The sequence below is a fragment of the Diceros bicornis genome, chromosome 12 (genome assembly GCF_020826845.1).
Source record: "Diceros bicornis minor isolate mBicDic1 chromosome 12, mDicBic1.mat.cur, whole genome shotgun sequence".
Lineage (NCBI taxonomy): Eukaryota > Metazoa > Chordata > Mammalia > Perissodactyla > Rhinocerotidae > Diceros > Diceros bicornis.
Window position 1 is genome coordinate 61,065,956 of NC_080751.1, and position 121,625 is coordinate 61,187,580.

General features: G+C 37.9%; 1 protein-coding gene and 1 pseudogene across 6 annotated transcripts; both read left to right on the top strand.

Moving 5' to 3' along the window:
• Positions 1 to 16,435: 16,435 nt before the first annotated feature.
• Positions 16,436 to 118,579, top strand: LDAH (lipid droplet associated hydrolase). 6 transcript variants are annotated; one of them, XM_058551728.1, is made up of 8 exons: positions 16,436 to 16,512; positions 33,171 to 33,326; positions 41,271 to 41,414; positions 52,378 to 52,547; positions 86,127 to 86,361; positions 103,607 to 103,689; positions 111,993 to 112,075; positions 118,359 to 118,421. In XM_058551728.1, the coding sequence occupies exons 1-7, from the start codon at positions 16,482 to 16,484 to the stop codon at positions 112,017 to 112,019; spliced, it is 846 nt and encodes a 281-aa protein (XP_058407711.1). In that variant the 5' UTR covers positions 16,436 to 16,481; the 3' UTR covers positions 112,020 to 112,075; positions 118,359 to 118,421. The 6 variants fall into 6 exon arrangements, with proteins under 6 accessions (XP_058407711.1, XP_058407709.1, XP_058407715.1 ...); XM_058551727.1 differs by lacking the exon at positions 111,993 to 112,075 and adding an exon at positions 25,824 to 25,980 and having other exon boundaries at positions 16,496 to 16,512; positions 118,359 to 118,579; XM_058551726.1 differs by lacking the exon at positions 111,993 to 112,075 and having other exon boundaries at positions 118,359 to 118,579.
• On the top strand, positions 82,512 to 85,304 carry LOC131412174 (nuclear pore complex protein Nup88-like; annotated as a pseudogene).
• Positions 118,580 to 121,625: the final 3,046 nt, after the last annotated feature.

Consider the following 121,625-nt stretch of genomic DNA (forward strand, 5'->3'; position numbering starts at 1 on the left):
AATAGGAGGGGACTTTAACACTCCACTTACACCAATGGATAGATCATCCAAACAGAAGCTCAATAAGGAAACATTGGCCTTAAATGACACACTAGAACAGATGGACCTAGTAGATATATACAGAGCATTCCATCCAAAAACCGAAGAATACACGTTCTTTTCAAATGCACATGGAACATTCTCCAGGATTGATCACATATTAGGCCACAAAACAAAAATAAATCCATAAATTTAAGAAGATTGAAATAATACCAAGCATCTTTTCTGACCACAATAGTATGAATCTAGAAATCAACTATAGGAAGAAAATCAGAAAAGCCACAAATACGTGGAGATTAAACAAAATGCTACTGAACAATGACTGGGTCAACGATGAAATCAAAGAAGAAATCAAAAAATACCTGGAGACAAATGAAAATGAAAATACAACATGCCAGAGTTTATGGGATACAGCAAAAGCAGTTCTAAGAGGGAAGTTTATAGCGATACAGGCCTATCTCCACAAACAAGAAAAATCTCAAATAAACAATCTAATAATGCACCTAAAGGAACTGGAAAAAGAAGAACAAACAAAGCCCCAAATCAGTAGAAGAAGGGAAATAATAAAAATCAGAGCAGAAATAAATGAAATAGAGACCGAAAAAACAATAGAAAAAATTAATAAAACCAAGAGCTGGTTCTTTGAAAAGATCAACAAAATTGACAAACCTTTAGCTAGACTCACCAAGAAAAAAAAAGAGAAGGCACAAATAAGTAAAATCAGAAATGAAAGAGGAGAAATTACAACAGACACCTCAGAAATACAAAAGATTATAAGAGAATACTCTGAAAAGCTATATGCCAACCAATTCGACAATCTGGAAGAAATGGATAAATTCTTAGAATCATACAACCTTCCAAAACTGGATCAAGAAGAAGTAGAGAATTTGAATAGACCAATCACCAGTAAGGAGATCGAAACGGTAATCACAAACCTCCCCAAAAATAAAAGTCCAGGACCAGACGGCTTTCCTGGTGAATTCTACCAAACATTCAAAGAAGACTTAATACCTATCCTTCTCAAACTCTTCCAAAAAATTGAGGAGGGGGGGAAGCTCCCTAACTCATTCTACGAAGCTGACATTACCCTGATACCAAAACCAGACAAGGACAACACAAAAAAAAAGAAAATTACAGGCCAACATCACTGATGAACATCGATGCAAAAATCCTCAACAAAATACTAGCAAATCACATACAACAATACGTTAAAAAGATTATACACCATGATCAAGTGGGATTTATTCCAGGGATGCAGGGATGGTTTAACATTCGCAAATCAATCAACATGATACACCACATTAATAAAATGAAGAATAAAAATCACATGATCATCTCAATAGATGCAGAGAAAGCATTTGACAAGATACAGCATCCATTTATGATAAAAACTCTGAATAAAATGGGTATAGAAGGAAAGTACCTCAACATAATAAAGGCCATATATGACAAACCCACAGCTAATATCATCCTCAATGGTGAAAAACTGAAAGCTATCCCTCTAAGAACAGGAACCAGACAAGGATGCCCACTGTCACCACTCCTATTTAACATAGTACTGGAAGTCCTAGCCAGAGCAATCAGGCAAGAGAAAGAAATAAAAGGGATCCAAATTGGAAAGGAAGAAGTGAAACTGTCACTATTTGCAGATGACATGATCTTATATGTAGAAAACCCTAAAGAATCCACCGGAAAACTTTTAGAAGTAATAAACGAATATGGTAAAGTCGCAGGATACAAAATCAACATACAAAAATCAGTTGCATTTCTGTACACTAACAACGAAGTAGCAGAAAGAGAAATTAAGAATACCATCCCATTTACAATTGCAACAAAAAAAATAAAATACCTAGGAATAAACTTAACCAAAGAGGTGAAAGATCTGTACACCGAAAACTATAAAACATTGCTGAAAGAAATTGAAGAAGACACAAAGAAATGGAAAGATATTCCGTGCTCTTGGATTGGAAGAATTAACATAGTTAAGATGTCCATACTTCCTAAAGCAATCTATAGATTCAATGCAATCCCTATCAAAGTTGCAACAACATTTTTCACAGAAATAGAGCAAAGAATCCTAAAATTTATATGGAACAACAAAAGACCCCGAATAGCTAAAGGAATCCTGAGAAAAAAGAACAAAGCTGGAGGTATCACACTCCCTGATTTCAAAATATACTACAAAGCTATAGTAACCAAAACAGCATGGCACTGGCACAAAAACAGACACACAGATCAATGGAATAGAATTGAAAGCCCAGAAATAAACCCACACATCTATGGACAGCTAATCTTTGACAAAGGAGCCAAGAACATACAATGCAGAAAAGAAAGTCTCTTCAACAAATGGTGTTGGGAAAACTGGATAGCCACATGCAAAAAAATGAAAGTAGACCCTTGCCTTACACCATACACAAAAATTAACTCCAAATGGATTAAAGACTTGAATATAAGACCTGAAACTATGAAACTTCTAGAAGAAAACATAGGCAGTATGCTCTTCGACATTGGTCTTAGCAACATCTTTTCAAGCACCATGTCTGACTGGACAAGAGAAACAACAGAAAAAATAAACAAATGGGACTACATCAAACTAAAAAGCTTCTTCACAGCAAAGGAAACCATCAACAAATCGAAAAGACAACCTAACTATTGGGAGAAGATATTTGCAAACCATACATCTGATAAGGGCTTAATCTCCAAAATATATAAAGAACACATGCATCTCAACAACAAAAAAACTACCAACCCAATTAAAAAGTGGGCAAAAGACCTGAACAGACATTTCTCCAAAGAAGATATACAGATGGCCAGCAGACACATGAAAAGATGTTCAAAATCATTAACTATCAGGGAAATGCAAATCAAAACTACAATGAGATATCACCTCACACCCGTCAGAATGGCTATAATTAACAAGACAGGAAACAGCATGTGTTGGAGAGGATGTGGAGAGAAGGGAACTCTCATACACTGCTGGTGGGAGTGCAAACTGGTGCAGCCACTATGGAAAACAGTATGGAGATTCCTCAAAAAATCAAGGATAGAACTACCATATGATCCAGCTATTCCACTGCTGGGTATTTATCCAAAGAACTTGAAAACACCAATGCGTAAAGATACATGCACCCCTGTGTTCATTGCTGCGTTATTCACAATAGCCAAGACTTGGAAGCAACCTAAGTGCCCATCAAGGGACGAATGGATAAAGAAGATGTGGTATATATACACAATGGAATACTACTCAGCCATAAGAAACGATGAAATCCAGCCATTTGTGACAAAATGGATGGACATTGAGGGTATTATGCAAAGTGAAATAAGTCAGAGGGAGAAGGTCAAATACCATATGATTTCCTTCATTAAGTAGTAGATAATAACAACAATAAACAAACACATAGGGACAGAGATTGGATTGGTGGTTACCAGAGGGGAAGGGGGTAGGGAGGAGGGCGAAAGGGATAATTCAGCACATGTGTGCGCTGATGGGTTGTAATTAGCATTTGTGTGGTGAACATGATGTAATCTATGCAGAAATAGAAGTATAATGATGTACACCTGAAATTTGTACAATGTTATAAACCAATGTTACTGCAATAAACACAAAATTTAAAAATTAAAAAATAAAATAAATTGTTCCAAAGCATAGAAAATAAAAAGAAGGAAAACTTCTAAATTATTTTTATGAGGCTAGTGTAATATTGGTAACAAAAATCCTAAAAGAAAGCCACAAACTAACCCCGCTTATGAATATCAATACAGAACCCTACGTAAAATATTAGCCAAAAGAATATAGCAGCATATTAACATAATATTTTATGATCATTTATATCTTTGAGGAGACCCCCAAAATAGTATCATTCTTCTCCATTTGGGTTCTGAAAAAACTGAGAAATAAGACCAGGAATAGAGTGTAAGGAGACCAAAACATCATCTTGATTTCTGATAAAGGCTCTATAAGGGTCCCTAGCTGGCATGCAGGTCAAAAGGCCTGCAAAGTGAACGGCAGAATGAGACACACTTTCCCACCCAGTCAGAAGCAATGTTCTACACGGGTGGAGACTTGACCAGGTTATATCACGGAGGAGCCAAGACCTCCTACTCTCTGTGGAAAGCTAGCTCCAAGAAGAAGAAAACAGAGATGAGTTAAGCACGCATAGTTAATTCTTCCAAAATTTATCAGATAAGTCCCTCCGCTCTCCTTGGGTAGAGTGAGCAAGGGATTGAGAGAGGCCAGGAATGTTGAACTAATTGAGCCCTTCACCATGGAAAGAAACATTGGGAGTGAAAAATGTATTCCAGCTTGCTGTTGTTTTTTTTTTTAATTCATTTGGTTTGACCATTAGGCTACGGTCTACATCCCTCAAGAGATGTAGGAGAGTCTTGCTCCTACTCTCAGGAGGCTATTCCGCCAATAACTGCTCTTTGGGTGTCTTTCTGGGACCACAAATGGACAAGATGGATTTTGCCCCCAGACAGCTATGAACTGGCTCAAAAGAATACATTATTTACTAAATCCAAGGCCATGCTGTGAATCATGCTCAAAGCTGAAATTTTATTTTATCTACATTTTATTTTCCATTTTAAATTTTGTCCTTGCTGTGCTATTTAAAACAGACCATCAGAAGTTTGCGATGAGATTAAATGACAACATTAAGGTACTCCAATGGTAAAATGCAAACACTTGTTGTTGGCCTAGAAGCTCCAGACTGAAACCATGAGGATGCAGTCAGCTAAATCCATTTTAGAGAAATTGAAGAAATTGAATATGGACTGGATATTAAAAGATATTAAAGAGTTATTGTTAATTTTGTGAGGTGTGATAATGGTATTGTTGTGCTTTTTTAAAAAGTCCTTGTCTGTTCGAGATTCATACTGAAGTATTTAAGGTTAAAATAATATGATGTCTGGAATTTGCTTCTAAATGTGCCAGCAAAACAAACGAACAAGAACAGTCATATGAACATACTGTAGGTATAATAAGTGTCTGACTACAGATGTGTTCAAGGTATCTTGAAAGCCCAGGAGCCTAATTCTGCCTAGGAAAGATAGGAGAGTGATATATGAGTGATAAAAGGTGTGTAGCAATTTTCTGGGCTGACAGGGTAGAGTTACCAGGGGAGAGAATAGCATTCTAGGCATAGGGTGTGGGATATGTAAGGACACAGAGGTTTGGAAAAGGATGTTGAAATAGACATGAGGGAGCTCAGGGCAATTCTTCAGTAGAAACTGCACAACCCTAGTGAAAACATTTGAAATAAAAGCGTTATTAGTCTTGATTGTGCAGAATTGAAACTAGAGTCAACTTTTCTCCCCTGGATCGTGCCATTTCAGACCATCTTATATACTTTGTTAAATTAATCTCCTCATCTAGAATGCCGTTTTATTTTTCTTTTATGCAAATACTAGCTATCTTGCAAGGTAGGACTCCAGAACTCTCTTCAGTCAATAGCTCTCCTTACCCAATTTATAATTCATTGAACTCCTCCTCTTCTGACTCTTAAGAGCGTGTTATTCAGTAGGGCACTTGAGGATGAGTATTAGTATCAGGACAGTTTTATGCGGGATAATCTCATCTCCTTGGCTAGAAGGAGTTATCTCAAACCAAGCCTAGGACAATGCTTAGGAGGTTATAGGGCTCATCTGCAGGACATTTCCCCAAATATAAGGAGAGGGGCAGATGTGGGCAGCCAAAAGTTTACACATCCACGCAATCCCCACACATGCTCTTTGGGGGTGATATCTCAGTTTTACCATCTGGGGGAAAAAAATCCAAAAAAAAAAAAGGAAAATAAATGTGGTTCCTTGACCTCTCTGATTTGTTATAAAAATGGATGATGCCAGAACTAGAAGTTGAGATGCTTTAATAACATTGGAAATTCAACATTTCTTTTAAATTTTTGTTTAACTCTGTTGATTTCAATAACGAAATCTAAAGAAAACCGTAAATGAAAACAAACTTTATGCTGACAATGTGACTACATTTTGTTTTTTAGGAACTAGACTGTGAAAAGACAAGCAAACATGAGACTCTTTTAAAGGTAGCTAAATTCAAGAAAGCAAAAGTGTAACAGAGAAACCATGACAACAGAGCAAGAGAATAGCAGACATTTTAGTTCCTCTGTTGAGCGGTACCCAGCATCATGGAGAGCAACATCTCTATTGGATAATTTAGAGAGAGCTAAATCATAGGCCTGGGCCTCATTAAGGCTGCTAATGAGAGTACAAAACAAAGATGTTAGTCTGGTTGGTTTGGGCTCAGAATAGGATGCCTTTGCAATTTTTAAGGTCACAGCACAATGCACTTTTAAAACTATAAACTTTAAAAAACTAACACACATGGTTAAGCCCAAAGAAAGCCAAACATTAGAGAAAAACAAATGAGTTGAGTGAATTAGCTTCTCTCTGTCAAGACTAAATACTTGCCAAAAGTAACATCAAACAAGAATATTCAGCAAACAGAAGAACAGAGCCGCAATGAAGGGAAAATGGGCTTCTGCCATGTTTAGTGGAAGTAAAAGAAGTCATGGTATTTTGGCAATAACTAGTACATACTCCGAAGCTTGAAATATAGCTAGCTAATATTATCACTTGTTTACAAAACAGAAATGGTCTAAGCCTTTATTTTGTTGGTATATTAGTTTCCTATGGCTGCTGCAATAGATTTCCACAAACTTAACAGCTTAAAACAGCACAAATTTATTATCTTACAATTCCAGATGTCAGAAGTTCTAAATCAGCTCCACTGGGCTAAAATCAAGGTGATGACAGGCTTGCGTTACTTCTGGAAGGTCTAGAGGAGAATCCCTTTCAGTGCTTTTTTCAGCAATTCGCTGCCTGCATTTGTTTGTTTGTGGCCCCTTCTCCTTCTTCAAGCTGGAAGTATAGCATCTTCCAATCTCTCTCTCTGACTATGACTGTTGCTTCCACCCTCACATTTTCTTCTCTCTCTCTGCTTTGATCATCACATTGTCTTCTCTGACTCTGACCCTGTTTCTTCTCTCTTATATGGACCCTTGTGATTACATTGGACCCTGCTGGATAATCCAGAATACTCTCCCCAGTCCAAGATCCTTAACACATCTTAATCACAACTGCGAAGTCCTTTTTGTAGAGTAACGTAGCATATTCACAGGTTCCAGGGATTAGTATGTGGACATCTTTGGAGGGCCATTATCAAGTCTCCGACAGTGGGATAGATGCATGATATGGAAAAACATTTTTATTTATGAAAAATTCCATTCTTATTTTACTGGGGAATATAAAGTCTCCATTAAAAAATAAGAAGGAATGATTTGTAAATGTCCTGTAGCAGTATAATTAGCCCACCAAACGTTGTTGAACAGAGCAGTGAGTTTCCGAGAAATCCAATAAAATAGGAACATACTGTACTCTAAAGGGATATTTATCTGTAGCTAGTCCCAATCTCTACTTTGTTTCAATTTAAAGAGATAGTTGAACCAGAGCTCCCCAATTTTTCTTATCCTCGTGTACCCTGCCCTGACACTAAAAGCTTCTTTTTACTAGTGGTTTCACTGAGAGGGACTAAGGATCATATCGATGGGCTAAAACAAAACTTTTGGAGTTGCAGTTACATTATATATGGTGAATGATCTTGAAAGTCTTAAAATAAAAATATTATTTTAGTCTCTCTCTCATATATACATATATACATATATGTGTATATTATATATATGTCTGTATATATATATATATTATATGTGTATATGTGTATATATTTGTTGTATTATTGATGGCCTGCACATCTACGTGTTGATGTTTGCCAGATTTTTTTTTCATTCATTCTTTTTATAAGCCAAGTGCCTCTATGAAGGCTGTGCCATCAGTGAACTGTCTTTTAGCAAGAATCTCCAAGTCTCACAGCTCAACTATGCTGGCTTTTAGGACCATCTATCTCTTTGGGTCTCTGCATAATTAAACTCCAAGAGGAACAGTATAGCTGTAGTATGGGAGTTAAATATGGCTTTGTCAATATTTACCTATTGATTTTTAATTTATGCTTAAGATGAATCATTACGTGGATCTTTTTTCTTGACCTAAAGTGTTTGAATAAAGATATTAATGTGGATCTCAGAGTGTACCAGAGCCATCTTATGGAGACTGCATTAAGCAATGGTATGTGTACAAGCATTTAGAATAATCTATACTTAAAAATTTACAAATGAAAAAATTCACTACTAAAGCCAGTGGAAAACCACAATTCAAAATTCACTGATATTTATGACTAGTGGTTCCATCTCTAGAATATATATTGAAGATAAATCTTAGTTGTCTTCTACATTTTTAAAAAAATCTTTATTTTCTTTAAAAATCTTTAAATCTTACTTCTGTTTTCTTTTTTTTGTTTTTCTTTCTCCTGTTCCTTTTTACATAATCTTTGATCTACACGCCCTAGTTCAGAGGGTATCTAAACCAAGAGTTTCAACTTTCTGTGTGATGGAACAATCAGGAAGAGGGGAACATATCTTATTAATAAGCACAGGTCCTTCTAACATTCTCACAACATCCACCAGAAATATTTTCTCTTATCATAAAGATCCAAGCATTGCCCTTTTCTCTGTCTCACTCATGACTATTGTGGTCCCTCCATCCCTTCTGCAAAGTGTCCCCAACTACTCTCTCACCTCCATGAAAGGGTCCCCAACAACCATGACAGTTCCTAGGCGTTGTCTTCAAGTCTCCGCATAGTTGATCTGGGCCATATCAGAAACGCCACCTTTTCTCTCCTCTTCCTCCTCAATGACGTTGCCTAAGAAATCCTAGGAGGCCCTGTCCCACCTCCATGCAACTTCCTCCCTGTAAGAGCTGCATGTGGTTGACAGTCCCCTGAAGTCATTTCATGCCTATGGCACACTGCACCAAGGCTTCTCTGATCAAGAGGCAAATTTTCTCTTCTCCTGTTATATTCCTTAGTACTACACTCTGTCACAGGGGTTCCTGAGAAGTACTGCCTTGGGATCCCAAAATCTCTCATAAATTTTGTGGGAAAATTACTTTCTTCTGTTTCCTGCTATAGTCCTTCTTTCCCTAGGACTCAGACAAGAGTCCAAATGGATTGGGCAAAGAGGGGACCATTTCTCTGACACTGTCATCCTGAACTCCTTCCTCAAGCTTCTCTTCCCCTTCTAGACCAATGTAATGCATTTAGCACAAAAGTTGGCAGATAGGAAATGTTCAATAAATATTAGCCATTACTATTATTTGACAAAAGTCTCTCTCTCCTTCTGGTCATTTACATTCCTTAGAGTTCCATAATTAGCCTATTTTCCATAAGTCTCAATTTACATTTTGAAGCTTTCTTTCCATAAATTATTCCTTGCCATTCAGTCAGGAAGTTAAATAATCAGAAGACACTGCATTGCATCTTTTTGTGGCCAGCGCTAGAGCAATGAAATAGGTAGTCAGCCCCTGAAGGCTTTTATAATGAGTCCCCAGATGCCCCTGGAGTAGGTCAGGATCTATCAGTTAGGATGGTCTCTGCTGGAAATAACAAAACACATCTGAAACTGATCTAAACAATAACAGAGCTTTCTTGGCTCATACAACTGGAAAGTCCAGAGATTGGCAGGCTTCACGCATGATGGATCAGGACTCGGCCTCCATTTCTTCATGATTCTCTCAATGCCATACTTCTCCTTTACTTTCGTCATGGAGGCAAAATATCTTCAGTATTTCCAGGCATCATATTCACACATTGTCTATGAGACCAAAAAGCACAAGTCCCCAGCATTCCATGGCCTTGACAGAGCTGGCTTAGGTCACAGATCCAGACTGGAATCAGTGACTGAGGCCAGGGAAAGGCAATGTAATGGGATGATTGATTAAGCTAATCGGGACCATCCAGGAGACTATTTATTTATTTATTTATTTATTTATGTGAGGAAGATCAGCCCTGAGCTAACATCCATGCCAATCCTCGTTTTTTTGCTGAGGAAGACTGGCCCTGAGCTAACATCCGTGCCCATCTTCCTCTACTTGATGTGGGACGCCGCCACAGCGTGGCCTGACAAGCAGTGCCTGGGTGCGCGCCTGGGGTTCCGAACCCGGGCCGCCAGCAGAGGAGCGCGCGCCCTTAACCGCTATGCCCCGGGGCCGGCCCCCAGGAGACTCCCTTTAAACACAAGAGCTTCTTGGGGAAAGGGTGAATACTATTTGAAAGGGAGGAGGGGAGATAGATGCTAACTAGACAACAGAAAATACGCCCTCCATGCCACACATTGCTCCAGTTTCATTTATGCAAAGGTCATATTATCCCCCAAAATGCCACTTTCTATTCCATTTCTTGGATGGAACTATGCTCAGCTTTGTTATCCAACCAAATAGACCACACAGGATTACACATCCCTCTATGTGCCTTCCACTAATATCTATATCAGGTTTCAATAAGTAGAGCTATTTAATATTAGGGAAAAAAAATAAACTAATATTTTAACTTGAATACAAATCAGTAATTAATTAGAGCAACTAACCAAACTGCATGCTTTACCTCTAAAATTGGTAGTATTTCCCAAAATTTACAGTTTTAGAGAAAATTTTAAGTTGTTTAAAAAATTCCACGTAAGAGTTAAATATTAGTTCAAAATAATACTACAGAAAGAGTGTCAAGGGAGTATACGATTATCTTATGACTATTCAGAAAATATGAGCCATGAATTCAGAAAGAAAGCGAGAGAGATGTTGGATGGAGTCTTCCAGTCTTCTCCCCAACACGTTATCCTACATTTCTTTCCTCTCTTCATGTAGATCTCAAATTAGCCTCCTAAGAGATGATTTTTCTTGCTTTCATGATACAAAACAGTGCACCACTGTGGTAGCCATTCTCCAAGATGGTCCCAAATGACCCCTGCCTTTGAGTTTTCCAGCCTTGTGTAATCCTAGTGATATTAAACAGCATACAGAAGGGATGGTTTGTCAGTTCTGAGATTTGGTTGTAAAACACTGTTTTTACAGTGAAACACTGGCTTCCATCTTGGATGCTCTCTTATTCTCTCTCTCTTTCAAATCTCTTCCTCTGGGAAAAGCAAGTAGCACTGCGGAGAGGGCCACATGGTGAGGAAATGAAGTCTCTGACCAACAGCTGGGAGGAAAAGTGGCAAGCCAACAATCACGTGATGGAGCTCAGCAGTGGATTCTCCAGCCTCAGTGGAGCTTTGAGATGTCTGCAACCCTGACCAACCAGCTGGACTGCAACTCAGGAAAGACTGAGCTAGATCCTCCTGGCTAGGCTGCTCCTGGATTCCTGACCCTCAGAAATTGTGTAAGATAATACTTCTGCTGTTTTAGTAGTCTGTGTTTTGGGGTAATTTGTTAAACAACAATAGGTAACTAATGCATTCCTCACTCTACCTCTCACCCTGCCTATTAGTTCCCCTTCCATTGTCATTATATGTTAATTTAATTTGTTTATTGTGTTTCTGTGAAAGCAAGGATCTTTCTCTTTGGGTTGCCTTTGTGTCCTCTGTGCCTGGAGGAGTCAATAAACATTGAATGAGTAATGAGAGTCTAAAATTTTTATGTAAAAGGCAAAAGGGTTTCATTTGCATTTACTGTTTTTAAATTGGTGTACAATAGTCTAATTTTATAGCCATGTGTGCTTATAGTAGATGCCTTAGTAGAATGTTTGCCCACCCACTATGATCCCCTTACCTGTAGCAGACGGCCCCTCTGTACAAGGTACCATATGATCCCTAGTGCTTGTCATTGATTGGACAATTGCAGGACACCAGACCCAAGCTGAGCCAATCAGAAATTCTTCCTGGATATTTGGAATTAAAATCAAGAAAGTGAGGAAAAAAGCCTCTCTATGTGGCTGTCCCTGGTATCAATCTGGACAGGTTACGTAGTACTGCGGAAACAACACCAAAAATAACAACAGAAGTTTAGTTCTTTCTCACCTGTGTTCATCACAGGTTGGTTGGTAGGCTTTATGCAGCAGTAGCTACTCAAGGACACAGGCTGTTGGGACAGACACCGTCTCAAACGCTGCCATCACCTTGCCAAAGGAAAAAGTAAAGCTTTGGAGAATCTAACACAAGAAAACAACTGCTCAGCCTGGAAGTAACACATTTCTCCTCACAACTCATTGGTCAGAACTGCTCACATGCCCTTGGCACCCCCGGGCCCTCAACCCCTGCCTAGCTATAAGGGAACTGCAATCTTACCAAGTGCCTCGAAGGTAGAAAGTAGAAACTGTTTGAACAGCACTAACGACTCCTCAGTCTACAATATAAGTTGCATGAGCCATAAACGGCCATATTCTGTCATGTAGCCTAGGGATCAAAGAATGATGAAACAGATGCCCAGTGAGACGTGAGTCAAGAGATGGAGAGAGAATTTGCCTGGGTTCCCAACTGTTCTTCAGGTCCTATTTCCACTTCCACTCAGATCTGGAGGCATTCCGGAAATCAACACTTCTGTGTGGGCTATGGTAATGTGGGAGATCAAGATTTGGCCACCCTGAAATCTATCTCTTTACCTTGGTTGTTTTCTCTGAGGACATTTGACCTCCCCCACTAACTGCCTAAAGAATTTGACATGGTGGCTCCTTCCTGGAACAGATCTATCATGATGGCTGTAAAGATAACGTAGGGTAAATGTTACAATAGGAAAGGCACCAACAAGCCCCTCTTATCAGAAGTTCTATCTCTCTGGCCACATTCTCTGGATGACCCTGCGAAGAGTTGTCAGACAATCATTTACATTTATAAGGGAAATCTCCATTTGTAAAGGTATCTCCCTCTCTGTTTGGAGAAGAGAGGGGCATGAGCTCATCTCTAGTGACTTATCAATGTGGAAGGTGAGGCCTTGAGCTACATAATAAACCTTACTCTTGTTTACTGTGCTTTAGTGGTAATCTCCTGTAACTGACTCCCCCCACCGCCAAAATCCTCCTTTGTCATTGGCTGAAAAAGACATTTAAGACGAGAATTTCTGCTATAGTGTTGAGAAACGCAGTGTCCCTGCTTTCTCCCATGTATACATGTTATTAAACTTGCTATTATTTTCTCCTGCTAACCTGTCTTGTTGATTATTTGGCCAGCCAGAAGAACCTTAAGGGAAAGGGCAGAGGGAGATTTTCCCTCTTCCCCCGACAGTAACTTTGAGATGCCTATTTGGCTTTCAAGTGAAGATGTTAGGCTGTTTGTTGTATAAGCCTGGAACCCATGGGAGTGGTTTAGGCTGGAGAACCGAATTTCAGAGTTCTCTATGAATGGTATGTAAAGCCATGGCACTGGATGCAATCACTCACGGAGAGAATTTAGATAGAGCAGCGAGTCAAGGACAGCGCTCTAGGATGCTGGACAGCTAGTATTAAAGGGGACAGGGAGTGAGAAACAATGCTAGAATCTCTTCCACTAAATCTCCTGGTTGATTCCTTACCATTTCGGACTCAGTTCAAATGCTTCCCTGACCACCTAACCTAATTTAGCCACTCTTTCACATTGACATTTAATTTTCTTTTATTGCTTTATTTCATACTTACTTTCTTATTTGTTTGTTTATTATCTACCTTCAAGAAAGCAAAGATCTTTCTGTCTTGTTCCTAGCATATAGTAGGCACTCAATATATACTTATTTTGAAAGAATGAATAAATGAATGAATTTGCTGTGGCGCAAATCCACTTCCCAAGAAATATTTTTGTACAACATACATTGTAAATGCTGGAAGTGATGACAATTATACATCTTCTTAGGTACAAATTACTACAAATCAAGACTATCACCCTCCCACCAAGCATGTTCTCTATGACTATCATATAGGGCAGAGCTACTAAAAGTGTGACGTAAGGAGCAGCAGGAGCAGCAGCAGCAGCAGCATCTCTGAGTTTGTTTGAAATGCAAATTCTAGGCCCCACTCAAGACCTACTAAATCAGAATCTCTGTTTTAACAGAGGTGAATCCTATGCACACTAAAATTTGAGAAGCACTGATAGAGGATAATACTAGAAAAGATGATTTGATTTCAAAAGACCCCAGACCTTCAAATAAACAAATAACACGCACAAGAATTTTAACACAGTCTTTATTTAAGGATTGTACAGAGCACAATTTGCAGGGCAGTCCTTGTCTTAATTGGACCTGGAAACTAGTGTGGAAAAGAAGATGTACACATAAAAGCTCCACAATAGAAGTTTACCTGCGACACGTGCCAAATGGATTCCACAGGCCTCACTACTTGAGTGGAGTCATTTCAACATAGATTTATGGAATGCTTACCATGTATCCAGACCCTATTTTAGACTTAGGGAATACAAAAATGAAAGAAGGAAGAGGTCCTCTAGGCTCTCACAGTGGATGCTAGTGCTGTAGACAAATAAGCACCCAAACAGAAGGATGTAAATGCTGATACAGGAGTATAAAGGAGGGACCTCACCTTAACTGGGGGCATCAGGGAAAGCCATTGAAAAGTGAATTGCATCATGTGTTGGAGGTAGTCAGGGGAGAGTAGAGGGAATGGGGAGGGGAGGGAAAAGAGCATCCTGGCAGAGAGAACAGTGTGTGGGAAAGTATGAATGTTTCACCCAAGGGAGCATGGCTTTCCCGACACGGCAAGGAAAGAGAAGACATGGAAACAATGCGGAGGCTGCTGCAAGTAGTCCAGATGTGGAAGAATAAGTGCTTCATCCATGACAGAGGTAGTGGGAACTCATCTAAGCATAACAGTGTACAATCATGTACCGCACAGCAATGTTTCAGTCAACGACAGACCACATATACGACGGTGTGGTCCCATAAGATTAGTACAGTATAGGGGCCAGCCCAGTGGCACAGTGGTTAAGTCCTCATGCTCTGCTTCAGTGGCCTGGGGTTGGTGAGTTCGGATCCAGGGCATGGACCTATTACCGCTCAACAAGCCATGCTGTGGTAGTGTCCCATATGCAAAAGAGAGGAAGATTGGCACAGGTGTTAGCTCAATGACAATCTTCCTCAAGCAAAAAGAGGAAGACTGGCAACAGATGTTAGCTCTGGGCCCATCTTCCTCACCCCGCCAAAAAAGAAAAAAAAGATTAGTACCATATAGCTTAGGTGTGTAGTAGTCTATACCATGTAGGTTCGTGTATGTACAATTTATGACGTTCACACAATGACGAAACTGCCTAACGATGCATTTCTCGGAGCATATCCCCTTATTAAGCAATGCCTGACTGTACATAGGGTAGTAGACTCTTGGGCAAGTTAATCTCTCTGTGTTGCATTTTACCTATAGGTAAAATGGGGATAATAATATAGAGTGGCCAAAGGTCTGGAAAGACAGATTTGTTTTTAAATATTGAACCCCCTTGCTTAATTTTTCTGGCACATGTTTATTCAATGAAATCAGAGACATAAATCACTTGAGCAATGCACCACAAATGCATATGCAAGGATTGAAAGAAATGCTGCATTAGTGAACCATGCTCATTGGAATTTTGCACACATTGAGAGCTGTGCATTAGTAATGAGGGACAACACCTTGAACATATCATGTAATGTCATCATAATGTAATCACTCATTTATTTTGTGTATTTGTGTTTTCAGATTATGGTCACATGTTAAAACTGACTTCATTGGGTTGCTGTGAGGATTAAAAATTAGTTAATTCATGAAAAGCTCAGCACAGTGAGTGGCTTTTTCTAAACTCCTTGTGTTACCTACTATATTTAGGGAGTAAAACTGAAAAGCGGAGAGGTAAGGAAGAAGACGTACCAGTTTACTGCCAACAACTGGTTGGATGTGGTACGTATCACTGAGACGTTGAATACAAAAGGATCAAGGGTTCTTTTCTACGTGTTGGGTGAGATTCCTGATTCACCGGTCTACTTGTCTGCTTCTGCCCCTGGCTACAAAATCATGTCATATTCACTACTGCATTTCTGGACAGATATATACTGATCACCTACTATGTGCCAGGTGCCCAGGATGCAGCGGTTCACAAGATGAATACGACCTTTGTCTTCACGGAGTTGGGGTGTGGTAAGTTCGAAATACCTCTGGAATAGACATTTTCAGCATTTTGCTCAAGTGCAGAGTAGCAGAGGCTGGCCATATTAACGCTAATAAACAAGGTCAACTGAGACTCAACTTTCCTGTGTTTGTGGAGAACGGAAGGGAAGGGATGCAACCAGTAAGGGAGGAAGGGGAAAATGGGCAGAGGAAAAGAAAGGGGGAGAAAAGGAGAAGGGGGAAGGGAAGCCGGAAGTATATCAAGGATGACTGAAATAAGAAGCGGATGAAATTCAAATAAAAGGGAAAAAGAAGTTCCAGCACAGCTACACCCTCCCAACGATCTCCCTGGATCCGGACCACAGGCCCCAAACCAGGGTCAAGAATCTTCCAATCCCCGGGACGCCGTGCGGCCCAAAGGCGCGGTCACGCGGCGCGGCGCTCTGACGTCAGAGGGGTGGGACTTCCGGACCCGGTGACACCTCCCGGGACCGTGATGGTAGAGCCGCTTCCTTCTAGGCGGGCAGGTGAGATAACTGTCCGCCGCCCTCGGGGTAGGGCTATGGGAGCCGGAGCCCTTCTTCTCCCTGGCTGCTCGCAAAGCCCGTGATGCCTCTGGCCAGACAGCCCGCAGGGGCGTAGACAACAGTGCTGCGACCGCGCGGTGGTTCGGAGCCACTGTGGCGGGGGGTTGGCGGGGGTGGCCTTGGGCTGCTGGCCCAGCGATCGCTCCTCTGGGGGCGGGAACGTACCGTTGGTACTGCTACGTGCAGCGCGCCTGAGGGGGGGTTCTTATAGCGGCCCCCTTAAGGAACAGGGACCAGGACGTTGGGCATCTGGCCGGGAAGAAGTGACTAGGAGGGGCCCAAGTCTGGACCGGGGACTCCAGAGATCCGAGTTTTTGTACTGAGCTTCTAGCTCTGGGCAAGTCACTGTCTTCCGTCAGTGCGTCTGTTTTCCTACTTGTCCATCAGCAGGGTCATTAAGGGCTTTTTTTTGGTTTGGACTCAGCTTTCTCAGCAGGATCAGTCTCGCTCCCCCTGCCTCTCCCTCCCCATGCCTCTCCCAGTTTGTTACAGCCAGGTACCCTTGAGAATTGACTCTTGGGCCGGTCTCTGAACTTGAAACTCCTCTAACCACACGTTTGAGGTTCAGCAGTAGTTGCTTTAATATCCCCAATGGAGCCAAAGTCAAAACGGAGCTTGCTCCCGTGAATTTAGAGTGCAGCGTGTTGAGGAAACCATTGAGGCTTCTTGTGGCCCCTACCACTTGCTGTGCATCTTGGTGTTTTATGGAGGTAGTCTGTGCCTCCATGTTTCTCATATGTAAAATGGAGTACATTCGTATCCACACGGTAAGGTTGTTTTTATTAACTGAAGTCATTCGTATAGCACTTAGAACAGTGCATTACACATAATAAGCACTCAATAAACGTCAACTATTCTAGAATGACCCCACTTCACAGCTTGCTTAATGTTCTTTGCATCTAGTCTTCACACTGCTTTTCATTCACTCTTTAAGCCTTAATTGTAAACTCTGACCCTTGGGTTTTTCATTTTTCTATACAAGACAGGATGCTGATTGGGACACTTTATTCCTTGATTCACTAATTCATTTCTTCCTTCACAAGTAATTACTGGACACCTGCTTTGTGTCTAGTATGCCAAACACTGGAAGAGATTATAGTCTAACATCTGAACCCATAGGTATTAGCTATTTTGGTTCAAAGAGCAAATCCCTCTGGTGAAAGAGATAGATGTAATGAAAAGAAACCCAGAAAAGTTAGAAAAATCTCTAGAATCTTTATTTATGAAGGTTTTTTTTCAACTTCTTTCTGAAACGATAAGTAGGAATGTCTCTGTTGGATTTTTCCCCAACTAAAGTGAAGGCCTCCCGACATTCTAAGGCCCTTCTCCCAGCCTGTAGGATTCTAGGGAACAATCAAGGAGCACCTCTAAAATTGGTGTTATGATAACTTAGACCTTCAGGCTGGGTGACTTTCTCTTTCTTAAAAGATTCATCCTCTTTCAGCATTTTCTCATTTGTAGTATTGCTATAATATTTTAGAATTAAGTGCTAATTCTGAAATCTACTTTCTTAAGTATACTTCAACCAAAGGAAAATTAGTATGTTATTTTTAATGAGTATATTTAATGTGTAAGTAGGGTAGTTTGTACAAATTTGTGAAATTCTTGGCTTTAACTGATGTCTAGAAGCTGAAAGCTGCTTTCTGGCACGTTAAAAAAAACATTTTGTTTGTATGATTACAGTAAAGTTTGATGTAATAGTTGGCTTAAAACCAGCAAAGGAATTATGAAAAAAACTATTTTGCCTTTTTCAAATAGAGATAATTCTGCAGGTTCATCATCAATGTAGTATGTGCTTTAGCTTTGATATTTCCTCGGTGATGGTGATGGATTTTATATTCATCATATAAACTTCCTCTTCTGACCGAGTTGCACAGGTTTGAGAAGAATCTCACCAGAGGTTAGTATGTAGTCATTAAAATAGCAAAATTACACAAAATGTAAAAGTTGTAAAATTGGTGGTCTCCTGACCACTTATCAAGCAGGAGCAAGAGACTGTTGCACACAATCTTGGTGTAATGTGCATCATACTCATTCCTACTCTGACTTGCTCCTACAATATTATGCTATTTATTCTTTGGATTCTATAGTATTGCATAAAATTGGAATAATATGTGCCTGGGAAATATTGGAGTAGGAGTCAAAAGACTAAAGAATTGATTTTGCCATTTAAAAGCCCTATAACCTTGGACAAATAATGTAAAAACCTTTGACCTTCAATTTCTTATTTGATTGATTGTACCGTGTACTTTGCAGGTGTTGTTAAGGTCAGATACGAAGAATGAGAATGTACTTCACAAGTGAAATAACTACAGAAAAAGAAGGCAGTTTTGTTGCAATTGTCAAGTCAGGATATAAAAATTGATTACTTCCTTTAATATATTATACTGAAGAAAGAAGAGATGAATATCAATTTAATACAGACGGTCGCTAATTTATGATGTCAGCTTACAATCTTTCTACTTGATGATGATGCGAAAGCAAAATACATTCAGTAGAACCCATACTTCGAATTTCGCTCTTTTCCCGGGCTAGCAATATGTAGTACGATCCTCTCTCGTGTTGCTGGGCAGCAGCGTCAAGCTGCTGCTCCCAGTCAGTCACGTGGTCACAAGGGTAAACGACCAATAAGCTCACAACCAATCTGTACCCATACAGTCATCCTGTTTTTCACTTTCAATACAATATTCAATAAATTACATGAGATATTCAACGCTAATTTTATTATAAAATAGGCTTTGTGTTAGATGATTTTGCCCAACTGTAAGTGTTCTGAGCACATTTAAGGTAGACTAGGCTAACTGTGATATTCAGTAGATTAGGTTTATTAAATGCATTTTCAACTTAACGACATAGTCAACTTACAGTAGGTTTATTGGGAACCTTTGACCTCGATTGTAAGTGGAGGAAGATCTGTATTTAGAGCAGACTGTAAAAAAGTTTCTGTTTATGCATCTGTGTTATATGTTAACTTACAGCTGTACATTTTGAAGCTTACATGTGGCTATGTGGTAAGATTCCCAGTTTTTCTCTTTCGTTCAACTTATACCAATTGTAGTTAGATAAATATTATACCAATTGTAGTTAGATAAATACATGTCTAATTAGAGTTTAAAAAAACTTTTTTATTTTGAAATAATTGTAGATTCACAGGAAATTGCAAGAAAAAAAAACAAAAAGTACCAGGAGGTCCCCGTGTACCTAACCTCCCCCAGTGGTAACATCTTGCATAGCTATAGTACCATTTTAAAACCAGGAAATTGACGTTGATATGAGCTACAGAGTTTATTGAGATTTCACCAGTTTTACAAGCACTTGTTTGTGTGTATACAGGTCTACAGCTTCATATAACCACCACTATAATCAAGATACAGGACTGTTCCATCACCACAGGGTTTCCTCATGCTGCCCGTTTATAGCCATAGCCATCTCCTCCCACCCCAGTCCGTAGCCCCTGGCAACCGCTAATCTGTTCTCTATCTCTATAATTTTGTCTATTTCAAGAATGTAGTCTAAATATAATCATATAGTATGTAACTCTTTGAGATTGACTTTCTTCACTCAGGTAATTCCTTTGAAATCCATCTAAATTATGGAGTATGTCTATAGTTTGTTCCTTTTTATTGCTGAATAGTGTTCTGTGGTATGGCTGTACCACAGTTTGTTTAACCATTCACTTGTTGAAGGACATTGGGTTGTGTCCAGTTAGGGGCTATTACAAATAGAACTGCTATGAACCTTTGTATGAAGGTTTTTGTGTGAACATGTTTTTATTTCTCTGGGATAAATGCCCAAGAGTACGATTGCTGGGTAATATGGTGTATATTTAGTTAATTCATAAGATCATATGTGTTTTCTTCTTTAGCATCTTGATATGGTGGATTACAATGATTGATTTTCAAATGTTGAACATACTTGGAATAGGTCCCACTTGATTGTGGTATATAATTCTTTTATACATTGCTGCATACTGTTTGCCAATATTTTGTTAAGGTATACATATGAGAGGTATTGGTGTGTAGTTTTCTTTTTTGGTACTGTCTGTGTCTGGTTTTGGCATTAGGGTAATAGTATTCTGTAGGGTCTTCAGTGATAACTCCTATTTCATTCCTGGTATTAGTAATTTGTGTCTTCTTTTTGTCTTTTTCAGTGGAGGTTTATTGACTTTATTGCTCTTTTTCAAAGAACTAGCTTTTTATTTAATTGATTTTTCTGTATTTTCAATTTTATTGATTTTTTTCCTCTGATATTTATCATTTTATTCATTCTGCTTGCTTTAAGTTTATTTTGCTCTTCCTTTTCTAGTTTCTTCATTATTGATTTGGGACCTTTTCTCATTTCCAATGTTAGCATGTAGTGCTATCAATTTCCCTCTCAGCATTTCTTTCATTGCATCTCACAAATTTTGATATATTGTATTTTCATTGTCATTGAGTTCTGTGTATTCTTAAAATTTCCTTTGAAACTTCCTCTTTGACCCATGCATTGCTTAGAAGTGTGTTTTTTAGTTTCCGGGTATTTGGAGATTTGCCTGTTGTCTTTCTGCTATTGATTTCTAGCTTTATCCTATAATGGTCAGAAGACGTAAGCTGTATAATTTTAATTCTGTTAAATTTACATTTGCTTTATGACCCAGGATATGATGTATCTTGGTGAATGTTCGGTGGGCGCTTGAATGTGTATTCTGCTGTTGTTGGATGTCAGTTACATCCTGTTGGTTGATGGTGGTGTTCATTTCTTCCATACATTGTTGATTGTCTGTCTAGTAGTTCTTTTCATTGCTGAGAGTTTCTAACTGTAATTGTGGATTTTTCTGTTTCTCCTTTCAGCTCTGTTGGTGTTTGCTTCCTGTATTTTGAATGTCTGTTGTTCAGTGCCTTATATGTTTAGGATGTCTTCTTGGTGGATTAATCCTTTTATCATTATGAAATGTCTCTCTTTGTCCAGTAATTTTGTTTTCTCTGAAGTCTACTTTATCAGATAGGAATATAGCCAGTTTTTTATATATATTTGAATATCAATTAAATATTGAATAGTATATTGATTAAAAAATCAATAAAATTGAAAATCTTTTGTAAACAAAAGATAGTTGGGTCATGTTTCTTTTCAAATCCATTCTACCAATCTCTGCCTTTTGACTGGTATAATTTGACTATTTATATTTAACATAATTATTGATGCGTTAGGACTTAATTCAGCCATTTTATTATTTGTTCTCTGTTTATTTCCTCTGTTATCATTTTTCTGTTTCTCTTTTCTTCCCTTCTGGTAGGTTACTTGAATGTTTTTTAGAATCCCATTTGACTTATTTATAGTGTTTTTGAGTGTATCACTCAGTATACTTCTTTTTAGTGGTTGCCCTAGGTATAACAATTACACACATGTACATAGTATACACGCATAACCTCACACAGCCTACTTGTGTTGACATTTTACTACCTCAAGTGAAGTGCAGAAACCTTACTTACATTTAGGTACTTTTACCCTCTCCATTTTTAAATATAATTGTTATATCCCCTCTACATACATTGAGCACCACATCAAATGATGCTGTAACTTTTGCTTCAACCATCAACTATGATTTAAGAAACTCTTGAGAAGAAAGATAGTCCATTATATTTACCACTGCTTTTACCCTTTCCATTGTTCTTCCTTTTCTGAAGTTAAATCTTATTCACGTATTCCTTTCTGTTTAGAGAACTTCCTAAGGATAAGTCTGTTAGTGACAGATTCCTTTAGTTTTTCTTCATCTGCGTATATCTTTATTTCTCCGTCATTCTTGAAGGATAGTTTTGTCTGATATGGAATTTGGGATTGACAGTTATTTTCCTTCAGCAGTTGAAAAATGTGCCACCTTTTCCTGGCATCCCTTGTTTAAAAAACCTGCTGACATTGAAATTATTGTTCCCCCGTAGGTAATATGTCATTTCTCTCTGGCTGCTTTTAAGATTTTTTTCTTTGTTTTTAGTTTTCTGAAGTTTGACTATGATGTGTTTTGTGTTTCTTTGGTTTTATCCTATTTGGGATTAACTCAGCCTCTTGAATCTGTAGGTTTATGTCTTTTGCCAAATTAGAGAAATTTTCATCCATTATTTTTTTAAATATTTTTCAGGCCCACAGTCTTTCTCCTATTTCTCTGGGACTCTGATTATACGAATATTAGATCATTTGTTATTTTCCTACAAGTCCCTGAGATTCTGCTCATTTTTTTTTTTTTTAGTCTGTTTTCTTCTTGTTCAGGTTGAGTAAATTCTATTGATACGTGTTCAAGTTCATGATCCTATTCTGTCAGTTCAACTCTACTGTTGAGCCCATCCAGCAAGTTTTTAAAATTTATTATCTTTTCAATTCTATAATTACATTTGGTTCCTACTTTTTGAAAAGCATTTCATTTTATCCTTCAAGAAGAGCTACTTTGAATATCCATGTAATTTTGGGGCAAAAAATAATGATAGCTTTAGATTATTTGTGTGTATAAACTAGTCATCTTACTTAAGATTTTAAACCTTCTCTGCAAAGTTATCTGTGTAATTAGCAGAAGCAAAAAGGTGTAAATTTTCTCCCTTTGTTCCAGGCAATTGCTTGTTGGAAAATCTAATAAAAGAGAAACGGGGAAGGAAATGAACAAGGGATTTTAGGCCTTGTTAAATGGCAAATTGTATAATCTTACTAGCAGGTGGAGTGGGAATTTTGAAACTCTAGAAAAAAGAAACCAGGAATCAAAAATTAAATGAAAAATTTACATTTGTTCATTAAAATTTTAAAGGAGTTTTGTGATACAGTTCCAGATTCATAAAGCTCCCTCCTTTCCCCCTTTTTCCCTTGGATAACACTGATGATTTTAAGTAGAACAGGTAACTTTCAGTGGCTATGCTTGAGATTTAGGTAATATTGACCCTTGATTTTATCACTTTGATTTCTAGCCTTACCAAATAATTAAAAATTAACCATGGACCCAATTGCCAGATTCACTGACAGTATAGCATTGTGGTTAAGAAGCTCTTTCCCAGTAAGTATGAAAATTTAGTATAGGAAAGAGATTGTATTTTAATTCAATGGGGAAAAGATGGTTTCTTTATTAAATGGTATTAGCACAAGTAGCTATCTATTGAAAGAAAACCAAGTTGGATCCTTATATAGGTGGATTAAAGATTTACGTGTAAAAAATTAAAATAAACATCTAGAAAGCTATATGTAAAATATAGGAGCTTAGAAAAGAGTTAGGGTCAAGCCCCGTGCCTTAGCAGTTAAGTGTGCGCACTCTGCTACTGGCGGCCCAGGTTCGGATCCCGGGCACGCATGCGCACTGATGCACCGCTTGTCCAGCCATGCTGAGGTGGCGTCCCACATACAGCAACTAGAAGGGTGTGCAACTATGACATACAACTATCTACTGGGGCTTTGGGGAGAAAAAGGAGGGAAAAAGGAGGAGGGTTGGCAATAGATCTTAGCTCAGGGCTGGTCTTCCTCAGCAAAAAGAGGAGAATTGGCATGGATGTTAGCTCAGGGCTGATCTTCCTCACCAAAAAAAAAAAAAAAAAGAGTTAATAGCAGTATGCAAAGTTCTCTTACAAACCAATGAGAAAAAGATAAATAACCCACTTGGAACCTGGGCAAAAGATATGAATAGACAATTCACAGAAAAGAAAGTCCAAAAGGCCAGCAAACATGAAAAGATGTTCAAATACACTGGTAGTCAGAGAAATGCAAATTAAAGAGTGAGATATTTTATACCCTAAGACTTCAAGAATTAAAAATAATGGTACTACTTATTGTTGATAGGATTGTAGGGGGAAAGATACTTTCCTAGATTGCTAGAGGAAATGTGATTCTTATACTCTTTTTGGAAAGCAATCTGGCAACACTTATTAAAATTCAACCGAGGGCCGGCCCCGTGGCTTAGCGGTTAAGTGCGCGCGCTCCACTGCTGGCGGCCCAGGTTCGGATCCCGGGCACGCACGGACGCACCGCTTCTCCGGCCATGCTGAGGCCGAGTCCCACATACAGCAACTAGAAGGATGTGCAACTATGACATACAACTATCTACTGGGGCTTTGGGGGAAAAAATAAATAAATAAAATTATAAAAAAAAAAAAAAATTCAACCGAGTAATTCCACACTTGGGAGTCTGGCCATTAGAAACAAAAGAACTGGTATAGGTGGATATATGTAAGAACATGGGGATTTAAGAGTACTTATTGCAACATTGTTCCAGAACACGAGGAACTAGTTGAGTGCCTGTCAGCAGGGAGATGATCATATGAATTATGGTGTATCCACATTATAGAACCATTAAAAATAATGAAATAGAGTTATACTATTTGACTTGGTAGGATTTTCATGTGTTATTAAGTTTGAAAGCAAAATGCATAGATTTGTGTATAATGTGCTCCTATTTATCAAACACTGACAACTCATATTTATTAAAATGTATGTGAATGCTAATATATATTTGTGTGTGATTATAGAAGAATATGGAAGACTTTATATTGAGTAAATATAACTTTAGGAGTGTCATTCATGGAGGTGAGAAGGCGAGGTAGAGATGAGGATGCAAAAGATTAAAAAATAATTGACCATTTAAAAAAATCCCAGCACATATCTCATTTATCCATTTAAATGAAATTATATATGTATATATATAAGTAAAACTTTTTAAACAAATAACATGAGCTCTGGAGTCGTTCAGACATCTGGGTTCAAATTCTGGCTCTACCACATTCCAACTTACTAATTGTGTGACCTTAGGCAAATTCTTTAATGTCTTTCAGGCAGTTTTCTCCTCACATGTTTTATTTGGGTAGAGGGAGGAAATAATAGTACCCATCTCATAGGATTCTTATCAGGATTAAGTGATATAATATTTATATAAAGCATTTAGCACAGTGCTCTGGTTTATAGAAAGTACTCTTAAAATGTGAGTTTTTACTGTTGCTTCAGTTCTCTCACTCTTTGACATTTATATATTTTAAAAATTTCATTACCAGCCCCTAACTTTCTTGAAACATTCTCCTGTGGCTTACATGACTTTATCTTAATGCATGCCATTTCTAATTGTTCCTTTTCATTCTTTTGCTGGCTTCTTTTTTTCTTGCCTATGGATATTCTCCCCAAATACAATAGGAGCTGTCAAAGAAGCTTTTGAGTTAGGTGACTGGGAAAATAATGGTGCTCTATAGGGCAACAGAGAAGTCAGGATGTAGGGTTGGTAGGGTTGATTTTTGAAATAAGATGGTTTTTATTTTTGACAGGTAAAGTTTGACACATCAATGAGGCATCCAGATGAAAATGACAGCAGCATCCGTCATCGGATATATGACTAAAGATACTTTCAGACAACTCCTACCCCCAGTGAACATATCACACCTAGCTGTTGAGTCTTCTCACCTAAGGCCCCAGACATTACAGGTTAGAGATAGGCTATCCTTGCTGTGCCCTTTCTCAATTCCTGACCCACAGAATCCATGAATGTAATAAAATGGTTGTTTTAAGCCACTAAGTTTTGGGGTAGTATGTTATGCAGCAGGAATAACTGGAACACCCTTATAATATATATAATCTTGTTGTTTGTGAATAATAACAATGTTTTTCTTCCTATCCAATTCACATACATTTCTTTCTTTTCTGTGTCTTATTGCATTGGCTAGGACCTCAAGTACAATGTAGAAGTGTTGATAGCAGACTTCTTTGTCTTGATCTCAAACTCAGAGGGTCTTTCAGTATTTCACCCTTAGTAAAATGTTTACTGTATGTTTTTTTTTTAATAGATACTTATATTTCATAAAAGAAGATTCTTCTATTTCTCCTTTTTTAAGAATTTTTTCATGACTCTGTATTGGATTTTATCAAATGTATTTTGTGTATTGGTTGAAGTGATTATATGGTTTTTTTTGTTTATTCTGTCAGTGTGGTAAATTGCTTACATTTTGAATGTTTAAACAACCTTGCATTTCTGATATATACACAATTTGGTTGTTGTGTATAACCCTGTTATATATCACTGGATTTTTCTGCTAATATTTTGAGTAGAGTTTTTGCATCTATGTTCATGAGAGAAGTTGGCCCATAGTTTTCCTTTCTTTTAATGTCCTTGTCAGTTATTGATATCAAGGCTTGCTGGCCTCATGAAATGAGTTGGTAAGTGGTCCCTCTTTTTCTATTCTCTGGCCAACTCTGTAAGATTGGTATTATTTCTTCCTTAAGTGTTGACACTCATCTGGACCAGGAATTATGGATTTAGTGTCCATAGTAGATAGAGGACTGTCAAGTTTTTTCTAGCTTCTTTGTGTTTATTTGTCTTGGAATTTGCCTGCATCAAATGTATTGGCATAAAGTTCTTCATAGTATTCTTTTATTATCTTTTTAATGTCCGTAGAAGCTGGGGTGATATCCTCTTTTCATTTCTGATATTGGTTATTTGTGCCCTTTTTCTTGATGAGTCTTCTCAAGGGTGTATTTATTTATAGGCTTTTCAAAGAACAAACTTTTGGCTTTGTTAATACTCTGAAATGTAAACTTTTTTCCTATCCCATTAATTTCTATTCTTTATTATTTTCTTTTTTCTATTTTCTTTATTTGGATTCATTTAGTTTTTCTAAGATAGGTAGTTTTTCTTTAAGATATGTAGTTAGATCCTTGATTTCCAGACTTTTTTTCTAATATTTTGGAAAATATTTTAGAAAGCATTTTTAGACTAAATTTTCCTGCAGTCATGCCTTTGTCTGCATCCCATACATTTTGATACATCATATTTTCATTATTTAGTTCATTATTATTTCTAAATTGCATTGTGATTTCTTCTTTCACTCATCAGTTATTTAGAAGTGCATTGCTTAATTTCCAAAAATTTGGGGATTTTCTTATTATTTTTGTTATTTATTTTTAGCTTGATTCCACTGTGGTTGTAGAACATACTCTATATTATTTCAGTTCTTTGAAATTTGTTGAGAGTTACTTTCTGGCCCAGTATATGGTCACTTTTGGTAAATGTTTCAGGTGCAGTTGAAGAGGATGTGCATTTTGCAGTTATTTGCAAAAGAGTTCTATGTACAGGTTTCCCCCACTATCCGAAAGTTTGCTTTACACCACTTCGCTTTAGTGCCTGTTTAGTACCTACATTAATACCTATTTTTACTAACTGAAAGCAGTCCAAAGAAGATTTTCACTTTTACCAAAAAAAAAAGGCAGAAAGCAAAAATAGCTTTCAGCATTTCTTTTACAGCCAGCCATTATTAGGAGGCAGCAGTCATCCCAAGCAGAGAAGGTGACACTGCCAAGCTCCTTCTCTGGGAGCTACACTCAGCATCTCAGCATCAATCCGCCATAGCTTTTGAACCATGTCTGTGAGCATCTGTGCTTCATCTCCAGTTATTTTTTTTTGGTTTTGTGAGGAAGATCAGCCCTGAGCTAACAACCATGCCAATCCTCCTCTTTTTGCTGAGGAAGACCAGCCCTGAGCTAACATCTATTGCCAATCCTCCTCCTTTTTTTTCCCCCTTTTTTCTGCCCAAAGCCCCAGCAGATAGTTGTATGTCATAGTTGCACATCCTTCTAGTTGCCCTATGTGGGATGCCGCCTCAACATGGCCCGACAAGTGGTGCGTTGGTGCACGCCTGGGATCCGAACCCTGGGCTGCCAGTAGCGGAGGGCGCGCACATAACCGCAAAGCCACAGGGCCGGCCCCATCTCCAGTTATTTTGGTTGGTTATCTTTTGGCTTTGGGAATGCTTAAAAATTTTTCCCATATAAATTAATGATAATTGCTTGTGCTTATGCCATTTCAGCTTATGAAGCTTTCATAGGAATGCTCTACTTTCGAATAGCAGGGGAAACCTATATGTCAAGTATGTTAACATGAATATTAATTGTTATTCAAATCTTCTATATTTTTGTTGATTTTTTTTCCTTTGCTTGTTCTATCAGATACTAAGAGGTGTGTTAGAATCTTCCACTATGATTGTGGTTTTATCTGTTTCTCCTTTTACTTCTGTGAATTTTTAATTTATATCTTCGGAGGCTAAAATATTAGGTATATGCTCATTTAGAATTGTTATGGTCTCCTGGTAGATTGACTTTTTATCATAATGAAATGTCCCTGTTTATCTCTCACATACTTCCTACTTTAAAGTTTACTTTTTTTTTTTTTTTTTTTTTGGTGAACAAGACTGGCCCTGAGCTAACATCTGTTGCCAATCTCCTCTTTTTGCTTGAGGAAGATTGTCCCTGAGCTAACATCTGTGCCAGTCTTCCTCTATTTTGTATGTGGGATGCCACCACAGCATGACTTTTATGAGCAGTGTGTAGATGGGAACCTGTGAACCCTGGGCCACCAAAGCAGAGTGCGCACACTTAACCACTACGCCACCAGACTGGCCTCTAAAGTTTACTTTTAAAATCTGATTTTAGTATAGCCACACAATGTTTCCTTTGATTAGTATTTGTGTGGTATATTATTTTCCATCCTTTTGCTTTTTATTCCTTATGTATCCTTATTCTTAATGTGTATCTTTTATAAGTAGCATATGGTTACTTATTTTATTTTTATCCAATCTGATCATCTTTGCCTTTATCTAATTAGAATAATTAGTCTATTTACATTTAACTTATTACTGATATATTTGAGTTTAAATATATTATTTTCTCTTTATTTTTTATTTGTTATACCTATTCTCTATTCTCTGCTTTCTTCTTATTTTTATATTAATTTTATTTTCTATTTCCTCTTTTATTAATTTATTACACATTCTTGTACCATTTTTTTAATGATTACTGATTTTTTGAACTTTTTTTTTTCAATATTTGCTCTAGCTTTTCAAATTGTTTTCAATGGAAGCTTGTTTTGAAACAAGCTACACTTCCTTGCTAAAGCAGGATCAAACTTAATTTGAATGTACATTTTAAAGTGGAAAAAAAAAAACCCTCTAATTTGAAACAACTCCCAGACTCGTCTCTGTTATATACCAAACACTTAATATACAGAGATAACCAGCATGTTAATATTTGCTAGTAGGCTAATTAAAAAAAAAAAACAAAACAGAACTTGAAATAAAGCTTCCACTGCCATTTTTGTGTGTATTTATACTTTTTATATTGTGTTTTGATAACAGTTACAAATTTTGTATCTCTTCCCTGGGCGTTTATCTTCACTTGTCCAGTCACTAAATATTTAACAAGTAGGTTTAGTACCAGTGCCCAGAAATAGCACTAATTAATTGCCTGGCAAGGCTCAGGCACATGCGAAGTGTATGCTCTGCTCTGTGTAATTGTGGGACAAGAACACAGCCACCACTTACGTTTGATAATATTATGTATAAAGTTTTTGTCATTTGAAGAAGTTTTAAGAGTTTCTTATACACCTTATATATATGATAACTAATACAAGTTATTGTTAGATATGTTAGTACTTTAACTTTGAAAGAAAACTGTCTCACTCCCTCTCTTTCAAGTGTAACGTAGTTTAGTTGAAGACAATTTGGACATTGTAACACCAGTTTTTAAAAAACTTTTATTCTTTGCAGTTCTTACATGGATAAATGAAGCAGAATTCTTACTGAGTAGCCAAAATAAAATGCAGACATTATTTGGATGCTAAAGCTGAATAAAACTCATTTGTAACTCCACTTTCAGATATTTTTGTTCATTAATACAGCCTTATTGTTCTCATTGGCTGACTTGATAATAAATAAATATTATAAATTTGAACCTCTAAAGTTTATGCTGATCAAATGCTGCTTTTCTATTTTATATATTGACTAGGTTTATATAAGATTTAATTGGAAAAATTCTTTTACTAAATAAAATTAGAAACTCATTAATATAAGCAGATGAACACCTATATCTAGGTAAGTAAGGCTTGCCTAACCTGTACAAATTGTATCCACACTTGGTTTCTATCCAGCCTAAGTCTTGCTACTTATCAAAATTGATGTCATTGAAGATTGCTTGTAGGCTGTGGCTGGAGATGGGGCCATCAGCCTTTAATAACATATAATTAGAACACATTGTCCCTTATTAATCTGACACTTGTTTGCAGAACTGAATTATGTTGGATTCTTAGGTAATGAAGAATTCAACGTCTCATACCTTAAGTTTTCCTTTGCTTTTTTTATTTGGCTATAGGGGATTCAGAAACATAAGAGTGAAATAAAGTAAAAAGAAACTTTATAAATATATATGTTAATTCTATGTTGCTCAGTTGTATTTTATTTGAGGTGTTTTAGAGTAGTAGTTATTTTTTTGTTTGTTTTCCAATTTTTATAGACTGTGTTTGAGTTTCATATCTACTTGAATTCTCATTAAATTTGTGGTTAATCAAACTCCCAAGATGTCATTTACTTGAAGTTAAGTATGAGTTGAATATAGTTGATGACTTTGGATTCTCTTCTTGTGTAAGTATTAAGTTTAGCCAGTGTCTTCTCTCACTCTTCTCATTTAATACTGTGTATAAAAGCTAAATCTAATATTGTTTCTAACACTTTATAAATGTCATAAGACCTCTATAAATATACTGTTTGTGATAGTTTTGGAGACTGGGCTATAGTGACATTTATTAGTAAACTAAAAATCAATCCATAAGAAAAGTTGAGATAATACTTTATTTAGTCAGTCAATATATTTTGAATGGAGAGGAATTCCACTTTTTAAGTGAGAATTTTTCATTTTCTAAGTAGTTTTATTTAAGAAAATCAGTTTTGGACTTTTGGTTACACATGGAGGTGGGAATATATATGTTTATTTCTTCTCCCTTTCTAAATCCACTACATAATAGTGAAAGTAATAAAGGCATAAATGAAGAAAATGGAAGAAGCAATGTAACATCAGTCTAGAGAAGTGAGATTTTAGAAATCTTTAGAGATTTTAGAAATAGTGTGTGGCATGACATGAATAACAAGTGTATAGATTATAGTAAAGTTTAGTTGGCTATGCTTACCACTGCCAACTTGTGATAAAGATGGGCACTATGAGTTAGAGGAAGAGGAGATTTCCTTCTTTGAGATGCTCAGGGAAGACCTCAAGTAGGAAGTAGGATTTGAGCTGAGTCTAAGATGGGAAAGATTTGAAGAGAAAAATTTGGGTAGACACATGAGGGATATATCAGTCTAGATCCAATCAAGAGACAGAAACCATATAGTAATTTACATGATTAACATAAAGAATTATTAAGCTATGATAGAAGAGAAACTGTAAAGCTACTATATAAAGAGAACTCTAAAAGGTACCCTAGGGCTGAGGGAAAGTGCCTAAGGAAGGACAAACTGGGAATGAGGGTTTAGGTCTCATTGAGGAAGGTGTGGTTGCAGCCTATTGTATGGTAGAGTAATTTGCTAGGTTGCCTGGCTTAAAACTGGCTCACAGTCACTGTGTCAGCAGGTGAACCAAGACTGGTGGTCGGGTGTGTAGATTCAGTTAGGGTGCTGCAGGTGTGTGAGGCCTGGAGCGTTGTGTCTGTGTTGGGAGGGCTGCAGTAACAACCCTTGGGGCACAGGTGAATTGAGGCTGGTGGGTGGGTACAGAGAAAATTGGGGCACTGCTTTGGGCACTACTGGAATGGCAAGTTGGAGAGGCCTCCCCCTGTAGCAACCTAGAGCTATGTTGGGTGGGGCAGTTCCAGATTGCTGTTTGGGACAAAGGTCAAGTGGCTGCCTCTTTAAAAGGCCAACTTGGCAGTGCCTCCAGCATCTGGCTAGAGGTATGTTTGGTAATCCTTGATTACCTGTTCATTTTTAAGAGGAGGACAAAAAAACTGTGTGTGGGCAGAGGAGACAATGCAGGGAACAGCTGCCTGGACTGGGACACAGCCTGTTTTAGGACTCTTGCTACTTTGTAGCTGCTGCCTGAGTAGGAAGCTGGAGAAAGAGAAATCATGTAGCAGCAGGCCAAATGCTTAGAGAAAGCTGTTCCCTACAGGCACTAGCACTAGAGCAGAGTTTTCCAACTTGGACACTATTGACCTTTTGAGCTAAACAATTCTTTGTTGTAGGGGGCTGTCCTGTGCAAAGAAGGATGTTTAGTAGCATCCCTGGCCTCCTCTACTCACTAGATGCCAGTAGTATCCCCCAGTTGTGACAATGAAAATTATCTCCAGATATTGACAGCCATATGTCTTCTGGAAGCAAATTGTCTCAGTTGGAAATCACTGCAGTAGAGAAAATTCACAGCCTGAGCAGCAGAGGGAGGAAAAAAAAAATTAAGTGCTCCCGAAACCTGTGGAGAGAGTATATTGAAACCAGGAAAGAAAACCCCTTCCTCCCTCACTGTCTCTCCAGCACACTCTTCTGACAAAGCTTAACATCTTGTCAGCTGGCAGAGGAAAAATTTTTTAAAGGCCCAGATCCATTTTTTCAGAGGAAGCAGTGAAGGATGAATTTGGAGCCAAAGCAGTCAATTGATAACTGGCACAAGGTGAGAGAGCGTTCCAGAAGTAGTTGAGGAATAAAACATTAGCAAAGTTACAGGAGCAGAAAAACGTGAGGGCACTGAGGAAATGCAAGGACAATACAGACTTGAGTGCAGGTCAGTGTAAAGTGGTAGGAGGAGAGAAAACTCTAAGGGTTTTACATTTTCGTGACTCTTCATGTTGTTTTTCTCCCCTTATTTAGAAATGGACTCAGAAATCAAGGAAGAAATTCCTGTCTGTGAGGAATTCATTTTATGTTGTGGAGCTGAAACCCAGGTTCTAAAATGTGGGCCCTGGACTGACCTCTTCAATGATCAAAGTGCCAACAAGCCTAAGCTGCTCATTTTCATTATTACTGGTAAGTTTAAAAGTGTGGATGAGGAGACTTCATACAGATACTTGTAACTATTTCTGATTTTTAAAAGTACTGTTATGGGTTCATCGTAGAGAATTTGGTAGATAGAGAAAACATTATGGAAGGAAATAAGATCACTCAAACTATTGATGACAACCACGGTTAATACTTTGGTGGCTAGACTTTGTGTTTTTCTTTATGCATTTATATTGTATATATTATATTGTCTATTATATATATATATATATTTAATCACATTTGGAAGTGTACCATACATATAGTTTTGGAATCTGCTTTTTAAAATTTCTTAACAATATTTAGAATAATTAGAACTTTATCAAACATTTTCAACAGTTTTCTAAATAACTTTTTCTGCCTCATTTCAAGATGATTATAAGTTGACAGTAGAACGTTTGCTTATTCTGGGATTTGGCAACGGGGTCACTTATGACTTCTCCTGGATGACTGTCAATAGAATGTTTGGAGTAAATACTTGATTGGAGATATTTGAAGCACTTTTTAAATGTGAGTTTGAACATAAATATATTATCAGCCTTAAAGATTAAAAATGAAACTGTAATTATGTATCATATTATATCATTTTATATATAACTAAGCCTATGGGGTATTATGATTGTTGTTCTTTTCTTATATATTTTTTTGTTTGTTTTCCCTGGGTTAATGATTATCTCTTTTATTTGCCTAGTTTCCTATGTTTTAATCACTAATTTATCATAAAACTATTCTCTAGAAGTGAAAAAAATCCTCTCAATACATTTGAGTGATCAATCAGTTTCTTTTTTTCTTGGAGACGTTCCTCCGAGAACTCTCTCTTCTTTGGCTCTAGTGTGGATGGTTGTTCTCCAGGCTTGCTGCACAGGCCGTCCTGGGGATTCCTTTCACTTCTTTCTTGTGTTAGGTTCCTTGTTTCCTGGATCCCATATTTTCTTCTTTCTTGGTTTATCCCCTTGTTTTTGGTAGAGCACATTTTCTGGTAGCTTCCTAAGAAGAGGTGCATAGGAAGAAATCTTTTAAAAATCTAGCAGGTGAGAAAATGTCTTAGACTTCTAGATTGAGGATAATTTTCCCTTAGAGTTTGGAGGGCATTTTCGTTGTTTTCCAGGGGTCCCAGCTGCTTTCAACAAGTCTTGATAGCATTCTGATTTTTGATCTTTTATATGTGAAGCTCCTTGCGCCCCCCGACAAAAAACTTTTCAGATCTTTTCTTTGTTCTAAGATTCTGAAATTTTACAGGGAAGTACTGTGGTATGGTGTTTTCCATACATTGTATTTGGGTTTTAATGGACTCTTTTAAACCAGAAACTTGAATTCAATTCTAAGAGCTCTGTTTTCTCTTTTCTTTTTTTATAGTCTCCTGTTTCATGGGTGCAATATTGTTTTCTTTGGCTTCTTGCATTATTAGAGTTTTTACTGTGTTCCTTTTTCTGTTTGGTTGTGTTAGTGTTTGTTTTTCCTCATATGTTTGGTAATCCTTGACTACCCATTCATTTTTAAAAGGAAGACACAAAACTGATTGGAATCTTTGTATTCAGAGGTGGGGCTTGTCCACAGGTGTGTCTAGGGTGACCAGCCATCCTGGTCTGAGGGGTTTTCCAGGACATGTGAGTTTTGGTACTAAAACCACAATAGTCCTGGGCAAAAGAAGATGGTTGGTCACCCTAGGTAATCCTCACCTTAGGGTGATTGGGGAGGGACCCAGCATTTCATTGGAGAGTTTCCAACTTTGAATATCTATGGCTATTTCTTGGATTGTTCAGTTTTCTCAGGAAGTCTTCCAGGATCCTGTTGAGGAGTGGAAGCCTGTCTGCTAATGTTCAGAGCTGAACAAGGGAAAGGAGGTTGGGAGTTTAGTAACACTTAATCTAACCTCTTCTCACTATGGTACTTCTGTTCTCAGCTGGGCTTCGATTCCTGATCCAAAATCTCTTTGGTTTAACCTTTTCTGAAAATAAACTTCCAGTATTCTGCTACAATGTAACAGTTTTTTTTGGAAAGCAATCTGTCAGCATATATTAAAATTAAAAATGTGTATGTTCTGCCAGTAGTGAGGGAGTTTGAAATTATAGGCGTGACAAGTGCTATTTGATGGGCCAGAGATTTGGAGGCCATGGTAGAGTATAGAATTGAGAAAATAAGTAGAAACATTATCTCGGACTGGAGAAGGGGTATTCTTCTGAGGCTTTAAGGAAGGAGGTGAAGTTGGTTACTGAAATGGTGAAGTGTGAAGGTATGTCAGAGGGCAATAAAGTAGTTCCTACCTCCTGACCTCTATTTTCTCTGTTGATTAAGAGTTGAGGTTATCTGTTGAGGGTAAGGATGGTGAAGGGTGGATAGGGACCTTGAGGAAAGTGGTCAGCATTCAGAGTAGCAGATATATAGAATGAAAGGATTACCAACCAAAAACAAGTAAATCGATTTTTATGCAGCACTGTGATTGAATTGCAGGTGCATTGGGAGTGAGGTCTAAAAGGGCAGAATATTGAGTTGGAGATAGGTATAAGAGTTAGGATGCTTTGAATGTTAACCATTTTTAGGTAATGAAAAGATCTAGGCCTATGGCCTGTGGTTCTTAAAGTTGGTGTTGGGACCAGCAGTATCATCTGAGAACTTATTAGAAGTGCAGGTTCTTGGGCTCTATCCCAGACCTTCTGAACTAGAAATTCTAGGGGTGGGGCAATCTGTGTTTTACAAGCCCTTGAGGGGATTGCAATATGTACACTACTGGTATAGGGTGTGGCCATAGGAATTATTTGCTTAAATTTAATGTAGGTGAAGTTCTTTGAATTTGAACAAGGTAATGAATTATGGGACAAAGGTGTTGGCTCAATCAATCCACTTGGATTTTGAAATCACCTAAGTCATGGAATGACACGTGAAACTATCATTTAAGGGTCAAGGTTTTCCGGGAATGTGTAGAATAACTAAAAAGTTGACAGATGGAAGTAGATGGCTTAAGTCTTAGAGGAGGGGAGGTTGTTATAGAAAGATGAACTAGTCAGTGGAGCAGACAGCTCATTCTGCTTCCCCACCCGGAGGTGTCCATTCACTCACTCCTTTATACTAGATGCTGGGAACACTGCGTTACAAAGTCTTTGCTCTCACTGAGGTGTCTGAGGTGTTAGAGAATAGTAAGGTCTCTACTGCAGAGGCTTCAAAGGAAGAAAGTCCACCACAAGGGAGAGCCAGGTTTAAGATATGGTGAGGAGATGGAGGGAGCATTCAGTGAAGACACTGCGGAGAAAGGGGACATTAAAACATTTGTTGTTTTATAGTCTCCTTGTTGATAGTGCGTTGACATTTTAGGTTACATTAGTTTCCTAGTGTTCCCTTATGTTTGCCGTCTATTTGCATCGCTGCCCTGGGCCCTTTTCCTCAGAGTTCATGCACGAGCTGTAGGCCGGTGCCACACATTAGTTTGTGGGATTCACAATTGTATTTTATTTTGGGGCCTAGTCTGTTTATACAGTGGGAAAAATTAGGATGACAATATTTCAAGGACTGTTAAGCCACTGTAGACATCATGTTTAGTCCATCTCTGATAGACTGACATAACATTTCATTTTAAATCACTTTGATTTTGCAGCTAGCAAAATTAATTCATCACTTTTAAGTTAGTAATGATAATGAGGAGTGATTTATTAGAATCTACAGATTGAGGAACTTTTCATTCAGTTTCATCTTTTCCAGTGAACCTTCATTGTAGAATTTCTAAGTAACAGTATCCTTGGAATTTCTTTAAGTAGTGAAATGAGGAAAAGGAGGCAGTTTGAGAACTCACTATGGAACATATTGAATTGTTATAATTCGTAAGTGGTCATGTGAGAATAATAGAATTGTCTGCTGTGTCTTGTGTTGTGAGTACAGTGATTGGAGATGGAGCAGACAAGGCTCCGTAGACAAGCCCAAAGTTCTGTCCAGGTGACAATCTTCTATATAGATGCTGTGCCACAATAAGTTGGTATATGGAAGTTTTTGTCCCCTACAAGATTAACTGGAAGGCATAAGTCTACAATTGCGATGTTGAATAGTTAGAGTTTATTGGCAGTTGAGATCTAGAGATGACCACCACAGCTTCTGTTATACATTGCTCAGGCATCTGACTGTGTGTATGTTCACGTGTATGTTTATAACACATTTTAATATTCTTTGATAAAATGTTTTACTTGCCTTTCTGTACTGGAATGTTTTTGAACATCCCTACACCTGTAGATATATAAATATATGTGATTTTAGTTGCATAAACAAGACCCTTTTAATTTTCTTTGTGGTTTCCTATCCAGGAAGTTTAGTTTATGGTTCATAAAGTGTAACATAAGCCATGACATTTAAGTGGTGAAGTATGCAATGACATTTAAACATTTTGCATTTCATTTTCGACTTCTATTTCTATTGTAAGTTGGATCTTCATGTTACTGGCCATTGTGGACTCTTCTGGTTTTTTATTTTTTTGGTGGGCAAGATTGTCCCTGAGCTAACACCTGTGCCAGTCTTCCTCTATTTTGTATGTGGGATGCCACCACAGCATGGCTTGATGTGTAGGTATGTAAGTCTGCACCTGGGGTCTGAACCCACAAACCCTGGGCTACCGAAGCCGAGCGCACAAACTTAGCCATCACGCCACCAGGCTGGCCCCGCCTCTTCTGTTTTTTAAAGGCAAGCTCCTTTATTGCTTGAGGGCCTTTGAAGCTGTTCTTCTTCTGTCCTACTACTCTATTCCCTCAAATCTTTACAAAGTTGATTTCTTCTCATCTTTTGGGTCTTAGCTAAATGCCACCTCCTCTGACATTTTTCTCAGGCCACCCTAATCTCTTCCTTTCTCTGTCACATGATCCTCTTTATTTCCTTCGTATAAGTTATCACACTCTTGAATTATTTACTTAGTTAGTTATGTGTATATATTCTCCCACTAGAATATAAATTACAAAAAGGCCCTTATCTATCTTGTGCCTAACACGGTGACTTCCATATAGTAAGTGATCAATAAGGACTTGATAACTAAAAGAATATACAAAAGAAGCTATAGTCCTGAATAGAATGAATGAACATGGAGTAGGTGGCATTATCATTTACTTGATGATGACAGAATAATGAATCAGAAAACTTAAGGGGATTTGCTTAAGTCATTAAGGGAAAGAACTCAGACTTAAACCCAGAGGTAGGGAGAAAATTTGTTTTATAGCAGTTTTATTATCTAGTATTCATTGGTCTTTTATATTCTGTGATTGTAACTGTTACATCTAAATCATGTAGTTGTCATCTTTGGGTTCTCCTTAATTTTAAACGATCTTTTAATTATAATAATAATTACAGTAATAATTGCTAACATTTAGTCAGCCTCTGCTATGGGCCAGGTATTGTGCAAGTGACTTTCCGTTCATTATCCCTAATGATAATGCCAACTACTTTGTAGAGCTGTTGTAAGATGAACTAAAACAAGGTGTGCAGAAGATTCTAGACCAGGTAATTTATGTTCTTTTTTAAATTCAGTGTTTTTGTTTTGTATATTCTTTCAGTCGTCAAATATTTATTGAGCACATATCATCTGTGTGACCTTGGGCAAGTTATTTAACCTCTCTGTACCTCAGTTTCCTTATCCATAAGATGGAAATGATAATAGTATTACCTCATGTGAGGACTAAATGAGTTAATATACGTAAAGCAGTTAAATACACCCTGGCATGTAATAAGTTATAGCACTTAAAAATGTTGACTATTATTATTTTCTAGCCATATGAAGAAAGCTATAGAACTTTGCTGAGAGACATAAAACATTTGAATATGAGTCATAACACATTTCTAGAAGGTTATACGCAGTAATGTAAAAAATATCAAATCTTTCTAAATTAAGGTATAAATGAGATGAAATTTCAACCAGAATTCCAAAGAGATTTTTAAAAATTGAAACTGGTGAAAATAATTCTAAAGGTTATGAGACCAGCCTAGAAATTCTAGGAAAAAAAAATAAAGAGAAGGGATCTTCCCTACCAGGTACTGAAACATTAAAAAAAAACAGTGTAGTAATTAAAGCAGTATGGTGCTGGCAGAGGAGAAAAGGAAAAAATAAGTGGAATTATTTGGAATCAGAATTAGCAAGCTAATGTAAGAATTCAGTATTGGATCAGACCCATTTTAAATCAATGCAGAAAGAATGGATTATATAATAAATGGTCTTGGAACACTTGGCTAATCACTTGGAAAGAGATTGGACTACTATTTTGTACTTTATACTCAAAAATATTCCAAATTTATTGAAGATTTAAATATAAAATATGAAACAGTGTCATCCACAGCCACCACAGATGTTATAGCCACTGTGCAGATACACCCCTCCTCCCTTCTTCCTCCTCTAGCTGCACACTGGCCAGTCAGCTGACCAAAGAGGATATGGCTACATTCGAGCAAGTTTTCACCCTATTTAACAAAGATGACACTAGTACCATCACAGGAAGGAATTTGGAACTTGGGTTGCTAGATCAGAAGGCAACAGAAGCACAATAACAATATAGATGATAAGGTTATCATATGTTACCGTCTTGAGATCAATGACAAGTTTGAATAGCTAACATTTGTACAGCCCTTCTGTATCGAGCAGTTTAAGTACTTTATATACATTAATTCACCTCATTCTCACGTGAGGTGGTATGATTATTATTCCCATCTTATGGACAAGGAAACCAAGGCCCAGAAAGGTTAAATAACTTGCCAGAAGTCACACACTTGGTAAGTGGCAAAGTCAGGATTCCAACCCAAGTAGTCTGGCTCCAGGTAGTCTGGCTCTAGACCATTAACCACTTTGCTACATTGCCTGTCTAGGAAACTGAAAGATCCGATAATGAAGAAGAAATCAGTGAAATTTGACAAGGATAGCAGAGGTTACATCCATGTGGCAAAACCATGGCATGTAATTGCAAAGAGGAGAAAACTTAGTAGCATGAAGAAATAGATAAATTGATTGGAGAAATAGATGTTGATGAAAATGGACTAGTATCTATGAAGGCATTATACAGATGATGATTGCAAGATAAAAACCCTGTTTCACTGTCCTTTCCCCCTAAAGATGTATCAGATTGACTCTTTTTTTAAAAGATAATTTATTCATTCTGTTTCTCTATAGCAAACCCATGTCAAAAATACCTTCTATATACACACAAGAAAAATCTACATGTATTAGTTGGTGGTCTTTTCCCCAAAAGATCAAACTATGCATCTGTTTACAATATAAGTACTTGTGATAAATGACAAGGAAACACTTAGTAGACTCCTTAAAGTTCTCTTTGTGACTGATTCTTACACTGATTTGTTTTGATGCAGCTTGGTAACTGAGCATAGTCAAATCTTGAAGGGCCTTACCGGCAGTATTAATGATTTTAGACTATCCAGGTGACAATGGGAAGCCACTGCAAAGTGTTTAAGTAGACACTGCTATGATTTGATTTGAGGTTTGAAGATCTCTCTCTGGGTACTCTGGAGAATGGATTCCAAGGGGACAAGAGTAGATAGAAGACCCGTGAGGAGGCTGTTGCAGGAAACCCAGTTGAAAGTGATAATAATAACGGCGAGAAGTAGACACAATTGAAATGTATTTTGGAAGCAAACTTTACGGAACTTACTGGTGAACTAGATGTAAAGAACAGGAAGAAGCCAAGAATGCCTCCTGGTGTTAGGACTTGAGTATTTGGTGGTTCCATTTATTAAGTTGAGGAACAGGGAGGAAGAATTTATTTGAAACAATTAGAGAACAAAGCATGAACAGAAATTTTCTAAGTGATCATTCCCAGACTTAAAATATAAACGATATTAAAATTGAGCTATATATGTAAACGCAGAGGAAAGTTGAAGAGAAATAGATCTTCTTTTCCAATCTGCACATTATCTTGTATGAGTTTATTTCTCTGGTTAATTTAAGGTCTGCTTTTCTTTTCTTAGGTAACCCAGGTTTTTCTGCCTTTTATGGGCCATTTGCAAAGGCTTTGTACTCTTCAATGAACAGACGCTTTCCAGTGTGGGTTATCTCTCATGCTGGGCATGCCGTGGCCCCCAAAGACAAGAAGATTCTTACAAACTCAGATGGTATGTCTTCATTAACATCTGCTTTCCTTTACAGTGAGTGGGTGTTCATGTTTCTAAAAAAGCCTGCTAAGGTTAAGAGTTACACCAGTGGAAACCTCTGCTTGTGGCATTGGGCCCATGATGCCACATTTGGCTAATTTTAGGATTTTTAAAGTCATTTTCTTTAAAAATTTGGGCAGTTCAAACAATTTATCTAGGACTTGCCTTCTCTATTTCCAACTAGTGATCAACCATATATTTATTGATCATGCATTACATTTCCAGGGTTGTACTAAGAGGAATGGTAGAGAAAAAGTATTATAAGCCATGGTCCTTAGCTGTGGTCCTTACTGTAAAGAAGCTCTCACTCTCACATTTAGAGAATGATTAAGTGATAAACTCTGGCCTGAAGATCATGTGTTTACTTAAAGAGTAAACAAAGGAGAGAACACAGTATGGGTTTGATAAGACTTTGTGGAGTAAATGGGTTTTGACAGTTGAGTAGAATTTGGATTTGAGGAGTGAAGGTGAGTGCAGCGGTCTGACAGGCAGAAGGAGAAGCGCAACAGGGAGAGAGATTCTTTAGGTGTGCTACTGCTAGGCAGGGCCAGATTGGGAAGAACCTTGAAAGCTGGGGAGAGAGCTAGGGCTCCATGTGGTAGATTGCTGGAAGCCTTTAAATGGAGGAAGTAGTACCATAGAGATGCAAATTACCTGCTTTTAACTTATGAGAATTCCAGCATGTTCACTATTCTAGAAAATGAAAAATGAGAGGAAAAAGAAAGATAAAACTTAACTTCTCTGTAGGCATTCCATTCAAGGGCCATTTGTCCTGAGGGTAGCCCTTAGTTAATTTGAGGTGGGAGAAAGGTGGCAATGGCATCACTGCCTAGTGTTCTGGTATGCCTCTCCTATAGTATGAGCATCTTCTTGTTCTTACTGAGTGTCTAATCAAAGGGGAAACCATGTGTTGGGAGGGAGGGAGAAAGGGGCAGATGATATGGGAACTTTCTGTCCTAATCTGCTGAAACTTTTCTATAAATCTAAAATCATTCTAAAAAATAAAATCTGTTAATAAAAAAACAAATACTACAATTTAAAAATAACAATATTTACATTTTACTCTTGATCAGTGTATTAGTCAGCTTGTACTGCCATAACAAAACCATAGAATAGGTAGCTTAAATAACAGGAATTTATTTTCTCACAGTCTGAAGGCTATAAGTTCAAGAATAGAGTTTCAGCATGGTCAGGTTCTGGTGAGAGCCCTATTCCTGGCTTGCAGATGGCTGCCCTCTCTTTGTGTTCTCACATGACAGAGAGAGAGAGAGAGAGTCAGCAAGCTCTCTGGTCTCTTCTTATAAGGGCACTAATCCCATCGTGAGGCTCCCACTCTCATGAACTCCTCTAACCCTAATTACTTCCCAAGGGCCCCATCTCCAAATACTATCACATTAGGGGTTAGGGCTTCAATATAAGAATTTTATGGGACACAGACATTCAGTCCAGAACAATCTTAAATGGGAATGTTATGTATTGACATCCCAAATCTGATCACAAGTGTAGGTCAGCGTATACATGTGACATTGCACCTGAGCAATAGTAAAACATACAAGCTACCTCTTAAAACATTTTTACGAAATATTTGTACAAGTTTTACTAGCTGCCTTTGGTCTATCCTCAGAAGTATTACCTGACAGTTTTTGGAAGCTAGTTTTTTGAAGCCTTGATTCTATTGAATAGTGAAGGAAAAGTTTCTATTCCAAGTGGAATTTCTTTCCACGGTCATGAACATCTGCAGGTGTGCTAAATTTGTAAGAATTCTTTTATTTGAAGAAGGGGGTGACAATTAAGAGATAATTCCTATTTTTATTCATATTCTGTTTTGGCTGTTAACTGAAACATATGGTCAAGACAGTATAGTTACTGCAGAATTTAGGAAATAAAATCACCCTCTTACAACAGAGTAGCTACTCTTTGGTTCTGTGGTTAGTATGGAATTTGGTGCTCTTTTCTTTTCCCTCCTGAAGCCATAGCTCAAACTCTTTGTGTGTCGTCTCAACTATGAACATCTCAACTCCCTGGCTCTTGACCTCTCCTCCTAATTCTCACATATGGTAGTATAGATCAGCTTCCTGAAATGTTAGTTCTGGTTCTAGAGTCCTGTGTTAATTTTAAATTAACTTTGACATCAGATGCCAACTCTTGAGAATGGAATTTAAGCCTCCTTTTTTCCTAATTCTATTTACTCAATTTAATCATTTTTGAGTACATGTTATGAACTTGTCTCCTTGCCAGCACTTAGGGAAAAAATACGCCTGTGCTTAAAACAAATCTATTGCACTCACCTTGTTTATTCTTAGGTAATGTCACCACCAGACTTTCCATGTCTTTCTTTTTAAGGCGTCACATGTAAGATTACCCTTGTCTGGGCAAACTCGACTCCTCTCTTCCAAAACAGTTTCCACTCTCAGTGCTCAGGCCCTTGGTAAGCAAGACCACCCAGGCTTTCTTTTGGCAGTTTAATTGCTCAGATTTCTTCTACTATCACCTCCACCTACTTTATCTTTGTTACTTCCTAATTGTCTTCTATTTATAATTATAGATCTACAGATTCAGTGCAATCCTTATTATAATTATATTTAGAATTATAGTTCTACAGATTCACTGTAATCTCAGTATAAATTCCTACCAAAATTCCAATGGCATTTTTCACAGAAGTAGAAGAAAAAAATCCTCAAATTCATATGGAACCACAAAAGACACCAAATAGCCAAAATAATCTTGAGAAAGGAGAACAAAGCTGATGGCATCATACTTCCTGAATTCAAACTATATTACAAAGCTGGTAATCAAAACAGTATAGTACTGGCATAAAAGCAGACCAATGGAGCAAAGTAGAGAGTCCAGAAATGAACCCACACACAGGGTCAACTAATAAAGGTACCAAGAATACAATGTGGAGAAAGGATTTTATCTTCAATAAATGGTTTTGAGAAAACTGGTTATCCACATGTAAAAGAATGAAATTGGACCCCTATCTGACATCATACACAAAAATTTAACTCAAAGCAGATTAAATACTTAAATTTAAGACCTGAAGCCATAAAACTCCTAGAAGAAAACGTAGGGGAAAAGCTCCTTGACTTTGGTCTGGGCAATGATTTTTTGGATATGACACCGAAAGCACAAGTAACAAAAGCAAAAATAAACAAGTGGGACTGTATCAAACTAAAAAGCTTCTTTACAGCAAAGGAAACAATCAATAATATGAAATGGCAATCTATGGAATGGGAAAAAATATTTGCAGATAATATATCTGTTTAAGGAGGTAATTTCCAAAATACATAAGGAACTCATGCAGCTCAACAGCAAGGAAACTAATGGCCTGATTAAAAAATGGGCAAATTTTTCCAAAGAAGATATGCAGATGACTAACAGCTATATGAAAAGGTGCTCAACATCACTAATCAATGCAAATCAAAACCACAGTGAGATTCACCTCACACCTGTTAGGATGGCTATTATCAAAAAGACAAAAGATAACAAGTGTTGGCAAGGGTGTGGAGAAAAGGGAACCCTTGTACAGTAGTGTTGGTGGGAATGTAAATCGGTACAGCCACTATGGAAAACAGTATGGAAGTTCCTCAACAAATTAAAAATAGAACTGCCTTATGATCCAGCAATCCCACTTCTGGTTATATATCCAAAGGAAATGAAATCAGTCTCTCGAAGAGATATCTGCACTACCATATTCATTGCAGCATTATTTACAACATATGGATAATTCCAAGCTGTGAAAACAACTTAAGTGTCCATCAGTGGATCAATGGGTAGAGAAAATGTGAAATATATATACACACATATATATATATACACAAAGGAATATTATTCAGCCGTAAGAAAGAAGGAAATCCTGCCATTTGAAACAGTGTGGATGAACCTGGAGGATATTATGCTAAGTGAAATATCAGACACAGAAAGATAAATACTGCATGATTTCACTTATATATGGAATCTAAAAAAGTTAAACTCATAGAATAGAAACTCCAGAGAATAGAACTGTGGTTGCCAGGAGCTAGGGGTGGGGAAAATGGAGAGATGGTTGTCAAAGGGTACAAACTTTCAGTTATAAGATGAATAAGTTAGGGGAATCTAATATATAGCATGGTGATTATAGTTAATACTGTATTGTGTAATTGAAATTTGCTAAGAGAGTAAATCTTAAGTGTTCTCACCATAACAACAACAAAAAGTAATTGTTCCCTTGGTCCTGAGCCTGTCGATGGTAGTGCCCTCAGTTAGGAATGCGTGCGGCACTCGCCTGAGCACACGTCGCTGGTAGCGAGCTCCACAGACATTTCCCCCTCCAGGGCCCCTATGTATGGCTGGCCGGCTCCTGTGGTTCTTGTTATGATTGCAGGACGCCCTTCAGGAAGAAATCCTCAGAGAACTTTGAGGAACGAGGTTTATTACTCACAGTTCCTGGAGGGTCATGGCACTCTCGAGGGTGACATTTTCAGAAGCACTGCCTCACCAGTAAACACTGGTGAGGAAAACCAGTAGAAAATATCCGTCGTGTGTCTGAATTTTGGGGAAATATCTTTAATTCTTGTTTTAAATTGACATCTTATTATTTGTAACTTTATTTTGAGTATGCTTATTGCTTAGGCTGCTTGTGTACTATTGAGTTAATAACTTAGTAATTAGAGCCAAGGTTCTTTGCTACCTAATGAGAAGAGTGCCATCTAGAGGCATTAGCCCACAGGGCCACCACAGGGCCAAAGGAAGCTGTGGTTTCTAGAGGGGGTGAAAGGGCAACTCATCGTCATCAAGAATTTATTGACAGCCTACCGGGTTATTATGTGTGGAGCTGCAGAGGTAGACAAAATAGAAGTGCTGCCTTTTAGGTTAGTGACTTTCCGTCTGTGTTCTGAGTAACCCAAATGTTCTGTGAAGGGCAAGCGGGCCTCTGGGCCTCACTAGCACCCCCATTCAACCCTGAACTGTCCTGCTTTCATCTCGCTTACATATTGGAGGTCACGTTTGCAAATGCATGCTATAGTCGATTGCTTTGGATAGTCAGGACAGATACTTTATTCATCATCCAAGATTATTGTTCTAAAGTACAGGTTTTCTGACATGCAAAATATGGTGTGAAAAATATGTACTCATTGGGAGAAAGGACATAAGCTATAACCACACATCAAATGTTGAAAGTATGTTTTGCTTCATATTAACACATGTTAAAATTATGAACAGTTGGAAATAATATTCTAGTTGCACCACATTATCACAATTGTAAATTGAGTATAATTGAGAGAACAGATGTTCTCTCAGTGTCAGAAAGGGGTGATTCAAGAAAAAAAGTGTGAAAAGAAAATTTGAGAAATTAGAAGTATAAACTCTTTCTGGCTTTGATTTACTATAGAGTCAGCTTACTTGATGGCAGATTCATTATCAACTATTTTAAGTCATTTGTTCAAAAAGTGTAACATAAAAGCTGGAAATCATAGCGGTTTAGTTTCAGCTGATAAAACATTATCTAAAAAAGTTACACAGTCTTTCAACTAATGATGAATTTTGGGCATGCTTATCCAAAGAAATAAACCACTCCCATTCCAGTACTCAAAACTGAAAGAAAGAGAGAAAAACCAGTAGAGCTTTCTCTCTGGCCAGGACTGTGATTGGCAGAGGAACATGGAGGTAAAATGGAATGACTAGATGAACCCAAGGCAGGGACAATCAGTCAGTCAAGTCTCGGGGCTCACAGTCACTAGAAATAAACAAGTCAGTCTCTAAGTAGGTGGGAAGAATCAGACAACCAAAGGGCAGAGCAAGAAAAGAAATTAAGAATCAAGCAAATTGTTAGTCTCTGGGACCACAGAGATAAGAAGCACAGCAGGATTAGAGAGAGTAGCATTGCAGTCAACGTCCTTTAAGACAGACCAGATCGTTGCTCCTCTCTTCGAGATGCTTAGATTATCTTCTCACTGCTTACACAATGGAGTCCAGACTCCTTGGTGATATTCAGTGTCCTATTTGACCCACTCTTAACCTTCATTTCTAACCTTATTTGTTCCACCTCTCCCTGTAACCACAGGTAGCCACAGAACTCATCACTGTCCAAAATTACACCGCACACTTTCATACCTTTTGCTTTTGTTATTTGCTAAGTCTTTGCATTATGTTCTCCTTGCTGAGTCAATCTCTTCCTCTCTCTCTCATTTCCCATAGTTTCCCCATTGAAATCCTTAGCAGATCATTGGTTTTAGTCAAGTGTAAAGCATAATTTGATGACCCTGGTTTTCACCATCTGTTTAGAGAATAATAATTAAAAATTATTTATTAGATATGTATGGGGTTTACGAAGTTTTTTGTTTGTTTTTTAAGTAAAATAGTGGTTTCAATTAGAGTGTCTACCTCCCGTCCCCTCACTGCGTTGCAAACCTTGAAGGCTAACAGAGTTGCACCAATGTGTAGATACAGGGAACTACAAAATACTTAGGGAGCCAGCGACAGTTGAGGCCTAAACTATGAGAGTGTACTTTCACATCAGCTTAGTAAACTCAGGACAGTCGTGAAAGGAAGACCCTTGGATCAGTGAATTAAGTAAGTGTAAAGAATTGGAGACAGTTCTCATCCACTGCCTCACTGATGTTTAGCATGAACCTAGATAATTGGGGCTTTTGTATTCCCTTGGGAGTCGTGAAGAAGGGAATGGTGTTTTTCCCTATAAAATTGATGTAAGATAGCTAGGATCAGCATGTTAAAGCATTCTTAATTAAAAATTTTTCTTTTATTTTGGGAAGTTTTTTAAAGATATAGAAAAGTACAAACAATTGTATAACAGCCCAAGATTCTGTTACTCACTACTCTGTTGATAGTTCACACTGCCATAATTGCTTCAATATTTGTTTTTAATCAAATAAAACAATACCGAAAAAGTTTCATTTTTTGGTATCGTATCTCCAGTTCTACTGTCATGAATTTAGAGTAAATTTCACATCTCTTTATATTTTTAGTTACATATATAACGATGAACAGCATATGATATTGTTTTGTGTTTTTAAAACTTTACCTAAAGAGTAAACTGTATATTCATCTTGCTCAAAGCATTCTTTAAAATATGAAGTGCAATTTTAGCCTTTTAATCTCTATATGTAAATTGTTTAACTAAAGGTATATTAAGGAATAACTTTGGAGTAATGATGGGGGTTGGAGTAATGATGGGGGCAGGACGGAAGAGTTTGCTAGTTGAGAAGACTCTGGTGTAAGATTTAGAGAGTTACCCCCTACAGGGTCAGTCCTAGCCAAAGGCTCATGTAGTGCTAATCTCCAGTCTTTAGTTCTGGGGTCATAGATGACTTGTAAATACTGCTTGTGTGATAATATATAGTAAAACTTATGCATTTATATTCAATGTATAGCTAGATATACATATGTGTGTATGTATAGTTAAATTTAGACCATTATGATTGCATTCAAATATGAAAAGTTATACATTTATAGTAATGTGCATGTAGTAAAGAATACTTTCTAGGTTTTTATCTTGGGTTACTTGGAGAAAGGCACAGTACTTTTTATGAATCTGAAGAGATTTCTATTGTGATCCAGTGAGACCCTGTTCTTTTCTCAAGGAAATGCTTGATATATACTTACTTCAGTATTTTGTAATTGTGTTTTTATCTATTTCTGTTTCCTCTTATTAGACTGTGAACTCCTTGAAGACAAGGGGAGTAGATTGTATTTATATTTGTATTTTCAGTATTACCATGGGCCAGTTAGTCACTGTTTTCTGTCAGAGTGTCAATTTCATTCATGTGAAATGAAAGAAAATAATAGTTATCAGATTTACCTGTGTCCTGAAGCTGTAAGGGATGCATAATATTTTAACACAAAATTGATAAAATTTTAATAACTAGATCAGTCCGTTTGAACAACTAAATGAAAAGTAAATGTGAAGTACTGATGTTGCTTAATTCCTCTATGAACTACTTAGGAATAGATTATATGTACCTTTTGAAATAAACTCCAGAATCGATAAATGAGCTGTAAAGTGAATTCCATAGAAATGGCTCTAAGAGATAGAGTCAGGTTCTAAAAGGGAACTGTCAGTGTCATATTCAGGATCATGTATTGATAAAGGTGTGGTGAATTGGATTACCATCTATCAATTCAGGCAGTTCTCAATTTAGAAACAGATTATATTCCAAATGTGCTTAGTTAATTATAATTTGGAGTACATTCTCCCTGTAGAAAGAATGGTATAAATCATTTCCATATTATCATTCTTCTGATTTTGATACAATTGAATGTAATTTTTTACTGTATTTTATGGAGACTAAGTTAATGATTCCTGGCATTTTTTCGGAGTATATTAAAATAATAATAGGCATGAAAATATATAGTCAAGTAGACAGTCTTTCAACCTTTAATTTTTCTACTAAAATAATGTCCAGATAGCACAGTTAAATTTTCTATCATTGATTACTTATCTATAGAAAGTACTTTGCCCATTAATCTCATTACTTCAGCAAACACTAGCAGGTAGTGTGTTTATCTTGGAAATCTACTGAGCAGTCCCAAAAGTAAAGCCAGATTTATCTCTGAAATATTCATTTGAATAATCATTTAAATTATAATATTCGTTGAAATTCATCTGAAATATATTTTAGGACCTTATCTCTGGTGTCAGTGAAGTTTTAAAATGTTTATTGCATTTACCTCATTTTATTTCTCTTTGCTTTAACTATATAAGTGTTCTTGGTATGTATTTATGGGAAAACTTAAATGACAGGCATTAAAATGATAGCAATCGTAACTTTCATTTCTCCAACAGTTTATGCTAGACACTTTGTGCTATGTGCTTTAAAAGTGTTATGCAAACAGCATTCCTAGGAGGCTAAAATTATTATCTCTGTTATAAATATGAGGAGACTGAAGCCAGGTTAAAGGATTTGCCCAAGTCACCCAGTTAGTACGGTGCTTAGCTGGGATTTAGACCCAGATATATCTTGTCTCCAGTGCCCATGATCTTTGTAGTACACCATACTGTCCTAATGAAAGGAAGACTTTGACGTTTTCAAACGTTGTATATTTTGAAAAGTAACTTGGTTTGCAAATATTATAGGTGTTTGTTTTGGGGTATCAGAGAACAGTATGTTCACATCTGGGTGGAGTGATGAGGGTGGAGTGATGAGAGAAGATACACTGAGAGTAGAGGAGTGTATAGACTACTCAAACTTAAATATAATATTAATTAAACATTTGTATTTGGAGCCATCAGGAGCCCTACTGAAGTCAGATTTCCAGATTCTATCTCTTCCCAATTCTGTTATATGCTGAACTTCTTTGTTAAATGGAGAATGAATTCTACGCTGACCTGAGAAGATTAGGGCAGACATGTCTTACCCAGGAGATCAGTACCACCAACAGCAATAGGGAACTAAGCCTCATTGATTCAATAAAAAGCCCTTCAATAACTGTATGCCCGGCATTGGGGAACAGAGATAAGCAAGCATGAACTGTAAAGTAGGAGTAAATTAGGAGTAGTGTAGTGAGATAAACGGGGAATGTTGTGGAAACTGAAAGGAAAGTGACTTTACTCCTCAACCCGCTGAATCATGAAAAGGCTTCTCAGAGAAGATAACACTTGTTGAGAGTCTGAAGGATGAAGAGTAGTTAGCCAGACTAACAACAGGACCTGAGCATGAAGGAAATAAAAACAGCATGTACAGATAAAACGGAAGAGCAGTCCTTCGTAATGAGTTCTGGGTACCTTTTGATTAAAAATTATAGTTTGCATTAGTAATTTGCAGGAGTCAGGAAGGCGAGAAATTTAGTATTCCAGTGATTCAAATTTTAGGAAGCAATTGACTACGTTGTGGTATTTTTAAATAGTACATGCTGTCATTGGGATTGTGTATATGTTCATAGGGAAAATCCATTGAAGTTTTCTATATTTATAGACTATCAGAGCTGGCAGCATCCTCAGAGATCATCTAGTCAGTTCATAGTTTCACTCAACAATAATATTTACTGTGCTAGTTACAGAGGACACAGAGATGAAGAGATGGACCTGGCCTTCAAGGAGCTCACAGAGCTTACAGCCTAAGAGAGAAAATAAACAGACAATTATACAAGTGTGATAAAGTGCTATAATAAGAGTGGGGTACTGGTTAAGCACAAAGTACTTCTTTTTCTTGAAGATTAGCTAAATAAAGTTTTAATTAGCTCTTGAAGAATCTAGAAAACAGTTGCATTTGTGAAAGAAAAAAAGGATATTTCAGGTCAGGACTATGCTGGTTAAAAGGAACAGTTTACATCATTTCTATTTAAGTCTTTCAATCTGAGTTCTTCAAACAAACAAAGATTATCTAAAATAATGAAGCAGTGTCATGAATTTTCTTAGTTGTCTATTAATAAAGTAAATTAGCCTAACCAGTGGTTCTCAAAGTGTGGTCCTGGGACCAGCAACATCTCCTTGAAACTTAGAAATGCAAATTCTCGGGCCCAAACCCAGACCCACTAAATCAGGGACTCTGGTGGTGGGGCCCAGCCATCAGTGTTTTAATAAGCCCTCCAGAGGATTCTGATGCATGCTCAAGTTTGAGAACCATTGGCCTAAGTTAACAGGAGTTCATGGAATAGTTGAAAGTTCATGGGCTTTGAGGACAGAGAGACCTGGGTTTGAATCTCACCTCTCCCACTTAATAGGTATGTGACTGTTAGTCTATCACCTAATGTCTGTAAGCTTTGATATTTTCATCTATAAAATTGAAATAATAATACTTCCTTTCCAGGGTTGTTGTGGGGATTAGTTGATAAAATTTAAACAAAGCGCCTAACACTGTAGCTAGCACATTGTAGGCTTTAAATAAATGGTTACTACTATTGGTAGTTATTTTTTAAAGATATTTTTCCCAGTGAATTTATTACTTTCACTTATTGAATGAAAACATGCTCATATTTTTGCTTTTAGATCCAAATGCTCAAGAAATTAAGGACATCTATGGACTCCGTGGTCAAGTAGAACACAAGCTAGCCTTCCTGAGAACTCATGTGCCAAAGGAAGTGAAACTTGTGATCATTGGCCATTCAATAGGCAGCTATATTTCCCTGCAGATTTTGAAGCATGCCCCTGAGCTCCCAGTAAGTATGCCTCAGGAGGTGACTCTAGGTGCTTGGTTATGCACTTAGACACAAGTCTTCCTCGGCTTTCCTTTGCTCTTTTGTCTCTTGTTTAATTGATAAATAGAACAGAGAGAGGGATACTTGGTAGCTCTCCTTGTCCTTGTCTCCACATCACGCAATTTCCATAACATTCCATAACAAAAAATAATGCTGAAGGAGGTAGGAATTTTCCAAATGAATGCTTTTTAATCTAGGGTTATCTGGAATTCTTAAGTTATGTATAACTTGTTGTCTTTTATAAAGAAATATTTAAGAGCAGTCACTAGCTAAGACCTAGACAAGAATGTGTCTTTATTGAAAGAGTATTTTGCAAATGTTCATGCCTCCTCAAAAGGAAGAAAATTTGTCATCATCATCATCGTTGGTAGGCAAACAGCTGTCCTTATGGAACACTAAATCTTTATTAGTCATAAGTCTGGATGCCTATCTGTTCTATAGCTTGGCAGCTTTTTTGAGACACTCATTCATTCATTCATTCACAAATACTCACTGGGTGTCACTATGTTCCAGATACTAAGTGAGACACTAGAGACACAAAGACCTATGTAAAGTGCCCAGAAAAGCTAGTGAACTACAAGAAACTTCAAAACAAAACAAAAACTTGTACTCTCACTAATATATACCATTGAAGTGACCCGTTGAATGGATAGGTCGTAAATTATTTCTTCAACATAAATTATTTCTTCATTCAGCAAACGTATATTAAACACTTTGCTGTGTGTCAGGCCCTGTGCTGTGTTTTGAGGACATCCCAGTGAATAGGACAGTTTTTGGGGTAAGAGAGTCTGAAGTCTAACGAAGGAGACAAACTAACCCATAGGTGTGATAACTACCATCTTAGGTAAGTACTGGGTGTGTAGGAGCATGAAGGCATGCTATTTAACCTAGTAATCTGAATGCAAGATATGGAGTGATTCCTTCGTGGAATCTGTCTATCTTAGGGTTTTGACTTTTCTCACTCCATGTGATAAAATATCTCCAGTAGAGTCTTGGAGCTTACTAGGGATTCATTCCTTTTCCTACCAGCTTGACGCACTTACTTCTTACTCATAATCAATCGCCTTTAGGAAAAGTATGACTATAGCCTTCCTGGGTGTGGTTTTTAATACCAAATGGAGGTTGTTAATTTTCTCTTATTGGGTATAAGAAAATGTATTTTTCATTTCTAAGTGTAAATTCAATAAATTCAAGATTTCACTCCATTCACTGTATTAGTGCTTCTACTCTGATTTTTCTCCCTAGGTAAGGTGTCTAGGTCACAAAGCAGACTTAATTTTTGTTTTTAGCATTTTGCATGGCTTCTAATCTCTTTGTGCCTTCTAAATCTCCTCTCTAGTACTATGTTATGAGCTTACCATCTGTACAGTGTCCAGCCTTGCCACTTAGTAGTTCTGTTTGCACAGTTGCTATGAGCCCTGGCTCTAGAGCCAAGACACTTAGGTTCAAATATTTGCTGTCGTATTTTGTTTGTGTGACCTTGGACAAGTTATTGAATCTCTGTACCTTTGTTTCCTCATCTGTAAAATGGGGATAATAAAATTTTCTTCAACATTTTAAGGATTTAAATGTTCAAAGGATTTTTGTGAGGAATTATATAAAGAATTAAGAATGGTGCCTAAAACTTAAAAGTTTCCTATAGGTAATTAGCTATTATTATGATGATGGAAATGACAGTGGAATCATTGGCTCAGTCATTAGGTTAACTACTGTATTAGTTATCTACAGCTGTGTAACAAATTGCCCCAAAACTTGACAGCATAAAACAATACACATTTATTGTCTCACAGTTTCTGTGTGTCTGGGATCTGGCCACAACTTAGCTGGGTCCTCTGCTTCAGGCTCTCCCGTAAGACTGTAATCAAGGCATCTTCCAAGGCAACATCTCATCCAAAGATTTAAATTGAGAAGGATCTGCTTTCAAGCTCACTCACATGGTTGTTGGCAGGACTCAGTTCCTCGAGGGTTGTTGGACTGAGGGCCTTGGTTCATCCCTGGCAGATGGGTAGAGGCCACCCTCAATTCCTTAACATTTGGGTCTTTCTAACTTACCTCATCAGAGCAAGTGTGGGAGAAAAGCCAGAGAAAGAGTCTGCTGGCAAGATGGAAGTCACAGGCTATAACCTAATTACAGAAATGATATCCCATTACTTTTACAATATTCTGCTTGTTAGGAGCAAATCACTAGGTCCATCCCCCCCTCAAGAGGAGAGGATTACACTAGAACATGAATTTTAGAAGGTGGTATCACTGGAGGCCATGTCAGAAGCTGCCTACCCCACCACTACTACAGTTAGGATGTCACTTGTGTGGTGTACAATTAATCATGTAGACATACAGATATATATATAAATTAAAATATTGAGTGTATTTCCCAGTGTAGGAAGTGACTTGGTCCTGTCAAATAAAATGTAGCAAACTGATAAGAAATACAAGTTTTGGTTATTAGTTGTTCCAGGTGTTTTAAAAGCTTTAAAAACATTTTAAAAAGAGTACTTGCATATTTGAAATAATAATAGCATTACTATTTGTGATGGTTAATTTTTTGTGTCAGCTTGACGGAGCTAAGGGATACCCAGATAGCTGGAAAAAAATAATTTCTGGGTGTGTCTGTGAGGATGTTTCTGAAAGAGATTAGCATTTGAATCAGTAGACTGAGTAGAGAAGATCTGCACTCACTGGCCTCGTCCAATCCGGTAAGGGCCCAAATGGAACAAAAATTTGGAGGAAGGGCAAGTTCTCTCTCTCCTCCTGACCTGGGACATCCATCTTCTCCTGCCTTCAGACCTTGGAGCTCTGGGTTCTCTGGCCTCCAGACTTCGGGATTTATACCAGTGGCACCCTTAGTTCTCAGGTCTTTGGCCTCTGACTAGGAGTTACACCGCCAGCTCTCCTGGTTCTCAGGCCTTCTAACTCGGACTGAATTATATCACGGCTGTCCTGGGTCTCAGCTTGCTGACGGCTTATTGTGGGACTTCTCAGCCTCCATAATCACGCGAGCCAATTCCTATGATAAATCTCCTTTTATATATATATATATGCTATTGGTCCTGTTTCTCTGGAGAACCCTGATGAATACACTCCTCTATAAACATAGGGAAGAAAATAGTCATTTCTGAGTCCTTCACAGTTTATTAACTTACAGATCTGTCCTTTTGGTTTTTGTTTGTTTGTTCTACATCCATTCTGCATGTAATATACAGTTTCTCTTGTGCATATTTGAAAGCAGTTGTTCAACACATTTGTTTTGAACCCATCTCTCTTTTTTGGCTTGTGTTCACAGTGTCTATTGGGAAAGAAGTTCAATGCATCTTAAGGTAAATGTAGCTTCTTACAGCTTCTTCAGCTTGATAACTTTCTAATTATTGGTCTACTTTCATGTGTTCTTGCCCTTGCACGAATAGTGGTGAAAAGGGAAAAGGAACATGAAACGGAAGCTTAACCTAGTCTGTTTTTGGAGACATAACTCATACTGTGATTATAGAGTTTTCAGAGAGGCATATGAAACTGTGTTTTCTTAAAAAGGGTGTATTCTAGAAAATAATGCTTGCAATAAATTGTCCATAAAGATCACCCGGGAAGGAGGGTGAACATCTGTATGTTTTTTTTTATTATTCAAAAGCTTTATCTGGTTTCAATTAACTACACTGTTGAAGTCCCGCCACCCCTCTTTAAACACCTGGCCCAGCTAATATGAGTGGTGTGACCCCTGGTGAAGTGTTGAAATTTCAGTGTCTCTAGGCTACTCTAAGACAGCACAGTGCCTGCATGCCTGAAGTTAGCATGACACGCTCCATTTAAGATGCATTTGACAATCAAATAAGTTTGTGTAAGCCAGAGTGTTGCAATCCTTAATCATTTTGCCAAAAAATAAGGTAGCTGTTATGTTTTATAACATCTGAAGTGTGATAATAAGAAACTTGTGTTTCCATCTCTTCTGTTATTTTTACTGGAATTTTTGACTCCTATAAGATTTTAAGGACATATGTGTAGTTTAATAGCTGGTTTATTTGGTTTTATTTTGGTTCAGTTCCTTGCAATATTTTTGTAACTAATTATAGGAAACTTTGGTCTTAAAATCATTTTAAGAGACTTATTGCATATTTCAGACATAGTGACTGACCTATATTTTAATATACTAAAAAAAATAATTAGGGGCCAGCCCAGTGGCGTAACAGTTAAGTTCACGCACTCTACTTCGGTGGCCCGGGGTTCGCAGGTTTGGAACCCCGGGTGCGGACCGATGCACGGCTTGTAAAGCCATGCTGTGACAGCATCCCATATAAAGTAGAGGAAGATGGGTACGGATGTTAGCCCAGGGCCAATCTTCCTCAGCAAACAGAGGAGGATTGGCAACGGATGTTAGCTCAGGGCTAATCTTCCTCACAAAAAAAATTAAAACATTAAAAAAATTCGCTCTTTTAAAAATCTGGTCTTAAAAATTTTTTGTTTCTTTAAGCAAATTTGGTACCTAGAATTATAGGAATTCTTCATCTATTTTGACAGTAATGTCCAGAATAAAGAATTTAAAAAGAAGCCTGAGAAAATAAGTAATTGGAAGACTGTTAAATAGTAGCTGTCATGACTTATAATAATAAACACAATTTTAGACTCATAGGATCTTAGAACTGAGATGGGCTTTAGAGATAATCTAGTCCCATCTTTCATTTTATAGGTGGGAACTGAGCAAAAAGTGGCTTACCAGGATTCAGCCTCTGTTCTGTCTGAAACCAGGAATGGGGTACAGTTATATTAGCTGTGGGTATAAAGAGAGACTAAAAAGATATTTGATGGCTCTTTCAACCTTTGGATGACAGCAGAGCCTACAGATAGTATGGTATGTTCCTGGAATGTAGACAGCTAGCTTCACGCAACTCATTACGTTGCAGCTGAAGGAATAGGAGACTCCATGAATACTGCTCTAGCAATTTGGGGTGAGGGGATGACATGGGAACAAAAAAGTAGTAGTCTTATCCTCACTATCTAGAATCTTCTTTCTCTTAACATCAATCCTCTGTACGTTAAAAATGTGCCATCTGATCTCGCCAATAAATTTGCGTGAAGTTCAGTTTTGGGAATTGAAAGCCCTTGATTCTTAACTGGGCTCTGCACTGAGTCATGAGGTGAACTTCAAGTAATTTAACTTTTATTTTCCTCTAAGAATGTATATAGTATTTAATGATAACACTTCTTCCCCTTCCAGGGGTATCAGAGCCTTAAACTTAATTTTTTATATTATTTGGCTTTCTTTGGGGAAAATGCACAATAACATAGAGCTTCCTTTGTCTGTTTGGTTAGCAAAAATATCTTCTCTCTAAATGACATTTCCAGATTACTTAAACTCACTTCTTTAAGCACTAGACTATTTTATCCAATTGCATAAAAATTTGTCTAAAATATGTTTTCTTTTTTTTTAATTTTTATTGCAGTAACTGGTTTATAACATTGTAAAAATTTCAGGTGTACATCATTATACTTCTATTTCTGCATGGATTACATCATGTTCACCTCTCAAATACCAATTACAACCCATCACCACACACATGTGCTGAATTATCCCTTTCACCCTCCTCCCTCCCCGCGTCCCCTCTGGTAACCACCAATCGAATCTCTGTCTCTATGTGTTTGTTTATTATTGTTATTATCTACTACTTAATGAAGGAAATCATACGGTATTTGACCTTCTCCCTCTGACTTATTTCACTTTGCATAATACCCTCAAAGTCCATCCGTGTTGTCACAAATGGCTGGATTTCATCGTTTCTTATGGCTGAGTAGTATTCCATTGTGTATATATATACCACATCTTCTTTATCCATTCGTCCCTTGATGGGCACTTAGGTTGCTTCCAAGTCTTGGCTATTGTGAATAACGCTGCAATGAACACAGGGGTGCATGTATCTTTACGCATTGGTGTTTTCAAGTTCTTTGGATAAATACCCAGCAGTGGGATAGCTGGATCATATGGTAGTTCTATCCTTGATTTTTTGAGGAATCTCCATACTGTTTTCCATAGTGGCTGCACCAGTTTGCACTCCCACCAGCAGTGTATGAGAGTTCCCTTCTCTCCACATCCTCTCCAACACATGTTGTTTCCTGTCTTGTTAATTATAGCCATTCTGATGGGCATGAGATGATATCTCATCATAGTTTTGATTTGCATTTCCCTGATAGTTAATGATTTTGAACATCTTTTCATGTGTCTGTTGGCCATCTGTATATCTTCTTTGGAGAAATGTCTGTTCAGGTCTTTTGCCCATTTTTTAATTGTGTTGTTAGTTTTTTTTGTTGTTGAGATGCATGAGTTCTTTATATATTTTGGAGATTAACCCCTTATCAGATGTATGGTTTGCAAATATTTTCTCCCAATTGTTAGGTTGTCTTTTCGTTTTGTTGATGGTTTCCTTTGCTGTGCAGAAGGTTTTTAGTTTGATGTAGTCCCATTTGTTTATTTTTTCTATTGTTTCTCTTGCCTGGTCAGACATGGTGCTTGAAAATATGTTGCTAAGACCGATGTCGAAGAGCATACTGCCTATGTTTTCTTCTAGAAGTTTCATAGTTTCAGGTCTTACATTCAAGTCTTTAACCCATTTTGAGTTAATTTTTGTGTATGGTGTAAGGTAAGGGTCTACTTTCATTTTTTTGCACGTGGCTATCCAGTTTTCCAAACACCATTTGTTGAAGAGACTTTCTTTTCTCCATTGTATGTTCTTGGCTCCTTTGTCAAAGATTAGCTGTCCATAGATGTGTGGGTTTATTTCTGGGCTTTCGATTCTATTCCATTGATCTGTGTATCTGTTTTTGTGCCAGTGCCATGCTGTTTTGGTTACTATAGCTTTGTAGTAGTTATTTTCTTATCTGCCTTCTTCAAGAATGAATATTGACTATGGAGGAATTAGTGATTCAAGGACATCATTTTGATAGTGTTACTATACTACAATCAAAGGGATTTTGCCTCTGTCCTGAAATTTTTTAGATGATAGTGCTTTTTAAAAAAATTTCTCTTGTCAATTTATTTTGTAGTTTTTCTATCTCCTCACTCAGCATTAGGTGCCACTTCTCTTACCTACCTAAAATTCGTTGCTATTAATTTGCTATGAGTAGGGAAAACAGATAACCATGTTAGAATTTTGTCTCAAGTAAGAATGAACAGGTTTAAATGAAGATACAAGAGTAAAATTGACAAAATTAAGTACATGGATTTGTTATTGCTCAGAGCCTTTTTTTCTTTTGTTTCTTTTGGGATCTCCAGTGGAGTTTTAGATACTCAAAGTTTTAGAGACTCAAAACACACCACAAGTATAGCCAAGAAGCTTGAAAAATCTTACTGAAAGAGTTAAAATAGCATGTTAGATCATGTATTTGTTGATTCAGGAGTACATCTCATCTACATTAGGGAAAAAAATAAATTCAAATATTCTGCCAACGATGAGATTACTGAGACTATCTGTGGTGCACTTAACACTACTCTGATGAACCTTCATGTCTGTAGTCAAAGTTAGACATGCTTATGAGAAACATTAATATAATATCACTAAACTGTGTGCAACAGTTGAGATAATATAGAGGGAGGAGGAAGAATAGGCAGTAATTCATTTGTCAGAGTAACTGTTGTCAGAGTCCTGTCCCTAGATTAAGTGATGAGAAACAGAAGGGAAAATGAGGAAGTACCGTAAGGCTCTGAACGTTTTGAAGAGAGAGGTGGCTTCTAATTGGAAAGACCAGAAAAAGCTGCATGGAAGAGCTGGTATTTGAACAGGGAAAGGATGAGTCAGTATTTAGAAGGATTTAGAAGTAGAGAATTTGATGTTTGGGGGAGGGGTCACCATGCATTCTAAGCAGTGGGAATAGTATGAAGAAAAGAGAAATGGTTTTTATCACTGGGCACATGAAGAGAGCAATAGGTAGTCTGATTGTATGCAGCATTAGTGTGCATGAAGGGAGCAGTGGGGTATGAGAACCTAGGCTGATAGAAGGGGAGGGGCAAGAAAGTTCAGACTAGGGGGTTTGGACTCTCTTTTCTGAACAGCAAGGAACCACTGAAGGATGTGTGATGATAATAGTCATGCGTCAGGTAAATTAATCTCTCAGTGAAAAAGAGAATGAAATGGGGAGAGAGTATAGAATAGAAAATGAACAACCAAGTAATAGGCAAGTTTACTAGTCCAAACGAGAAATAATGAAGACCATATATGGGATTTGCCAAGGAACATTGTTAAGAGAGAAAAGAAACAGGTCATACATGTATATTAGGGAAATGACTTAATTTGTTGGAAAGGGTGGTGAAGAGGAGGAAGAGGCAAAAGGTATAATAATTTTCCAAACTATTGGCTGCAGTCTGTTAGTGGATCCTGAAATCACTTCAGTGGGTTGCAGCCAGCGGCTCAGTCAAGATATGGCAGACTGTGCTACAGTAACACAGTATCAGGGGCATTTAACAACAAAGATTTGTTTGTTGTTCATGATGCAAGTCTTTTGAGGCTAGGCTGCACCCATGTTCTCTCCATGCACTCTTAACTCCAGATTCCAGATTGATGGAGTAGCTTCTATCTGGAATATTCCAGTCTCATGGCAGAAGATAGAAAGGAAATAGTGGACCACGCACTGCATTTTAAAACCTGGGAGTGACATTTGTCACTCCTCACACTGCATTGGACAGAGCAAGTCATGTGACCAAGTCTGCCATCAGTGAGGCTGTAGAATATAATCCTCTTCAGAGAAGGGAAGCTATGTTTGTGAACAATAACACAGCATTTATAAAAAACTATAGAATAGAAAATATTAGAGTGTATTGTGTTGTAATAAAGGTACGTACTGTGAAACTTTTGTTTCACTTTTTTTTGTGTGTGAGGAAGATCAGCCCTGAGCTAACATCTGATGCCAATCCTCCTCTTTTTTGCTAAGGAAGATTGGCCCTGGGCTAACATCCGTGCCCATCTTCCTCTACTTTATATGGGACGCTGCCACAGCATGGCTTGACAAGCGGTGCGTCGGTGCACGCCCAGGATCCGAACCTGTAACCCCAGGCCGCCGAAGCAGAGTGCACGCACTTAACTACTGCGCCACCAGGCAGGCCCCTTGTTTCACTTTTTATGAGTGTGTGTTGATATCCTAGGTTACAATGTAGAATGTATATCTTACTGTGGGTCAAGGTAAAAAGAAATTGAAAGCCATTAACCTAGAGTAGGGTATAGTACAGAAGCTAAGACAAGAGAAAGGCGAATGTCAGGAAAGACTTAGATAGGTGGTGTCTTAAAGATGGTCACAGATTCTTTGCCATTCTTCTCTCAGGAGGTGAAGTCTCTCCCTTCCCCTTTGAATGTGGGCTGGGCATGTGACTTGGTTTCACCAGTGGGAATATAGTGGAAATAATGTTCTGGTGCTTCCAAGCCCAGGCCTTACAGGAGACTGGGAGCTTCCATTTCCTCCCTCTTGGAATCCAGCTGCCATACTAGAAGTCCAGCTACCTCAGACCACCATGCTGTGAGAGGCCCCAGCTGGCCACGTGGGAGGATCATGAGGCAGCAGATGTGAGTAAAACCTTGAACCTTCCACCCTATCCCATCTGCTGCTGAATGGAGCCGAGTGAGTGACACCAGCCATTGCCACATGGAGCACAAGGCCAGCTGAGCCCTGTTTGAATTCCTGACCCCACAGAATCAGAAAGAATAATCATTGTGGTTTTAAAACATAAGTTTGGGAATGGTACGTTATGTAGCAGTAGATAACTGAAACAAAGTTACAGAGTTGAGTGTAACAAAGGTTGAAGAGAAAGAGAACGTAAAGCTTCTGGTATTAGTAATTGGAAGGTTGTTGAGGACCTCGAAGGGAACATTTTAGTGAAATAATGGCTGAAGGAGGTTATAGGAAGTTAGGTGATAAATGGGTAGTGATCCAGGAATTGGCCAGGAAAGGGGAGAAGACAAGATGATAACTTAAGGAAGAAGCTGGTTGAAAGAACATGTTTTTCCTGTAAGTGGGAGAGAATTTAACATATGCTGAGGGGAATAGCCCACACAGAGAGAGGTTGAAAATGAAAGAGAAATAAGAATGTTTGTTGGAGCAGATTTTCTTCTATTTGTCTTTTAAGCCTGCGCACTTGAAAACTAGGGAAATTGAATTTTTCTTAATCTTGGACTGTGTCCTTGCAAAAGTGTTTTTTTGACTTCTACTTGGTTCTTCATTTGACATATGTGCCTTGTACTTAGTTCTTCATTTGTGTCTAGAAACCTGAAACGGTTTTTAAAATTGATGTATTGTCATTACTACCAATTATACCCAGCATTCATTTGAAATTTACAAAACATATTCACATGTAACAAGGTCATTTAACAATCTAATTTTTCCCATTTTACAGATAAGGAGACTGAAGTTCCAAGGAGTTATATATCTAACCTATATGTCGGTTAGCTAGTCAGTGGCAGGACTAGGACTCTGAAGTCTGACTTTTTCTAACTTTCCCATTATCTGCTTTCCAGATAGCAGATACTTCCAGTGCAGTAGTTAGGAAGGTTATGATTACAGACAGTTAGAGTAAGATACTTTGACAAACCACCAAAACCTATTTGACGGAAACATAAGATTTCTACTGTTGTTTCTATAATACTTGAGTTCTTCAGATGTACTTGAGGGTTTGGCGGGAAGCAGGTGAATGCTTTGGGTGGGGGGGAATTCGGAGAGAGCTGGGAGAAATGAGAACATGTGTGAGTGTTCTGGAGCAGAGGAGATAAAAAGGGAGTTGGTGTTGAGGCATGGGCCCAGAGCAGAAATTGAACTCAGAATCCTAGAATTGAGCTGGGGGCAGAATGGGAGATTAGAATGTGAAAGGAACTGGAGGATTTTGCAAACGCTGTGCATAGTACGTTCACAGTTGTGTCTGCGTGACCTATTAGTGAACCTTGGTGTGTGAAAACCGCAGGGGTGAGGCAATCAACAACCACTCTGGTTTGTGAAAGACTCTCCATTTCAGAAAACAATAAATTGCCTGCTCTGAGGACAGTTTGTATTGAGTATGATGAAATGCTATTTTTCCTATCACCTGTGTATTTATTTAAATATATATTTATCTGTTTATGTGTGCACACATTATCTTTTCTGAATTACCTAGGAGACTACCTTGCTGAGAACTAGACACATGGAAAGTTTCAACTTTTCAACTTCAGCCATTTTTTAGATATCTGCATATTAAAAAAAAAATCTTAAAATTGCTTTCAAAGTGGAAAAATTGTGTTGGCTTTTTTCATCTTTTCATAACTCAAAAACTATTTAATATATTTTTCTCAAACTTTGCAAAAAAAAAAAATCACCTTTGGGCTGAAACCAAGCGTGGAAAATTTCACCACAAAGGGCTAATTTTTTGGAAAGCTGCAAGAAAGTGAAAACAAGGGTTTATAATAGAACATTCTTCGTGCATGTTAATACTTAGTACTTTGTCTAAGGCATTTCATCTGAGAATTTCTGAACACTGTTCAGATTTAAATATTGAGCCATTTTAGTATTTGTATATCCATGATATACAGTCAGATATGGAAAATTCCCCCCATACTCTCAAAGATCCAGTATATTGGGAGTTAATGAGATGTGTTTAAAGGGACAGGTAGGGCAAATGAAGTGAAGTGGCTATAGCCAGAGAAAACGTTACGCTTACTACCTAAACCCATTTTATCACCATCTCTTCTTGGCCCAGGAGTAGTTGTGAGTAGAATAGATGACACTAGACACTCATTCAAATACCTAAGGCAGTAGTTGTCAAAGCAGCATCAACATCACCTGGGATCTTGTTAGAAGTGCCAGTTGTTGGATTCCACCCAGATCTGCTGAATCCAAAACTTGAAGGCTGAGACCCACCATTCAGTGTTTTTCCAAGTGCTGCAGGTGATTCAAGTTTGAGAACCATCAACCTGAGCTTTCCAAAAGCTTGGAACATAGAATGTTAGAATGTATTGAGATGCTATGGACAATTAAATCTGTCCTTAGTCTTTCCGTAACATGTCAGCTCTGTCTTCTCATATCATCCTTTGGAAGCAGGAGGACTACTAATCAAGTTCTCTGAAAAAAAGGTCTTCTTTTCTGTATTCCGTGTATTCTCGCTCTTTCCACCTGTGACCTTATCTACAAGGGCAGTGACCCCTCCCCCCTTTAGTAAAGGTGCTGATATCCAGCTTGTTCAGGGAAACAGCAGTATCAAGATGTATTTTCTCATTTCCTTGAGTTATCAGGGTCAAACCTGGGATGGGACCATATATTTCTTTCTCATTTCTTTGAAGTCTTGGTTCGAAGATTTAAGCGGCAAGGTAGCAGAGGTCTCTCAGTGGAAGCTGACTTAAGCCCTGCTCTTTTGTGTGCAAGTTCTCAGTCTTATGTTTTGCAGCATCCCTCTGCATTCCAGCAGACTCCAGTGTCTATATTATTGAGTCTTTAGGCACTAAAGTAGTTGTATATGTGGCACTGTAACAAATTTTGAGAATATTCTCCTGGTGTCAGAAGTCACCAGTCACTTGTCTGTGGGCCTTTAGCTAATCAGTGGTGCCCCAGCTTGTTGTAAGGAGGGAAACTTGGGCCTAGTGTGGGAGAGGTGTTTAAGCAGTTTAAGGGTATATTCAGTTGCAGCCCATCTCAGTAAGGCAGGAATATAGCTGTCTAAGCTAACACAGATGGAAAGGAAAAAGAGACGCCTTTTTAATTGTTCATTTAAAATTTTTATTATGGAGGATTTCAAATAGTAAAATAAAAATAATAGTATAATGAATTATCCAGGTTAATATAGCTACTAATATTTTGTTATCTTAACCTCATTTTTTTTCTTCAATACTTTCAGATAAATTATAGCCCTCATGATATTTCACCCTTAAATACTTCATTGTGCATGTTTAAAAAAGGACCTTTTCTTATATAACTACCATGTCATTATCACACCTAACAAAATTAATAGTAGTTCTTTGATAGCATCTAAGGCAGTTCATATCAGATTTTCTTTATCCCCAAAATGTCTTTTCACAGTTGGTTTGCAAGATCTTTCTTTAAATTAAAGAAAATTTCTTTTCTTTCTAATTATAATAGTTGGTATATTTGTAAATATCAGAAAGGTAGGAAAAAAGGTTAAAAAAGTATCTTTGAAGATTGTGCCTTTGAAGATTGCTGTAGTATCCAGAGAGACTTATACTAAATGCGGCACAAATTGCTTCTAAAATGCAATAAGTAGCTTCTTACAACAGAATATGAAATTGTTTAAGGAAAGGTATGGATCGATCTGATTATGATTTGTTATAAACTTAGTGTACACGAGTTCATGATTTTATATAGGTCATTTTAAAACTAATTAACTTATCCCTTGAGTTTCCATCCTTAGGTCAGAGGGGATAATGCAGCATCCCTTCTCAATTTTGTTTTTATTTAATATGAAAGAAATGAAAATTGGAGCTGTTTTTACACTATTTGTTACAATGTAAAAATTTATTTAAAATACGTAATTCTCTTGTAAATATTTTGAGTAATTAAAGATTAAATTATTATTAACTATTTTTACTATAATTAGTAATTATATTACTATAATTATAATTTATGGATCTTATTTAATTCTTTCAACAACTTTTTGAGGAGGCTATTATTATTTTCATTTTATACATGAGGAAACTGAGACTTAGCACAGACAAAAGTAACTTGCTCAGGGTTAGACAGCTAGTAAGGGGCTGTGCTGGGATTTGAACCCACGTGTGTTTGACTCCAAAGTCCATATTCTTGTCACTAGGCTAAAAGGTTAACTTCTTATTATAAAGAGTTTGTAGAAATCAATAAAAAGAACATCAGCTTCTCAGATAATGATGCAGAGGACGTGAACAGATAATTCACTGAAGAAGAGCTAGCTAATAAAATCTATCAAAAAATGTGTACCTAGCACAATGTGTGACACAGTGCTTAACGAATTAGTATATGATGGTATTTAAGAATGTCTGTTTATTGAGTATCATAGTACTTAATAATGTTTGATGAGTGTACCTCAACAGTTATCAAAATGAGCTGCTACTATTGCAGTATTTAAAAGAAAAGGTTCAGTGTTGTGTGTGTATACTTCTATATACATTTTTGGAGAGTGTGAACAGATAAACATCAGGTGGCTTATAGTGGTGATCTCTGGGGGTTAGAGGTAAGGGTGTATTGGAGGTGGAGACTCTACATTGTTTCTACTTTTTTACAATGATCAGGTGTTATCAGAAAAGAATAGTTCTTATAGAAAGAGTTCATACCCTTTGAAAGTACTAATTCTTTCCTTTGGAATCTATATTAAGAAAATCTCAAAGAGAAAACAGTCATGTGCAAAAATATTATTTTTTGTAACAAAAAGTTGGAAACATCCTAATGTCCAACTCCAAAAGAAAGGTTAAGTAGAGTATGGAATGTGCCACTATTAGAATTATATTTTCAAAAAACATTGTAATACATAAAAGTTAATTATAGAATATTAAGAAGAATGTTAAAATATATAGAGAATATAAGAGTACAACTATATCAAAAGAAAACATACATTAAAAACCTTGAAAATAAATTACCAAAATGAATATAGTGGTCATGTTTGAGTGGTGAGTTTTGGGGTGATTTTTTTTCCTATTTTTTGATTTCAAATTTCCTTTAATGGCATATATTTCTTCACTATTATAATCATTTAATGGTTTGCATTTTCTTTCTTTCTTTTTTTTTTGTGAGGAAGATTAGTCCTGAGGTAACATCCATTGCCAATCCTCCTCTTTTTGCTGAGGAAGATTATGGCCCTGGGCTAACATCCATGCCCATCTTCCTCTACTTTATATGGGATGCCGTCACAGCATGGCTTGACAAGCAGTGCTTCAGTCGCACCCGAGATCTGAACCTGCGAACCCCCGGCCTCCGAAGCAGAGCGCGAGAACTTAACCGCTACTCCACCGGACCGGCCCCTCCTTTCTTTTTTTAAAAAGCAATTTGATTGTGTGACTTCATAACAGAAAGTTGGTTCATGAGAGAAGTAGTTTTTGGTAATTTGTTACACAGCAGTAGATAACAGATACCAGGGGAAAGTAAAAGCGTAATGTCAACTTCATGGTTTCTGTGCAGGAAAACCGACCCCTGAGACCAGTAGTGGCACTAAGTCAGTAGCAGCACTTTGGCAGTAGCAGCCATCCTAACCTCTTACCTTATCTTACTTACTCTTCATACTCTACTCAATTAGCTAGGCTTTTGGCCTTCCTTGTGATTTTTTTATTAACCCTGCCCCACCAAAAAAAATTAATTTGGGGTGTTGATAGGTATGCCTTTTGATGACCTGCCTCATGATTGTATTTAAGTGGAAAACAAAATCACAAGTTGGGATTAGCATCATCATTCATCCTACTGCTAGGGTGCAAAAGACCTTATTCAAAAAAATACAGCCTATTCAAATCTCATCAAACCATGAGGTTCATAGTGGCTAGGACTTTAAGAGGCTCTGGGGTATGAGAGAATGGCCCATGCCAAGGCAGGGGTGTTGTCTTTGTGAATACCCTTGCAATTCGATGGGTACAGGTCTGAAAAATATAGCTTGTACCTTGCTACTTTTAGACCTTGTTATGCCAATGAACTGAGTGTTCACAGAAGAGCAAATCCGTAGAGCCTCAGTGGATGGACCAAAGCAGTCGGAGAAAGGATAACATGGAAGAGAGTGGAAACAGATGAACAAAATTCTGTGAAATTGTTTTTTTTTTGTGGCTGTTGTTTATTCCAGCCAGAAGATTCTTTTTAGGTCTGTCTGTTTGCAGAGAGGGGAAATATGAATGTGATCTTTAAGGAAGGAAAAGCCTCTCTAATATGGGCACCCAGAGTGCATGAGGCTGTTTACCCTCCTTCTTGCCCGTATGGGAAATCTGTGAACAATATGCAATGTAGGCCACAAAAAATTCCCTGAAGTGGGAAAACCTAGCGGGCACTAAGTGAGAGACGCTGCACTAAAAGAAAAGGTGGTTGCTTTGAGATCCCACATTCCAAGCGAGTTCAGACTAATTGTATTTGGATGGGAAGAGGCCAGATTATCAGGTATCAGGGAGGTATATTGATGAGTGGGTAAAGACAAGCCAGCATCATTTCTGGACACCTGTCTCTAAGAAGCCAGGCAGTAAATTACTTCCCAGTTGCAGCTGTGCAGAGACCAGCGGGAGCACACATGAGTGAAGTCTGTGGACAGTCCAGAAAACTTCATTTCAACAAATAATTTTAATTTGTCTCCTCAGGTATGGCATGGGAGCTTCTGTAATAAGCCAAAGTGAGAGTTAGAGATTCAGCTTTTTCCTCTTTCGTAACCTCCTACCCTCAGGAAAGTGCTGAGGAGCTTCTTGTGCCCTATTACAGAGAAGAAAGGCTCTGAGGGCTTCAGTGACGTTATGTGAATGTGATTGACGTTGATTCAGAAGAGATTTCGTAAAAACTTAGGGACAGATTCTGCTTATCTGAATGCCAGGGGAATTCTCCTCAGGTCCTCTGAGGGAGATGGCCTCAACTTGTCCCCTTCAGTCATGGTCCTTGCGCCTGCCCTGTACATACCTCGTGCTTCCTTCTGACTGTGAGTATATCTTGTCTACTTCCTTTCTGCTTTTTCCTACCACCACCTAACAGATGCCTTCTGTCCATCTTTAAAATCATCTCAAGTGCAAACTCCTATGTGAACTCTTTCCTGATTCTTCCCAGTCACTTTTACTGTCTTTCCTTTGTAACCCCTTTTCTCATAATTCTTACATATTTCCACCTTGGATTATAGGCATTACATATTTATTTGATCCTATTAGATTTTTAGCTTTCCTTTTTTAAAATTGAGGTATAATTTACATACAATAGCTCTTTCTCTCCTTGCTTCAGTCTGGATATTTTCTCCTGACCTCTTTTCTCGTTCACTAATCCTCACTTCAGCTATGTATAAACTCCTTTTTTTTTTTTTTTGGTAAGAAAGATTAGCCCTGAGCTAACATCTGTTACCAATCCTCCTCTTTTTGCTGAGGAAGATTGGCCTCGGCTAACATCTGTGCCCATCTTCCTCTACTTTATATGGGACACCTGCCACAGCATGGCCTGACAAGCTGTGCGTAGGTCCGTGCCTGGGATCCAAACCTGCGTGCGAACTTAACCACTACGCCACTGGGCTGGCCCCTGTATAAACTCCTTTTAAACCCATCTGTTGCATTCTCAATTTCAGTTGTTCTATTTTTTGCTTGTGGAATTTCCATTTTATTATTTTTATAGTTACCAATTCCTGAAATTCTTTCTTGTCATTTAATTTCTTGATCGTATTAATCACAGTTATTTTAAAGACTGTATTCTCCTTTGTATTGTCAACAATTTTTTAAAAGTACAATTATTCTTAAAAAATAAAAATTCAGAGATGACATATTTGAAATCAAAATAAAGATTGTGACTGATAATTCCACTAATTCTCGTGTGGTTGCATTGCTTCTTCCTTCTTTGTTTTTGGTCATGTTGCTTTGTCCCTCAGTATTCTTGTGTATTAGTTAGGATTCTCCAGATAAACAGAACCAATAGGATGTGTGTATATATAGAAGGAGATTTACTCTAAGGAATTGGCTGTCACAATAAGGGAAGTTGATAAGTCTCAACATCTGCAGTCAGCAGGGTGGAGACCCAAGAGAGCCAATGCTATAAGTTCTAGTCTGAAAGCAGGCAGGCTCCAGACTCAGGAAGAGTTGATGTTTCAGTTGAGTCCAAAGGCAGAAAAAAACCATGTCCCAGCTCAAAGGCAGTCAGCAGAAGGAATTCTCTCTTGCTTAGCCTTTCTGTTCTGTTCAGACCTTCAACTGATTGGATGAGGCCCACTAACATTGGGGAGAACAAGGTTTTACTTGTCAACCAATTCTAATGTTAATCTCACCCAAAACACCCTCCCAGACACACCCAGAATAATATCTGAGCTCCCTGTGGCTCAAAGTGACACATAAAATTAACCATCACAGCTTAGTAAGATTTTTTTGAATTGAGTACCTGACATTGTATATGAAAAATTGTTAAGACAATATGAGGCTCTTATCTTCCTCTAGGGAGGATTTACCTTTGCTTTCGACTAGCAGTTAGTAAGGACAGATCACTTTAATGCCATCAGAAATTGGGCTGAATCAAAGCTATCTTTCTGAGGCTGGTCTGTTTCCAGTTCATCACTATTTCTAGGAGGTAGCCCTCTAGCTGTTCCCACTGAGAGCTTAGGGTGCCTTCTCTTTAAGGGGCACCAAACGCCCAAGTTTTGACCCTCGAGCCCCACCAAATTTCCAGGAACTCTGTTCAGCTTCTTGGCATCTTAGGTACTGCTCGCGAATCAGCAAGTAACTAAGAGCTACTTCAGCACACCTCTCTGTGTTTCCTTTTTCTCTAGGATTTTAGCCGTTCAAATCCCCTCTGCCTTTAAGGCTTTCAAAGGCACTTTTAAAAAATATTTTCCAGCTTTTCTAATTGTTCTTGGCAGGAAGATTGCCCTGCAATAAGCTAGTCTGCCATCCCCACGCCCCATCTCCGCCATTACCAGCTGCTGCCTAGCCGCAGGTGCTTCCAGCTTTGCTGTGGAGAACCGGGCCATTTTGAGGGTTTGATTCTTTATGTGACCTGCCTTTTCTCTAGACCATTTTGGAATCTTTACTTTATCCCCATTATTATATTTTATAAAGATATTCCTTGGACTGTTTATCCTTTTTAGTCTGGAAACCGGCATCCTCTGGTACTGAAAACTTCTCTTGTATTTTTTTTCTCCTTGTTTTCCCATTATTCACGTGTTAAACCTCCAGAAATGATTTTCTTGATTTATTTTACTTTCCATTGTCCATCTCTTTTGTTCTATACAATAAGAGATATGGGATATTTTCCTGACTTTATCTTCTAATTCATCCAATTAAACTTTTGATGTCAGCCTTTATGCAAATAATTTCTAAGAGGTATTGCTTGTTCTTTGTTCCCTTTTGGTGGTATCCTTTTTATTCCATGGATCTCTCTACCTCTCTGAGGAAAGGAAATTTTGGAGTTTTATTGTGCTCTTGCATTGTCTGTTCATTCTGAATTCCTTCTTTCATGTTTTATGTCGATCTGTCTGCTGTAATTGAAGCTTTCCTCAGAAGTCTGACGTTGCTTGGTTATCTATTCATATTTAAGAATGAGCCACTAAAAATCCTAGGAGGTTTGTGTGGGCGTGAACCTTGTCAGCTAGTCAGCAGGGGATTGCACAGGTGTCCTGACTTTTGTGTGTGTGGTATTCCCCAGTGTCACTATCTGTATGTTTTTTCTTTAGACCCAGTTTCTCCAGAAAAAAAGCATCAAAACTGCTCCCTGAGGGCAGCATCATTGAAGCAAAATAGCACAAGAGGCTGACGTTGCTTATGCGAGTGTCAGCTTTTAGTATTGGGCTTTCATTTAATTCCCCTTTTCATCATGGCCTTTCCCCCTGCCTTTCTCTGTGCCCGGTATACCCAGGTCAGAAGCTCTTTCCTTCAATTTCTATACAGAATCAACCTCCAGTCCTGCGCTGGGGTTGGGGAGGAGGAGTTGCTCGGGGGTATTAGATGAGGCAGTCGTCTGGGGGGACTCACTGCCCCTCAGGCAAACTTTCATTCATTCAGTATGCTATGTGCCATGCGCTGTCACTGAGCCCTTGTTATGGACTTGAAGGTGCCCATGAACAAAGCAGAAAAGAAACTCTGCCCTCTCAGAGTTCACAGTCTGCTAAGGGGAGTTGGTAATAAACATGAAAATATGCGTAAATGAATGTGTTCAGAGGTGACACTACCTTGATAAAAAGAATGGAGCAAGATAAAGGGGATTGGAAGTGCCGTAGCTGGGGGATAGAGGGCAGTGGTGGACTGCACTGTATTTTTTAACATTTTATTTGGAAATAATTTCAAACTTACAGAAGAGTTGCAAGAATAAAAATAGTACATAGAATATCATATACACTTCACACAGATTTACTATTGTTAGCAATAATAAAAAAATAACAATATTTTACCTTATTTGCTTTATTATTTGCTCTCCCTTTCCTGCCTACCCCCATCTGTCTCTGTCTCTCATATGTATATCTGTATATATATGAGAGGGGGTTTGGAGAGCAAATGTGTGTGTGTGTGTGTATAAATAATATTTATTTCTGAACTATTTGGAAATAAGTTGAATATATCATGGTCCTTTACCACTAAAGGTCTTTTGAGGTGACTGAACTTTTTAGTTGCTGACTACAATTTGAACTGGTAAGAGAGTATATGATTCCCATTTCCTTCACATAGCATTTTCAGGTACCATGGGGCATTTTTAATTAATAAATTATTGATCTATCATATTCGTATGCCAAGTACTCTTAAGAGTTGGCAGAGATGTTTACAGGCTATCAGAAATGCAGTCCAATCCCGTTAGGGAGGGTGAGGGCCTCCCCAGAGCTGTGTGTCCCTGTCTGAGCTCCCTGGAAGCTGACTGCTCGGAAGTTCAGTGTGGCAGTGGTAGGACTCAGGACCTAATGCGAGTTTCTGCTGAGCCTAGGAGATATCATGGCACCACCAGGAGGGATGCTGCCCTCAGAAAGCTGGTGTGTCTGGGTATCGGGGGGAGCAGGAGCACCCCCTTCAGAGACCTGTGAAGGAGAAGATACATTTAAGATACATCTTGATTTTTTCCTGAACTGAAAGGGGGCAGAGCCTTACCTGTTCCCTTATCAAAGCCGGTATTGGAGTTTATGCATTTCCTTCAGTTATTGGGACCTGACCTTTTGCTATGAATTAACTGCTTGTTTTCCCAAGTTTTAATCTCAACCTCATGGGGTCTTAGCTGCCCCTCAACTGTTGGATTTGCTTTTTGCCAGATAAAATGGAACAAGAAAGCCATGCTTTGCCCCTTCCTTTTGACTTCTGGGAAGCTAGGAGTGTTTACTGGGATAGCTGGCAGAAATCCCCTGTTGTCTGGTGCATGAACGCAGCGTGTGCCTCTGGCCATAGGCCTTTCCATGGTATCACTCCCCCGTAGTCCAAAAACCTGTGACGGATACCTTTGCCTCATCTTCATACAGGTATTAAAATGGTATCTTAGTCTATGGAACTGACATGTGCATGTTTCACGGTGTCTTTCTGCCAAGTTAAATGGGGAAGGATCTTTTTTACTGTTTTCCCCAAATAACCCTGAGCTCTGTCATCAGCACTTTGCTCACGTAGGTACTCAGTGAATATTTGTCAAACAATTTCTCTTTCCAAGGCCGTTTTCAAAGATTCCTAGGCCAGGAGGAAGAAGAGGTTTTTCGTGCCCATTTTATATGTTTCTACTATACTCCTTATTTCCCATTGCATGGTACCTGTCATGCATTATTATAAATATCTCTCCCATTAGACTGTAAGTTCTCTAAAAGCAGAGACTCTGTGTTGTTCACCATTTTGTCTCTAGCACTCACCACAGCATCTGGTGTATTGTAGGTGTCAGTATATCTTTAATGAATGAACAAATTAACAAAGCAAAAAACAACCAGTGGACCTAACGAATGACTCTTCCCTCTCAGTCATTCTTGGCTTAAGCTTTTAAAGACTGGAGTTTCTAACTTAGAAAAGTCCCAACCCCATTGTCAAACAATTGGAGTTTTTTGCTTCCTGACCCCCAGATAGTACTCCAGCTCCAAGTTTAGGGAATTGCCAAATAGGAGTTTTTTGGTCAGCAAAGCTATCCTTTCAGATTCTTTGTAGCTTTGTCACTGGAAAGCTGATACTGCCAAAGGCCATAGTAGTCAGGTGAGAATTATGTAGCTGTCGACATGAGGATGGGTTTGCTGCTGTCACCATCACTCGATTCTGAGGCTACCTGGAGAACACTGTTCAATTCAGAATAACAGGCGCTCCATAATAGATTGTTGTACAGCAGAGCAGCTTGTAAAGAATAATCTGCAGTGAGCCTGTGAGCGTCATTATTTTCTCTTTGCATTCTTAGCGATTCTGAATCTGAAAGACTCAAAAGAAAGTAGATTCTCAGAGATTTTTTTTTTTTTTTTTGAGGAAGAGTAGCCCTGAGCTAACATCTGTTGCCAATCTTCCTCCTTTTTTCCTTTTTTCTCCACAAAGCCCCGGTAGATAGTTGTGTGTCATAGTTGTACATCCTTCTAGTTGCTGTATGTGGGATGCCACCCCAGCATGGCTTGATGAGCAGTGCGTAGGTCCGTGCCCAAGATCCCAACTGGCCAACTCCAGGCCGCAGAAGCAGAGCATGCCAACTTAACTGCTACACCACCGGGCCAGCCCCAAGATTCTCAGAGATTTTAACCTGAGGAGAACAGCATTTTGCATTCAAAATAAAATAAATGTGAGGTGTATAAAATAATAAATTCTTGAGAAGAGTTGTATAAGAAGATTTTGAAGCTATGTTTCAAATGTTTAAGTGTAATCATAAGTTATATAAATATCTCTGAAAATGTGCAAGCATTCCTTCTAATTAGCAGCCCTGACATGTAGATTAAATGCATGAAAGTGCTTTTTTTTTTAACCTTCAGGTAAATAAAGTGTAGAAAAATCTCTGCCTCAGAAGGTCCGAGTATAATTCACGTGAATGGAAAATGGTAAAAGTGGTCAGTTTCATGAATGCCATCTATCTTAAGCAAAACGTATTGAAGTGTCATAATTTCTTTTTCAGTAATCAATAGTTGAAGGATCTCATGCTTTACTTCTTAGGATATGGGTTTAGTTATTTCTGAAGCTCAATTATTTGAAACAGTTATAAATATTGGCCTGTTTCTAACAATAACGGTAGTGATTGGTTCAGCCATAGAAAATTATGTCACCAAACAATAATGATTACTAATGAATTCTTTTGTATGCAAGTATATAGTCAATATAGCAATGAATGGCATGAGCTCTGAAGTTGCCCTGCCTGCATCCATACGTCATCTTTGTCGTTTTGTAGCTAAACCTCAGTTTTCTCGTCAAATGAAGACACTTACTTGATAAGGTTGTTATGCATATTAAATGAGGTAATGTATGTAAAGTGCATTAGCATAATTCCTAGAAGATATTAAGCTATCACTACTACTGCTATTCTAAGCACTTCCCTACTGTGGGGCATATTCTTGTCTTACTGGTGTATAAAATTGTTAAGAATTTTGTAGCAAGAATTTTACATTTTACAGAATATAAGATCTCAAAAAACAAGCTCTTGATTGTTAAAATAGAATGGCATTTTCAGTTTATAAACTGCATACATATGATTAAATAAGCTCAACAGTCTTATCCTAAGGATAGGAAAACATGGCCTTATGGGGAGAAGAGATAAACTCAACTAGCATTATTTCTAGATCTGTGCTTTGACTACTAGCAGCTTTGTCTTTGAAGGCTGTCTGGTTTATGTTGCATGTTCTCTAACATGTCTTAACAGTGTTGGCAATCATATAAAAGGAAAAACTGTGTGCTATATTTTCTTGTTTTCTATTTGTGCAGTGGGGAAGTACCCTGCTGTTGCTGCAGCAGGTGGGCTCAGCTAATGAACAAATAGAGACGGTAGCAGAGATGCTGTTCTTTTGAAGATGTTGAAGTACCATTTATCTTGGCTTCATTTAGTCGTAACGTATAGGCATCGTTACTGCACTCCAGAAAAATGGAAGCACTTGTAATAAGCTATCTGACCATTAAAGTTTATTGATGACTTTTTAGATTTTACTTTTTGTTAAAAAAAAATGCCTATTTTTGAAACAGATTGCACAGAAACCACACCTGAACATCATACTCCTTACCTTATGGCTGTACTTCAGATTGTTTCCTAACTTCCTTTCTGAAAAATGATTAATAATAATAATAAATTCAGGAAAAATAAACATCAAAATACTCTCTAATTTCTAAAAACATACCCTGTATAAAAAGTCCCAAAGTGTATATTTACTTTCCTGTACTATTCAAGAAAACATGGTTGTGCTTCATTATCAAAAGTTGACTCTGGTAGATTTCAGATAAGAATGTGAAATACATAAAAATGTTTCCTTAGAGTAGAGTGAATTGGCCAGCCTAGAAGTTCTTTCATTAATGAGACTGTAACATAAGAAAATGTTTTGTCATGTACACAGATTTGGAAACCTTCTCTGCACAGCTGAGCTATAAAATTGGGTATATTTCCTTGACCTCGGTGATTTTCTTGCCAATAGGTTTCTATATGAATAAAAGAAATTTTTATTACTGTGGCTTATCCTATCAAATTTGGACTATAGATTTCATTGAAATCATCATTATGATATCTAGGAAAAGTATAAGTTTCACCCAACAGGTAATAACTGTTGTTCTCTAAAAGCAAGAGAGGAAAACCAGTCTCATCAACTAACTATTAGTTGTGATAAACAATCTTTGGTCTTCTTATATTTTTGAGAGGCAATGATGCATTCAGAGTACATATTAGAACTTCCTTATTGTTTCGGTACATTCCCATGATTTCAGAGTGCACTTTAATTCTCAATTTATTATTGATATAGATCAACCAAAATGTAACCCTGTAGTTGCTCATGTATTTTCAGAGTTTCCCTTGCATGCAGTTTTGGTTAACATGGGTCACAGTAATGGATCATTTATACAAAGTAATGGGTTGCTTCCTCTTTCTGCCAGCTGATTTGATCAGTCTGAAGTTCCTTATGTACTGTGGGTTACATAACTAGTATGGAATCTGTATAGTACATTGTTTAGTATGACAGTAACTGTATTAACCATTTATATTCTCTGAATTTTTGAGCACATTTTAATAAACAGAAAGAAGCCCCTTATTTTGAAGTGAATAAACTTGAAACTAAAATGAGCAATGAGTTACCATAAAGGACTAAATTACCAGACTTCTTGGAAAACAGATCATTTTCATTAGTTGGATTGTTCTAGTTAACTGTGGATTGGCCAGGGGGGAAAAAAACCAAAAACATTTATTTCTGACTTTCCCATTTAAAATATTCGTAATGTGTTTTAGCATATTTTTCTGCTTTCATAAACAGAATACAATAGAACATAATTTAGTTTTACTTTCCTAATGAAGAATTTGTAGCACCTGAGAGTCCTGGTTCTATTTTCTCTTATCCTCTACGGTGGTATCATAAATACAGAAGGTTTAGGTTAATGTACTGACCTCACATTATTCCCTGGAATTATTTTTTTAACTAAATCCCTGATAGTAGTTGGTTTGGTAATTTACTAGTATGGTTAAAACTTGCCTGGAAGAGAAAATAAGATTGAGAACTGACTGGTTAAATTCCAGTTAGTGGAGATTGCACTATTCCATAACAGCTAATTTTCTAGGTATCACTTATAGAACATAGTTGAGAAACCTGATTTTGCTTATGCAAAAATACCTTTGTACTTTCAGAATAAAAAGCCCAAAGAACATATGAGCCCCAAGGCTGAGAATGTCTTATTTGAAGCTTGCTACCTCCCTTTTATTCACAATCCCAAGCAGCTGGTTTCAAAGAAGAAGCAGAACTTTGACATCCTCATTGTCAGCACATGCAAATCTACCTAATGTTTCATTGTAGCACAGTCTTCCGTTGTATGGATGTCTCGTAATTTATGTACACATTCCTAATTATGGACACATCTCCAGTCTTTCACTATTCCAAGTAATTCTGTTTTCCCGTTTTCCCAACTGCATTTATTGAACAACTCTTTTCTTGCCCACTGATACTTTTATCATAAATTTAATTCCCATATGTATTCAGGTCTCTCTTTCTAGGCTCCTTTTTTGTTTCATTGAGCTATGTGATCCTTTTCTGGTAAACAGTTTTAACTGTTGTAGCTTCATAGTATGTGTAATATTTGGTAGCGCTAATCTCCTTTCTCTTCTCTTTCAGAATTCCTAGGTTATTAGTGCAATTTGTTTTTCAGATGAACATTAATATAATTCATCAAATTTCAAAATGAGCATTTTTTAGTATTTTAATTGAATTGAATTGATAATTTAGTGGGAGAATTTATATCTCTTTCACAATAGAAGAACAAGGAAATGTCTCTTTGGGTTTTAAAATTTTCTTTAGATAAGTTCAGTACATTTTTTTTTTACGTTTGTATTTAGCTATTATTTTTGTACATGAGATTTTTCTACATGTTTTAAACATAAACTGTAAATATGGTAATTTTGTCTTTCCGATATTTATGTCATTTTTTTTTTATTTTTTTGTTTATTGCAGTAACATTGGTTTATAACATTGTAAAAATTTCAGATGTACATCATTGTACTTCTGTTTCTGCACGGACTACATCATGTTCACCACCAAAATAACTCATTTTTTAATCTTGTCTAATTTCATTGATTTAGTACTTCCTGGACAATGTTAACAATGCAATCAGAGTAATCCTATTAAAAGGGAAGTCAGACACGTCACTCCTGTTTTCAAAACTCTTCAAAGGATTCTCAGCTCACTCAGAGTAAAAACCAAAGTCCTATTAGACCCGACATCCTCTCTCCCCCCTGCTGCCTCTGTGATAAATTGTGAGCTGCTCTCCTTCCCACACTCTGCTCCAGAAATCCTGCTCTCCATGCTTTTCCAAACACACCACGTTATGCTTTATCTTACGGCCTTTGCACTTGCTGTTCCCTCTTTCTGAAAAAGTCTTTTTCCAAAAATCTTCCAGCTCGCTCCCTAACTGCCTTTACACAAATGTCACCTTTCACTGAGGCCTTCCCTAATACCTACCCTTTAATAGTCTACCCTATTAAAACTATACACCACCATTTCCAGCAATTCCTAATCTTCTTTCATTATTTTATTTCTTCCCTACCCCACCATAGGACTTGAGATTTACTAACATTATACATCTTTTACTCAATTATTATTTATTGCTTAAATTATCATATATTTTTAAGTTATTAATCATTGTGAATTACTAACATACATGTTTTACTCGTGTTTTATATCATTTACTCAATTATTTACTTAGTATTTACTGTCAATTATATTTTTATTATTTATGTCTTTCTCATGCAAAATAAAGAAGAAAAATGGTGTGAGAGGGATATGAAAAGTAAAAAGCACAAAATAAGATTTTAAATTTATATCTCAGATTTAGCTCCAAAATATTAGCAATTATTTAAATGAAAATATAGTAAATATATTAGTCATATTAGTTAAAAGACAAAGATTTCAGATTAGATAGAAAAAAATTCAACTGTATCCTTAAATATAAGTCTATAGAAAGGTAGAAAGTAAAAGAGTGGGAAAAGTTGTATCTTGCAAATTGTAACCAAAAGAGAGCTGGTGTAGCTATGTTAATATTAAATAAAATAAGCTCTAAGGGGAAAGCATTACTAGAGATGAAGAGAATTCCTTCATGATTATAAAAAATTTTGCTCTGTCAGCTACTAATAGTCAATATCAGGAATGAAAGAGGTAATATCACTGCCGGTGGTCCAGAGATTGAAGTATAATAGCAAGATATTATAAATAACTTTATGCCAATAAATTTGGAAGTTTAAATGAAATGGACAAATCCCTAAAAAAAGATAATATCAAAACAGATTGAAGAAGAAATAGAAAGTCTAAATGGTTCTAAGCCATTAAAGAAATTGAGTCAATCAATAGTCAGAACTTCCCATAAATAAAACTCCAGGCTTCACTGGTGAGTTCTGTCAAATATTCAGAGAATAAATCATTCTATTGTTTTACAAAATCCTCTAGATAATGGAAAAGGAGACCATACTCTCCAACTCAGTTTTCTCAAACTAGCAAAACCTTTATATCCAAACCTGGAAAAAAATAATATAAGAGAAGAAAGTCATGGGCCGGGTTCACTCATTAACATGCAAAAGTCCTACACAAAATAGTAGGAAACCAAATATAGTAACCTATAAAAAGGATGTATCATGACCAAGGTGGGTTTATCCCATGAATAGAAAGTTAGTTTCATGTTAGAAAATCAATTGATGGTTTACCACATTAATAAATGAAAGGAGAGAAATCATACGATCATCTCAATGGGTACAGAAAAGGTATTCAATAAAATTCAGCATCCCTTTATGATTTTTAAAAGTGTATAGCAAACTAGGAATAGAGGAAATTTTTTTAATCTAACAAAGCATATCTCTAGAAAACCTTCAATACACATTATGCTTTACAGTGATTGTACTGAAAATTTTTCCTTTGTGTTCAGGAGCAAGAATTATTTCTATTCAGCATTGTATTAAAGTTTTGGCCAACTCAATAAGGTAAGAAAAAGAAATAAAAGATAATAAGGAATTGAAAGGAAGAAACAACACTGTCATTATTTGTGGATGATATGAGTAGGTGCTTAGAAAATTCAAAAGAATCTACAGACAACTTATTAGAACTAATAAGAGGCTGGACACAAAATCAACATGCAGTTGTCATTTATATTGTATATATAAGCAACAACTATTTAGAAAACGAAATTTTGAAAATATCCTATTTATAATAGCATAAAAAATAAGTAATAATCTGACAAAAGTTGTGCAAGATGACTACATGTAAAATATATGAAACATTTTTAGAGACAGTAAAGATTTATAATAAATGGAGAACTATCCCATGTTCATGGGTTGGAAAACTCAATATTTTATAGATATTACTTCCTCTCAAATTAATTTGTAAATTTAGTACAGTCCCAATCAGAATCTCAACAAGATGTTTGTGGAACTCAAGTAGCCAATTTCAAAATGTTTATGAGAATGCAGAAAGCCAAAAATACCCAAGGCATTTTTGAAGAGCAAGAAGATGGGGTTTAACTTACTCTACCAAATATCAGAATATATCGTAAAGCTTTAGTAAATAAGACATTGTGTTCCTGGCGCAGAGTGAGGAAAGTAGGCCAGTAGAACAGATTAGAGAGCCCTGAAAGGACCCATTCACACATACACAGGATTTACAACAGAAGTGTCACTGCACAAAAGCAGGGAAAGGGCAGCTCTTGCAGTTAATAGTGCTGGGACAGTTGGGTTTCCATGTGGAAAAAATTAAATTAGACCCGTATTTCACACCACACATAAAAATCAGTTTCAGGTAGATTATGAACCTAAATGTGAAAGACGACCATAGAGCTTTTAGAGATATTACTGAAGAATATTGGCTGTCAAGGAGCCTGCAGTGAACTGTGGCCGACCTGGCTTCCTTACCATAGTGTGCTCCTATAGCTCCAGGTGGAACTGATGAATGAGAGCCCAGTTGAAGCTGAGAAGTTGGTCTCTTCATTGTTGTATTTGCTGCCACTGCAGCTGCTGACAAGAAACCTTCTCTTCAGCCTCGAGGGAGAAGCTTCCTGTGGGATGGGGAGGGGAGCTCCTTCTTAGCTCCTCAGCTGGGAGGCCTCAGTAGAGCAGTGAGAAACCCTGCCTCTCAATACCAAGGTGGCTTTGTGTAAAGCCACCCCTCTTTGAAATTTCTCAAGTCTTGTTAAGTCCAATAGAACATTGGTAGCACTTACAGGAATAAAAGGACTCATGATATTAGAATTACCCAAAAGATAGGGGGAGAATTCTGAATTTGAAGGTGTGAAATCAGTGGTTAATTGTAGCACCACTCCAATTGCTCGAAGGTTTTCATCATTTCTACCTCTCAAATTATGCTGCATGGTATCCAAGTGAAATGCCAGATCCTTGAATTAAGCTGCTAACATTAGACAATGTGATAAAAATTTACTCTCTATGTGAGCTCCAGACACCCACTAAAATGATTGTGCTTTCAAAAGCAGAGGAGGAAAGTCTAATACTGAATTGATGCCGTGTTGTTTAAGAATTGCTATTGATCAACATCTTTAATACTTGGTATTGTTAGACTTCTTAATTTTTGCCGGTCTGAAGGGCATATTCCACATCTCTAGAGAGACAGCAGTCACATTTGACTTTGAGCCATTGGGAGCAGTCCTGAAGAATATCTTTAAACAGAAAGGCAAAGAGGAAGTCATGGCATTCCCACTATATATCAAATACCAGAATGGGGAGACCTGTTCAAGAGCCCTGGAGACATTGGAAAACTATTAGGTTCCTTGCTTGTGCTTCCTGCAACTGAAGATAACTATAGTTATGATGCTTGTGCTACATACTCTGCTTACCCTGTGTCCTCAGCACCCTAGTGATTACAGCTGAATCAGGAATACTGTATCCCTGTGTTATGCTAGAAGGGGAAGAAGAAGATGACCAAATATCAGAAAAATCCTGGGATTCCAGAGCTCATCTCATTCCTTCTCTATCTGTTGGAGTTCACACTGAAAGTGGCATCCAGGAAGAATGATTCCTTCAACTGGCTTTTTTTGTCCAGTCAGGCTTTACAGAGATCCCATAACCTTTGTATGTATCTTTATATATAACCTTTGTATAAACATTGCAATACGGGCAGCCAGCTCTGATTGGATGATTCTGGATCATCCCTGTTCTGGAGGGATCTGCATCACAAGTATCCATGAATGCCTCCTAAGGCCTTTATTAAGCACAGTCCATCCAGCATCCCCTCTGCTTTGTGCTTGAGGAGATGCCAAGGTGGCAGAAACTCCCCTATTCTGGCTGCAACCCTGCATTTGTTCAAAAAGCACATGAGCGTTTTATAATGTTTTGTTGCCAGTCCATCATTTTAAAAATCATCTGAAAAGGCTGTGACTCCCTGCTCCCAAACAATGATTTTATTCACCATCAAGGCCACAGGGAACAGTACATTCTTACTTACGTGACAGAGGAGGAGATCTAGTAGAGGTCAAATTATTTTGACCAAAAAAGAAATAACTAAAATATCTCAGTTATTGTTGAGAGAAAAGGAAAAGTCTATAGGAAATGGCTGAGAACTTAGCTGACAGATATGACCAAGGAAAAGCAAGAAGATATCGTGATTAGAAAGAAAAGAGCCTTCCACAGTTTTCACCCTCAAATCTCTGTTCTCTATTAGTGAGAGTGACATGAAAGCAGAATTACAGGTGATACCTGATCAACTTTAACATTTGGGCAATGCAATCAAACAGGTTACTATGAAAGAGGACTATAGACGGTAGAAGATGAAAAAGAGACCCAGTCCACAAAAACCCACCTTTACTCTCTGGTCCTACCAGGAAAAGTGCATTTGGTTCATCCAGAAGGAGGAATGTAAATACAGAAGGGAAATGGCACATCACTGATACCTGAAAGCTAAGGAACAGACTCACAACTGAAGTTAAACACAACCAAAGGCTTCAACCCACATTGTACAACAGATGAGAGGTAGCATTAGCTAATTTCTAAAAAAGCATTTTGAATGAAAAAATAATATCTTCATGATTTGAGGTTGGAGAAGAAACCACAAAGAAGAATAACTATAAACAAACTGTTAAATTCAACTGCATCAAACTTAAAAATTTACCTCCATTAAGAACAATATAAGAAGAATAAGAGATGAATAGGCGAGCCAAGGACTGCAGCATGACAAAGGACTTGTAGCCAGGATAAAAAACAACTCCTACAAATCAAAAAGAAAAAAAAGATAGGTAACCTAATACAAAAATGTGCAAGAGACTTGAGTAGGCACTTCAGAGGATATAGAAAATGTCCAATAAACATATAAAAGCCATTCAACCTTATTAATCTTCAGAGAAACACAAATTAAAGTCATAGTGAAATACCATTATACACCAGGTTAGTCAAAATTACAAAGTTTGGAGTTCCAAATGTGGCCGAGGATATGTAGCAATGTGAACTCCCATGTCTGTTGGTAGGGAGGGTAAATTGGTATAACTACTTTGAAAAGCTATTTGGAATCATCCACTAAAGCTGAACATATGCATACCAGATGACCCAGTATTTCTACTTTGAGGTGATCAAGTCAGCAGAAATATATACACACATGCACCAAGAGACATATATAAAAGTGTTCATAGCAGCATATTTGTAATACCTCTGGATTGAAAACAACCCAAATGTCTGTCAGTAAAATAAATAAATTGTGGTATGTTCATACAATGGAAAACTATATAGCAAAGATAATAAACTATTGCTGCATATATCAACATGGGTGAATCTTATAAACAATGTTGAATGAAGGAAATAAACACAAAAACATACTGCATGATTACATTTATGTGACATTCATTAACACACAAAAATTAACAATAGTATTAAGGGATATATATATTAGTCTGCTTGAACTTCCATAACAAAATACCATAGACTGGGTGGCTTAAACAACGGACATTTATTTTCTCACAGTTCTGGAGGCTGAAAGTCCAAGATCAGCATGCCAGCATGGTCAGTTTCTGGTGAGATTTCTTCCTGGCTTGTAGATGGCCACTTTCTCCCAGTGTGTTCACCAGACCTCTTCTTTGTGTGCACTTGGGAAAAGAGAGCAGGCTCTCTGGTGTCTCTCCCTATAAGGATACTAATCCTGTCTATCAGGGCCCCACCTTTATGACCTCATCTAACCTTAATTACCTATCTCTAGATATAGGCACCGTGGGAGTTAGGGTTTCAACATAAATGAATTTGTGGGAGACACAATTCAGTCTATAGCAGGATGATAAGTATTAATTTAAAGCAAAATAAGGAAGTGATTATATTAAGGAATGATAAGTATTGATATAAAGCAAAGAAGTCAAGATTGAGGTTACCTAAAATGTGAGCAGAGGAAGGAGTTGTGATTGGAAGATGCCATGTTGGCAGTGTTGTTTCTTGACCCACATAGCTATTTATTTTACAAATTATTTGTTAAATTGCACATTGATGTTTTATGCACTTCTCTGTAGTTATGTTATACTTAACAATTTAAAAGGTTTTAAAAAAAGTAAAACCATTGTGTCCCTTCTCACTTCCTGTTTTACAATTTGTTAACATTGATGATTTATGTTACTCTATTATTAATAGGGATTGTGCTTAATTTTTTTGACTTTTCTGATTCCCCATAGAAATTATTTTTATATATTTAAAAAATATTAATATGGTAAATTTAAAATGTTTCAGTTATGCTCTTTTTTCTTCAGAAGTATTATTAAAATATGTTTGCTGAAATTCTGATGAATTGAGTTGAAATGATATTTTTGTCCTTAAGCGTCTTTCCATGTAGGTAGAGATTTCCAGCTTCACTTGTCCCTGGCCTGCACTTTATTAAGGTTGGATCAGTTGTTAGAAATCTATTTGGTCCTGTTAAAGACTCTCTTAGGCTGGTGAGATTAAGGAATAGAGGAGCTTTTCAAAAGGGCACTATCTCCAAATATAATGAATGAAAGAAATGCTGACTAGAAATAGAGTCTTTTATGTAGCTCTCCTTTCTTCTGGTGTTATTAGTCTGATCAAGTTGATATAACTGCTAAAATGGTACATTAATTCCTACTTCCAGCAATGCTTCAAAGGGATTATGAGTTGCTGTCATAATCAAGAAGTTATCTAGGAACCTGATTTTCTCCTCACTTTGAAAATTAGCCCCAGCAACTCAAGGGGCATCCATTTATCCTACCCAGATTGGTTGTGGGCTGAGGAGGCAGTGGATAGTGGTTCTTCTCAGTCTGAACAGATCTTTAGTCATATTTAAAACCCACTCATCTGTCGATACTCTATAGAGGAAACAATAAAACAACAAGTTATCCCTTAAGAAAATTTCTCATAAAAGTATGTTTTTTGTTGTAGATAATTCGCTCCTTTCTGCTGTTTCCAACAATTGAGCGAATGTCTGAGTCACCCAAGGGCAGGATCATCGCTCCACTTTTGTGCTGGTTTCGGTATGCTCTCTATGTCCCTGGATACTTACTACTTAAACCTTGGCCTGAGAAAATCAAGTCCTTGATGATCAGAATGGGCCTTCGAATGATGAACCTGCAGAGTGAATTTTCGTTCCTGAGTGTGTTGGAACCATTCTGCCTTGGTAAGCACATGTAAGAATGTATATGTTTGTTCTTGTATCAGAAAGTGTTAAGAGAGAATAATCTCAGACAGTGGATGAATATCAAGGAAGGAATTATTTGTTGGTCTTTTTCTCCCAAAAGTTTAAAACTAGAAATAAAGGGAAAATAGTTAGAAGAGCTCTGTATGACAGATACAAAAGCCTCATCAAGTTTTAATTTTAAACCTTATCTTTCTGATTCTCCACTCTAGCTACAGGATGGTAAGAAAGACTTCTTCTGTATATTGTATATACGGAGTCCTTACAGGAATCCAGGATGTGCCCTGTTAGCTCAGTCTGAGAACTTTGCAAAAATCAGGAAAACCCAAGGAAACCAGGCTCAATATTCCCGTAGAATAAACAGGTTATGCTTTTATTTTCCTCTTTGAATGTTTTTGGAGAGGTTTAAATTATAAAAGTAATAAATAATAGTCATGGTAATATAAAACTGGGTGCTTTGCTAATTATGTTTTCTGAATGTGCCAGGGAATGTTTTTGGTACTTTACTTTTTGGCTTCAAATGTTGTTTTTAAGTGTAATCTGTCTTTTTAGTTAATACTAAATTCTAGTGTATTTATAAATAATTTTCATAAAATAATCCTACTTTCTTAATCTATAAAATGGGGATAATAATATCCCATACCTCAAAAGATTATTGTAGGACTAAATATGATAATATATGCAAAGTATCTATCTAGTATTTTATTTACAATAAGCCTCCAGTGAATGATATAACAGCAGTTGCTGGAGCAGCTAATGGCACCATTCTAAGCTTTCACCTGTAGACCTCAGAGGAACTAATGAGGTTTAGGTATTGTTACTGTCCCCATTTTATGGATGAAGATACTGAGGTACAGAAAAGTTAGGTCTTTTGCCCAAAGTCACACAACTAGTAGGTAGTGTTCAAACTCTGGCAGTCTGCCACTATGGTAAGCTTCCTTTCACCATAGCTGTTGCTATTGTCTTTTTGCCCCAGTCAGTCATAAAGGCAGGACTCCTAAATAAAGTTGCTGTGCCCACCTGTATTAAGAGTGTCACATGATCATGTGCACAGTGAGTCCAGCAACAGGTCACAGCCCTGCCTTTACAATTGTACAGCTACAGATTGTCTTGAGGGTGTTTTTCTAAATATGTAGTGAGAAGCAGTCAACACAAATACAAAGTTCAATATATTTTTTGTATTTGTGTATTTTATTCCCCTCCATGCTCTCCCCAACCCTCATTCTTTATTATAGCCTTAGCATAACGGTAGAAGAAGATGAGATAGGGAGAAGGGAAGCAAGGCTAAGGACAGTCATAAAAGTCACCAAAGACTGAAGTTGGAGATGTCCCTTAAAGACCTTCTGGTCCAGCCCCTTATCCTTCCCTCACATCATAGAAGAGAAAGAGATGGCCTAGTAAGTGAAAATGGCACTGACTGCATATTAGAAACCCTCAGCTCTCATCTTGGTTTTGCCCAGACTTACTCTGTGGCCTCAACTTAGTCCCTTCCCCTCTCTGGTTCTCAGTCCTTGATCACATCAAGAGTTAGACTAGATGATCTCTAAGGGCCAACACACCTTTGGAAATTATTTGAGACCAAATGGAAATCACTTGAAATTCCAGCAAACATATATAAAATTATTCTATCTGTACTTCAATAAGTCATTTTATTTCCCTTTACAGTTTTTTTTCCCTTCTTTGGTATTTTTCTTTTTACCCTATGGAAAGGATTTAAAAAAGCATTCTCCAGTTAGGGGCTTCATTTTCCTCCAAGGACTTCTGCTTCCAGGAAGATGGAATAGATATACTTTTCCCTGTTTCTCCTAATAAGTACTAAAAACCCTGCATATTATATATAAAACAGATATAAGAAGACTCTGAAAGGTGGAGAAGAGAGCCGACCTTGTAGGGACCTTTGGACCCAAGAAGAACACAGTGGTGAATTCCCTGGGTTTTCTTTTTAGCACATATGTCTTAGACTTGGAGCCAGCAATCCAGAAACACCAAAGGGTACAGACAAAAAAAGCCCCAACAAAAGCCTGCACTTTCTGGCCAAAGGACCAGGAAAATGGCAACCTTTCTCAAAGAAACTTTTAGATAATAACTGCTCTAATCTAGCCACACACCATAGTAAAAACTGTGCCCTTATCCCTACCCATGCCAGCAAAGGCAAAGTGGGAAGCCTAGACTTCACCCCTGACCGAGCAGTAATGAGGCACTCCTCTCCTTCCTCACTAGGGTAGTGTCTGGAAGAATCTGAGTGGAGAGTCAGGACTTTCACCACTACCCAGCAGTAATGGAGTCACTACCCCCACCACCCCTGTGAGATCAGTGGAGGTCATGTGAGGAGAAGTAGAAAGGTACTCCTACCCCTCTCAGCCAAGATGATAACAGGGGAAGCCTAGTGGGGAGTCAGAATTTCTACTCCTACCCACAGAAAATGAGGAGTCCCTCCACCCCTTGGGTGTCAATAGAAACCAAGTGGAGAACCTAGATTTCTACCCCACCTGGCAGTAGTGAGGTGGCACTGCCCCCCTCCCCCACCCCCACCCCCAGTTCACCTGCTGGATGTGTCAGAAAAAAAACAGCTAAAATAGAAAGTTGATCTGGACTATCATGACATAATATCCAAAATGTCTATGTTTTAGTTAAAAATCACTCATCATACCAAGAACCCAGAAAATCTCAACTTGAATGGAAAAAGACAATAGATGCCAACACCAAAATAACAGAGATATTAGAATTATCTGACAAAGATTTGAAAGCAGCTATTATAAAAATGCTTCAATGAGCAATTAATAAACGTGTTTGAAACTAGCAAAAAACTAGAAAGTCTCAGGAAAGAGAAGATTTAAAGAAAAACTGAATGGAAATTTTAGAACTGAAAAATATAATAACCAAAATAAAAAACTCAATACATATGGGCTCAGCAGTAAAATGGAGGGGACAGAGGAAAGAATCAATGAACATGAAGATAGAACAATAGAAAGAGAGACTTCCCAAATTTGGCAAAAGACATAAACTTACAGATTTAAGAAGATGGATGAATTCCAGACAAGGTAAACTTAAAGAAATCCACACCAAGACACATCATAATCAAATTTTTGAAAACTACAATAAAGAAAATGTCTTGAAAGTAGCCAGAGAGAGATAATGCATTATTTATAGGGGAAGATCTATTTGAGTGACAGCCAGTTTCTCATCAGATTCTATAAAGGCCAAAAGAAATGACATATCTTTCAAACATAAAAAGAAAGAACTGTCAATACACAATTCTATATCCAGCAAAAATATTCTTCAGGAAAGAAGAGAAAATTAAGACATTGTCCAATGAAGGAAAACTAAAGGACTTTGTAACCATCAGACCTATCCTAACAGAATAGCTATAGGAAGTTCTCTAAACAGAAAGAAAATGATAAAAGAAGGACTCTTGAAACATTAAGACAGGAAAGAACAACAGAAAGAAAACAAAATGTGGGTAATTACATTTTCCTTCTCGTCTTGAGATTTCCAAATTATGTTTAACAGTTGAAGCAAAAATTATAACACGGGTATGGTTCTAAATGTATACAGAAGAAGTATTTAAGCCAATTATATTATAAATGAGGGAGGGTAAAAGAACATAAAGGGAAGTAAAGGTTTCTACACTTCACTTGAACTGGTAAGATGTCAACACCAATAGAGTATATTAAGTTTTATATATATATAATGTAATACATAGAACAACCACTTTAAAATCTATACAAAGAGACATATTCAAAGACACTATAGGTAAACCAAATGGAATTCTAAAACATATTCAGTAACATGTAGGAAGGCAAAAGAAATAACACAGAGAAACAAAAAACAGGGAACAAACAGAAAACAAATAATAAAATGGTATACAAGCTCTAACATAACAATAATTGCATTAAATGTAAATGGTCAAAAAATCAATTAAAAGACAAAGATTGGCAGAGTAGATTAAAAAAGATAACCCACATATGTGCTATCTTCAGAAAACTTGGGTCAAATATAATTATTTAGGTAGATTGACAATAAAAGAATGAGAAAAGATGTATCATGCAAACATTAATCAAAGGGAACCAGAAATGGCTATTAATATCAGTTAAAGTAGACTTCAGAGCAAAGAAAGTTACCAGGGACAGAGAGGGACATTATATCATAATAACGAAAGAGTCAATCTACCAAACAGACATAGTAGTCTTAAATGTGTATGCACCAAACAAGAAAGCTGCAAAATATATGACGCAAAAATGGGTAGAACTGAAATGTAATGGACAAATCCACAATTATAGTTGGATACTTAAACACCCCTCTCTCAACAATTGATAGAACAAGACAGAAAATTAGTAAGGATATAGAAGTATCAACTAACAGGATTTAATAGACATTTATAGAATACTCCACCCAAAACATCTGAGTTTCTGATGGGCATTAAATAGGCAGCTACTTGTGTTTTCCTTATGCCTCTTTAGAAATATTTTCTAAACCCAAATCAGGACATGGGATATAAGAAAGTTTTATTTGTTTTTCTATATATATTTAATGATTATATAATACATTACTAAGAAGAAGGACCTGGCCACCCACTTCCAAAAAAATTAGCCATGAAAACCCTATGAATAGCAGTGAAGCGTTGTCTGATATAGTGCCAGAGGTGAGCGGATGGTGCAGAAAGATCGGGCAGGGTTCCGCTGTGTTGTACACTCCTAGCTCTGTTGCTAGGAGTCAGAATCAACTCAGCGGCACTAACAACAACAAAAATATGTTACAATAGACATCTGATCAAGTGTTTAATGTTTTTAATTAAAACAGGTAATTATATAAAAATTTTTTCCAATTTTTCTACACCAGAGTTATAAATACCCTCTTGGCGAAGTAGGCTCCATAAGCTGCACTTTAGAGAAAGGAATCTTCCTTTCAGCTGCAGTGATTGACCTCCTACTGTGTCTTCCAGCAGCCCCAAGTGCAGACATCAAGGAGCAAGAGCAAGACAGTTGGGACACAGAACACATTCCCCTCCCTGACTCAAGGCAACCAGAGCCTTCCAGCCACGTTGTTGATTGAGGAACCCTGGGATCCCTTTCCCAAGCAACCATAGTAGAGTTATACTGTGTGCAAAATAGACTCTAAACCAGACTGAACACTCAGCCACATTGCTTCATCTCTGTTCCAAACAACCAACTTGAAAACAAACTTTTGGAGCACAGCTCTCCTATTTCTGATATCTCTTCCTTCTCTGATTTTCTGGGTCAGAATAGTTCTCTTCGTACTAGATCTAGACTTCTGATATTCAAGTAACCAGTACTTCAGTGGTCTCTTTTTTTTCTCCCTTACCCACCCAGTCTGTCCCTTGGGTAAAGGGAAAGGAGGCAAGAATTACCTGCCTTCTTTCTTCTTTGGGTTCTTAATTCATTCTCTACTTGGGTACTTAGTCCAATCTCCTAGTAGTGATCCTAGGCTGATCCTTAACCAAGCAACTCAATCATCCTAGCCAGCCTCTTCCCACCTGTCCCCTTTGGATCTTGCGTCACTCTTGCCTCCTCTTGCAACAACTACCACAGAAGTTTCCTTTGCCCAGACTTGCCCTGGCTTGACCTGGCCATTCCTTAGACAATTGAAAGAAGGTCCCAGCTGAGAGAGACTGATACTTATAAGACTCTGGCCCTTATTGGACTCCTCCCCCCAGCTTATATCCCATGAATGGTGAAGGTAATCAATATTCAAACCAAGCATTTGAGACAGTGGCATGCTTTTCAGGTTACACAAAGAGAGGGGTTATCAAGGGAAAGGAAGACCATGTCCGAGAGCATTCTCAGTGGTCATATCTGCGCCATCCAGACATTCCTCCTGCAGACCTCCTTCTCTGTGGCTTGTCACCCAGATAATGACCTTTAACATGCCAGCTTGACTTTTAGGAGGCCTCGCGGTGTTTGCACATTATGTAATGTCTGTGCTTCTGTAGAAATCTTACGGAAACAAATGGAGGAAGTTTGCCAGTCCAAGTAGTGGATAATAAATCCTGCCCTATCTAGATAGAAACTGATTTTCTATATCCTTTAGTTTATACACATATTTTTTTGTGGTGGTAAGGTCTGAAAAATTTAAGGAACCAAAATGTTCAGGTATTTCAAATGCTGTTGCCCTTCTGGCAAAGGTAGCACTTCCTATAGGCTGAGATTCTGTATATTAGCCTTCTTCACCAGACTGACTGAGCAAGACAGCAGTTCCTATCTAGCATTCAAAGAAGAGTAGCCCTAATTCAATTAGCATACTTTATAAACTTTACCACAGTGTACATCAGTTCAATTTATGTAACTAGATTGTTTTAAATGTTATTTTTAAAGAAAATATATGAGTTTTTTTTTCCTTTAAATTCTGGAATGTTTGCTACTACATATTTTTTTAAGAATAGATGTTCTTCTGTTTCATGAAAAATAGACTTTTCACTGAGACAGCTAAATTGGATTTTCTGATCAAAGCTAAAAGCAAATATATTTTAGCTTAGCAGTATCACAGGTCAAGATAATTAACTTTAAAAAATATTCTAGGGTCTTTTCGTTAGTTAGGCCAAATTGATGTTTTAATTCCTTTCAGTTACCTAACTAGAAAAACATAACGAAGAGACAAAGGACATTCCTGGTAGGTTACATTACTTTGTTGCATACATTCTTGTAAAAGAAACTTCCTTAATCAATATGGAAATAACTTTTTAAAACATGTACAGTAATATGAAATGAACTGAACTATTCAATGAGTTAACACATAAATTTCACCAAAGACTCACAAATTTCTTCTCCGAATATTTTTAACTCAGTCCCAGAATAATTTTTTGAATAAGACAAAACCAGACTCTCGTGTTACCTAGTCTCTCATTTACATGTGTAGCTTAGGAAAATCTATTTATAAAAGCCAACTGCAGCTTTAATGATTCATGAAGTTTAGCCTAAAATTCAGCAATGAAGGAAAAGATTTTTTTTTGTGGTCAGTGTTAGCATTTAGGGCAAAAGGTGATTAGATACAGTACTAGAATATCATCTCAGTTTAGAATTAAATTACTCTTTTTTGCTGAAGAAATTTATATATATATATATATATTTAAATCATCTGCGGCTCTAAAAATTATATTATTTTTGAAAAATCATATACCTTGAGTTGTGTTTTTCGCTTTGGTGAACTCGTTGTCATGTAGATAAGATTATCTGTTTGCAGACTAAATGGATGGTTATAATAATCAAAGTCTTGGCTCATGGAGAAACACATAATACATTGTGTGAATAATAAACGTTTCTCTAAATTATATTTTAGAAATTTTAGAATTACTTTTCTCGGTCTGGTTTTCACATTGTTAAAAGCAACATTTGGCACCATTAGGAAAAGTGGAAAATAATTTGGAAAAAAATAAACTACCAAAAAACTCCCCTTTGTAAGAAGACTTCCTGTGGGTTTCTGAGCATATCTAGTCCTGCTTAATCTTTGGACAGACTCTCCTGGTTTATGCTTCTCAGAGAGCCTAGCCTTAACTCTGCCTGAGCAGCAGTGTCTACAGGGAGTTCTGCTGGAGTATGGGATACTCATGTCTCCAGGACCAGCCAGTTTCGTAGTCTGTCCTCAACCCCAAGAATTATGCTACCATACAGCCATGCTTGGCTCGCACCTCCCCAACTCCCCTACATTCAGCAACATCTTGCCAGCCTCAGGACCTGTCAGAAGATGTGCTAGGAGGGGCAGTCCCTGGAAAGGCTCTTTTTCAGTCAGCTCCTGCCTCTGCCTCCTCTCTAGTATGTATAGATATGGCATGATGCCACCCTTCTCCCCACCTCAAATACCAGAATCTGATAGGAGGTTAAGGACAATGTCACCCCCTGTGCTAGACCAAGAACACCCAGAAAATTCAAAGGCCACATCTTTATTTGTTTGTATTAACTAGAATTGAGTTTGGCTAAAGATAACAGAAAGCTAAGTTATAGTGGCCTAAACAGATAGCGATCTATTTGTCTCATGCACCAAGAAATCTAGAGGTAGACAGTCCAGAGGTAAATAATGTCTCATCAGTGCCATCAAGGATGTGGGTTCTTTGTAGATTTCCACTCTTTTGTCCTTAGCACATAGACCTTTATCCTCATGCTCATCATCTCATGATCACATGGTGACTTCTGCCGCCGCTCTAAGCCTCGCATCTGACAGAAGGGAAAGGGGGAAAAGCCAGAGGGCTTATTCCTGGTAAGGCTTTGGCTTATTTAGAAAAAGAAGTCCTCCCCGAGGAACTTCTGCGTATAGATTAGGAGCCAGAACTGTGCCACATCCCTGGCTGTAAGGGATATGGAGAAGTCGTGTGTTTTGACTTTCCCACGTCTGTAGTAGAGGAAATGAGGGGGGTTTTTATTGGGTTTGGGTAGGTACCTAGTATTTACTATATCCCCACTTCAAGATGGTCTTGGGACTCGTCTTCCATGGTCTTAATCACAGCATACCCCACCCACCAAACACCTGGCTAGTTAACTCCATCCATACTAGTTAACTAGTAACCTAGACAGTTAATTCCACCCTCTCCCCACCATAACTAAAATCCACCACAGCCATGTCCGTCCAGAATGTCTTTGGGCTTCACAAGCCCTGGCAAGACAACCTCAGACTGGAGTCTGCAGTGTAATTATGGCAGGCCCTCTGCAAAGCATGTCTAGATGCACATCCACAATAGAGTTCATCTCAGTTCCCATGATTACTGTTAGTACACTTTTTATTTTAGAGACAATTTAAAATAAAACTTTTTGTTGTTTCACCTCTATTTGTGTGCTTGCTAATGGCTACTCTCCCCAGACACCTTCCCACCATGGAGGTGAGTATACTAAACCCTTTCTCGAATCCAGAAAATCTTGTAATAAGCATTTTTTTAAGAGAGAGATTTTTCCTTGTAAACGTTATGGTATACTTTGGACATATAGAATCTATCAGCCATTTTAAAGAAAACTTCTTGTTCAGAATGGACTGGGAGTAACAATCACATTTTACACTGCAGTGTACATATGTACATATGGGAGATTTCCTACCACTGAAATTCACCTGTCCTAATTAAACTCTGCCCATCTCCTGTAATTCCCTTTCCTTCAGCACCAACAGTCCTCTCTCCCCGATACAATGGCAAAACCAAACTGGGATGTTTTACTATGGAACCTTAATAGTGGCACTAGACCACATACCACCAAAACAGCAGGACAACTTGGCTTCCAGCCCTCAAGTTCTACTTCAGAAAGCTATTCATGCATTTCCCCCAAACCTATTGTATCAGTAAGTGTGGTTCTACTTCCCTCTGCATTTTCCCTTGCTGCTGTGACCACTGCTTTATGTGGCCTACTTTATGGCCAGTCTCAACAGAAACTCTAAGACTCACCCTCTTGCCTGCAATGATTTGTCCCAGTTTTATACCAGTACCTCTCAGCTTGACTTAACCAATGTCAGTGTGCTTCAGCCTCTAGTTCTGACCTCTGTTGTGGTGTCAACTCTGGCACCACTTCAAGGAAGGCAGCAGGTTTTTCTTCCTGACCCCCACCCAAAACAAAATAAAACAAAATACCAGCCCAGTCCCTTGCCATTTATTTTACTTAACAACTGTTACTGACATCTGCCATGAACCAAGCACTCGGATAAGAGCTGGAGGGAATAATAAATGAAGTATAGCTCCTGCCCTTATGTTACTTCCAGCATGGTAGGGGAGACAAATGTGAAGAATTTTAGTATATCACAGTTAGGGCTATCCTAAAAATAGATACAGGGCATGAGAGGTACCAAAAAAGGAGAGATGAGTTCTACCTAGATAATTAAGGGAAGAAAAGACAAATAAATTCGGTCTTGACGATGAGTTCGGATTTTTCCGTACAGACAAAATGGCATCAAGATAGGTGATTGAGTTCAACAGAAGGCAGCCTTCTATTGTAGATTATGTGTACTTGGAGAATTTAGTGATACCATTTGACCTGTGAGATGGACGTTTGTCTTCCAACTTTAGCCCTCACTTGTTTCATTCCTGTAGCCAGTCTACTGTGAGTTGAAGTCCCTGCAGTAAAAACGAAGCAGCTTACAGAAGATGATGGTAGCAAATAAAATAAAATATTAGATTCCTCAGTGGATTTTTAAACTTGTATTTAGATTTATAACGAAACAAAAGTCAACAATTAGCCGCCTCCTAAATCGTTCTCTTTCCTTCATGTTTTTGTTTCCATTACTCCTGCTACCAGATATTTCCTTCACTGTGGTGCTTGAAATTCTGAATTCTGCTGGGTTTCCAGGAATCCTATTGACAGTCATTGCCAAGAGAAATGTGTTTTCGCCTTAGGAAATTACACTTCTATTTGGTATTATTATTTCTGACCACTGTGCTGTGTTATGAGCATGTCTGAGGAATGAAAAAGATGGCTTCCCTGGAGCAATTACTGGAAAGGAAACTGGTATTCTACTTAAAAAAAAAAAGTATACTTAGATGGGAAATTACTGGGGGTGGTGGGAGGAAGAGTTGAAATAAAGATGGGGTGAGGTACATTCCCTGATGAAAAATTTACTTTTAGAAATACAAGATTCCTTACCAGTTATTTGAATTTTTAAATTTTTTCTAATTGAAGAATGACACTACAGAAAAGTGCTTAAAACATAAATATTTATCTCCATGAATTATCACAGAGCAAACTCCCATGTAACTCCCACCCAGCTCAAGACTCACCATTGTCTAGATTTCAGAAGCCTCATGTGTACCCCTGCATATCCAAAAATCCATTTCTGAGCTCATTCAGATTGTTGGCAGAATCCAGTTCATGTGGCTTCCTGACTGAGGTCCCCATCTTCTTGCTGACTGTCAGCCAAGGCTCCCTCTCAGCTTCTAAAGGTCTCTCTCAGGTCCTTTCCACATGAGCTCCGTCTTCAAACCAGCAGTGGTGCATTTAATCCTTTTAGTGCTGTGAATCTCTGATTTCCTCTTCTGCCACCAGCCAGAAAAAATTCAGATTTTGGACTCCTGTGATTAGGTTAGGCTCACCAGGATAATCTCTTTCAAGTCATCTCCACTATATAACATAACCTAGTCGTGGCTGTACTATGTCATCATATTCACAGGTTCCACTTACACTCAAAAGGAAGGGGATTATAGAAGGGCAAGGGTAATTTGTGTCATCTCAGAATTCTGCCTACCTGCGACCACCTGTTTTCTGCTGCACTGAAATGCTACCTTTGTCAAAAATCAGATGTCCATATATGTGTAGTCATTTCTGGAAGAGTTTATGTAGAATCAATATTATTTCTTTTTTAAATGTTTGGTAGAGTGGACTAATGAAGTCATCTTGCTCTGGAGTTTTCTTTGTGAAGAGGCTTTAAAGTACAAAATTAATTTCTTTAATAGATATAAGACTATTCAGGTTATCAATTTCTTTTCAAATAAGCTTAAAATAAGTTTGTGTCTTTGTGTGGACTTTTGTCCATTTCATCTAAGTTGTTGAATTCTTGGCATAAAGTTGTCCACAAAATTACCTGATTTATCCTTTTGGTGTCTGTAGAATCTGTGGGGATGTCACTTCTCTTTCCTAATATTGGTAATTTTTTTTATGTCTTATGTCTTCTCACATTTCTTTCCTTATCCATCTGGCTAAAGGTTTATTAATTTTACCAAACTTCCTTTTGGTTTCATTTATTTTCTCAATTGTTTTTCTGGTTTCTTTTTCATTAATTTCTACTCTGAACTTTATTATTTGCTTTATTCTGCCTACTTTGGAGTTAATTTGCTCTTCCTTTTCTAGTTTCTTGAGGTGGAAACTGAGGTCATTTGAGGCTTTTTTTCATTTCTAATATAGGTTTTTAGTGCTATAAATTTCTCTCTGAATGCTGCTTTGGCCATGACCCACAAATTTTGATATGTTGTGTTTTCATTTTCATTCACTTCGCAATACTTTCTTATTTCCCTCTAGATTTCTTCTTTGACCCTGAGGTTATTTAGAAATGTGTTATATTGTTTCCACATATTTGGAGATTTTCCAGATCTCATTCTGTTATTGATTTCTGATTTGGTTCCGTTGTGGCCAGAGAACATATTTTGTAGGATTTTAATTGTTTTAGTGGATTAAAACTTGTTTTATAGACCAGGATATGGTTTATCTTGGGAAATGTTCTGTGGATACCTTAAAAGAATGTATATTCTGTTCTTGTTGGGTAGACTGTTCTGTAGATGTGAAGTTAGGTCAAGTTGGTTGATAGTGTCATTCAAGTTTTCTATATCCTTATTGATTTTCTTTCTAACGGTTCTATCAATTATTGGAAGATGAGTGTTGAAATCTCTGACAACAAATATCGATTTGTCTATTTCTCCTTGTTTTCTATCAGTTTTTACTTCATATATTGTGAAGCTCAACCATATTAGGTACATAGAAACATTTAGGACTTTTATATCCTCCTGATGAATTGACCCCTTTATCACTACAAAATTACCCTCTTTATCTCTGGTAATATTCTTTGCTCTGAAATCCATTTTGTCTGATTAATATAGTTATTCCACTTTTCTTTTGACTATTAACGTGATATACCTTTTTCCATCTTTTAATTTTGAGCCTATTTATGTCTTTATATGTGGACAGCAAATAATTGAATCTTGCTTTCTTACTCTGCCTTTTGATTTGAGTGTTGAGACAATTTACATTTAATGCAATTATTAATAAGGTTGGGTTTAAATCTACCATCTTGATATATATTTTCCATTTGTCTCCTATGTTCTTTGTTCCATTTTTGCTTTTTTCCACCTTCTTATGAATTAACTGGGTATTTTTTATGCATCCATTTTATCTCCTTTGTTGGCTTATTGGTTGTAATTCTTTGTTTTGCTGTTTTATTGCTTGCTTTAGAATTTATAATATACACCTTTAACTTTTACAGTCTTCAGATGGTATTATACCACTTCCAGTACATGGTAAGAACCTTACAGTGGTAAGCCATTTCTCCCTCCCGGCATTTGTGATGTGGTTGTCATACGTTTTACTTCTTTGATATGTTGTTACTATTTTTGCTTTAACCAGTCAATTATCTTTTAAAGAGATAAAAATCTCTTTATAGGAGAAAATGTATTTTAAATTTACTGACATAGTTACTGTTTCTGATGCCCTTTATTTTTTTATGTAGACACAATTTCCATCAGACATCATCTTTATGCTTGAAGTATTTCTCTTAATATTTCTTGTAGTACAGCTCTGCTGGTGGTTAATTCTTTCAGCTTTTGTATGTCTGAAAAAGTCTTTGTCTTCCTTTTTGAAAGGTATTTTCACTGGCTATAGAATTCTAGATTAGCAGTTATTATTTTCTTTCATTACTTTAGAGGTGTTACTCCACTGTCTTCTAGTTACATTATTTCAGGAAGAAATTGGCTGTCATTTTTAATCTTGGTTCATCTGTAAGTAATGTATCATTTTCCTCTGCCTGGTTTTAAGATTTCTCTTTATTGCTAGTTTTAAGCAACTTATTGTCTACCTTGGTATAGTTCTCTTCATATTTCTTGTGCTTTGGGATTTTTTGAGCTTCTTGGATCTGTGGATTTATGGTTTTTAGAAATGTTGGAAAATTTTCAGCCATTCTTCAGATGTTTTTTCTGTACCTCCCTCCTTCAAAAACTCCAATTTAAAAGTGGATTTTAAAGTGGATTTAAAAGTAGATTTAAAAGGTATATGAGACCACTTTGAAATTCACTCACAGTTCACTGATTTCTTTTCTCTTTTTTCCCCCCTAGTTTCTTTCTCCCTGTATTTCCTTTTGGATCATTTCTATTTTTGTCTTCAATTCACTGATTTTCCTTCTATGATGTCTACTCTGCTGTTAATCCCATCCAGTGTATTTTTCTTCTCTAGAAGTTTGATATGGGTCTTTTTTGTTTCTTCCATAATTCCACTTCACATACTCAATATTCCTTGCTTCTTGAATATATGGAATAAGTTATAAAACTTTCAATATCTGTGTCTACCAATTTTTTATAACAGGTTAATTTTGATATGATTCAAATGTCATAAAACTCACTCTTTTAAAGTGCACAATCCAGTGATTTTTAGTATATTCTCAGAGCAGCGCAACCATGACAACTGACTTGAGAATATTTTCATTACCTTAAAAAGAAACCCCATACCAATTAGTAGTCACTCCCCATTTCCCCTTTCACCTAGGCCCTGGAAACTACTAATCTACTTTCTGTCTTTATGGATTTGCCTCTTACAGACATGTCACATAAAAGGCATTATATAGTATATGGCCTTTTGTGACTTCCTTCTTTCACTTAGCATCATGTTTTCAGGGCTCATTCATGTTGTAGCATTTATCAGTACTTCATTGTTACTCAATAATATTCCATTGCATGACTAGATCACATTTTGGTTTTCCATTCCTAAGTTGATGGACATTCAGATTGTTTCTACTTTTTGGCTATTATGAACAATGCTGCTATAAACATTCATGTACAACTTTTGTGTGAACCTTTGTTTTCAATTCTCTTAGGTTTATATCTATAAGTGGAATTGCTGAGTATGTATGGTAACTCTATATTTAATATTTTGAGGAATTGCCAAACTATTTTCCAAAGTGCCTGTACCAATTTACAATGCCACCAGCAATGTGTGAGGATTCCAATGTCTCTACATCCTTGTCAACACTGGCTTTTGTTGGTCTTTTTGTGTGTGTGTGTGAGGAAGATTAGCCCTGAGCTAACATCCATTGCCAATCCTCCTCTTTTTGCTGAGGAAGACTGGCCCTGGGCTAACATCTGTGCCCATCTTCCTCTACTTTATATGGGATGCCGCCACAGCATGGCTTGACAAGCAGTGTGTCGGTCCACGCCCGGGATCCGAACCTGCGAACCCCAGGCCAGTGAAGCAGAGTATGCGAACCTAAGCACTATGCCACCAGGCCGGCCCCTGTCTTTTTTCTTATAGACATCCTAATAGGTGTGATGTGGTATCTCATTGTGGTTTTGATTGCATTTCTTTAATGACTAACGATGTTATGCGTTTTTTGACGTGCTTGTTGGTCCTTTGTATATCTTCTTTAGAGAAATGCCTGTTCAAATCTTTTGCCCATTTTTAATCAAGTCATCTTTTTATTGTTGATTTATAAGAATTCTTTGTATATTCTGGATTCTAGATCCTTATTAAATATATGATTTTTCTCTCACTCTGTAGTTGTCTTTTCACTTTCTTGATGGTGTCCTTTAAAGCACAAAAGGTGTTAATTTTTATGAAATCTAGTTTTTTTTCCCTTTCATCACTTGTGCTTTTGGTGTCATATCTAAGAAACTGTTGCCTAATCTAAGATCACAAAGATTTATTCATATGTTTGCTTCTAGGAGTTTTATAGATTTAGTTGTTACATTTAGAACTATGATCCATTTTGAATTAATTTTTGTATATGGTGTGAGGTGGTGGTCCAATTCATTCTTTTGCATGTATAGATCCACTTTTCCCAGCACCATTTCTTGAATGTTTACCAATTTTATTATCTTTGTCATTTCTGGGTCAGTTTTGATTGATTCATTTTTTTTCTTCATTTTAGTTTATGTTTTCCCACCTTGTATGCTTGATAACTTTTTATTGGATGCTTTACATTGTTAATTTTATCTTATTGGATGCTGGATATTTCTGTGGTCACATAGATATTCTTGAGCTTTGTTATGGGACACAGTTATGTTACTCGGAAATAGTTGGATCCTTTCTGGCCTTGCTTTTAAGCTTTGTTAGTTGGTACCAGAACAGCATTTAGTTGAGGGCTAATTTTACCCCACCACCAAGTCAAAACCTCTCTAAGTTCTATAGTTGATACATTAATTATAAGATTTTCTGTGGGGGGTGGTGGAAACAGTAACTATTCCCAGTTTGGGGATTATTCCCTGTAATACTTTCAGATGGTTCTTTCTCCAGCTTCTGGTAGTGTCTCAAATGATAGTACCAATCAGTACTTAGCTGGAGCTCAAGAGGAACCCTCTGGAGATCTCTGGTGCTTCCTTCCCACCCTCCCTCTTGCTGCAGCTCTCTCCTCTACACTACTTTGCCCTACGAAAACCCACTGCATTGATCCCCGCAGAATACCAGCTTTGTGTTCTGGTTTTAAAATATGTTCAGAATTTGTTGTAATTAGATGTGGTAAAGTTACAGACATGGAGACAACTGCCCTTGGAATAAGGAATAACAGTTTTTTATTACTTACAATTCCAAAGAGGAGGCAGAGTGGGAGGAAGGCGTGGGGAAAGTGCAAGTGTGCTAAGGGCCTGCCTTGTTTGGATGGAGAGATTATAGACACTCTCAAATCCCAGGCCGCAATAGAAAAAAATACAAGTTTTACATTTTCGGTATGGCTAACTACTTGATGAATAAAAATGGGATTTATGCTTTGAGACTATTAGTGAAAAGAAATGTTTAAAAGGTAGAAGAGGAAAACTCATCATTCACACTAAAAGGGGTGGAAAAAAAGAGTCAGAAATAACAAGAAAGCAAAACATACAAAACAAGATGACTAGAGTGAGGCCAAATATTTTTTATATCAATATGTGTGAATATGTTAAATCCCTTTATGTAAGATTTTCAAATTGGATTTTTAAAGAAGTCCACTTAACGATTTCAAGAGACGTACTTAAAACAAAAGGACGAAAGATTGAAAATAAAGGAGAAAACAAATATACCAGGCAGATGATGGCAAAAAAGAAAGCTAAGTAACAAGAATAATACCAATCAAAATGGAACTCAAGCCGTCAGTATAAGGGACTAACCCTCATTAAATACTCTTAGAGACCCTTTAAACCTATTTTAAAATAAACATTCTTTTTAGTTGTGCCCTTTTTGAAAAATTGCCAGGATAGCTTCATGTTAGTAAGTACATGCAGTTTCCCTAGTATATATGATTAATCTGTGAAAATTTGTGCTTCTAATCCTTAAATCATAAAAACACGTTGATCAGGTCCAGTTACACACTTCATCTGCTGTCGTGTCTGACATTAGGCCATCATACTGCTACGTTGCTATTGAGAAAGCCCGGTGAGGGTAAGAGGAGCTTCTTCTGCAGGACATACTCTTGTTTCCAGAGGCAACACCTGTTGCCTGACTTGCATGCCTCTCTTAGCCTCACTGATGTCACATCAGATAGCGCTTGCCGAGAGAAAAGCAGGGAACAGGGGAATTTACTACCATTAATTTGACATTTGTGTTTGTTCTGTATATTCTAAGTGTTTGACTTTTTTTTAATGTAGTTAATGTTGCCTACCTTGGGAGCCAAGAAATGATGGAGGTGGTGAAGAGAGACAACGAAACCATAAGGGAACATTTATCTAAGGTAATCACTGTAGTACTGCAAGTAAGTAGATGGGCAAAAATATTTACTGAGGCTGAAAGGCTAAAATTGGTTAGAATCTGTAAGACCTCAAGGATTTGTAGATTTCAGAAAAAGAGTTCTGCTTCTAGTTAAAATTAATGCAGTCCTTGAAAGTTGCATAGAAAGTAAGTAAAGCTGATTACATAGTTATTTAAATATAGTTTACCACCTGTTTTTGTTGGGTTTATTTTTAGAATCAATACTTCCCTCTGGGGTCCTGTACTGAGAAGACTTTCAATAATATTTATAGAATAAATGAGTTATATTAAAATGTCAGTAAAACATTGGAAAAGAACTAACATTACTAAGACCTAATCACTCAGTGAGCCTCTCTTATTTGCCAATGCTTTAGAGTAAGAATGTCCAGCTCTGATGCCAAGACCAGTTTTCTATGCAAGCTGGTGCAGAAGGGGAAAGATTGAAATATTTAGCATTTATGAGTTATTACTGCAAATGCTAGACTCTTACACAAACACATTTGGAAGCACTGATCTCTAAAACTGTGAGGGGACCACAGTTTAGAATATGTCGAGGCACCCTAGAATTTAGGTGGCTCTGGTACTCCCATGGCATCATTTGTCTGTCTGTCCGTCCTGAATAAGATAGAGCTGCACTGTCCAGTATGATAGCCACTAGCCACGTGTGGTTATTTGTGGCCAGTCTGAATTGAGATGTGCTGTAAGTATAAAATACACATCGGATTTCAGAAACTTAGTACCAAAAAAAGTAAAATATTTCATTAATTTTTTGTGTGTGTGTGAGGAAGATCAGCTCTGAGCTAACATCCATGCCAATCCTCCTCTTTTTGCTGAGGAAGACTGGCCCTGGGCTAACATCTGTGCCCATCTTCCTCCACATTATATGGGATGCTACCACAGCATGGCCTAACAAGCAGTGCATCGGTGCACGCCCGGGATCGAAACTCGGGCCACCAGCAGCGGAGCGTGGACACTTAACCGCTATGCCGCAGGGCCGGCCCCTCATTAATATTTTTATATTGACTAAATGTTGAAAATGTAGTTACTAGAAATTTTTGAATTACGTATGTGCCTTTATATTTCTGTTGGACTGTGCAAATCTAGAGCTTTACAGTCAGTGCTGAACACGTGCCATCTGCTGGGTGCAATGAAAGGAGCCCTGCTGAGTGGCCAGCTCTTCCAGGGCCAGGAACCTGCAATCTGCAAGTAAAATCTTAGATACCCTACTGGGTTTACAATCTGTTCATAAACTTTGAAACATTGGACTGAAACTTGCCCTACCGTGTTAATTCATATTTCTGTAACCTCCCGATACAATTATCTTAAAGCAAGAAATGTATATGTTCTTAAAAAAATATTTCCAGAATATTGATCTGTAGTAGCTTCACTTAGAGAGGACTTTTGAAAATGCCAGTCTCTGTTTGTCTAATGGCCATAGTGGTCATTATATTTCTAAAAGAGCAATTGGCTAGAGATTGAAATTTGGAAGCCAGAAGGAAACCCTCACTAGATGAATGGGGGAGGTTGGGGCCTCATAAGGATCCTCTCTCCAGGGCTTTCAACTGTTTCCAGTCATTGAAGGATGTGAAAATACAAGAAAAACCATATTTTATTTTTCATCTTAATGATAAGTGAATTTGTTTCAAAAATGCATTTAAGTTCTCAAGGCTGGAAGTTCATAAAAACAACTCAACCGCCAGTTAATGATAAGACTGGCAGATGCTTACTTCCAAAATTCACACCTGCTGAATGACTATACCCATCATGTGTCAAAGCCTGTCTTACCACCTGTGGAAGCCAGCTGCTATAAAATACTCATCATTTCTGGATTCTGTTTGTATGTTATGCTCAGAAAGAGGTCAAAGAAAGGTGCTAACTTATTCCTGTCCTAAGTTAAATCCATATGCAAGTGTAATCATTCCCAGATGCAGGTCTGCTCATGGTAACTGTGTCAGGACTATAAGTTTACTGAAACTTCTATGGGAGAAATATGGGGGTATAATGGCAGATGGCAGACGTTTCAAGGTTAATATTAACACTCAGTCACAGGAATAGACTTTTCCAACTACAGGAAATGGTTTTGTTTTGTTTTTAAGATAGCATTAAGTGTACTTGTGGAATTTGGGAAAGCAAAGCATTGTTTAGTTTAATGATGCAAAACTACCTTGCAATTAATTGGTTATCCATTCTGCCAGCCAAGTTTGAGCTCTCCACTAGAATAATACAATGCCAATTCCTAAGTGAAACGAGATCTAGAGAGACAGGAAGTTTACTGCAACTTTTTGTTTCTGTAGTGAAAAAAGAGGAAATATGTTGTAATTTAATATTGGTAGAAGTCAAATCAACGTATGTCCCTGTCGGCTTGAGAAAATAAGGAAACTTGAAAGGACACACAGTTCCAGGCAGATAGTTGGCGTTGCCTTCTGCCTGCCAAACAACCCTGATAATTAGTCAAACTTGAAACCAATTCCCAAGACTAGACACATCCCTGTTTTAGGTGGTCTAGTCTAGTCAAGGATACTCTATCCCATTTCAGCCCAAACATAGGCATTCAGAAACTTCATACCTATCCGGGACTGTCCAGTGTGAAGATTTTTTGAGCTACACGTTTTGTTGCAAAAATCATTCAATATATTTCAGTTATTCAACTTTTAAAACAGTTCTGAAAAATGTGTCTTTGTATCATCCAGTCAGGAAGCCACAGGAAAGTTAGTCTAAGAATAGTCTCTCTACTACTTCATGTGGATGGCTTTCAGATTCTTTCTCCTCACCTCAAAAACTATCATACTATAATCGGCAGGCTTTGGTTCTAAATTCAGATTTTCTACTGCTGCGTTTCCATTGTTCACATGAAAAGAACTTTTTATCTTCTTGAGGAAAATGGACCTTTTTAACTGAAAAATCTACTGGGCTGATTGTCTGTCTTCCTTCCTTCCAAGGTCTAGAGACTTTATACACAGTGTTGGACAGTTATGTTTATTTGCAGTACTTAAACACTGCTTGAAGTTGTTTCCCTTTCCTGGAGCAAATATATCATAGTTGTTTCCAGAAGAGTATACCATGGCCTGTGGCATCTTAGGTTGTGTTCTTTCTTCACTTGACTAAATCCTACCTGTCCTTTAAGACTTGGCTCCAGTGTCATCTCCCACAGGGCTTCCCTAGCCCCTGGTTTTGATTAGATGTCCCTCTCCTTGGCTCCCATGGCTCCCTATGCAAAGTTATAATATTGCATTTATCACACAGTGTTTAAATGGTCAGCTTTCCCTCTCACCCACCTTGAGGTCAGAAACTGTGTTTTTCTCATCTTGATATCCCTAGGGCCTAGCACAATGCATGATACTTGGTGAGCAATCGATAAATGTATAGTAGATGGATGGATGGAGAAGCCATTAGAGTATTGAATTGAAGCCTTTTTTGTGTATGAATCTCTTTGTCTCTCTCCTAAAGTGTATGGACCCTTTCTTAGTATACTGTTTTTAAGTGCGTTAAATAAATACACGAGATCATTGCAAAAAAAAAAAGATTATATTGAAGTAAACTCCTCAAAATATCTTAAATACAAATTTGTGATATATATGAGTCTTTATTAACACATTAAATAATGAGATATAATAGCAGTCTGAATTGCTATTGTAATTTTGTAGTGATAAGCATAATTTTTTAGTTATCTGCAACAAGTTTAGTGTGATTTGAAAATATCTATAATTTTATAGCTGACAAAATATAGGCATTACTACTACTAATACTACTGCCTGTATTCATAATTGAAGGAAATACTAAATTATAGTTAGAGGTTAGCAAAAATAAAGATGTAATTCTCTTCCTATCCAAGTTTCTATTACCACCAGCCCCACCCCCATGCTACCGCTTCTACCCTTGAACCTGCCTAGACATGTAGGCCCCAAGTGAAAAAACCTTGCTTTAGAGACACTAGAAAAGGTTAGGTGGCTTGGGCACTGGCCTGAGAACAAGAAGCCATGATATGTTGCGCTAAAGAGACTAGATTATTTTGAGTTGTTGGGGAGCCATTGAAGGGTTTAAGCAAAGGAGTTTAATAATCAAGGTGATATTCAAAATGTTTGACAACCATGTGCTGTAGCCACTGACCCATCAGAACATATGCTGTCTGTGAACAGCCAGTTCAGAGGTACCAGTTCGTATCAGTAAGCCTTAGTAATGTGGCTAGAGTAACAAATGAGAGAGATTATTTTGGGGGAAATGTGTGGCAGAATATTGGAAAAGAGTGAAATTTGATGTGAGGAGACTGTTTAGAAGGCTTTTATAAGAACTAAGGCACTGGGGTTGGGGGTGGGGAAGGGGTAGAATTTGGAAAGGTTTGGGAAGTAGAATCAAAGGCACTTAGTATTAATAGGATATGAGAAAATGGAGATAGAGGAGCCTAGGCTTATTTCTCTGTATTTGGATTTGGTAAAAAGATAGGCAATATGGGAGGAGCAGCAGCAGCAAGTTGTGGGAGATGGTTGAGAAAGAAGTTCCTTTTGATACTTTTGTTCGAGACACCTGTGGGACATCCGAGTGGACACATGTCTGGCAGGTAGCTCGATGTATGGGTATGAAGCTTTGAAAAGTAGTCTGGGCTGAATTTTGATTTGAGAGTGATGAGGATATAGTTGAAGCCATGAGCATAGAGAATAGTAACCTTAGGAAGTATGTAGTGTAAGGAGAGAAGACATCTGAAGATTGATCCTTGGGGAACATAACTTAAAAGTTGGGAGGAAGGAGAGCAGCTAATGAATAAGATGGGAGTGGAGGGGAGAAGGACGGGAATAAGAACCAGGATGGAATAAACCAAAGAGAATCTACTGTATGTTTTCGCCACCCCGGTCCCAATTCTGGGAGCCTCTGGGGTATGCTCTGCTTTATGAGGCACCTGGTGTGTCTGAGGCAAAGGGGAGGTCAGCATTCCCTTGTTCTGTCGTTGTTCTAAACTATAAGGGGATGTATGTCTCATTCATAGAAAAGTGAATTAGTGTTTGGTTTAGAAACTTGAAGTTTTCATTTAAAACTCACTTAGGAGGGAAATTCTAAACTGCTGTGACCATCTTTGGCCTGGGCTTGTGGAAGCAGCTGGTGTGTGCTACCGCCAGACCGAATCTGAACATCACTATCAGTCCGTGGGGGTCTGAAATTGTTCCCAGCGAGAACACATGAGACGCAGCTTTCTGAGGAAGGTAGGCAGCGGAGGAGGAGCTGCCTGCAAAGTGGTGCTGCCCCTGCCTCCAGAGGGCCAGACCAGGGCAGCAGTGTGGTTTGGGAAAGGGGCAAAGTGTCCTCAAGAACAGGAACCCCTGTGCTATGGCTCTCTCCCCATCCTCCTTAGCCCGCCTGAGCCCGGAGGTGCATGTTGCCTTTGGGAACAAACCTTGTGCAGTTGTTTGCAGATTCGGGCATGCAAATCCTTCAGACATGCACACGTCCTGCTTAGCGGAGCATAAGAAGCACTCCCTGGACCAGCTAACCGGGACTGCCTTTCCGCCGAGCTGCGGTCTGAAACTGATTGCGTTAGTTCTGCCTGTTTAATTTGAAGCCTGTTCAGAATGTCGTAATAGATAGGTTTGTTTTTATCTCAGTCATCGTGACCTTGAGAGCTTCATTGCAGGCACTTGTGTTAGCATACCCTTGAGTTCTCTCATGGAGCGTGATTGGTAGGAGGGGGAGCGTACTGGGGCGCAGAGTCTCAACCCGAAGTTCAGACTCCAGCTCCACCACTTGCTTATTTATGTGACCTTGGTTAAGTTCCTTGACCTCACTGTGCCTTCTTTTTTCATCAGTAAAATGGTTAACTATTAGTATCTATTCTCATATAATTGTTCCCAAAATATAATGCTATAATTCATGTAAAGTCCTTGCAAGAGTGTCTGGCATATTATTATTATTATTATTATTATTATTAAGTTAGCTGTATCCTAGATATGCCTCTGAGTACTTTAAAAAGACTGTTGTCTAACTTTTCCTCCCTCCCACATGCCTTCCCAGATATTTTCATTCTGTAATGAAAGACTTTGGTGATATTAAATATGTAGCCAAGAAACCCTGGAATGCCCCAATCCCATTCTAGATCATAGCCACTGCTCCCCGTAAGATGCCTCGGGAGATGTTGTATAGGAACAGTGGTGATGGAAAACACAGAAGTACTTAATCTTTACCAGGACTTGGGCCTAGTACCCTAGTGCAGAGAATTCAGACAAGCTGGACTTGGCCGTTTCTCTAAGTTACTTAAGCCAAGACCCTTCCAGCACATTTGCCACTTTCCTGAGGCGTATAACCAGGGAGAAACAGAGACACAAGAGGATAAATTTGCTCCGATGCCTCATCCTCTGCTGCCTCAGCAGAGGACAATAGATGCCGTGTGTCAGCTTCTCCTTCCAGTCCCAGGTAAGAAAGAGACAAAGCTAGTTAGGAGATGGCCCAGTGATTTCCATTTGGGAATGAGTGGGTTCTGGCCCTTTACACTTGAGTCATGTAGAAAGGAGAGAGCTTTGATGCATGGTTGTTCCAGCCACTGGAGAGTGTTCCAGGCAGCCGCTTGGCCCTCCTTCTCCTCCTCTCTGGCCACTGCTCCCCTAGATGCCTGCAGAGGGAAGCAGGGCTCCATGGCCGTAAAGGATTGTTTTCAGCGCCATCCTCAGCCATTTTTCTTAATCGTTGGGGATTTTAATTCTCATTTTCTTAAGAATGGTAATTGAGCCAGTTCTAGATAAAAAGAAGAAAGGAAACAAGGTAAATTAGAAAATGAATTTCCCACACTGCCTTCCTTTCTTTGGCAGTTCTTCCAGTTCCTAAAAATGGTTGCTCAGAAAGATGTCAGTGAAATTTTAAAGCTCTGTGGCTACTATCCCTCTGTTCCTGAGAGGGTAAGATTTTTAGATAACTGAAAGGAGAGGCTTATGTTACGGAATTGGTTTCCTTTAAGGTTGCAGGGTCGAAGCTAAGTGTCTGATTTCAGGGGGAGGGGAGAAAGAGCAGCCCGTTGCTGTCGTGCAGCCGGTTCAGGATTCCCCCCAGAGAGGGAATGCATTGGAGGACGTAATGGTTTGTACCCTGAGCCTGGGAAAGCTGGAAGGGGATGAAAACAGGGAAATGAAGGCAGGACAGGGAAACCTAGCTGGGAGGTAGGACTCCTAGATGTGTGGATACTAATTTGACCCCTTGGTAAGCAACTGGCTCCTTTATATCTGACCTTTTTGCTTCTTGGATCCAAAAAAAGAAAAGAAAAGAAACTGGTCAGGTGGGGGTTATTTCAGAGAAGGAAAGAAGAAGTGGAGAAAGCAGGAATGACAATTTTTCTTGACTTCTCAAAGTAGGGCAGAGAAAATGTGTCTCCTCCCTGAGCATCTACCCCGTTGCTCTTTGGTTACTTTCTCAAGGCTGGCTGACTGTTACCCTGCCATGCAGCGTGATGGCTCAGGGCACTCTTTCTAAAACAATTAACATGAACTTAGCGGAGAAGCCTGTTCATTTAGCACCCAGGGAGCTACAGCTCTTTATGAAATGCTAACAAAGGAAGCCTCACGCAGCCCAGGAAAACAGTGGATATTATCTCTGATCCAGCCCAGGAAAACAGTGGACATTATCTCTGATCGTGAGAGCCCAGGGGCTCGCCCCATGAGCCCCACCAGGAAGGGAAGTAACAGTCTCAGAATGCTGATGCTGTCCTTCATTTTGGAAGATACTTGACCAAGAACACCCAAATGGCACTGCAGCTTAGGCTCCAGGTCTCATTTATGAGTAAAAGTGGGTGAGAATCCACTCTGTGAGCAAGTGTGACAGGTGGCTTGGAGACAGGGGGTGTGCTTCACTGTTTATTTGGTTGATGACTGATCGTGAACTTCCATCCAGTGTCTTTCTCCACAGTCATTTCAGGGGAATACAGGGGAATATGTATATATGTATTGGATGATAAATAATGTTAGTATTTGCTTTAGGCTTAAAAAAATCTTTAATACTTACATATTTTCTGAGCCTCACATATCAAAAACAGCTTATCAGAAGAAAATATATTTTCTCAAAAACTAATTGAGGTCATGTGGCTTCTCTTCCCTCTGACCTGGGCAGAACTCCCCCTGTGGAGAAGAATGTAGACAGATTTTGCCCCCACTGTTACATAGTCTAGGATTAGGAGGTCCCTTTGTCCACATCATCATCACCATTATAATAGCACCTGCCCTGTAAGAGTGCTTACTATATGTTACATACTTGATATGCTTTGTTTTCTAATCCTCGCCACCAGCCCACAAGGTAGCTATTTCTATCCCCACTTTACAGATGAGGAAACAGACATGGAGTGGCTAAGAAATTGGTCCAGGGTAACAACACTAGGAGATGGAAGAACCAGGATTCCAATCTAGGTGGGTATGGCTCAGGGCCCAAGCTCTTAGCACTGCACCCACTGCACCGTGCTCTCTCCCTGTACCTGCCTAATGAGCTTGAGCAGTTTCACAAATTATTTTATTTTACCATAATAGAATTTAAAGGGTTTATGAGAAGCCTTTTCACTCTGAGCATGATAGCCCCAGAAATGCCATTTACCACCCTTCTCAGGTCTACGCTATATCATGAAATAGATTGCCCAAAGGCCACTTGAAGGAATAAAGTTCATTTTGGTTAAGTACTGAGAAGAACGAGTTTGTACCAAATTTGGCGATATGGTGAATTATATACTAAGGAGTTTCTAAAATTCAGTTTATCCATAAGGTTAACAAAAGAAAAAGTAAATAAATAAAATTCTAAAACTATGAAAAACTTTCTTTTATTAGACCTGCAACTCTTCAAATGCCTCTAGTCCTACTGGGCTGTTGAATAGAGAGAAGTAATTCAGATAGAGGTTTTTTTTCCAGTTTTATTGAGATATAATTGACATATATAACATTGTATTAATTTAAGGTGTATAACATAATGATTTGATATATATATATATTGCTAAATGATCACCACAATAAGTTTAGTTAACATACATCACCTCACATAATTACAAATTTTTTTCCTTGTGATGAAAACTTTTAAGGTCTACTCTTTTAGCAACTTTCGAATATACAATACAGTATTGTTAACTGTGTCACCATGCCGTACAGTACATCTCCAGAACTTATTCATCTTATAACTAGAGGTTAGTACCTTTTGACCACCTTCACCCAACCCTTCCACACCATGCCCCGCCCCCCCGCCTCTGGCAACTACCAATCTGTTCTTTATTTCTATGAGTTCTTTTTTGTTTACATTCCACATATAAGTGAGATTATACAGTATTTGCCTTTCTCTGTCTGACTTATTTCACTTAGCATAATGCCATCAAGGTCCATCCATGTTGTTGCAAATGGCAAGATTTCTTTCTTTCTTTATAGCTGAATAATATTCCATTGTATATGTATATATACTACCAGATGGAGATTTGTGTGTGTGGTTTTTTTATGTTTAATATTTTCAGATGTTGATGTATCATTGAAAGTGATTTTTGTTAGTTATCAGCTAGATTAAATATATGAACTTGGGTCATAAGATGGTTTCTAATATTTCTTCTGTTCTTACAATAAATATTAGTAATGCATAAAAGCCAACAACTCAAAATGTATACTAAAACAAAGCTTTGTTGACTCCCTCAAGGCAGAAGTTGGGTTTTCCTACGTTGGGCTCCTACAGTATTTTGTTCATACCTCTCTCTGCCTGTTGTGTTTAAGGGCCAGTTGGTACATGCCTGTGTTTTTCCCTAGTCTGGGAGCTTCTGCAGGACAGAGCTGTCTTACTTCAGAATTTCAACCACTTAGCCAGTGCCTGGTGGGAGATAGCTTTAGAGTCATTTTTGGTGGAATTGCTGTGAATCTATCAGTTTCAGCAGCCAAAAGAGATAAAAAAAAAAAAAAAAAAAACCTACATGAGAAAAGACAAATGTGGCTTCTCTATGGCGGAAAGCTGCAGCAATTTGCAGGATCATTTTAGGGGGGACATGTCTCCTTAGGGGCAGACTGAAGAGTTAAAGGAAAATACATCTGTGAACACAGAGACTGTAGTAACCATAATTCCACCTTACTGCAGAAAACACATGAGGAAAAGCAAAAGCACAGTCCTGGGAAATCAAAATGTAGAAGAATTGAGAAAATTAAATTTTGTGTTTGATAGAGAAATTGATTACTTAACATGACAACAATTTGGAAACAGAATAATTTCCATGTTAATAATGTGTACTTTTTATCAACTCTCATGCATATCAAAGCAAGTGCCAAGGAGAAATGAACTACAGGAAATAATTTATTTTCTTAAAAGCCTTTGAATTTAAACATCTGCTGATAGCCTGAGATTCTTAGATGACAATTCCAGTATTTTCACAGCAGTTGTCACCCCCGTGACCTGCAGCGCCCCAGAAGAACTACAGAGACCTTGAGAGGGCTTTGAGTAAAGCTGGGTGGGTTTGCTCTTGTCGCTGATTGTCATACGAGGTTAGTTTTCATATCCAGTTCAAGACCTCCCAGTCTTTAGGTTTTGTGTTTTCATAACATGGGTTTATTAATTGTTAATTGTCAATAGTAGTAAAAGGTACTGATTAGGAATCTTGTCTCTGGATTTATAGCCTAGCTTCACAACTCACTAATTGCTTGAATTTAAGCAAGTTAATCTCTCTAAGCCTCAGTTTCCTTTTCTATAAAACAGCGATAAAATACCTTCTTCAGAGTATTGTTGTAGAGACTCAGTGAGCAAAGAGCTGAGCACAGAGCCTGGCACATTATTCTCAGTTTTCATCAGTTCAGTATTATTTGCTGCGATTTAGTTTTACATATCAGCATATTAATAGTATACACTCTTAACCACCATGCTTTGGTATCCAGTTCTTTCTTTCTTTCTACTTCACCTGTCCCCCCATCCCCTACCTCTACCTCCACGCACTCCATACTTTTTCAGTTTCCTATTTAGGGTTACAGGTGCAGAGTCCTCTGTTCAGATCTATTGCCTGTGACTTATAATCCATAGGGAACAGGAAGTATCTTAAGCTGGGCTATTTAAAGGCATTAGAATAACCACGTGTTTTACTCGTAAGCCAAGATTTTCATAGAGAGCCTTTCAATGAATATAGCCTGAAGGAGAACTTTTTAAAAAAAAACAAAACAAAGACCTTACCCCACCATCACTTAGAAATACAGCCCACTCTGAATGGTTACTGGTCGTGAAGGGTTGAGAAATAGAGTCAGATGAACATATGGGAAATCTAGAATCCTCACTGTTAGACTGTCTTGAACGCTGACGTCACTTTGTATCGAGGTTCCTAGTACATGCGTTGGGCAGTGCATGCCACAAAACTAATGTCTCTTGATGCCTGAAGGTAGGTATAGGGTCTGTGTAATCTATGTTTATTGTTCCTGCTCAACTGCCTCATGCCTTTATGCCCGAGGGAATGGACATTTCCCCAGCGCTGAGGCTCATCAAGCTGGACTTCTCACTGGAAACATTTCAAGTTGTAATTGCCTCACTGAAAAGTAAATGCTAAGTTCTCCATAGAAATAGTCTTTGATGTCAGCTCAGAGCCGGTCTTCCTCAGCAAAAAGAGGAGGATTAGCACTGATGTTAGCTCAGGGCTGATCTTCCTCACAAAAAAAAAAAGAAAGAAATAGTCTTTGAAATGTCAGGGAGAAAGCAACAGCAGGTGCACACAGTGATGCTGTCCTCCTTGTCAGAGACTTTATTAGGGGAGTCTTGTCTACCTTGCTTTCCTTCTAGTTGACCTTTCGTATTACGGTTTTTCACAAGACTTCACCACAATAGCTCGTGCTAGAGGGAGGGCTCCTAGAGTGCCTTTCTCAGTGTCCACGTGTTTTCAGGCAAGAGAGTGCACTGGAGAGAGAAACAGACCAGACAGACACGAACCCAAGTCTGAATTTCCAGATTTCTCAGCACTGTTTCATACTCTGAGGAAATGCTGAACAGTTGTGCATAATGACTGTTCCATACACTATTTCCTGGATATAATTTAAAGGATTGTTGATGGTAAGAGTAGAGAGTGGTTTAGAGAGAACCTAAAGTTATTAGCCCTATTGGTGGATCAGGAATGCCTGCAGACAGCTTGTACCCCCAATAGTATTTTAAGGGGAAGCTGTATCAGGGTGGTTGCTGAGAGATTCTGAGAAACTCATTTTTCCACAGCTGACCAGAATAGTCACCCACTGGTGTGAGGTTGCAACATTTTCAAGCTGGAGAGAGACTGACACCAGTAGGAAAGAACCAGTCAGCTGCCGGGCTCTCCTATTCTCCAGGAAACAGAAAGAACTTCATACTCTGCTAAGAGCCATGGCAAAATGAATTTTGGTTTTAGGGGCTTTGGAGTGGCCAGAAATGGTTGTAGGGAGCAAAAATAGGAGGATGGGGAGAATAAATGAAGTGAGAAATCTATGAGCCACGAGTCCTTTGAGCATTCAAACTAAAACCCCAGGTGACAACCAAGAAAATCTCTGTGAAGTGATTCAGAATAAGTCTGTAACTCCAGGTTTAGTTGTTAGTAATTGACTCTCTGGAGTACTACATTAAATATTTTCCTCTTTAAAGTATTTTTTAACTAACCATCTCTTTAAATATTGGTTAAGTCATAATGTTATTATAATAAAGGCCAGTATTTTTATAAGAGCAATCTCACCTATTCAAATTCAGGTAATGGATTTAATGATTGATATAGAAAAATTTTCCAGTGGGCAATAACACATATTTCCCATATCCTCCTCCTGCTGCTGCTTGATCCCCTGCAACCTCTCTTCACCATTGTAGCCAGAGTAAGTTTCCGAACATATAGACCTGATCGTGTCACTTCATTGTGTGAAGTCTTGTTAGCTCCTGTGGACTTCAGAATAAAGTACAACCTCCTTAGCATGGCATAGAAGGCTGTTCATGACCCACTCTTTCTCTGCCTTTGCAGTCTTTCCTCCCCTTACCCTGTATTCCAGCCATTTGCAATTACTTCCCATTCCCTAAGCATGCCATGCTCCTTCATACTGTTTACTTTGCTTTATTTCCTACTTTTTACTTTGCTTGGTATGCTTCCCCAACTTGAAGACTGAACTCAGGCATCAGCTCTCTGGGGAATCTTTCCTGCCCACTGGCTCCCACCAGCTGCCCCTCATTCGGGCTACTTGTCTTGTATACATGGTGCCTCCAGTGCTCCCCTCCAACAGAGACTTAGTCTTATTATCTGTTTTCCAGATTCCTAATACAGAATCGATGCTCAATAAGTATTTGCTGAACAGGTTAATGAATAAGTGTTTGAGCAAGTGAGCAAATTTGGTGTATTATAGAAACTACGAGTGACTGTAACTAGCCACTTAAGAGGAGAGCTGGACATAACTCTTTTTTCCAGTGATAACAGAAGTCATAGGGTCCTTAAAACTTAGTTCTTATTTTTTGTAGATGTACCACTACATACCCTTCTGAATAAAATTTCACTCTTTTTTTTTGCCTTGAAGAACAGCAGCCTAGAGCTAGACATATATATATATGTATATCTACAGTCATGCACCTTATAAAGACATGTATATATATATATATATATATATATATATATATATATATATACAGTCATGCACTGCATAAAGACATTTCAGTCAATGACAGACTGCATATACGACAGTGTCCCGTAAGATTAGTACCACATAGCCTATGTGTGTAGTAGGCCATACCATCTAGGTCTGTGTAAGTACACACTATGATGTTCACACAATGATGAAATCGCCTAACATTGCATTTCTCAGAATGTATCCCTGTCCTTAAGTGACTCATGACTGTATATGTACACACATATATATTTGTTTATATATATGACAAGTCTATATTCATTTATAAATGTATGTGTGTATACAAAAATACACAATACACACATACATATTTACATATACATATGTATATACTCATACATATATACACATGTGTACATATATATACATATTTGTATGTGTATATATACATGTATACATATAGGTATATGCATGAACGTGTGTATGTGTGTATCATGGACAGGTATAAATCAATATCCAGATAGGGTCTTACTAATGCCTCAAAGGAGGCTCTGTCTCCATCTAGCCTGACTGCTGTCACCTGAAGTGTGATTATAACTCCTCTCACTGAATCAACATACTCGCCTGCTGCATGGAGCCTATTCATGGAATGTCCACAGACATTCTCAGGGTTCTGATCACATTTCATCTGCTACATTGAGAGGCCTGAGTGTCTGATTCATCTTTGCATGCGTTCAACAAACGTGTCCCTTATGCCTACCATGTGGCTGTATGAAAACTATTAAGTGTGTAATAAATGGTCACTAGTCACTCAGGGATTGTCTCAATAACTCTTCCTTGTCCTCATCTGCCATCTCTCCAGTGTCCATCCTAACCTCGATATACACAACTTTGCTGGTGAATCGTTTTAGTGAATCATGGGTGGTCTGTCACACAAGGCCCTCCCTACATGGGTTTCTTTCCATCCGATTTCTCTTAATTCACTCCCATAAATCATGAAGGCTCACTGCCTTGAGAGAGCCACTCTCCAGAGGGAGCCTTGGGACTAGCTTACAGGGGCTGTTTTCAAAACATTGCAGGTTGCTGGTGTCATAGCTGTGCTGGGAGGGGAAAGCGTTTTCTAATAAAATGTTTTTGTCTTGTCTTTTAGCTTACATTTTACTATGGTACTATAGATGCCTGGTGTCCAAAAGAGTATTATGAAGACATGAAGAAAGATTTTCCAGAAGGAGATATTCGGCTCTGTGAGAAAAAATTACCTCATGCATTTATCTTAGGTTTTCACCAGGAAATGGCTGACATGGTAGCTGACTGGCTAAAGGATTATCTGTCCAAAATATAAATACTGACACAAGGAAACAAGCACGGACAGCTAGTATATAGAGGCAGTGTGTATAATAGTATGCTTAGTAGGTAAATGTTTAATTTTAATATTTGATATTTGAAGAGAAAAAAGTGAGAACCTCTTAGCTTAAAAACTCCAAGATCCCAGCTCCCCATGCTACAGGCTGAAGAAAACACAGGTAATGAACTATTCCACAGATTTAACAACACATTGTCCGAGACTCAGGGAACACAGTGATCTAAACAGGGGCTCTTATGTTTGCATGAGATGCCCAGTGGCACCATACAGTTTATTCTGATAGGTAGGTTCCTTGCAGACAAAAGGAAGTCCAAATTTAGTAGAATATGCTCTCCTAGAGGACATTATGAAACACCTACTAGAAAATGTAGAAGAGATCAGTGAATATTAAGTGTATCTAGTCATATATGTGAAGTGTATGAGATCAAGAGAAGGATGCACTCATGTTTCAGTAGCAGGAAGGGATGAGCAGTGGATCTTGGCAGTGGACCTGGGTCTCCCTTAAGGACACAAGCTGAAGATCAGCCCAGGCTAACTTTGCACAGGTCTGGGCTGAGATCATCAGAATCAGACTGGATCCCAGGACAGCCCGCAGACCCACTTGTTACTACCTTGCAGCATGTCACAAACCACCAAGTCAGCCTTTTTTCTGGCCACCAGTGGCACAGGCCCAAGCAGAGCCAACATCAGGGGAGGTACCGCTTGTCTCCATCTCTGAGAAGTGTGACTTCCTGATCTACCTGCATTAGGCAGAGAATAAAGTTTGCCAGACATTCCTCTGGTCAACGAGGTAAGAGTTGTTGAAGGATCCTGACTACGCCTCCCACCACCAGATAGCCAGCAAGCTCTGTCTGAGCCTTAGCCTGCTGGGCTGTAAGCTCCCTGCAGGCTCCTCTTCTCCAGAGCCAGGAGGGGGAGTCTCTGGGCTGTCCCAAATCAAGTCTGTACCTGCCATGTGCAATTGCCCCTTTTGTGATTTTTTTCAATAAAACTCGAGGACCAGCAATGAGCCAAGTACCATGCCAGGCACTGAGGAGAGAGTTCTTAGCTATGTTATGACTCTTTTCTTCTGAAAATCTTCTAGTAATTTTTGAAAGAGCATTTTTAATTGCTGAATAGAGAATTACCATAAATGAGTTCTCCATTTCTGCATTAGTTTTGTTAGTTGGAAAGAAATTATTTTACTAAAGGACCAAACAAGCCATTAAATTATGTGAATTCACCTTCTCTGGACGCCTTGAGGTCCAGTAAGAAGAAGCATGTTCTCTGGCCTGGAGCTGGCTAACAATATTGCTGCCTTCCCTGAATTGACTCAATCCTGGGACTTTAGGAAGCAATAAATTCCACTGACTGCAGTGATGGTTGATGATGGATCAGAAACATTCAGTTTTCTCCTGAAGGAAATCTTTCATGGCATTATCATTCCTTAAGGACAATGGGATATTGTCCTTCCTCTCAACACCTAAAACCCCCTGATGAAAGATTCAGCTCTGACATGCTGCCAACCCAGTGGCGAATGTTGAATGAGTTACTATCCTTTGGCATGGCTTCTGCATCAGAGCAAGTGACTTCTCAGAGGGGAAAAGCGAAGCTCCAGGCAAGGAGTACTCTTGGCCCCAGCCGGTAGACACAAAGGCTGTTGGCACAGAGCTGCACGCAAAGTCCTCCTTGGCATTTGCGTGGGCATGCCTTCTAGAAATCTGATGTTAGAAGCCAGGACTCATGGCTCTAAAGTGCCTTGCATACAGGAGATGCTCAGGAGTACTAACTGGACGCACTTATATAACTTGTACTGAGTTATGTACTGAGTTATGTTATGTACTAAGTATATCATGCCTACTGGAATACAGAATAACATCCCCAGCTTTTCTTGTAGTGTTATTTTACAACGTTACTCTGTATTTCTGAAGTCCACATGTATAAAATCCTCTTATTTTATAGGTTTTTCAGAGCTTAAAAAGTAAAATGACAAAGTAAACTGGTTCTTATTTCCTGTTTATCATCTAAGCACCAAATGAATTTTCGAAATAAATGTTTTACCAGCACTATGACCTTGCCTGGCCTGGTCTCTGTGTTGGAGGAGGAGGGTACCCTCTGAGCAGTCCTCCTGAGTTAGACTCAGGTCAGAGTCTCTGTGTTAAATTGAAAATCCACTTTCTCAATGCTTCTGTTAGAGAAGAAAGAATCAGATTTCAGGACATTGAAGTTCATTTTATTTCATTAGGAATTAAACAAAAGACTAAATGTTTCCATGCATGTATATGAGGTGATAAGGTCTGTGAACTCTGGAGGCCTTATCATCTGTGTGATTTTTAGGCAGCTTCATCTAATTTCTCCATGCCTCAGTGTCCCCATTTATAAGATAAGATTAATTATAATGTGTACCTCATATTGTTGGAAGAATTAAATAGGATGATAAAATTAAAGCATTTAGCACAATGTCAGACCAAGAGTATCTTCTCAATAAAGATTGGCTATAATAATTATTGTTGTTATTCAACATCATGATAAAACATAAATGAAAGACTAAAATTGATAAGCAGTGGATTAAATCTGTTTCCCAGAAGCATTTCTGCCTTTATGTCCCAGTCAGCCGCATGGATGGTCCTTGTCAAAGATTTCACTCCGTATGGGGTTATCTAACGCTGAGTGAAAAGCCTAAGTTGGAGCCATGACCAGTGCCCACGGCTGTTCCCAGTCTGCTCTGGGCCACAGGAGAGAATCTCCTGAGGCAGCCCCCTGTCGCTCTGGTGGCCTGATGTCCAAGGGGCCAGGGCCATCCACTTTTCCACTCAACTTTAGAGAGCCAGTGACTTCCAAAGGCTTGATTTTTCCTCATCGTACGTTATATTAAAAACTAAATTTAATTCTAGATTAAAGGAGACTACGGAGATATGACAACTTAATGCAACACCTGATTCTGGATTAGATGTTTTTGTTCTAAAAAACATTGTTGAGACAATTTGTGCAACTTGAATGGGGTCTGACGATTAGCTGGGAGTAAGAGATGGATGTTAACTCTGAGGTCAGTGGTTGTATTGTGGAGAAGTAGGA

Bases quoted from the DNA above. Each gene is read 5' to 3' on its own strand.
- LDAH (XM_058551726.1), top strand. From the start codon at position 16,482: ATGGTAGAGCCGCTTCCTTCTAGGCGGGCAG. The intron at 52,548-86,126 runs GTAAGTATGCCT...TTTTTGTTGTAG, and splicing joins AGCATGCCCCTGAGCTCCCA to ATAATTCGCTCCTTTCTGCT. The intron at 103,690-118,358 runs GTAATCACTGTA...CTTGTCTTTTAG, and splicing joins TAAGGGAACATTTATCTAAG to CTTACATTTTACTATGGTAC.